The sequence below is a fragment of the Takifugu rubripes genome, chromosome 6 (genome assembly GCF_901000725.2).
Source record: "Takifugu rubripes chromosome 6, fTakRub1.2, whole genome shotgun sequence".
NCBI classification, from domain to species: domain Eukaryota; kingdom Metazoa; phylum Chordata; class Actinopteri; order Tetraodontiformes; family Tetraodontidae; genus Takifugu; species Takifugu rubripes.
In genome coordinates, this window is record NC_042290.1 from 7,314,758 (window position 1) to 7,442,042 (window position 127,285).

At 45.3% G+C, this 127,285-nt stretch overlaps 1 protein-coding gene across 2 annotated transcripts; it reads left to right on the top strand.

Annotated features, from left to right (window-relative positions):
• Nucleotides 1-48,876: 48,876 nt before the first annotated feature.
• fibcd1b (fibrinogen C domain containing 1b) lies at nt 48,877-112,502 on the top strand. Of its 2 annotated transcripts, XM_029837053.1 has the most exons (8): nt 48,877-49,612; nt 68,041-68,124; nt 70,931-71,410; nt 75,321-75,480; nt 79,486-79,622; nt 89,519-89,615; nt 109,284-109,463; nt 110,980-112,502. In XM_029837053.1, the coding sequence occupies exons 1-8, from the start codon at nt 49,541-49,543 to the stop codon at nt 111,243-111,245; spliced, it is 1,476 nt and encodes a 491-aa protein (XP_029692913.1). In that variant the 5' UTR covers nt 48,877-49,540; the 3' UTR covers nt 111,246-112,502. The 2 variants fall into 2 exon arrangements, with proteins under 2 accessions (XP_029692913.1, XP_029692914.1); XM_029837054.1 differs by lacking the exon at nt 68,041-68,124 and having other exon boundaries at nt 48,878-49,612.
• The last annotated feature ends 14,783 nt before the right edge of the window (nt 112,503-127,285 follow it).

Consider the following 127,285-nt stretch of genomic DNA (forward strand, 5'->3'; position numbering starts at 1 on the left):
TATATCGACCAGCTGTTTAACCTCAGTCTGAAACCTGCGAGAATGCGATCCCCCCCTTCCCCCACCCCGGGGTTTTGCAGTTGCCAGGACCCCCTGCTGTTTTGCAGTCACTCAGATTTCTCAAAAACACACATTTGCTTGTGATACTGGCAAACGGGTGTTGTCAAAAATCCCGCTGTTGTCTTCATAGAAACAAGCTCCGGTTGAGAGACACACGTCACTTGTAGTTTCACGTCACCAAGGACTCCCGTCACATTCTGTCAGCTGGAAAAAAAGATCTCAGGTTGTGTGGCGGCGCTGAAATCTCTCCAGCATTTCAAGTGCAGTTGCAGCTCTGTTTATGCTAACTTACCCCACTGTAACCCTTTTTTTCTTCACCCTTAAAGTCTTTCTATCTGATGCTTTAATGTGCAATCCTGCGCCTTCTTGTCCCCCAACCCCCTCGTGCATTCCACAATCATCTGCGCTCTCCCAGATCTTTTAGCCTCTCACCTGACCACCTTTGATGCCGCAGCGCTGCAGCTGAGTCTGGATCTGAAGCTTGTTGATCTCGCACTAGATGCCATGGCCTCCCTATTGTTTTCATGATGACACAATGTCTCAGTGATGAGTGGGGCTTTAAAACAGCGATCTGATGTCACAGCTGCCAGCGCTCCACTTAGCAATGCAGAGAAGGGCTGCCACATCTGCCGGCGACATGCTAGCTGACAAACTAATGAGCGCCGCGCGGCTGCCATGTAGTCATCAAAATTTACTGGCGTCTCACACTTTAACACAGTCAAGGTCCCCTCGAAGCAACGTAGCAGCTCCGTTGATGTTGTGATGCCGACAATTTGACAAAGCTGAAATGTTAAAAACAAGTGCTAATCATGCTAATCCAAAATGGCTTGAGAAAATGTAAATTTGGAATTTAAAAAAAGGCCATTCAAAGAATCCCCAAGTTGAGCCCAAACTGAAAATGTAGGTGAGCCCTTCTGTCCTATTCTAAGAAGAGGTTTCTGTTTGTTTGTTTGTTTGTTTGTTTGTCTTTAAAGCCCAAGATAGACTGGAGCAGTGCTGTCAAAGGCCCCCATTTCATCTGAGATTTGACATAATTACATTAAAATTATAATTCTTTAATGATAAAGTGGAAAAGACCCTCTTATCTGTCTGCCATGCACCCAGCTAAAAAACCAAGTTGTTTTATTTGCTCCACAGTTTAATTATTAGTTGCTTTTTCAAAAAAGGGGCTTCGCTAAAGAAGAACTGCTCTGACAATTACCTAAGACATTAATCCCGTCCACTGGGCTCATCTGAATGTTCCTCACATGCTGGATTTCATTTCCACAAATATATATATATTTTTTTTTTCACAGCACAATTTGCTCTTTTAATTTCGCCTCCCATAATTAGACTTACAGTAGTTTGTTTGCGCTTGTGTTTAGGGGAATAACGTTCCCCGTGACTGTGAGGCCTCGCAGCTTTGGGAGAGTGTCCCACACCTTATTTTTCATACATACCCCCACCACTATTATTGCTTTACACTCTCCAAACACCATTTTTCTCTCAGTACAAACGCTGCAGAAGACTCATCCTCACTTAAATGCGGCTCATTCCCAATTGTGATAGCGGGGGGGGTGGGGGGGTCAGAGCAAATCCCACTGGGTGAGTAGCACCAGTCCATCAATGATGAGGAAGTGTTTCACCAGATCCTTGTGTTAAAAATAAGAGTAAAGGGAATCGTAAATCAGCATTTGCCCTCTCGACCACCTACGCGTTGCTCTAAGTCAGCATTCACACCCCGCCGGCGCCGACCGCCTTGCGCTCTGCCACCTGCTCATTCAGGTGGACTCGCAGGCCCAGTACTCAGCATTTCAATTCTTCAGGCAGTTGGCGTGTTTTCATTTCTCAAAGAAAGTTGGATGGAGTTTCACAGAGCTGCAAAGGACGGTGACCCTTCCACCCCCGGAGCCGCCTGAAATTAAACCAACATCTCTTTCAACTTGGATGTGAATTGTTTCCGGTAGTTTGGTGAAAGCCGTTTTATTTCGACCTTTGACCTTAACCAGAAATAAAATTTAGGCCTTTTAATATCCAGTTGGACCCAAATGACCCATTTAAAAACCTTAATTTGAGCTTTTGTCTTGCAGCAGCTATTAAAGTCATCAGCAATAATATGACTTCATCACATTGTTTAACTCGACACCAAGCTCGGTCATGATGAGACTTTTGCGTGGTTGTGGTCATCGTTCATTCAATAACTGAATGTAAAAGTGGAGCAGCTCCACCTCTTCTTTGATTGCACGTCGAATTGTCGGCACCTGACGAAATTGCTCTTTCATCTTGTCGCCCGCATTCATCTTCAGCAGGAAGAATAACGTCATAAAATCAGATTTTTCCTCATTAGAGTCAACGCCAATCGCATCATTCCCCGTGTTAATTTCCGTATTAGACACCAAAGCCTGTTAAGTTTGACAAATCACACGAGCCAACTGTCACATCATCGAAGCTGAAATGATTCCATATGTCAACTCACAAAGCCTTTCTGAGATCAAAGCAGGTTCCCCTGGTAAAATCACAAGAAAGACGGTGACACCTACACAAATGTACGACGTTATTTTTGTCGTATTGCCACGGCTACCTATATTTTGATATTCTAAAGTCTTTGTTCATCTTTTTTCTTGACTCACTTCTCTTCTTGCACCCCTCGACAACTTTTTATTAGCAGCCACATGGTTATTTGACAGCTTTATAAGCGATGATATTGTTGTTACAATTATTATCGTGCTCTTATCCGCCACTCTGCTAGACACGTGTTGGCCACGCCTCACTTTTAATGGCTGCGACCTCAGATTTTTTAAATAAACGGGGAAATGTGGGCGCTTATATTGTGGTCCTGCAAATTTGACCTTGTCACTCGCCCACACATGCCAATAATTGTAATGCAACATTACGCTGCCCTTTTCCACTCTTTGCAATTATTTTCTGCCATTAGCAGCATGGGAGGTGCAAAGCAGCCGATAGCGCAAGGCTGACAGTGTCCTCTAAATGGGGTTAGCCGTACTGCACATCCACTGGTGCTTTGCTCATTTAATAGCAGAGAGAGGCAAAGACGTAGGCAGGGAGGGTAGACGACAGAGAAAAAGTCAACACAAGCGGACCGGACACACGGATGAAGCTGAAGTAGCGGTAGCTGGTGGCTAACTTCTGATGCAGATGGCCGCACTAGCCTAATAGCAGACATCTTACAGTGATGGTGAGAGTAACCAAGGGCACTGAGGTGCTGCCAATGCAAATATAGATCTCACTGATACTCTTGTAGCCCGGTTTTATCATGATTACTCTTCTGGGCCTTGACCCAAGTGGTGAAAACCTCGAGGAAGCAAATCTTTTCACCTCATACTGGCCATATGTAAATGGCCATGACTTCTAAAAGTGAGGCTGCCTGAGCTCTGAGCCCGATCAGCATGAAGGATTACAGTTCAAAGCATAGAGTGGTTAAGTACTGGGACGACCGAAACGTCCCATTTACATCCGAGCGATCCAACTTAACGATCATTTCAAAGCAGGAAGTATGAGATTATTGGGGGAAGCATTAGTCTTAATGTCCAGGATGTTGTTATTCCTTTTCATGTGTTGCTTCGCGCCCTCTGATTCCCACGACACAGCGTCTAATTACATTTTTGTGGCAGCCATTTGTGAACTAATGGTTTTTCTCATTGACCTCTACGAGGCGTATCGCAGTGTGGTGGCCGCCATTATCCCGGGGGAGCAAAAACGTGGCCGTCGCACATCTAATTCCCCTCTTTTCTTGATCTAAATGTGGCTGTTTCCGCTCTTATTCCTAAAGTGTTTCCCCGCGTCTCGCAGGCGGGGATGCATGCTTGAACTGCGTGTTTTAAAAGAGAACTGAATGTTTTAAAGCGGTTCACGCTTGTGCTGCAGTGATGTGCTCACGAGAACACGAAGGGGCAAACACACACGCAAAGTGTAATTGTGCATCTGGTTAAACGACTGGAGGGTTTTTCGGCTGCAGTGGGATCTGAACTGTGGTCTCAGAGGTCAAACGGGTTCAACTTGACACAGCAAAAAAAGCTGTTGCAGTGGGCCGTTAGCTTTAGCGCGCAGCAGCACTTCAGTGGATTCGGTCTGAAAATGCATCGGAAAAATAAATGCATAAATGCATAAATGCAAAATAAATCATTCCCCCCAAGATCTTATTTGTTAACATAACAATGCACCACAGCACAGCACAGAAACCATGTAGTGAATAGCAATAAATGTAACAATTTGAATACTTTAGAATCTCTACACGGAGCAGCTTTAATGCCATTTTCTCCTGCTGAGATGACTTGTTTCGTCACCTTTACCTGTGACAGGATGGCTATAAAGAGGTCATTTATTGATTGATGTGAAAATGTGTCTTACTGCACGTCTTAGATTCTACGCAATTTGATTAAGAGGAATGTTTGCAGCACAGCCCCTGGTAACAACCTCTACCTGCAATTAGTGATACTCTGGAGGAAATTAGGGTTTAATGGTAAACATACGCATCTCCGAGACGTCAAAGGTGACCTGAAAGTAATTGATTCCCCAGCCTCAGAAATACGGACAGAGGTTTACTGCAGGCTATAAAAACACCAGCGCATGCACGAGATAGATAAATAAATAGACAGACTTTATTTGTCATTTAGGTTTACATCAGAATGACATTTGGGCGCAATGGCTCAGAGCGCAGCAGGAAAAAGGACAGAGGCGTACAAAAATAGAACAAATATACATATAATTTGTTTGTGGAGGTTATAGCAGCTAAGGAAATTGAGAAAAAGGACAGATCTTAGTTGATTTAAAAAAAAAAAAATCAACCTTTTTGTCCGTATTGAACGGACTCACGGTGGGCGTCGTGGGCGATTTTAGCCGCCGCAAACTTCGGATAAGAGCGTTGTGCAAAAGGCACACTTGTGATGATCTAAGCACTTCTGCAGCCTGAATCATTAGGGGCGCTGCGCTGAGTCGAGCCTGAGCCGAGGACAGCCCGGGCATTTATCAGCATGCGTTCTCACACTCGCTGATATTCCACAAACAACATTAGCGCTGCTGTCTTAGCCGTTCCTTCACGTCAGCCTCTCCAACACTAATCACACTGTCCACAGCCTGTTTGCTGCCAGTCAGGCTAAATGGCTATTTCGATTGTTTAACAATTGTAATTTCTGTTTATATCCTTTACATGATTCCACACCTATACCTTTATGCGCAATGGGTGCAAAACAAGAAGTCAAGGTCGGGTCGTGTTTTTCCCGTCCTGCTGGATGTTTCCTTGAGTTGACAGCAGGAAGATGAAAGAAAACCAGCGCACAATAAGGCGGCGAACGGCTTCGGAGAGGAGCAGCGGCGATAATCCTCAGCTCTGTAGCGCATTGAATACTTGTCATCTGGATTTCTGACATATGAGGCAGTGTCACGACGGTGTCGCGCTTCTGTGTTATTGCTTCCATATACTGATATCACGGTTTTCCACGCGGCCTAAAAAAAGGTAGGAAAAGAAAACCGCTGCAACCTCAGCGAGAGAAACAGACGGGGGACTCGGATCCAGAACGGACTGACATGAAATAAATGTTCTCTCTTTTTTTTCCTCCCCTTTTTTGTAAACAAAAATAGCAGAAATACAATATGGAAAAACCGGTGTGACAAACGAGGGAACTGGCAGCTTTTCGATGCCCCAGTTTTTCCCAAAACATGATGAAAAATAGACAGATAAATAAATAAGACTGCAGCTTTGGTTTGAGGGGTCCAATGAAATAGATTTGCATCAAAGTTGCTCACTGTTTGTTTTAGCATCAGAGGCTCTGCAGGAAAGCTTGATCATTTATTGAAATACATCGGATTTTCCAAAAAGGAAGGAAAAAGTTGAAGGTGACTCAACAAGGGAAAACAATCTCACAATAGAATTTATTGAGTTTGGATGACCTTTGACCTCACCGTTTGCTGTACAGAAACTAGATCCTTGCAAGAAACCGACTATTTTTTTTTTTTTTTTTTAAAAGCTCTATATACTCTTTAATGTTTAATCAATATCCTTTAGCTGTGGTTGGCCTAATTTAGTCTTGAGGTCATTCACAACAGGTATCTCATTAAGCTGCTTACCGGCTAATACTTTCCGAATAATTTACAATGCACCACACACGTCTTAGCATTTTCGCTAGTTTATTGAAATGAGGTTCTTTTCTGTGGGGTTAAAAGGAGGATTATATTAATTTATTTTGTATTGTTACAGTAACCAGCATACTTCTCTGTGCCTGAAAACACGCTGAGTCAGCTGGTTATTGGAGGAGGTGGGGCTAGAGCTGGAGCACGAGAAGCTAGCTGAATCAGAAACAGATTTTTCGGTGGAGTTGCTTTTAGAGTTTACCCGCGAGTCAAATGGCTCTCGCTGTATACATCCCACAATCTTCTGTTGCTCTTATCAAAAGGAGATAGCCTATCAGCTTGTCTAATTCTGAGAACAGGTTTTGTCATTGATTTACTCAGATTTCAGAAATCCTCTGCTTTAAGCTTTTATTTGCTTTGAACTATTTCAGGTTCCAGCCTTGGCTTTTTATTTTCAGGTTTCCAAGCAGCAGCTTCTGACTGCTTTGTCCGCCCCGGCTTTATTTCCCCCAGAAAATTGCACAGAACAGGACCAATTTGTGCTTCTAGTTTTTCTGCCAAACACTTAAAGCAGTTTTGCACAGGATGGACTACACTACATTTACTAGAAGTACCCTCCTAGAAAACAAATGATTGTTCCCTGAAACTCTGTTTTGATGGGACGCCTTGGAACCTGCACCAGGGTAGAACCTGTACAGAGCAGCTGGATCTTTTTGGCTCAGTATGGTGATGTGGTAAAGGAAGAGTACATCTTGATTTGACTTGTTTCCATTTGGAGGTTTATAAGGGAAGGCATGCATAGAGTGACATCCCAGCTAGACAATCAGTGAAGAAGAACGCAATGTGATGAGGGTCTGATGCACACTGAAATTAGCCCCTTTCACACATGGAGAGAATCCCTCAGCTGCAGTCTGCAGAAAATGATGACACCAAGAGAAAGAGCAACAGCGAGAGAGAGAATCTAAAGGATAAATGAATACCATGTACAGCAAACTAGGCGGTTGTGTTCAGTGGAAACGCTGCACAGGACGACAGAATCAAAGTCCTACGAGGTCCATCTGTATCTGACCAGATTGTCCTGCCTGAAGCATGAATACGAGCGATGCAGGAGCTAAAGTTCCACCTGTATCAAAGTATTTTAGAGTGTTGGACTGAACATCAACTGCAGTTTGACCGGAGGCCAAATCACAAAAAGCATATTGTGTCCATCCCATCTTTGCGCATGATTGTGCACTATTGGCACGTGCTTAAACACTGAACAGAGATATTCAGCTGGCGTTTGGTCAAGGACATATTGCTGGATAAAAGGAATAAATTCTCCTTTTTCTCTCCCTGACTGAAGAAATGGAACCCTGGTCACCCAGGATGAAAGTAGCCAAGTGTGCCCTTACTAAAATACAACTTTTCCCTACTTAATAGCATATTTCCACTGCTCTGCTCTGCCTCTAATGATTCCGGTCCTATCAGGTTTCGCTCTGCCCCGACACCACATCCTTACCGTCTCACTTCAGCGGTCTTTGACTTCCTGCGTCATCGTTAATGTTTTTTTCTTTGGGCCCACATTTACCTGATCAGTCCTCTCACCTCCCTCTGTAGCCCCCTCAGTGCGGCTCCTCCACCAACAGGCCATCACATGAAGGTAAAGATCTCCTTGAACCTTTTTTTGGGATCTCATTATTCTTGTCAAGGCTCAGCTGCGAAACGGACGGGCGGCAGAATCTCATGGCAGCGACTTCAGGCCACTCAGGATGGTGGTGAAATCAACTTGAGGTTCCGCCCTTGTTCTTCTCACCTCTGTGGTTCCTCCTGACCTTCACTGGCTGTGTCACTGTCTTTCTTTGATTTTTCTCTTCTGCCCAGTTCCATTCATTACTGTCCACACAAATGGCTTTTGTCAGAAATTAGTTATTATGACACACTGTCATTACATTCCATGTCCATTTTTTTTTTTTTTTGGGATGGGTCTCATTAAATCAAGAGTATTGCACTCTGAAACCATCCATCCATCAATCGTTCCATCCAATTAACTACACTGAGCTTTTGTAGGAGGTCAGAGAGGTCACAGAACAACCCAGGTAAGAGACATGTTGTCCCGCTGGCAGTGCTATATCACAGTCGCTGCACACAAAAGTGTCCTTGGAAAAATTATTGAACTATAAATTGTGTGAATAATAGCCGTCCGAGCATTGGGGCTCATTTGCTTTTGTCGGTTTGTGGGAATAACTCCATGATTCTGCACTAACCCAAGAATTCATTTTTCAGTTGTCTGCTGCTTCTTCCTAATCAGGGTCACAGAGGAGCTGCCGGGAATGCACCCCGGAGGGGTCGCCGGTCCAACACACATCATCCATCACACAATTTAGAGTCCGTTAGAAATAAATCAAGGCGTATGTTTTTGGAGGGCAAAAAAATGGACAAAGAAAAGCACTGGTAATATGATTACATATTTCATAATGATGTTGTAAATGAGCAAACAAACCCGGTTACAATGACCGAAACACCCACAACCTGCACATTATCAGGATAATTGTTCTTGGCCTGCCAGTGCTTCTCATTATAATGCATTAATTAACAGCGACTGCTCATTCTGGAGACACTAATTTATATTTAATGTCGTGTTGACATGAAGTAGATAAACAGTAAATACTGAATCTGCTGCACACCAGTTGTTGGTTTTCCACATAGTCAGCGTATCGAACAACGTGCAGAAAAAAGTATCTTCTGAATAAAACATATAGCGTGGATGAGTCTTCGGGATGATAAACTGGTAGCCCAGCTGGGGTGTTTAGCGTGGAGCTGGTTTCCAGCAGTCGTGCTGGATAATGTCATCCATATGACAGTGTAAGATAAGGTCACCGTTAATGTGCAAAGCTGAATCATAATATCAACTCACAGGAACTAATAAGCAGGCTGGTAACTCAAAGGTCAACGGGGCGGAAGCGGAGATAAATAATGTTAGTTCCGTTCTTGAGGTAAATGTTGGCTTCTGAGTGTGAGCTGCTGCGCTGGCGGAGCCTAGATCTCCGTTATCTGGGTCTCTTCTACAATAGTCCAACACAGAAAAGCCTTTTTTCTTGATTTTTTTTGACGTAGGATAGCAATATTTGTGTTTCCTGCTGCAGATCATAAAGAAACTATTGCTAGTATCAATTGTGACTAGAACACTCAAATTAGTGGCCATATATCAGTCCAACAGGATGATTCACGACTCGGTAGGCTTAAATGGAGGGTATTTTTCAATAGCCTTTCAATTTCCCATCTAATTTGTTTTAGTTTGCAATGCAGATGCCAGAATAAGTGGAGGCGGCCGCATGCTGTATGGCACAAAACACGGCGAGGAATAAATAATTGATTTCATATTTTAAAAAAACACCATAAAACCATCATTTCCATAGTTGCAGTGATATAGTTCACAACGCAGGATGCCTCTTTGCTTATTCATCGTGCCATGAATATTAAACACATCTTCACCAGATGCTGACAAATGCAATTTGTTTTTCCAATTTGACCTTTAGGTCTGATCACAGGCGTTTTAATTTAAGAGGCAATCAAGCTGGATTGCGCAACAGGGAGCCATCTGGGTTGGGCCCAGTTGTTGGGACGCATGCATGTGGGACATGTGGACCACCATAGTTATTGCCCACTTGTGTAATGGACGTTCAACAATGTTTGCCTTTGACTGTAAAATGTCTCGTTGAGCTCATTTTGGACACTCAGTGTTAAACGAATGCACAACGATCTCTGAAAATAACCGCCGCATCTTCCACCAAATGCAAACATGGTATATAAGTGTGACAAAACACGTCGATTACTGTCAGACAACACGGCTCCGCAGCGCCGCATAATGGCTCCTGTCTCCGACGCTGACATTTTCGTTCCCGTATTTTGATGTCCTCTCCCCCAATTTGGCCCTCGAGCTCTGAGCCCCCGCCCCCACGCACCCCCCATCACCCCACCCCCCCTCGCCCCCCAATTGGAGGCGTGCAAGGATCGACCGAAACATTCAAGTAGAGTAACGAGGACGGCGGTGCTCTCTTGACATCGTGTTTCCAAGAAGCATGTTTTGATCGAGTGTGGAGAGCGCGCACGCATATCAAAAAGGAGCATTACTGCACGTCAGGCATAACAAATGCTTTGTTTGGACGGACAGGTCCCTTTGTCTTCCTGTAGACAGCAGTGGCATCCATATAAACTGATAGAGGAGACATGCAGGGTTTTTAAGATAGATATGACAGGCTAGGAAAAGCAATACAGAAAAATGAAGCCGGCAACATAAAAAGTGACTGGCAGAGCTCAGATTTATGCTTGTTTCTTATTTACACCGTTCTCATGTATCAAACAGATGAGTTATGTTAAAACAAACTCATTATAGGGTGTTAGCGCTGATTACATCTCATCGCTGGTATTCAGAAAGGCTGTTTAAGCTGCACCGTCTGCGCCTTACCCGTGTATGACTCTAATCCTGATAAATTGCCCCATTTGGACTTTTGCTCTGCACACCAGCTCGTATTTTATGCCACACAGCTCAGGGAAAGTGGGGACAAGAGATAGTCAGGAGGAAGCACCAAGAGAATCGTGATGGGGGAAAAATGAAGTTCACGATTGAGCCGGGGCTCTGGTCTCAACCCAAGCGTGGACCAGCAGTGTTCCTCACTGACAGCTCGAATTCAAAAGGTGGTGTAGTTTAGAACAAGAGCAAATAGTCCTGACACCTTCCATCATTATAGAAAAAACTAAAGTCAATTCAGCATTAAAAGAATAACAATGGTCATCTGGCTGTTTTTATGTTTCACCACACTATAAATTTCATATTGTAGACAAGTGTTTCAGGTTCAGGTGCCTTTTATACATAAGTTTATTGTTGGATGCTTGTGAGATTGAATTTAAACTTTCCTTCAACGTTCACCCTTGACTTCGCAATACGCTTTGTTACTATGCAGCAGAGACGTATGCTACTAAATTAAAATGAGGGAAATGTCTTTAAAACTGCTTCCTAATGTATTTCCTGTCACTCCCACTTCATTGACTTGGCAGATGAATCCATCTATCCTGTGATGCATAACTGAGGCGAACAGAGCGATCATTTAGGCAATGATGGTGGGGGGGGGCAAGCTTAGCTGCAGGCTCAACAATTTCACTGTCTTGGATGTGTGAATATGAAACCCAGTGCACTGGTAGGGAAAAGGAAGCATATCTCAAACCCCTAATGTTAAATAAAGGCAGGAGTTTTGGCGCAGCATATGTTAAAGATAGCAGGATGAGAGCAAAATGGGAAGCATTTGGAAAGATGAAGAAAATTAGCTCGCAATTCACATAGTTGGGGAGTTTTAAAAAGATAGAAGGGTGCAGAGAGATAGAGCAGGAGAAGTAATAACGGAGGGAAAGAAAATGTCCCCTGTTGACAAGTGCAAACCCAATCTGAGAAAACATATGCAGCTACATGGAGAAGGGGCTCCTTCAGTGCAGGCTTATCTGCAACATGACTCCTCTTCAGTCTGACTGAATGACTAATCTCCCGGTTTTGACGGCCAAACAAGGCTGAAAGTGCACGAATGCATGGAAAGAGAGGCGATGGAAAATGTTGGCCGGCCTGGGAATGCTGCAGGGCATTTAGCCTCTGGATACAGGCTGAAAGACAAAGCAGGGATGCAATGATAGAGAGGGCTGTAGAAATGAAGCTCTGCTACCAAGAAGTCTTGCAATCAGTGGAAGGAGAAATCAAAATTCAAAACGTACTGGAAGAACACAGCTGCCGAAACGAGTCCCCTCTTAGAGTATGGATACGTGAGCATGAATATACAGTCATTTGTCACACAAATTTCCCAAAGGAGAATCACCTGCAGCACGCCTGAACTCTTCCTTACCCGCCAAAGCTCACCACTGGTTTTCTCATTTAGACCTTTACAAGTAATTAGAGTTCATTATGAGCATTCCTGATGCAATTACTTTGCTAATGGAATCTAATTACAATCCCGCCGCCTGCTGCCCCCTTTGTTTTTGCCTAACAAAAAGTTGTGCCTACCTGTTATTATGAAGACCTTCAAGTCAGGGCTGGCTAAAGAAAGAGGGAAGAGATTGCAGCAGAATGCAAACCGGCCGACTTTCAGAACTCATCCTTCAAGTGTGAGCATGTGCTGACAGTTTTATAACTACAGGAGACTATAAATAAACCCTCCCTCGTGGCTCCCCGATGACAAATCCTTTGATTTTGAACACATCAAATCAAATTCTTTAAAGCATTCATCAGAAATAAATCATCCATGGTCGACTACAAAGGTATACTGCAAGTTTTGGAAAGCTGGGAACTTATATCCTTCTATTTATTAAAAAAAAGAACACCAGCAGCAACACATCCACTTCTGTTAACGACACTTTTACCTGTAAGCAAATGGTGTGTGAATGACATGTAAATGTGTCAGAAACACAGTGTCAAATAGTCTACAGCTGTTAATTAACCCAAACTTTAAAACACACCAGAACGAACCGTTCAGTGCAGCTGTTGTGCTTCCATGTGGCTGACAAACACACAAAATACCCCTTGAATAGAGCTGCTGGGTGGCAGCAACATGGTGCAAAAGGCAATTACAGAGGGGATACATTAATAATAGCTTCTTGATCTTCCAACCACTTATCCAGGTCGGCAGCTTCATCAGGATGACCAGACACTCCTCTCCTCCAAGGGAATCCCACCAGATCTCACCCGAAAGATAGAATCTTTCCTGAGTATGGTAGCTCTCCTCCCAGACGGATGTGTCTCCCCAGTGAGGCCCCCTGACCAGATACACCAACCACCTCAACTGACTCCCCTCGAGGCAGAGGAGCAGCAGTGGCACCTGCAGAAGAGACACATTCCAGCCGCTCGTGCCCTTGACCGTGTTCTTTTGGTCACCGGCCACGGATGAGGGTCCCTAGTACTGCAGACACTGCGAAAATCTGTCCATCTCTCCACTCTTCCATCCTCCCTCCCTTGTGAGCCAGATCCTGGGATATTTAAACTCTACTTTGAGCAGTTATTCTTCTGACCCACTCTGGGATGAGGCCTTAAGGATGAGGCCTACTTTGAAAGGTAGCCTGCAGCAATATGAACAATCAAGTAATATATACAGGTAACATTTGTGGAGTCACCATCGTGAGCCATCTGGCATCTGAGAGTGAGAGAAATGCAAGGTTTATGCTCCAGACCACCTCTAAATGTGCTTAAATCAGATCTGTGTTTTTACTGCGTATGTCCCCACCTGAAGGGATCTTTGAGCTTGTTAAGCCAAAGAGAAAACTGTTCTTTAACTACAGAGTTCCACACAGACTCGGGGTTTATATTTGATCACTTGAGACTTGAGTGTTATAGAAATAACAAAGTTCAATCAACATTTAAACTGAAAGCTCCACAAGAAACAAAGGTCTTGAACCAACCAAAGCAAGTTGTAAAAAAAAAAAAAAAAAAAAAAAGGGTTGAGTGATATACAATAAAATAAAGACTGACTGTGGTCTTACATCAGGTTTTTGCCACATCCTCATTCAGAATTGGAATGTTTCTTTGAGTGGGAGGCCACTCACGGCTGCCAGATAAAAAGCCACGGTGAGGTGAAGGTTTAGAACCTTTGATTTGAGCCTGGTCGCCCTCTGAAGCATTTGTTTGAAAAGGCAGCCATGCAGGACACATTATCTCTGAACCCAGACCGCTGGGAGGTGTGATGTGGATACTAATAATTAAAATGGAAGCTTAATATGAGCTTCTCATTAAAGCAAAAAGCATTAGCCTTGCCGCCTTTCTCGCTCTAACGCCGTAGACCCAGAGAAAATACAAACACTAGAACGGTTCAGCATTATTCCCATTTTCTCACAGAATCACTCTGGGGAGAATTTGATCAAATAAATATCTCTACGTTTTTATATATCAGGCGAGAGATTGATGCACGACAAATGCCGACATAAACCATTAGCCTGTTGAAAAACTGAGAAAACAAACTCAAGATCAGTCCTGACGGATGATATAACACACAAGTCTTTAGAAGATTAACCTAAAACAAAATCGCACCTTCGAATCACAGGCTCTACAAAATACTACTGAAAACTATCTCAAACCATTAATCACTCCCAGTGGAGGTAAACAAAACAGTGGGAAACTGAGGAAATCACAGAAACTACAAACAAAAATTCAAAAAGGAGTCTGACAACGGCAGCATGAGCAGATATAGATGTCATGAAACAAGGACTTGGAAGGACAGCTGGAGAGGACGACAGGACCAAACACTGGCGCAGGAGGGGGAGACGCACACCCTGAACTCGTGAGGGTGATGGGGAACAGGTGGAAACCATCAGGAACCAAGGAGGACAATTAGGCAGGTGACAGGCCAGGTGGCTCGATGTGAGGAGAGTTACCTTTCAAAATAAAACAGGAAGTCATGACACAAACCTCTCGGAAGTCCACAGAGATGGATGAATGGCTGGAACACAACCTAAACATGGCTCCAAAATCACTAACACACATGCATATGTGTGTTTTTGGGCTTTAGATGGAAAGCAGAACTAAGATTTGTGTATATTTGACACTAAAATGATTGAAACCGGATCTGTCAGGTTTTTTAGCAAAGCTTCTCAAGCATGATAACTTATTTGGCCTCAATTTAGGTGTTTTGAACACCCGTCCACAAACCACCCATGAGCTCAGAGCACTCTAAAGGTTAGCCCAGAGCACTGCTCATACGCCTACCGAAGCCACTGACTCAGTCCTCCGTGAATCAACGATCTATCACTCCCTGATAAAAATGGAATATTTTATTTGCCACTGGATGTTCTGCTGTGGAGACACAGGATAATTTCCTCTTTATTACATGATGGGGAAAGAAAATGACACAAATATAATGATGTTGAGGTTCTGCATCCATCAAGACGGGGTTGTGTTTAACAGGTGATCTAAAACGGCGCCGAGGTGATCTGACTGTTAAACAGAACATGACACCAGTGTTAGCTATTCCATTTTGGGCCTCACTCCATCTTATCTGAGCTTTGATCGCAGCAGTGGGACTAATTTCTCCGTAGTTCTCGGCGGTCTGCTTTTATACGCAGGCAAAGGTTAAGATGGAATTACTGGTACATATTTCCCTGAAGTCCCGAGGCCTGAGAATTGGGACAGTGAGGACTGCTAATTGAGCCAATTATAACGTGTGAAGGACGGTTAAACGCTCGTGTTTTACATTCAACTCTTCCAATGCTCTTTGTGAGTTTTAATGAAACTTCTGCATTTATGAAACTTCTGTACCCACAGTACTAAAAGGATTCCCAAAGAGATTTACAGCATTTATGAGGCTCCGACTCCTTTAACGATATAGGACCTTTTTCAGTGGAAGGAGATACGAGACATGGAAATAATTGCCTTAATTATCTCCTACATATGTGATGAGTAAAACATATGTTAGACCTCTATTTCATCCATATTTAATGAAAAATAACCTGGAAAGTGGAGATAAAGATTCCCCTAGCTTCTACACAGAAAGCCACAGCACAAACATGCAACAGTGGCAAATGAAAAGCTCCCTTTTAACAGGCCGAAACCTTGAGTGGGACCAGCCTCGCATGGAGCGATGAGAGGACCAGATATGTACATGATAAATGGAAATACATTAGTTATGCTGGGGTTCAGAGAAGGACAAAAGCGGACAATAAGGTTTTACTGGAGTTCCTCCATTACCTCGTGGTGCCTCTGCTGTCCTGGACATGCAAATCTGGATCTGTCAGAAACAGCAGCAGGATGTAAATACAAACAATCCAGCCAAACTGGGAACGACAGGGTGATTTAGCTGGTAGATCTTTACTGCACTATTATACAGTCTCTGAATTGACACCTGAAATACACCCAAGACAAATCGATGTTTGCCACCGAAGACTGATGTTTATCACGGGGGTCCTCTGGTTTATCGTCTCTATAAACAACGACGTATATAAAAGGAAATATACTACAAATTCCATGACCCCTGAAAACAAGCTCAGGGACTGCTTGTGTGACATGATGAAGGTCTTAAATTTCTGACCTCATGGATCCAGATTTTACTGACCGACCAGTTGACAAGAACTAATTTGTGTGTCACTCTGCTGTGTAGTGATGTGAAGGTGTGATCCCAGGGAGGTTTTTCCTGTGGTGTCAGTGGTATCTGGATCAGTGGAATGGAGGTGCGAGTAGCTCGTTGAGCTCTTAATCACCACTCATATCAGATCATCCCTGAGTAGATTTTGTGCTTTGGCGGAGGGCTTTGTGCTACCATTAGAAAACAGAACCAAGGATCACCTGCTCTGGCAAATCTATTTTGTTTGGGGAGTGAAAACCATCTAGTCTGAAAGCTGAGGCAAGAATTTGTGGTTTTCAAGCATTGGAAGTGTAAGAAAAATAGAAATCGACAAGGACAAAGCAGCATAATGGAAGTTTCTGCTGTCGCGGGCCTGGTGAATTTTCAGCCAACAGATGATACCACAATTAAAGGTGGGTTTTTAAAGATAGGTTAAAGATGGATTTTATCTTTTTTCCAGATGAATTTTTGTACCCGGTTTGCACAAGAAGGATCAAAGCACAATCAGAAAATAAACTATTAGATCAAATCACTATAAAAGCGATGAAACATGTTGTTTCTGTTTTCCATTTAAATCAAGACCTGAAATCATGATTTGAATGGAAATTAATTGTAGGTTTCCATCTGTTGATGGCGCCTTGATTTTACCGCAGCCCCTTCTGAAGAAGAATTTCCTAAATCTGCTGTTCAAAACACAGAAATATGCCACAACACAAACACAATATCCTCTGCCCTCGCCCCGATTAAAGCATCTCTTAACAAAGCAAAACTGACTTCCCAAGGGCAACTTTGGCCGGCTTTACTGATTAAATCTTGAAAACCTGAGTGATACACTTGGTGATCAAACATGACAGCTGGTTCATTAATGCAGACAGACAGGGAGGACCTGTTTCTAGTGTGCAGAAAAACTGACATTTGTACCCTCAGACATCGACTTCCCTGTCATCCAGCCTCTGAAATTGCTGCAAAATTATTTGTAAATGGACAAATTGACACGCACGGCGACTATGTTGATGGTCATAAATGATAAACTCAGGCACTCAAACTCCAGTAAAAGAAACGCTGGGATAATCGCAGTTGTGCCGACATCACCAAAGCCATCTGTTGGAGGATATTTCTTCGGATTTGAAACGGCAACTCAAGCACATCAGCATCTGGCAATGACTGTTTCCACTTTATATGCCCAGAAATAATTGATAATGTCTTTTTGGCCCCACTTAGTAGCGTCTAATTAAATGCCACAGCTCTAGCCAAAAGGCCAATTAATGAATTATCAGTGATGGAGAATTGCAACAAAAATTGCAACTATTACAATGCAAAGACATCTCATTAAATTCCTGTATTCTGTCATCTTCCATTAGCATTTCAAAGGGACCTTAATTCATATTTCCCTGGCCTGAAACAGAAATGTGACAGACTTGTGTGTTGCTACATGGACTCCTTTGCTTTGAACCACATCCCAGTAAATGCATAGGTTAGCATACAAACAGCCTTTTTCTACTGTGCATTTCTGGCTATTTTGCGTCCGTCTTTGTGACACCGACGTCACCATGAATAGCACAGCCCGTTTATTGTATTTCGTGTATCTTCAGTGAATAATCTGCTCTGGCGTTCTGAAAGCTTATTATTGTCCGTCTGGTTTTCACAGTCAGACTAGTAAACGTGAACGTGTCTGCAAGTGGGTGTGTTGATTACTGGCACTTAAAAGAAAGGCAATGAAAAAACAAATGAATAACTGCCACTGAAGAATAATTACATAATGACCCCAACAGTTTTCCGGTCGTTTGTCCTGGCAGTGTTGACTGATACAGAAGTAGTGTGATGAATTGGAAGGCGAGGCTTTTATCCGTGCACTGCTCTAGCTGCCTGTTGCTCCGGCAGCCTACATGCATTTTTGATGGCATATATTACTTATGTCTGTCATATTCCTGGACCGGACAGAAATCAACATTGTAGAACTACCTTGAAAATCAACTGCATGTGTCTTAATGCGCAAGTTGAGGCTTGTGGCTAACAACGAGCTAACGTCTGTCATATTGTGTTGTTAAAGTGTTATCTTTATTGAACATAGAGACACCTACAGAGGTTGTACAACAAGCCCAAACAAGGAAGTGGCAAGAAAACAGGAGGAAACCTATAGCAGGAGAGGTGAGAAAGGAGAAGAAAAAAAGATGAAGAGAGAAAAGCACAAAGCTACACAACCAAAACGATGACATGGCAACATGAGATGTTCACTTTTCTGATAGAAAAAGGCAGAATTGACGCCATCTCTGTGTCCTGCTTTGTCTCTGCACCTCTGCTGTGCTCTCTTTTGGATAACAATCACTTCTCTCCCAGAACAAACTTCACGAGCCTCACAGGTGCTTTAACCTGCCAGGAGACAGTTCCACTGAGAACCAGCAGAACACTGAAACGAGGATGATTGGTTCTATAGGGCAGCAATGTTCTTCTACAAATCATTCCTTATAGCTGTACTCCCACCGGCAACGTTCAGGTCACCTTGGACATTTAATGTACTTTTATAGCAGTTCTCATATTCTTTTTAATCCCACAGAACAGACTTTTGTCATTATTATTCCAACCCGAGCACCTTTGTTTGTGTTTTACAGAAAGGAAATCACTATTTATGTTCAACTAAATAAGAATCAAAGGCAAGATTTATTTATTTTTTCCTTTTCAGCGATGTAACATCATTTTTACCGACAGGAAATCGAACTCAGCAGAGAAGCCAGAAGAATTTTGTCTTTGTTAGGTGAAGTTAAAAGGATGAAAGGCTTTTATGGAGCAAGCACACGCTCGTCTTGTGCAGTTTCTGTATCTGTATTTTAAAGAAAAACTACGAATTCCTATTTCAAAGAGGAATCACGGCAGCTGGCTTCTCGTTTTAACTCCATCGTCCCCGCCTTGGTAAATCTCACATTCTGGAAGGTTGCGCGTAATCTTATTAAATGTCAGCAGGCAGGCAAACAAGCAGACGTAAATAGCCTCCTGGAGGCTATTTACTTTATTTATTTATTTATTTGTCCCACCTCTCTCTCTGTTGGAGGACGGGAGCGTTTTTAACGCGCAGAGGAGGATTGCAACTGTGAATTGTAGTTTCCTCGCCCATGCAGAATGGATTCTGAAAGAATTAATCACCGCCGTCATCCCTTAGTAACTGCAGACTCTCACAGTCATTCATCCCTGTCAGAGTCATTTTCCTTTGGATTGATCCGCAAAGAGGGAACAGTCAGTGTCGGTAATATACACTCCTGGATTCTATAAGGATTCTAATGCTAATGCTAACCCTTGAGCTAGTCTATGCAGGATTCAGCTTAGGTCCAGTGGCACCTTTTTTTCAGAAGCTGTGGAATGCTGCTTTAAGTGAATAAAATATCCCATGTTCTAGATTGTTCTTCCCCTGAAACGCTGTTGTTAGCGAGCCATTGACACATTCATGACAATGATTTCTTTTCGCATTTTAGATTTTCTTTGCGGCCAAAATAACATGGCACAGACCACAAAATGAGGCAGCAAACAGACCATCAGCATGTATTGATTAATCAATAATGGTTGTTGGTAACAAGCATAATTCACACCACTTAAAGGCAATTTAATCAAGAAGGATGAATTGAATGCAATTTTGTGATTGGCCTTTATGTTCCGCTACAATGTAATCTAGACATTTCCCCTGATTTTGATGCAGTTTAAAGGCTGTTATTTGTCGAAATATCAACCATTGAGTAAGGCTTGTCCACAGAGCCAAGATCATCATCATCAGAAGACAGAGAAGCTTCCGTTCTGGGGGTCAAGTGAGGATAAGGTTTGGATTGGTGCAATCGGATGTTTCAGCATGAACGGGAAGACCTGGAGCTACGATCTGGTACGTGTCCCCCTGCTGTATGAGCGTCCCCCTGCTGTCCCCCTGCTGTATGAGTGTCCCCCTGCTGTATGAGCGTCCCCCTGCTGTATGAGCGTCCCCCTGCTGTCCCCCTGCTGTATGAGTGTCCCCCTGCTGTATGAGCGTCCCCCTGCTGTATGAGCGTCCCTCTGCTGTATGAACGTCCCCCTGCTGTATGAGCGTCCCCCTGCTGTATGAGCGTCCCTCTGCTGTATGAGCGTCCCCCTGCTGTATGACTGTCCCTCTGCTGTATGACTGTCCCCCTGCTGTATGAGCGTCCCCCTGCTGTATGAGTGTCCCCCTGCTGCATGACTGTCCCCCTGCTGCATGAGCGTCCCCCTGCTGTATGAGCGTCCCCCTGCTGCATGAGCGTCCACCTGCTGCATGAGCGTCCCCCTGCTGTATGAGCGTCCGCCTGCTGTATGAGCGTCCGCCTGCTGCATGAGCGTCCGCCTGCTGCATGAGCGTCCCCCTGCTGTATGACTGTCCCCCTGCTGCATGAGCGTCCCCCTGCTGTATGAGCGTCCCCCTGCTGCATGAGCGTCCCCCTGCTGTATGAGCGTCCCGTTCTGTCTACGTGGGGTTTACATTTAGAAACCTCTCTGATTTGACACGTACATTTATTTAAAGGAAATACATGTTCTGGCAGTGTGTGTATTAGTGTGGTATTAATTGCAGCTTTCGCCTAATATAACATCACCTGGAAGTGTGAATATATTCAGAGTGATACGGGTTGCGCTTGTCCTTATTAGAGGGTTTGATTTTGTGCAAGAACCACCAGAAGAGGTGACATTCTGAGTGCATTCCGAGTGCTGTCCCAACATCATGGAGTCAGATTTTAACATACTCTCAGACAGGCTGTCAAAGTCTTGTTTTAAAAAATCGTGCAGAGATACGTGCACACACTCAGACGGAGTGAAGAAACAACCCCTCTGCACGCAGGGCTGGGAAAACTGTGAAAAGGCTCATTTATAAACACCTTCTGAAAGCCGTATTGACGTTGTTTGTGATGCGCCTTCATCATTTTCTAGGATTTGACATCAATTTAGGGCCCATAAAAAAGGCTCAAACTGTACAAACGATTAAAAAGAAGCTTTAAGATATGAATTGTTCTAAAAACGTTGCTCGCAGACCCTCAATCAGACCGGCTTAAATCAAGTCTTTGGGAAGTGTTTACTATTCTGGTCCTGTCTATATCGATGGAGGAAGATGTCTGAATTTCAAAGGCAGCAGAATGACTGCTGAGGGGTTTAATATTTATTCTCCACTGCCTGTTAGCAGTTATTAAAATTAGATTCTGCAAATGCATCCTATGCAGAGGCACTTTGCATATTTGGAGAAGGGTCAACAGACAGCTATTTACACCAGACTATATGACCTCTGTCTGTAACCCCTCAAAACAAGACATATGAATATTTATTTCACATTCACGAATATTTAGAAATGCAGGGTTCAAACGGTCACATTGTTGTCTGATTGCTGATTTAGTTCTGGGTGTTGTTTGGAGAGTTTGATAGAGTTATTAGAGAAATATACCGTAGCAATACGACTTTTAAAAGATAAAAAATTAGCTGTTGAGAAACTCCACCGTTGACGTTTGCCTAGAGAGGGCAATAAATGCTGCAAACTGGGCAAGAGGGGATCATTTACAGCAGATGGGGGGTCCTAAACTCTGCATCCAGGATCTTAATAGAAAACCTATATAAATACAGGTTGAAACAGGACCAAATATTTAAAAAGATCTCTGTGGAAACATGGAAGCAGAGGCACATTTGGGGCTCTAATGGTACAAAAAAGATAGAAAATGATTCGGGCCTCCCAACAGAAGAGGCGATCCCCCAGTCTGTTCGCCATCATCTGAAATAATGAGATGGTTGTCATCACTCAATGAAGCGGCACTGCAGGCACAGACGATATCACTTTATTTGCATACAGACTGGGTCTGGATCTAAAAATACTGGACTCAGATGGATACAGGAGCTCTATAATAATTCCTGCTGGGAATGGAAAATGTTTGTATGGTTAAACATGAGGATAAATTAAAGATATGGCAGTTTGGGCGTTTCATGCGTGCACACGATGCGGTGAGATGCTCTTAACAAATCCTATTAAGCACTTGTGGACAACTGCATGTTAGATTTCCACTATCATAACCTTCAGCTCCAATTACATACGAACATGTTGGCATTAATGCAAAGAAAACGCCACCGCGGCTGCAAATAGATCCTTTCAAATAGGCTTTCCTGCCAGGCAAGTGCGACAACAGGACGAGCTAATTGGCTGAGGGGATGTACTGATGTAAAGGGCAAATTCAAATACGAACAGACGTGTACATCACTGGTTACATCAGACCTGAGCAGGCTTGCTTTAATTGAGCCCATGTGGCGTACCGACGCGGAGCATCACGCCTCTTTCCTTCCCTCCGCCGAGTGAGGAAAATGAAATCAGCGGGCGAGGATATGGGCTGCCTGTAATCAGGTTTCACCGGCCCGCTGTATCGACTGGAGGCCACCGCGGCTGCCCACCGTCCGGTCTGTCTCTCGCCTGCTTGATTTCTCTGTTGCCTATACATTTGCTTTTAAAGCAGCAGGCGATGACCGTGATACAGTAAAAAAAAAAAAAAAAAAACGGATCAATTTGGGTTAGACATGCGTGATCTCAGGGAGCTGCAAATAAAGCTTTGGGTGTTAGCTTCAATGCTAAATTTAGCACCGACCTGAAATGAAATATGAAGCAGGGCAGGATTGCATGCAGTTATTTTCACGTGCCACCTGCAGCAGCTACACCCTGGCGTGGTGGATGTGACACGCCCACTGCACTCTGTGGGTAGGAAGAGGAAGTGCACGGTGCACTGGAGCTGGCCTCTGCTCTGCATGTAATGAGCCTTGATGAAACTTAATAGCGGCGCTGTGAGCTCGGGAGAAGCTCCATTTCACCGTGATGGAAGAGCACGTCTCGGAGAGATCCATTTAGGCCTCGCCAAGGTCAGCATTGTTTGTAATGAGCACGTGCTCACGGGTGCGCGCACACAGGAGCTGCCGCCGCCGCCACCACCGCCGTGGGAGCACAAATAAGTGCAAATAAATTACATTCGCACCAAACAGGCACAAATGTCAAATATATTACAGAGGGTTTGGATTGTAATATTTTTCCAATACACTACAGAGTATATTAGAACTTCCATCTATAAAATATTTCACCTGGATATAAATATCTTTTTGTCTCACTTAAAACACAGATCAGTGCCTTTCTTTTCATCCCCTCAGAAGCGCGACTGTTTCCAAACGGCGATGGAACAAAGCTTTCAGCTCATCACCGCCAGAACTGTCGCACAGTCTTCCTCGCCATCTCCTCTAATGGGTACTCAGAGCAAATTGACAGCACCTCTCTCAGGTAGAGGGTCTCTGTCTGCCATGTCGTCTTCCATCTCCTGGAGAAAAGATAAGGGATGGGAGCCATACCGGCTCACGTATAGAGTCACCTGAGCTAACCAAGACCGTCCTCGTGCTCTCCACTGTTAATGCGTCGTGATAAGCAGCTGTCTTTCATGAACCAGCAGATCTCTGGAATAATCCTCCCAGAGTTTCTAGCAAGGACTTGAGAGGATATCACTGAGCGTCCATTTACTTGTTCGATTGTTCAGATTTCCCTGTTTTGCACGTCCATAGTGAGGGAGTGATCTAATCTACAGTAGAGTGACTACAAAGTGAGCCTGCGGCCCAACAGCAGCGTCAGGGATGCTCGTCTGTTGACAGTTCATGTTAAAGTCCATGTTCTTGAGCCATATTTGACCATCTTTGCATAACTGATAAAGCTAAATCCACCCGTTCATATGGAAGAATATCACAACCACCCATGAGAGAAAAAAAATAAATAAATCACAGGATGTAGATCTTTTTTTTCACCCCGAACGTTGAGAAAAAAAAAAAGGTGAAATATCAAGAATCTGTTAGGAAACGATTGTCTCAGGACCTGAAAGCAGCCAAGAACACGGTGATAAAAAGTCCAACACGGGTTTATTAAACCAACTCAAAACGGCAGTCCTCCTGGAGTGCAGGGAAACACTTGTCTGGTCCTCCAGGGCCCACCGAGAGCTCCAGCATGGAGCCAACACAGGAGTCGGGTTCTGCACAGTCACTGGTCCATCGTGGAGACCTCAAACATGCAGGCAAGACACCAAGAACACAAAACACTCCGGCCCTGATGGGTAGGCACTCCCTCCTTAAATAGCTGGCCAGATGGGAATTGCCGACAGGTGCGCCTGCCTGCAGCACCAGCTGTTGCCAATGACTCCTCCACGCCCCCTGCAGGAAAAACCAAACAACCCTGGACCCTAGGCCCCAACAGAATCAAGTGGAAATACAATGTTGTATAGGAAGCTATTATGTATATGAATGATGACTCAGCTTTAGGAACAAAGCAGTACTTTATCTTGTAGCTCACAAACACACTGCAGTTATCAGAAATGGGATTTCGAAGAGACTTTGAACGCAACGCTGAAGTTAGCCTCAGAGGAAAAATAAATCCATCACACCGAGCGTCTGTTGCTCCACCGATTGGCCGTGCAGAGGCACGTTTCAACCTTATTCTCCACGTTATTTCAAATTTTAACTCCCTGTTTTGACAGTTTTCCCAAACTATGTGATGAAAATATCGACTCGTGCTAAATGCTCTTCCGTACGTTCACGCACTTCGGGGAGACTCGGATGAAGGATTAATAACCACAGTGGGCCAATATTGGTGTTACCGGGCAGCGAACACTGGTTTCAGAAGACATCTGAATTAACATCTGGATTGGGTGTCGGCCCTGACTCTTTCACACACTCACTCATACTACAGACAGAATAATTAATATTGTTCTAGTTTCTGTCTATTCACATTTGCATCAGCCAGACTGTGTTGTTTCTACGGCGACCTCTGTAGCTGACTGACACGGTTGATTTTCAGGTAATAAGAACAACGTGTTACTATTTCATGAAAATATTGACAACCTATAATCTATTTGTGGTTTATAAATTGACTTAGTTACTTGAACACTATAATAATAATGCTGAATCAGCAGGAAGGTAAATTAAATCTTCTTTTCTTCTTTAGTCTCCTGATCCAAAAGTGAGAAGATCGACCAGAATTAGGATTTGGAGCTGCTAAAATCAGCTTAGGGCATCACCATGGCAGCAAAAAAAAAGAAAAAACACTTGAAGAAATGCTGTGCTCACTCCCGTTGAACACTGTCTACCTGTCACCTGGAGCGCCTGTGACAGACTGACACGAGAGGCATCTGTTGGCTGTCTTATAGCCAGACAGCCATGACATCTTACCCCGCTCTGGCACCACGTTCGGGGAGGGAGCGGATTAAAGCCAGTGTTGCCTTCACGGGCGGAGAGACTTCTAAAGACTACTTTGCATGATGAGACAACCTCGTGACAACTGCCGTTTATGTGCTATTGAACTGCGTCTGTGACACGGTGGCATCAAAAATAGGATCCGAGAGAGAACGCGTGCTGTTACTCATCTCGCTGTGTCATTTTTTTTCTTCCGTTGTGTCCAGCACAGCAGCTGATGTCAAATCTGCTTGAGAGGGAAGAGGCAGAAGTTGGTGGACAGAGTCTTCTGATCCACCCAGTTCTGATCTTCTTTTAGACGTCTGTGGTCTTGCTGAACATTGTTTGTCTTGCAGAGGACAAGGCCCTGCACTGTCCAACCTCCTTTAGTTGTCTTTCCACCTATTTGGACTCTCACACCTCTTTATTAAATCCCAGCTAATTATCCTCTCAGCAGTCCTTGTCTCTAAAACACTCAAAGCAAATGACTCAAATTATAAATCTACCTGGATTTCACTGTGATTTTTCCTTTTAAGTCTTTGATACCTCGTTATGAAACAAAGGCTCAGTTTTATTCTAAGATTTATCCTGATTTTCTTCAGCTTGGCAGTAAAACGTAGAAGACAAGAGATTTATTCAGAGACTTCTTGTCCTAAGAAATCTGAAGGATCCCTGAGGTTTGGAAAAACCAAACAGTGGTCATAAGATGCAGAAAATGCTAAAAAACAAAAACAAAGAAGCTGTTCACACCTTTATGTGATTATTATCATTTATCCTGATGGAGTAACTCATAAAAGCCTTCAGATCTTGCAGCTCACAGCAACAGTTCATTTTCTGGCTACATTTGATACCAGTCATCTCATTTCAGTTTCAGGGTTCAGGGTCTTTAATATGGAGCCTTCTGCCCTCACGTGTTGTTCTCACGAGAGGAAACAACTTTGTTTTACTCATTTTTTACTGAATCTAAGAATCTGTATTTAAAGTGGCGCTGGTAACCGAGAGGGGTGTTGGGGAGCAAAGAGACGCGCCGGCTATTCAAACCGGCTGCTGCTGTTGTTGTTTTCCAGGCTCGCGTGCCAACAGTGCAGATGGAATAATTCATACAGCAACCTGGATGCATTTGGATGGAAGGCCACCTCAGGCGGTTCGCCATGCACAGGCTACGTACGCTTTCCAAAAGAATTTCCAGAGCATGCAGCTGGAGAGGGAGATACCCCGCCATTCTTTTTCTTCCTTTTTTTTTTTTTACCTCTGTGTGCCGCTGCGCTCTTTGTCTGCAGCTTTCCAAATCCTACCCGAACCACCTTGTTCCTCCCGCTTCTCTTTCATGGCTGTCTTACCACAAATGGTTGCATAAAGAGACAAGATTTCTGCCTTGAAACTCCTTTTGGTCGTCAGTGTGGTGTCAATTGTGCTTTGGATGGATGGGGGGGGTCCCGTGGTTTGTGGGATCTTTGCCTCATGGAGATGACAAACCCGGACGCACACAGGTGTGTGGAGAAGCACATGGAATTTCCAAGCTACAAGTATTTCTTATTTCACGCAAGGTTTGTTAATGCGCGTGGTATTTGCGTTGCTTCTGTTACAGATAACAGTGCTCTGCTGCAGCAGGCTGAGCCGCATCAAATTAGAGTGTTTATCTCACCCTGCCGCCGTCCTGTGAGAGTTCCGTGTCAATGCACTTCATTTATTAAATATTCCCCAGCCCTGCACATCTTTGACAGATCATTTATGTGAAAGGTCACAAGGAGACTGCAAAGAGGAAGATGTTTAAATCTGTTTTCATCAAGCCATTCGAGCAGAGGATCAGACCTTGTTTAGACAGCCTCTTCAAGGAGCCATCAAATCCCTGTCAGGGCTTTGCCAAATAAATGTGTTTTCTTCCCCCCTCCCCTTTCAAGTTAACTCAGTTTAGGTGACACTTTTAGGACATTTATTCAACGTCTGCATTCAGATTTGAGGTTTGGGGCTTGATATAATAATGGTGAAGACAAGACCAGTGTCAGGGCGCCCCACCTGACTCGTCGCTGTGAGCAGTGACGGTGGGTCTGGATTTACGAGTCCATCAAAGCAGAAGAACAGAGGAACACGGTTTTCTAAAATCAAATGCAGATTTTGGAGGAGGTAGCTGGGGAGAGGGAAGTCTGGGCTTCTCTCCTTAGGCTGCTGCCCCCGCGACCCGACCCCGGATAAGCGGTAGAGAATGGATGGATGGACAAATGCAGATTTTGCAAAAAGCCAGATGAAAACATCTGAGAGTTTGATTCACGTCTGAAGGGAGCGAAACAACAAAATGGCTTAAGGTCGCGGGGGGGTCATTAATGCTCCGACCCCTCCCTGCCTGCGTCACCCTGCCTGTGAAATTATTGTCTATACGCTCAGTTGAGGGATTGGCTGCCCCCCCCCCCCCCGCCCAGGCAATCCTGCACCAATATTGATAAAGTCGATAACGAAATGCTTCAGCATGCACCTGAAAGATTAGAGCTGAAATCCCTGAGGTGGGGAGCCGAGCTGCACACAGACTGCTCCTCAAATCCCCTGACAAGCAGCGACTCCTCGAGAAGTCGAGCTGAAGTGCAGGGTGGTTATTTTTTTAAAATCTGTTGGTTCGGGCTGTTTGAAAGTGAGTATTTGTGGCAAATTTGTGTGAGTATGATGGACAAAAGGAATTTGGATACTGAAAAAAACAAAAACAATGACTCGACCATCCTAACGACACTAACGTAGCTCCTCCCAGCCGGGCTGAAACAGAGTGTACATAGAGGTTTTTAAACGAATTCTAGGATCAAAGTTCCTGAGATGGCACTGAGAGTCGTGCTGCAGAACGAGGGGGGAAAGGGATGAGGCTTTTGTCGGGCGCAGCGTGTGACTGGCAACTCAAGAAACATCTGGCAGCTGCTGGCTGCCAATTCAGAGATCAGCAACCTGGAAACGGAGAAAACCTGAGCCGCAGGGGGTCTTAGCGTGTGAGGGGGACGGCCATGAACACAGCAGTGGTTAATAATTAGCATTTCCGCATCCTAGTTTATTTTGGTGTCAGATCTAACTCTGGCTCATGTACGAAATTAGCGAGTGGAACTGAAACAGGGTGCAACCTTCAATACCTAAAGGTTCTGGAGGTTCTGGAAGGCGTCCAGGTCTGCGGATAAGATGGCAGATGTTCTGAGGTCTGGCAGGTGGCAGGTTGTTTTGTGGGTGCTGACTGACGGATAGATAAAAGCGCCGCGTCTGCGGTGACTCCCCACTGGTTGATGGATGCGGCGCAGTGCTACACAGCGATGGAGGGTTATTAATGAAGTGAGAGCAGAAGAACACTAATTGTATCTGCCATGGAGGTTTGATCAAAGAAATCTGCCTCATTACATTATAGAACTAATAATTTACTACTAACTATTCATTTCCCCATAATCCAAGTCATGCTTAATAACTGATGAGACACGGGGGAATTTTAAGGGCTATATTCTCCTTGTGCTTCTGAATAACAAGAACAAGCTTAGGGATCTGAGCAAGTGTGTGAAGGTCCACAGATGACGGGAACGTCGCTCTCTTTAATAAATCCACAGATTCTTCCCAGCAGCTTGCCTGCTTCCTACATGTGACGAATGTGGCCCGATCGGCGAGCTCAGCAGATGGGGAATCCCCCGGTGCGTCTAAGATGGTCTGGCAAGTTCCAGTTCTTAGATTGGAAATAAGTGTGTGAGGTGTATCAGTCAGACTTCAGTCAGAGAGGATGGATTTCACTTCATTTCCCAGGAAAAGTACAGCCATGAAGATGGAGACTTCCTTCAGGAATTCTGTCTGAACAAGCGCTTGATTCTCGCCTGCCCGGGAACTCCTGACATTCTGACAGCGTTGGAGAACCTTCTGTGCGAACAAAGAGGATTTTTCCATGTTGGCCTCCACCAGTGGCAGGTCAGAGGTCCTGGATATGTGTGTTGGAGACTCAATACCGATGACAGCTGATATAAACAAATACTTAGCCCTTTTCACGCCACCAACATCGATATTAGTTTTCAATTTTTGAGGCGCCGCCCCTAACCAAAATAAAGATCATTCCTTGTGTTCTTATGCCGGAACTAAAACCAGGATTAAATGTTTTTTCATTTGTATGGAAATCTGCTTGAAGGGTGTGTAAGCGGGCATCAAGCACAGCCAAAATCGATCTGTACACTTTTTTGCTTACTTTGGATTGATTTTTGCACTACTGACTCATTTTCCACATCGACCATTGATTCTCATTTGCATTCCCCTTTGGAATCCCCCTCCTTTGTGTGTGTGTGTGTGTGTGTGTGTGTGTGTGAGTGAGTGTGTGTGTGTGTGTGTGTTTCTTCTGGCAAAGTAAAGGACAGACATCATTACCCATCGTGTCTCTTTATAATTTTAAAATTGTACCTACGACACCGATGCAGAGGCAGCTCTTCCGATCTGTTATTTTGATGCTTTAGGAACGGCCTCACGGTTGCAAATATGACGGGCGCATTTCGGCAAAAACAAGCTGTCTGTTAAAGCGACATCGGATTGTTTCCCCTACGAATAAAGATCTGAGTCCTCCTGCTGCCGGAGCCATTTTTCAGGGACCACCGTTGCTGCTGCTGGAACGCTGATGTAGAAAGGGAGACATCAGCCAAGTGGGGGGTGCAAATGAGATGGCCTTGGGGCGTTGAGTCCGTCTTTTTTCGGAGGAGGTGAGAGCTGATATTGATTCTGAAAATGAAAACCATGCCGCGCGCTGATATTCTGGGTCCATTTTGTGGAAAATGACAAGGGTTTGGCCACCGGCTCACACACCAGCACGCCATCGTTGGCTCCCTGATTGCTCTCCACCCCCCGAATGAGTTGCACTCTGTGGGGAATTAACCAGGAACATGCAGTTGTTTGTCCAAGCCTCATCAGCATCAGCATCATCTCTCACAGATCCGACAGATTGGGTCTGGCCTTAATCTGGCAGATCCACGTCACTCAGGCAGATGCTTTCTGATCGAGAGGTCGCCGCTGACACGTCTCGTAACAACTGAGACATCTGGCGTGACGCACGCGCCCGTTTGAAGATGGTGTTTCTTTCCTCCATGGTGGCGACCATTACGCCGGATTTGCTCACGCTCGCCGCACACGGCCGCCCGCAGCATTTAAAAGGCTCTCCTTCTATCCTCTCCCTGGGTGTAGATCCCTCTCTCGGACAGCGCCGGACCAGATGGTGGCAGGGTTCAAATTGGGATGGATTACTGAGCTGTTACCATGCAAGCACAAAGCAGACGCCCGTGTTTTGTGTTGTTTCGTTTCATAGATATTTTCCTGCAAGAAATCTTGTGGAAATCGGCCAGTCATAATTAGAAATATAAGAAAAGAGGGAAAACAAACAACCTTCAGCTTTTTCAACACGGCCTCCTGCTGTTTAGCTGATGGACAATACAATTACTAGCCCTCTTCAAATGCAGAGTCTCCTTCACCCTGCAGCTTGCAGACAGACCCAACAGACTGTGTGAGGCTGCCCTCACTTAATCTTTCCCTGAACAAAGACAACTACTGAGCACTTCTTCTGCAACCCAGAATTCTCTTGTTGGGCTCTTGTTAGTCTCTACTAAACACAAGGACACATGCAGACGGAAACATATCTCTGTTTAAGTCTTTTATTTTATTCTTGTTCTACATTTTCCAACTTTGAGAAGGGACAAAGTCACCTAAAGTGTAATTGTATGCTGTTTGCAAACATAAAGCTTTCTGATCTTAACTTTTTGTCTAAACATATTCTGTTTCCACCCAACACTCAGGTTTATGCAAGTTGCTTTAAAGTGATTTGGCTCACAGCATTGTTTGGGGATCATAATCTGCAAATTGTTGCCCATTATTGTTGTTTTCTGATAATAATGTAGAAGTAAATAGAGAAGAAGGAAAAACCACACCGACCCAAATGGTGGAGTGGAACAGCTGCCGTTGTTACGATATGGGTTTTAGAAAGAACCCGAGAGCAGACCAGAACACGGTGGTAAGAGGGTCTAAATGAGTTTTATTGCAGTGGGGACAGATGCAGTCCTCCTGGGCTGCAGGGAGTACGGGTGAGTCCTCAACAGAAGCAGTCCTCCAGGACTGCTGAGAACTCAAGAACAGTCCTCCACAACTGCAGGGGGCCCGGGTGAGTCCTCGAACTAGGAGCAGCCCTCCAGTCCTCCAGAGAACCCAGGAACTGGGCAAGGCACGCTCACGGTCCAGCAGAACGGCATGGAGACCTTGAACATGCCTGGAAACAAACAGGACAGCAACCGAGACAACAGGACACTCTGGCACCGATAGGCCGGCACTCCGTCCTTAAGTAGGCAGCCAGGTGGCAATCGCCCACAGGTGCGCTTGCCTACAGTGCCAGCTGATGATGCTCCCTAACGCCCCCTGGAGGAAAAAATCAGACACCACCTTGGACCCCAACAGCCATCTGGTTTCAAGTATTCCTGAAATAAACATTCCAAAGAGAGCGAAAAACTGGATGATATCACCTGAAGGTAGACAAATATGGGGTTAATAAAGAAGAGATGGATGGATGGATGGATGGATGGATGGATGGATGGATGGATGGATGGATGGATGGATGGATGGATGGATGGATGGATGGATGGATGGATGGAACCAGTAAAAAGCAGGGTGGATCTCTGTTGGAAACGAGCAACACCTGTTAAGCTAACTTGAACAGCTGTTTCATGGCAGCAGAACCCTGCAGGCTTTTGAGGCCGAGCATGTTTCTGCTGTAAACACGTCTAATATATGCACCCAGCTCTGAACACAATACCGGTGCTAAAAACATGCAGCTGGATCATCCAGGTTAGCACTCCCTGCCTGGTTCATTATTTGTCCTCTTCATATCTTTAATTGAGGAATTCAAACGGCAGCAAAGTGTAAATTGGATAAAACAGCTCTTCAGAAATAGCTCGGGGTGATTCTACATCAGTCTTGTTGGTTTGTCTGGTCTTGACAAGTCCATTGACAATGAAAGCATTCATTGTTTTGCCAGAAGTCCTTCTAATAATGTTTTTTCCTCACATAAATGAACCAGATGAGAGCAGCTGTGCTGGATGATTTCAGTTTTATCCTTTTTTCCCTTTTGAATACTGTCTCCCTTTGCAGAGATTCAGAGTTTCTCCAGTTTGTGACCCATAAAAATTGAAAAAAACAAAGAGTTCTTTTACTATCTCTGTTTTAGTCTCTTACTTTTAGCCGTCTCCCAGCCCAGCGTGATCACAACAGGCTGTCGGGGCCACGGGGAGCAAGTTTGAGAGGCAAATTAAACTGATGAAAACATGAATTTGAACATATAATTCTTCCTTCCCTGTATTTATAGTACCCCCTTCTATCATAAATGCTCTGCTTTGATGACACAGCAATTTTCCCAGTTGATACTGGGAGCGATATGCATGGTTAGACAAATATGTATTCTCACCTGAAACCCCGGGAGTGCACGTGCACACGCCCCTGAGTGTGCCACATTCGAGCCAAAAAGAAAAAAGAAAAGGAGCGGGTCTGCGGCAGCTGCCTGCTCATTTCCCCGTGGAGGCTGAATCAGGTGTGACTCACGCTGCATCAAGGCTGGGAGGACAAATGGGACTCATGGAGCGCCGTGCACGCCATCTTCTCCTCCGGTAGCCATCCTCCTGGATCTATCTGGAACGCTCAGTGGTGATATGGAGGAAATGATGCGGCCTGACAGAAATAAACAGTGACATCATCTCGGAGGCACCTCTAAAACTGTGACTGTGCTGTTTTAGCAATAATATTCCTGAATTAGGTGTTATTTATTAGGAGAAAGTCTTCCTCGTTAATAAAAGTGAAGGTCAAAGTCGAAACGCTCATTAACCAACATGGCCGACCCTCACAACAGGGGTCCTGATACAGCAATTAGGCAATTTTGCTGTATTACCTTTAATGATGTCGCTGCTTGTTTTTATTCTTCAACTCATGTTGGTTTTGTTTGGACCCCCTCCTTCAGGTTTCCACTTTAAATTCCTAAAAATTTTATGGCAGTTCAATAATGCTCCTCTAACCTCGTTGAACCCACGTCGGATGCTCAGAAATATAAAGAACTTTTTTGTCCAGCTGCCAACTGAAAGCTTTACCCGTTTAGTCTCCTTTCTTTTAAATCTTACACAAGCACATGCAGGCTTGTTCTGGGATCATAGGAGATGTTTTCCACCTGGCTCTCAGATGAACTGTGTGAGACTCCTCTGGAAGCGTATTTCATCCAAACTTTGGGGTCCATTAAACCAATTTGTATTCATTTTTACAGGTGTTCTCAACCAAAGCTCAGTAGATCTAAATGGTTCAACTGGTACCGGTGGACCTAACAGCTCCAATGAAGGGCACAAAGAACTACAGAAGTACTTCAGGTGATTATACAGTAACTCTCAGCCTTAAATTTAAACCAGTATTGACTGGAAAACCCTCTCTGGTTTCTCTGGCTACAGTAGCACAACAGACATTCAATCTCCTACAAAGGGAGGCAAAATCTATAGTAATTTATCAGGAACCAAGAAGCTGCCAACACGCAGAGATGCACGCAGCAGTTAGCCTCGAGTGACGGAGGCCGGTGGACACAGGTGTAGCACAATGGTCATACTTTAAAAAGGCACACAGGTGAGGGAGGGGGGGTACGAGCAGCCAGTGGAGCTAGAAATACAATTGCTGGAAATCCTGGCAATAAAACAGACTTTGTGGAGAGGAACAGAATGTTTTTACAGATGTGAAGGTAAAATGTAGCTCCAGCTGTGACACAGTTTCCTGTAAAAACACAATTTTTCACCAAATCTCACGAGCGTCAAAAGCAAGAAAAATCATCTGCATAAGATCGAACAGTGTGCTCCACGCCGCCATCTCCCTGGTGTGTTTTTGGAAGGACAATAAACAAAAATAACTTTACAATGAGACAATAACCCTTCGGGTTAATGGTTCTGTTACTGCATGACATGGCGCCTTGAAAAAGGAACCATCCATCTGAGGTTCCCATCACGATAGCTTATACCTCAAACTATTGATTAAAAAAGGAGGAGACGTGTATCCTCTTATTGCAAGCAGTTGCTGAGGGAGATAGAGGTGTTCTGAGCTGACATTTGGAGAGCTTATCCGTCGCATTTCACAGCCTTCAGCCTTCTTCGCCTTCACCTCATTCTTACAACACACGACCAACGTCGAATTGAGTGGAGAACACGCGTGTGAGTGCTCGCCGTCCGCTGCTCAAAATACAGAAATGCCAAAATGTCACACGTAATGGCCCTTCACAGGCACCATTAGAGTTATTTGTAGATCATCCAAAGGTGAACTGATTCAGGGGGCGTTTCATTTCAAAAAGGTCAATGAGTGATTAGATCCACCACTTTCATGTGGGTGGTGGACTCACCCTCACCCACCCTGTGATCTTCTGATGACATGAATGCTGAATATCTCCACCTGATGAGCGCCTGCATCCCCCTGAAGCAGCCCAACCTGGGAAACCAGCTAAAATCACACTGAAGCCTGATTTTTAGGGGCAAAAATTCAATTTTTTTTGTTTGTATATGTGGAAATAAATGGAAATGGTGAAGATGATATAATCATAGGGGCTAATGAGGCTTCCTACTCACAACCAAACATCCATTTGGGCAAAAACCTCCAATTTGTGACGAAAACGGGTGCATGGAAAGATCGTTCTATATAGCATTGGAAACATGGCTGTGGGCCCAGCCTGAACCCAGCACCTGCCATCCCATGAAAAGTAAATCCATCTCAAAGCAAACAGCACTGTGATTTCATTACATTTACCTCTGACATGAAACAATTCTTTTTATCTGTGTGGGTTTTTTTTAGTTTCCTAATTACTGCTGTTGTCTCTTTTCACCTGTAGAACTTTATTCTGTCGAGAACCTACAGTGTAAACTTCCACAGTTTGAGCCAGATTTTTGTGAGTGTTTTTTTAATATCTTGGAATCTGCTGCAATTTGTTAGCTTCTGTCATGGTTCATGGTTCATGACTCACATGACCCATCGTCCATGTGAAACATGCTGGAGTCACCCATCCAGAATCTCAACTCAGTTGGAAGCTTATCAAATGGACTTTGTTTCGGAGGAAGCACATCAACCAAACTAGCAAATTAGCCCAAGTAAAAAGAGTGAGTTCTTAAATGCAGTCTGTAGACTAGACTGTCAATACTACCAACACTAACAGTGCCTCTTGGCATTATTTATTTATTTATATCATTATTTTCTGGAGTCAATCACTCACTTCCTGTTTTGCAACATTTCTATCCAATAATGAGCCACAGAGGAGTAAAGTTAGCACTTTACAGATATAGTACTGCCCACCTAGCAGAACCAAAGGGGGTCAATCTGGGTTTATCAATATTTACCTTATTTATTGATCCGGACGCGTGTATGGGGAATGGGAGGTCAGAAGGTGACCAATTAAATCAAGGGCACGCGCTAACAGTGATGAAATATGAAGAGTGAGTCCCTCTACCCGCCTTTTCTATTCTTTTTTTCCTTTTTTTAAATTGACTTCAGCTTTGAGACCAATTAGGTTGAAGGCCGTGGGGCACCAGTGAGCGCACATCTGCTGCACCTCTCCAGAGCGGAGCGCTTCAGGTCAGAGAAAGCAACAGCAGCATTCAAAAAACAGATTCCCATGACAAGACGCCCGCATACACTCAAAGCAAATAAATGAATTTTTAAAAAATCCAATAGAATTGAACGATTTAAGACACGTGAGCCCGACCGTGGCGGCCTTTTCTCTGCAGACGCGGCAGATTTCAGAAGACGCTGCGGTCCCCGACAGACCGTGGTCGCCAAAGCAGAATATAGACCAACTGTTTAGGCTCATTACAGTCGCTTAAATTACTGATCATCTGGAGACTTGAGCAGTTGCAGCGCTGCATCACATTACAGGGTGTTGTGGGAATGAACAGAGGAAAATATAAACACGACCTGGAGACGGGAACTGGTTTCGCTTGGCTGTTCAGTTCTCACCCCAGTAATTAAATTTGCCATTTATCTGCAGGACTGTGGGGGCAGAAGAACTAACACATCTGACAGACACAACGGGTGACCTCTGATCAATGTTCCCTCTAAGCTGCGCGCTTGCGCAATCGCACAATGCTTGCACATACTCAGCGCACAAGAAATACTATGCAGCGCACAAAATAAAATCCAACAGAAACGTATCAATTAATATCTAATTTTATAACTGATATGATCTAGTTAATTAGACCAGTAATATTGTTTTCTGTACCATTTCGCAACGTAACTCAATGAGCGACAGGTGTCCAGCCAATAATCCGATACAGTTACGCTACGCAGCCAATCAGCATTGACAGTGTTTGCATATGTGCCCTGCCTTGACTCGCCGTGCACGTTAGCTAGCTAACAACAGTGCAGCGGATCTAAGAGACACAAATGCTAATCCCTCATCATGCCGAAACGAACGGACAGAGACACATCCACTCATCAAGCCAAAGTAAAAAAGAAATGCGGTTCTTTTGAGATGGAATGGCTGTCGGAGTATGTGCAAATAGAAGAACATGCGGTGAAACTGAGTGACTCTTCCTATGGTTAAAGCAGGACTCTCACATATAACATAGTACACATCTCATGAACAAGAAGATTTTTGTCTTTTTCATTTTATGTGCTGCTGTCATTCGATTCTTTTAATAAGCCAAGTAACTTGCTATGATCCAAGGTTTTGAACAAGCCTGATACTGGTGTGTGGCCACAGCGTGCCCATCTGATGTTGCTCACAGTGGTCCCCAGTGTGCTCAGGGAGCTTGTGTGGCTGCTCAGACACATGAAAAATTAGAGGGAACATTGCGTCTGATGTTCTCATGCTCCTGGAATTGTGGGACGATTCTTTAAAAAAGAAACCTTTGATTAAAGAAGCTTCAGAATGACAACAGGTCGTGATACCAGCCAACAATTGTGAAATTAATAACACCTTTACGGTACAATAATATAACTCTGAACTCATTAAAGTCACCAAGACCTTGAGAAAGATGATTAAGCTTAATTTTAAACTAAGAAAATCAAGTAATGGCTCACCACAGTGAGGAGAACAAAGGTGTGGAAGAGTATTGACTATGAGAGAGATTTAAATCAAAATTTGTTTCAAGGACCACAGTGTTCGCCGACTCCTGCTGCGTTAAAAACGGACCTTTCTGGGTGGAACCTCACTGTCTCAGGAGTCGTCACCCAGAACGTTTGCAGCTCGTTTCCGCTCTGAGATCGGGGATCAATCACTGCGTAACGGCAGTGGAACGGACTTCAAGTCCTAAGTTCCACTGGTTCATCTGGTTCATCGGTACCAGCAGACGCCTACAAACGTCACGCCATCGTCGGGGTCGGCTGCTTTTCCAGCGCGGCCATGCTAAAAATCAAAATCCACGGCATCAAAAACTCACCATCCGTCACTTAAATGTGAAATAAATGAGTTGTTATTAAAAGGCCTGGGGTCAGAACACACGAGATTGGCCCCTGGGCAAAATCAGCTCAACATGGTTTTTGTGTTGTGCATCCAAATTGATCCTTTCTCGGTTCAGAAAATCCTGGACTATTTTCATGACAATAGCCACTTCTCACACCTCTGAAGAGGCCAACACAGCTCTCAGCATCTCAAGACTTGACCATCAACAAACAAGATCGACTTACGTTACGTTTAGTTTTGCTATAAAACCAGGCAGAAACGATGCGTGTCTTATTGTTGACTTCCAAAGGCCAGTTATAATTGAACTAAACTCTGGTTAAGGTAAAATCCCAACCAACAGTTGCTGTCGAAGGCTAGCTGCTCTGCTGATGTGGAAAATTCACTCATCCGTCCTTTCAGAAGTCCTCACAGGCACAAAATCTCCAATCCTGCCACCCGGGAATACTAAACTAATAAATATTGTGTGACTGTGCTTCCCAGATAAGTTTGTGATTAATGCTGCTCATCGCTACTGTGTGTTGAGCTTTATTTACCTTTATCCGTATCAGGTTTTCCTTTTATGAGGAATGCACAGTTAAAAGTGATCCCCACCATTTAATGCTGGTCAAATAAAATAAAGGTTTTCTGAAATCTCGACAGAATTACTGCAGCCATAAAGAGCATTTACACATGAATGTGTCATGAAAGTGGACACAGTGTTTTGTGTTCCTGTCACTAAACAATAAAGCTCCCGCCCAGAGGCTTTTATAAGCGTTCCTTCTTCATAGGCGCTATCTGCTAATGCTATCATCCCGCTCCTCGTCTCCACATTACATACGTGGATGCACCTTTCCTTGTGTGCATGCATGTGCCCGTCGCCTCATGCAGTAGCTTCGGACACAGGCAGTAATGCGATTTCACGTAGATCTCGTCAATCTAAGGTGGAAAGACAGCTGCCTCGGAGCAGCAGATTACAGCCAGATGAGTCAATCTACCCCCCAAGAAAAAAAGAAAAAACAAAAACAGCGAAGTTACTTCCTACCGAGCCGGAATGAGTCATGTACTATTGATGCTTTGAGGACATGTACAGGACAAAGATCTTCACATGAGTCACATATTGAAGAGCTATATTTAAACGTGTATTTTTTTCCGAGGAAAAGCTCGTACCCCCGAGGAATCGGCCTCGGCCTGCCTCAGAGATCACGATTCCCCTGGAACATCAGTGTTGTGTGGGTAGAGAGCATTTTCTCCGTTTGCTTCCAAGACTCATGCATAAGGTTGATGGGATTAACTGTCTTCCTGGTGTAGGTGAACAGTGCGTGTGCTCTTTAACTGACCAGCAAAGCCTCCAGGGAGCAGTTCTGCCTCTCACTCAATAACCACAAAAACGGTCGAGTGCCCCTTGATGCTTGAATTGTGTGCGGTACCGCCTCTGATGGTGGTCTCGGTTCTTTTTTACTCTCAGTGCCGTCACAACTTCTATTCTGGTTCAAAACCTCCTCCCATCCTGCCTTTCTTCCTCTAGCTCTTTTGGCCATTTGGCTCTGACGTGGGCGACCTAGTCAATGGTCTCACATTAGCGTGTGTGAATTTCATCAATTGCTTCAATCCTTTGCACGTTCAAGACATCGGACTGGCTCATGAAAGGTGACATGTGATCATCACAATCAGTTTTACAGAACATATCATTGTAATCATGAATAGAATATCTGAAGGGGCTGGGCCTGCTTTAAAGACACACAGAGAGCATTTTCAAAAGTTTTTTGCTGAAATAGGACATCAGCTGCTGTTCATTATCAGATGCCTCAGGTTTATTTGTGTAACAAAGAACTTTATGGTTCATGGGAAGGTTCTAAATGCGCCCATATATTTACTTTTTCTAATTGATCTCATCACAGTTGTGCTGAGCCTTTATATGCAAATGATTGATTGATATAATTTTATAGCTAAATCCTTAAACCATATGAGTTCTGCGAAGACTACTTTAGTGATCTGTGTAAGGTGTGCTTCTAGACAGCTGGACCTTCTGTGGAGAGGGATTAAAGTGGAGGAGATGACAAGGACGAGAGATGGGAGTAAAAGAGGACAGGGAAGACAGAAGAGGAGCAATCAGTCGAGTCAGAGCCATGTGAAATATCACTGCTGCCACTATCTGGGCTGCTATGCTATCTGAGGAGCCCAATTATGGCATTTCAGTGTCATAACATCAGCTTTTTTCACCATCCATCCATCCACCTTCCCGTCCACCCGCCCGTCCGTCCATCCATCCACCCACCCACCCATCCATCCATCCATCCATCCATCCATCCACCCACCCACCCACCCATTTATCCATCCATCCACTCACCCACCCACCCATCCATCCATCCATCCATCCATCCATCCATCCACCCACCCACCCACCCACCCACCCATCCACTCACTCACCCACCCACCCATCCATCCATCCATCCATCCATCCATCCATCCATCCACCCACCCATCCATCCATCCACTCACCCACCCACCCATCCATCCATCCATCCATCCATCCATCCATCCATCCATCCATCCATCCATCCACCCACCCACCCACCATCCACTCACTCACCCACCCACCCATCCATCCATCCATCCATCCATCCATCCATCCATCCATCCACCCACCCATCCATCCATCCACTCACCCACCCACCCATCCATCCATCCATCCATCCACCCACCCACCCATCCATCCACTCACCCACCCATCCATCCATCCATCCATCCATCCATCCCTTTTGCACATTTAATGGCTCCTGTTCACAGCAGCCTGCTGCAATGACATTATGCCCCCCCCCCCATTCTCTCTCCCTGTCTCCTGCAGGAGTGCACACACACTCAGACCTCCATTTATTCCTCTTCATCAACAGCTGTTTGAAAAGAAACACACCCGTGCATTCACTGCCACCTGCAACACATAAAACAGACTAGGTCACTTGTGTTAATGGTGAAGGGAAAATAATAACACTGCAGTGATGGTTCGTTCCTATTTACAGCATGAAACACCCCACAGTTCCTAATGCACTGGTCCAGGGTCTCTAGAAAAATGCTTTCATAATCGCTTTCATTTATTCAGTCCCACCCTTCCATCTCAAGGTCCGCCATGTCTCTGTCTTTTCAGCGCCGTATTGTGACATTGCAGCATTGCTCCTTGCTCTCCTCAGGGAAAATCATCCTTACATTGTCCAACCTTGCAAGCCTTATCTGTGACAGGGGAGGGATGAATAAGGGATCAAAAGAACCCCCCCCCCCCCCCCACCTTTTCCCTCCACCGTCAGGTTGTATTTACTCTGGGTCCCTGTGGTTCGGCACAATGCCACACGCCAATTATAAGCGGCGGGTTTCTTTCGATTTGTGGGACCTGGGTTGCTGGATTTGGGCCATTACTGAAACCAAATCATTTGGTTTTCAAGGGTAGGCTAAGAACAGAAGGGTCCACCTGCTGAAATCCAAAAGGAAAAAAGTTGCTTTTAATAAAGAAATTGGAGTCTTTAGACGCAAGTCTTTGCGAGCCAATCACATTTTTATCACACACAAGTGCCACCATTGTTCGATATAATAAGTGATATAGTAGAGAGAATGCGGGAACAATGCTTCCGCCACCTCGTGTGAGACCAATTATCATCCTAAGTCATGAACAGCCACCTCGCTCGCTTGCCAGCGTGACTAATCCATGGATTCGCTGGTGGCTGGAAAAAAAACACACAGAAAAAAGTGGAAGTAATAAGACGCAGGTCAGCCTATGGACCGACCATTGACAGCGCCTTTAAAAGGTTGAGGACATGCGTCTTTTCTGTGGAACCATAATCTCCCAGCAGTGAATGTCTGAGAAAAGAAGCCTCTACCGTCAAGGGAGTCCCAAGGTCAAGAGGTTATTCTTGAGAAAGAAGCGTGTTTTTCATTTTTGCGTCATTAAATTGGGCCCAGTTGGACGTTCTTCCAGCCTTTGTTATGTTGAAATAAACGTTGGTGTTGGGGACTGGCAATAACCCACCCCTTATGATGAGTAAGGCCTACCGCCACTCCAGCCAGGCGGTAATCTTCAGCTGGCAAGACAAACTCGAAACACAAAATTGTTCTTATCGTGGAAGAACAGCAGGCGAGCCCACACCACACCCAAATATCCAACACACGCTTGGTTGAAGTGGTTCCGACCGTCCCAGACCATCCTTCTCCTTTGATTCGTTGCCTGATTAACTTCTCATTTCTGTCTCTTTTCCGTGGGTTTGTGATCTGGACCTGACAGATGTGTTGCACGCGCGCAGCAAATGTGTTTCAGCACAAATGAATTGTTTGGCAGCGGCAACCTTTCCACCTGAGGGGGTTATTGCTGCGGAATGAAATCATTGCTCAGGTGGGCGTTCTTCGCTTCGTCCCTCCAGTCTGATCCAGATTGAGATTCATTTTCTGACAAGTGGTTTTAAAGAGAGATATTTGAACACATTTCTCAACATGTGGTAAAAGATCCTTTGTGGTGTAATTGACTGTGTATAGAATAGTTTCAACTAATGGAGTTGCCCTGCTGTTAAGGGAAATTAGGTATCGGCAGGCTGAATCCTAGAACGTGAACAATAATTAAAATGCGCCATCATTATTTTAAGTAGAGCTTTGATCACTTCCTTGTTTATTAAACTAACAAAAGATGAAGAGCGGTTTCAAGATAAGCAGCACATTGTCTTCACGTGCCCCCTGGTTCCCGTTGGAAGACAGATCAAAGAAAAAGTATTTTGGTTTTCTTATTTTTGGGGCAGTAAAAGTTTTTCAGCCTTTGTCGGGTTAGCGGTCTTGGGTTTCTGTGCAGCCTTTGTCGAGGCCTTTGACTGAGGAGCAGCTGGCTTCTTGGATGCTTGTTTGGCCTTCTTGGCCTCTTTTGCATAAGCTAGCCGGATTTTTTTTCCCAGAGCATTTTCTCCTCTTTGGGTGGTGAAATCCTTAGCGTGTTAGCGTGAGTCTGCAAAGCTAAAACTGACCAATCAGCAGCCGCCTGTCCATAAAGAAGCGAGCAAAGGAGTCACAGCCTTTACATCTATTCTCACCACTGATCAATAAAAAGTCCTCGCGGTGGGTGTTTTGGTCTCATGAGCGCCGCCGTCATCTCGTCTTCACACGCTCTCGGTCGTGACTCCAGAGAATCGTTGTTACGGGGTCTCGTGAGGGGGGGGGGGGGGGATCACAACAAAAATGAAGGTTTGCAAAATTTAGATGACAACAAAGTGCGAGTGCTGATTCTGTCCCTGCAAGAAAGCCTTTAAGAAGAGGGTAGAGCCATTTGTAACTCCCGCCGTGATAAAATGAGACGCTCGGGCGACAGCTTTACGGTGAAAGTGCAGCGTTTATGCTCCCCTGGCAACAGTCTCACCATTTGTATGGAAAGCTAGAAAAAACTTCTGGATTAATACATCCTGATTCCCTAAAAACCTAAACACGTATATAGATTATTTTATTCTTTTTAAATTAGCACCGGCTGCTCCATTAAAAACGCATTGCAGGAAATGTTAATGACGCGGGCCTGATGTTTCTGCTGCTCTTCATTTTAAATTATTTGTAAGCCCACAGCGTCACTAACAGAATTATTACATCCGACAGCCCGACAGGTTTCTGCACTGTACCGCGCGGCTCTGCAGCTGCACGGGCACCAGTCCAGTCCTCTTTCATGTCCACGCTCCACGCCGACCACCTGAATACAAATTGGCATCTTCGTGCTTTCTTCAACACAGGCTGGAAGATGGAACCATAAAATTATCTTTTTAAAAAACAGAAGTGGGGCCCCTCGGTCGCCAAGGTTGCACAGTTCCAGCCAAGTTCTTCATTTTATTTGTCAACAGGTAATATTCCCACCTTTGGGACTGAGGTTCTGTGGCTCAAATCCAGTTTAAGTTAAGATTATGGTCTATGTGATTACAAATTGTGTTTTTTTTTGTCCTATTGGAAGTCAAATGACATCCTCTAAATGCATGAGGTCATATCAAAACCACTCCACTCTGTCTGCTGCATGTTATCGTCTAACACTAATGATCAGCACTGATACAGCACCTGAAAAGGTTTCCAAACATCTAGCTTCCCTTATTGCAGCCCCGTGTGTGTGCTCACTCCTCTGTCTGCCCTCGCTCTCTCGCTAAACGAGTGAGGCCTTGAAGACCTGCTCCCGCTGCTGTACAGGCGAGCGTGGCGCTCAGCCTTTTATTTAAAGAGCGTTGATTTGGAGTGCGCTGTGCATTGCAACACTTGCAATTTAAATGAACAGCTCTCGCAATTGAAACCAGAGCACCCTTGCTTTCTTATAAGACACCTTCAGCTGATGTTCCTGCCACTCTAACGGACCGTACAGCTAAAAACAAGCACATTTAAAGCCCATCTACTGCATTTACTTTTGTCCCTGGATGAACACGTTGATTAATTATATTGTTATATGTTATTATGACCATATAAAGGTACTGTTCTACAATGTGTCCACTTTTTCCTATTAGTTTTCAATAAGAAAGTGCAGCTGTGTTGTAAAAATGGGCTTAAAGTATCACGATTGATTTTATTTTCCTGAAAGGAAAGCACATCATCATCGGTATAAGAGAGCAGCATCTGAAGGCCAATTTGTTAAATCTGTGGCAAATCCAGTGCAAAGAAGAAAGAAGTTGAGTAAATCCTGTGAATGCTGACAGTCACTACAGGTTTGAGATCTAAACAGCATAAATACTATAAATTACAGTAGTTTTCCCTGATAGTGCGAGTGAGTTCAAATGTAGCTTCAGGCCACAATTGAACGAGGCGAGTTCTCACTTTGGGAAGTATCAGATGTCGTAAAAAAGCCAATTCGTTGTGAGAAGTCCCGAGAATAAAAGCTTAGACCGCCTGTACGTGGAAACCACAACTAATCCAACCACCATGAGTCCTGTTAAGCAAGAGTGCAGGTATTGAAATCTCCCAGTAGGGGGTCAGAAATCTTAATGGAATTGTAAAATGAGAGGTATTTTTGGCTCACCATCTGCCCACTTAAATCTCAATTTCCCAAAGAGGTACAGATTGGGTTTAAAGCACTATGGGGGCTCAGGCCTACATTTAATACTTTAAAGACTTTACTCCTTGAGAGGTCAAATGGATTGCAGTCTTGTACCTGATTGGTAAGTACACTGGTGCTATGGCATAATCTGTGCAGAAAACTGTTAATAAGGAGAAAATATCCCCAAAAGCTTGTTTTGTATTACAGAGGAAGATGATTAAAAGTAAGACTCCAATGAAGTGCCGGGTCAACGTGAGCACATGCTTTAATAAGCCTCCCTATTATATTTATGTGGAATTTTCATTCTCGGTGTGTTCTCGCTCCCCCCGCTGGTTCTCCAAGTGCTAAAGTTCATCCATGGATGGAGCAGCATATTTGCAGAGGTGCCTTCAAGCTTGGCCCCAGGGATGCCTGTGGATAATTACAAACCATTCAACAAACACGGCTTGGCGGCTCGAGCAGACATCCTGACGGTGAGCCAATAGGCAAACAGAGCTCCGTCAAGTCAGGGATGACCAAAAAAAAAGAAGTGAGCCATTCAGCAGCAACTACCAGCCTGGAAATATGGATCCAAGATTAAAAGGCAGCAAGGAAACTCGCCCGAGCGGTGACGGGAATAGAAAAGCTGAATTGTTTGCCGACTGCACTCACCGGTCCCGTAATTTATCTGAACTGTTTTAATTGTGACCTCTGACTGAGCTATCAGGGCACATGTGGTTTTCTCTCATTTCCTTTGACTTTCAAAGCTCTGAGCTCCTGCCGCTTCCTTCAGGGCACATTCAGAACCCCACCACTGCCATGCATGGCTTTATTGATTTTTTAATGCATAATTCCTCGATGAGACTATAGGGCCTGACTCATTGATTACATTTGCCTTTAGTTTACCTTGTGAGCCACACACACACACACACGCATGGTTCTTTTGTGCAGCACAAACACAACCGCTTTTCAACAAAGGTTGCTATCACTTGTACCAAAAGAGTGTAAATAAAATATATAAAATGTTAATAAGAAATGTATTGTATATGACAGGAAATCAACTTTGATGGTGTAAATCAATTGAAGGAGCAATTAGAAAACATGATGAGGTGAAGTTTACTATGACTAGTCAGGCTAGATTTTATAGAGTTCATGTTGGGGGCAGATCCTTCAGAATTCATCTCCAGTTGCACCAAAATGTAGCTCACGCAACGAAAAGTAGCGTCAAATAAAACGAGGTGAATGCTGCTGAGGACATGGAAGGGCTAAAGGGGGCAGGCTAAGGGTAGAAAACCACCTATATATTGGGAATATTCCACAAACCAACAGAAAGCTCTGAATCAGCCCATCAACACGTACAGTGGGGGACTTTTGCCTGCCACTCAACACAGACAGATGGAATAATATTTCACCCCCCTGAAAAAAAAAAACACAACGGTGAGGATTCAACCAAAGTTGAGCACCCCGGGACTCTAAGAGGAGTGAAGAGAGAAGGAGAGAGGATTAGTGAGCGATCAAGAACGTAGGATAAACTGAGAAAGCATTCCTTGAATACATCAGAGAGAAATCCGCCCCCAGGGGGGGCTGGAGTGCCTCGAGCAGCAGGAGACAGAGTAATGAGGAAGAGGACCTGTTATCCTGGAAGACTGACTGGTTTTATAAAAATGGCCTGAGATCAAACACAGTCATCAATCATGGAAAGCAAAGAGGACGGTGGAGACGCTCTGCAGCACGCCGAAGGGTCCCGAAGACCAGGAGAGGGGACGGGCGACCGCAGAAAGGTGCTGCAGGCCGGCTCGCGATTCAGTGGATTTGTACTGCTGGTACTCTGCAACATTCCATCCGCGTATGGATTAGAAGGCTCCGTGTCCAGCTGGGAGGCACCACCACTGGGTTTTAAAAGCACCAAACCCCTCACTGCTAACCCAACCAATCAGAGGGGGGAAATAGCAGAAGGAAGAGGAAACAGCACAAAAACACTTTATATGCTGGACGCATTTTAGAAACACAGTGACTCCTTTTGTTTGTCCAGAGGTTTGTCGGGGATTTTTTGAATTTGTTTTTTCCATGATAGGCTCGAACCCTGACGGTTGTTCACAGTTCCGTGCATTTGCTCGGCTGCCACTCCGTGCGTGAAAAGTCAAGCAAGCAAAGCCAAGAATGTCTGAGTGCAGCGCTCAACTGATGAAGGACCGCACAAACACAAGCGCTCATTTGGATATCAGGCTGAGAGGGGGAGACGAGGGGGTTGTATTGTTTGGGCTAATTATAGCGAGACGCTGCCCCCTTCAGAGACTTCCTCTTTTTCCTCGAATGTCTCTAACAGATCTGGTTTCATTGACATTCAAGGATGAATCCAGGACTGGACACACACAGGAAGACACACGTGCAAACACACATGGTCCAATGGAGACCAGGGACCTGTGTGACCACGGTTTTACCTCCAGGTTGGATCTACACGTTGAGGCCACCTCCCTCATTATAGAGTCGTGGCTCGTTCATCATGGAGAAAAATCACTTTATTATGACAAAATGCATAAAGGGCCTTTGAGGGCGGAGACCTTATTGACTGGCCCTGGGTTTGGCCACAGAACATGCATTCTTTGCACGTTTCACTTTCCTCATCAAACAAAAATCATAACCTGAGGCTGTGAAAAGACATTTGGTGTTAACTGCTTCCTGTTCCGGCAATCAGCTGTCAATGTACGTCGAATGTTCGAGGTGCATGGACATAAATGTAAATACGGGGGAAATAATTCACAGAATTGCAGATTTGGAAGAGCCATCAAGCATTCAGACAGATCGGAGGGCTGCTCTTTTTTGAGTCGCCGTCTATATTTGTAGAGATTTGACATTTTCAATGACAGATATGGGAAGCAGGGAAACAGCGTGCTGGGGGTGTCTTTAGTGTGCATTTGCACACACTCCAGTCGCACATTTAAAAATAAAAAGATAACATTATCATTGCGAATCCCAGTCACACCTACACCTCGATAATGTACGATTCACAGGCAGCAAATCCTCTCGCTTCAACCCCAGTTAAAACTACACCCTGGGAATATTCTAAATTGCTAATTATTCACCACTAAATGTACCATGTTCTGCTCATTTTGTGATACCGGTGAGTCACGATCACAGTGGTGGCGGTCGAGAGTCATTTGGGTTCTGCTGTTTGAAATGCTCTCACTCATCCTTTGTGCAGCGGCGTAATCATGTTTCAAGATCACAATCAAAGGAATCCTTCCATGAAAACCGCACATAAAGCCATCATCTTATCCATTACAAGCTGCTTCACCTTTGTGTCCACACCCAGACCTGCTGACCGTGCACGTCATGTGCCAGTGACCCTGTTTTGCATTATCTCCCCGCGTTCTCTCCACAGAGAAGAGTAATCTTTTCACTTTGGCTTCTGCATCACTGACTTTACCTTTAAGCATCTGACCATCAAACAGCTTCGGTGGAGAAAAAAACATGACACATTTTTGAGAGTAATCAGAGGACACTGAAACCCATCCAAGAGGGGATTTGTGGGGGAGCTGTAGTTTTCGATTTCATCTGGCACATAAAGCTAACCACACTCAGTTAACTTGTAATATGTGTTTTGTGCTTTGGCTGAGACAACCCCCTAAAGCCAAACAAGCGCTGAGCATATTTGCATTAGCATTAGCATTCCTCATTATCCTTGTTCTTAGATCAAGTTAAGTTGAGTCATCGCTGACTTTTTACATAATATCCCATTCTTGTCCAGTGACGTTGGTTCTAACCTCACATAAACTTGTGCACGTGTAGGGAAATATTGAGAGCCACTTGCTTTACTTCATTATCCTCTATTATTAGCTGTTGCTTTTTCTTTCAGTTAAACCAGTGAGAGCTTTGGCCCTTCCGCAAACTAAAGATGGATATTTAAGCCTTATCATAGATGTGATGGCGCGCGTGTTTAGTCACAACGATGTTTAAATGTTGTTGTAATGTTAGGATATTTTGTGCAGGGTAGGATTCAACCTAGAGGATGCAACTATCTGGGAGTAAACTGGAAGGCAGAGCAGCTTGGTGATGGAATGATGCCTTCGGCGCGCGTAGCACAGAGACGTGTTTTATCGACAGTCGGAGGCTCGGTGCGCCCCGTGCGGCGCGCAAGCGGAGCATACTAATCTGCTCGTACCCGTCTTGTCAGAGGCACCCGCTAGATCAACCTGACGCGAACAGAGGAGTCGCTGTCTGTCTCCCCCGGGCTCGATATCGGAGTTTGGTAACCGCGCAGACAAGTAACGGGGACGCGACAGACGTGTGGACGCGTCCCATCCCATCCCATCCTCACCTGATCTGTGGGACCGGGGCTGAAGTGGCGTCTGGAAGTGTCCTGAAAACGGGAGCAGATGGACAGAAATGTAATCTGAGCCAAAAACGATTTGGTGATTTCTTTTGTGGAGTAAAGGGACTGCGCCGGTTTATTCTGTCTGTGGCATGAGGTTAAATTTGCCCTTTTCTATTCTTCACTATCCCTGTCAGATTGTGCTTCAAGTTACACGCACCGGAGCCTGTAAGTATTTCATCCGATTTTTCGGAATAACGCGCGGCCACGCAGGAGCAACCGGAGGAATCTAAGCGCGTAATTTGCGCGGTTGCAGACGCAGTGAACGTTTTACACGAAATACCCAGCTTTCTTTCTGAATGGAATAAGAAGAATAGCAGGAGGAGACTCGGCTCTGTTTAGCACAGCCTGGAACGGGCGGACCGAATGCGCAGATTCTCCATAGGATGGTAAATGACCGATGGGGAACCATGAACACAGCATCTGAACTCGAAGATGGGGCTCGGCATAAAAACCAGGTACGTTCCCCTGCACCAGCCCGTAAACTCCAGATTAATGATGCATCTTCTTTGGCGCAGTGTGGCTCTAGAAAGACTCGGCAAAGTATCGAATGTCTCTGCATCTTGGTGCCCCGGCGCGTTCTAATGTTTAATCGCTCCTTAAAACCTCACATTAGAGAGCCGCAGACACCCGGGGTGGGCCATTTGATGAAGAGAAATACATAATAGTGGATTTGCGCTTGAGCAGAAGTTGTATTAGAAGACAATTCTTGGACATTTGCACTCTTTAGATCGTTTTTCCGCCTGGGTGAAATCAGTCAGAAACGGGCGCGCGTTACGACTTGACGACCTCGCTTTGGGGATTGGTCAAAGTGTTGTCCCAAGGTCAGCAGACGGGTTTTTGCTGCCCGAGAGTGGAGGAGGCTCCCTAGGAGAGAGGGAATCGGGTTTCTTGGCGCCCCTGGAAACTGATTTTTCTCCTTCCATCCGATTACTTATAAAGGGATGTAACACGTCACACAACTCATATCACATTTCCTCGGAGGCACGTCGTGAGGTGGACAAAGATATTTGAATCCACACCTCCTTTAAAATTGTTTATCCCGTGTTAAGGACACGTTTTTGCCACGCTTATTCCGACATCCAACACTTAAAAGGTCCCAAATGTATCCCCAGATCGACGTCTTTCCTGTGCCTGGTCACGTGACACCAGCTTTTTTAATAAGAGGCTCAAACCAATGTTTCACGGACGTCTGTGGCTTTTATGTAATGTTTTACCTGAGAGGTGGGGCAGATTGATGTCAGGGCAGCCTGCCCATCAGCTGCCTTGCCTCTGATGTATCCACTTAAAGGTCATGTGAATAGCAATTATCTGCACCCTGGGTTTTAATTTGACCAGGTTGACTTCTGTGGCGATTAAAAAAGAATCAGTTTTAATGTGTGCGGGAAAGAATAGACGGTCGTATCAGATGATTCATTGGGCTCCTCTGGTCCTGCGCCCCCCGAGGGCAAACGTTCGAAATGACTAAATGAAGCTCTGATACTCTGAGTGGCGTGCCAGGAGGATGAAAAAGGCTGAGCCGTAACCCAAACTCGTGCTCCGGAGCAGAAGGCACCAAGGGGACGGAGGAGATGAGAGGTTGTGGGAAAGGAGGATGGCTAATGTTATTATCAGACCTTCTCTCTCCTTTCTTTTCCCATCTTTCTCCATTCCTGCTGCACTTTTATTTTGCTCTACCTCACAGATTAACACTCTCTCTCTGTCGGTCAGCCTATCTGCAGTGGGAAGCCCGGACCTTTATCTCCAGTCTCGGGCTATTGACACAGTCGTTACAGACTCGGCGGGGAGGGTTCAGCTAATAGAGCTCTCAGTGTGTTCTGGCATTACAAAACATTGCCTGATAACTGCACATTTGATTTGTTGGAGTGCTGGATGCAGGAGCAACTTAAAAGTAACTGATGTAATACGTTGGATCATAGGTAACATGGGGGCTTAATGGCCACAGATCCTCTAAAGAGACATTGGGACACAAAATGGCTGCAGTCACAGCTCCACTATATAACAGAAGCACTTCTTTAAAAAGCATAATGATTCATTCTCTGCATTACAATAGGACAATTAAACATACTTTTGTTCTCTCAATTGATTATGTTTTATTCAAGACCCCACTGGAGACATCTCACACACATCTCCCCCAGTTTCTAACCCTTATAGCTAGCAAGGCTTCATGAATCACCCAATTAGGCTAGCATATATAGTAACATGCAGCAATATCTTTATCTTTAAGTGCTGAGACTGGAGATCACACCTCTGGTCACCCCCCTGCATTGATGGGCGTACTAGATTTATGATTTCTGCTTCAGCTGTGTGGAAGCAGCCTCCAGCATGAGAGAACATATATGGGACCAGAGATCATCAGGAGAATAATAGTTTCCTTTATTTACTCATAGTTCTGTTCCAGTTGTTCAAACATCATGAGTCGCTACTGTGCAGGCTGTGGTTACCATTGTGGTCCTGTTGCATTATCCACCTATATTTCTATGATGTATGGAAATAGCTTTCAAACATGTACTCATCTACACATGTGGCTGGTATCACCATAGCAACCTATTTATCAGCGACGACGGAGTTGTTGGCAGTTTCACCTGCGAGATATGGTGCCAATATACAGAAATCTATGCTGATAACAATGCCGCAACTCTCAGGTCACTCTGGAAAAAACAAGATCATCCTTCATATAAAATCAGTGATTAAACTTAAAGTAGGTTTCATACAGGATTTACCGAGTAGTATCCCCACCATCCAGTAGAGGGCCCCATCTGTGCTTAGCTTCACCAATATTGAAATATTATTCTTTATATTCAGAGACGGTGATGGGAACACACACACACACACACACACACACTGTACAGCAGAGAAGCCGTTGGAGCCCGAAGAGGCTCAGTGGCTTTTGAGCTTCTCATCACAGCCTCTTCAGCAATCAATAATCTCCGAGACCTCCCAACTTTCTCAAATACTGAGAAGACTGTTTGTGTATTAGCAGAACACCAGAGCGTGCAGCTCAGCCTCGTCGCTGCAACACACAAATAAGCTCACTGCAAGGTGCTGTGTGTTTTGTGGATGCTCTCATGATCTGAGCTCCTCTTCAGAGCACGAGCAGATCAAAAGGTGGACTTGTGTCTCAAAGACTGTTGACTAATTAAAAAAATGAAATGAATCATGACTAAAAAATGCCTTGTTTGTCAAAAATAATGATGGAATGAGCGGAGGGCAGTGGCAGAGTGATCATGGGTCACAAACATGGTAGTACCTTCTGAAAGTTAGCAATGAATTTGCAGAGTTAAGTGACACCTTAACTGTGAGATGGTCACACCTTTTATTTGTGTGACAACCTCACTCTTTTCTGTGTGGAGCCATTTCTCCATGTATCTGCATGGCTTCCCTTCATCCACAGACGTCTATTCAGGGAATAAATTGGCCTCGGTTGTTTGTTTATTATCCCTGGGAGGAGCTGGAGACTTGGCTACACCCTACTTCCTGATTCAAGGTAACTGGGATAGGTGAGCGTTTCTTATCAAAAATGAGGTAAAAGTGATGTTAGATTGCTACACTCCTCGCCAAATGAGTAAACCTTCAGAGGTGAGCTGGAGGTGCACAGCTGCATTGTGGACTGAAGCAGAGCAACAGCTGAGTGTTCTGCGCTTGACTCGGCCTGTGATTTCCCTGTGGGGGGGCAGCATACCGGCAGCGCTGCCCACTTTTAACAACCTCAGTTTGTGCCTCCCCCATCCTGACTGTGGTGGCGTCAAGGAAACACCTGCGAGCCAAAGTTCCCCAAAGAGCTCAGTGCAGTTGCTGGGGTGGTATTTTCTCATGGTTCCTTTTTGTGAGACTTTTCCTGCACGGTTGTAAAGACGAGCACTGTTCACCACTGATGACTGTAGAAACACAACAGGTTCCAGCAACACAACTATCTGGTGGAACTCGCTGCTGGACCAGTTTGAGGGTTTTCAAATGGAACGCGTGCACATAAGAACATCCTTCTTCATTAGGGCGTCTCGCTCCGGCAGAGAGGAAACACTGCTCCATCCAAGTGCACAACGTAAATACGGAGCCCAACACTATAAACTGTTCACTGCTCATTACAGCGTGCCCTCCCGTAGGCTGCTGGAGTCTGTACGCCGCTGGATCCAGATTTAGCTTCGGCTTTTTGAAAAGACAATCGGTGGAGTTCTGCGGGTATTTACAAGCTTTTCATGACCATCAATGTTTCACTTCAAACAAGTATGGCTGCGACTGTACTGGGAGTGGTAATAGCTTTATTGGGAAACATAATCATCCCACAGTTTTGTAAAATCCATTTTGCTGCCACTTCTTAATAACGCTGGTTTCTGCAGCCCCAACAGTTCAAGTTTTGAAATAGTTGTCTTCTTGGGGTTGTTTCGTGATCACCATGACGTCCTTTATGGTTGCTTTTATCCAGCGCTGGCTGCGTGCGCGCCCGCTACAGCGGCTTGAGCGGCACGTGGGCCTCTGAGTTGTGAGGTCCCTGCCTATTGTTAGAATAAAGGCGTGAGAAGTGGGTGTGTTGGTGGATCAAAGTGGTAACGAGCCATTACTGTCAAATCGTCGCGTTAGCAGAGAGTGCTTTTACGTAGAAAACGATTTGGCGCTTTAATGGAGCGGCGTGTTATTCTGTTTAGGTTGCAGCGGTGGGCAGATGGAGCCCTTTTTGCGTAATCTGCATATGTAGTAGCACAAAATTCACCAATCTGTTGACAGCAGCCGTTTTATGCACTTTTGCTTTCAACCGGTCTTTTATCGGCTTTTGTGCTCTGACCCTCGCACCGCTCGACGTCCCGCTCTCTCAGATTCAAAGAGGGCCGGGCTTTTTCAACATCAGATTTTCTAGCGTACAAGATGGCCACGAGGCCTTGAGGAGATAAAGAAGGACGGCAGCTGGAAACAGGGATTTGATGAAGGTTGACGAACAGAGGAACGCAGGACGGAGAAACGCAGAGCAACAGCGAGGGGAGCGCAAAGGACAGAGAAAGGTTGAAAATTGTGAATCACAGCAGGCACTAGACCAGCGTGGAGCAGGCGCGTTGGGTCCCACATCAGTGCAGGCCGGGGGCGCGTGCACCTCTTACAAGATGACGCAGATACATTGAAGCTGCTCAAAATCCCACACACATAAAGGTTGTTTTTTCCTTTCACAGTCGACTTGGAAACCTGAAACCGTATTCAAATATCTGCAGCAGGCCGCGTGGAAATCTGAAGCATTGCAACGGATTATATATATTTTCATTTTCAATGTTATTATTGTGACCATATCCAGATTTACCGAGTTACAATCCATTCACGGAGCCCAGCAACATCTCGGGCCTCAACGTTTGTGAAATCTGGCGCAGGTGACGTTAACTAGCGCCATGCATATGTGTGCTTAACAGTGTTGCTCCTGCAGCGTATGTGTGGGTGAGCCTAATGTACACATAACTGCTGCTCCTTCTGTCCCTCTGAGCATGTAGGCAGAGCGGAGCCGAGTAAGGGAGATTAGGGCTCGGAGCGGCAAGGTTATACGCTCCCCTCCAGAGCGGGTATTGATAGAAGTGTCAGCCGGATGCCCTGATGGGGGGAAGAGGAGCGAGGAAGATGAGGCGGAGCGTCACGTTTCCATCGGCCTCGGAAACAAACAGGACGTTGAGCTGAAGTGAAGCGAAAACATTCAAACCCTCAAAAAAAAAATAGAGGATCGTTTTATCTCGCCCAACTGTGATTAATCTTTTAGCGCCCGCTAACTCTCCATTGAAAAATCAACAGTGGATCTCGTTAAGAGGCCGATGAGAGGCGCGGATGGAGGGAGGAGAGTGGGCAGGAAATGAGGTGGCGGTGTGGAGGATGTGTCACGGAGTTCAGTTGGGATGATGGACAGCCGGCTCGGCCCGTTCCGCTGAGAGATTAGGTTCCATCTCCATACTGCAGAGAAAAGCGTCCAATTTCCTCGCGGCGATTTCAATCTAGCGGTTAAAGAGCTGCATCCGTGTTCATATTGAGCCTCCATCGGCCGCAGATGTGAGATAAAAGGGAAGAGCTCGCCGCCACATAATGGATTACCTTTTTGTTTTCCGCCATTAATCAACACTCAGGGGTGCGTTGGAGCGCACGGGCACCGCAGTCACATGGGAGCGCCGTCAAGGCCGACGTGCTGGACTGTAAATAATACTGGAATTAATGAGGCAATCAAAATATGGGTTATTAGTATTATTATTAAAGTTTCATCGAGCCATCGGGGGATGGCGGCCACTTGACCTGGAGCGGAGAAATGTGGCAGTATGGAGGGAGGGGGGGAGGAGGAGGCGGGGGGGGGGGGGGGGGGGTGGGGGGCAAGTTCGAGTTTAAAATAGTTTGGAACACAATTTCAGAGACAACTGCTGGAACACGGCGAACAGCTCGCCGCTGGCCTCATTGTTAGAGCTGTGAAAGGAGATTGTGGCATCTGTTGTGCTGTTTGGGCACAGAAGGCCCTTTTATCCTGGTGCTTAACCGCGCCTGTGATGGAGCGCTTCCTCTTTCATGCGCCGCTGTCACTCCAAAATCGCATTATTGCTCCTCCTTGCAGCCAAACGGAGCCATTTCCTCCCGCAGACTGACTTCATATATTTACATGTTAATGACCTGAGATAACGTTGACAACATAATAGCGCTGTTACGGGACTGGCATCATCAGGCGTCTCTGGGCTCATGGTCCCGTTAATTGCCAAGAACAGTGAAAATGTTGAGGGATTCTTGGTGCTCAGATCAAGTTGTTGCATCTTCTTAATTTCCTGATGTATGTTAATATGTCAGTAAAAGTCTTTTTCCATTTAAGCTCTGCAATCATTTGTTTTAAGACCAGCATGTAAACTGACTGCACCAACTCAAGCTAACAGAGGCGTCGTGTTCGAAGGCTTTGGGAGAAGGTTTGGTCCCGCTTTGATGAAATGTGAAATACGGGCTTTGAACCACCTTTTGAGGACGCCGACTTGACGGCGTTGATGATGTCCTGCACCCACAATCCTCTTTGATGACCCTCTGAAGACTCCTCCTGCCTGCCTGCCTCAGGACAACTCCCATCCCTCCGCAGCAGGATGGTGCTCAGGTTCTTCATCCTGAGGACCCCCCGGGAAGTCGATCACCCAGAAATGTGTCAGAGATGGGTTAATGTTGAAAGAAAGGCATCCCACCATCGCATTTTTACTTTTCATTAGCAAAACAAGAAAAAAGCTCAGCATTTTACTCTCTGCACGCTTCAGCTGGCAACTCATTTCACAGCAGTGTCTGCCAATGGCTTCTGTGGAGGGAAAACTATTTCCTCTGTCCTCATGTGAAATTTTGCAGCTCTCGGCAAGACCCTAGTCTAGATGAGATTGGCTAAGGAAATGTCAAACGCTGCAGACCAGTAATTTCTGCTGATGCTTGGGAACCCAGCAGCGTGGAGAACGCCACATATTCCTCGGAGGTAAAAAAACACTCACAACCACAGAACTCCAGACTCCACAGCTTACAGAGCGCGTGGGGAGAAAATGCAGGTGTGCGCTGAGGAGAAATGAGTTCTGGAGTCCTGCTGCTGGTGCATGTTGGGTAATGACGTTCGTGTATACAGTAGGTTTCTTCGCCACGGTGTCTCCGGTCCATTGTTGCTGTAGCGAACAGTGGAAATGTCAGGTTTAAAGCTCTGGGCAGCAGGTTTGCACAGTGGCCAAACAGCCCCGACTCCACTGACCCCCCCCACAGTTCCCTTCTGCAGCCCAAAATCATAAACATTAGGCTGGCTGGAGACATGGCTTTAGGGTTAAAGTTAGAATTAGATTTAGGTTAGGAGCTGGGTGATGTATTACATCTATAACGGTCCTCACAAAGATAGCAGCACAAGGGTGTGTGTGTGCGTGTGTTCTGTAATGTACTGGCTACCGCGAGGTAGCAGCCAGTTGATGACTGCTGGGACAAACTCCTGGGAATAAATGGTAGTTTACAGAGAGTAATTTTAGAAAATTGTACAAGATGAATGGATGGATTCATTGTTTTGCTTTATTTTTTTGCTTCTGCTTTGTGCAGCATCCACATCGTGAATGAAGGAGACAATGAAAGAAAGAAATAACCCAACAAACAATCAGATGGCCACATGCTTGTTTTGAGACCAGGCACAAAACTGAGTGATTTTAAGCTCTCATTTAGCGTTTTTTGGAGGTGTTGGACGCGAAGGTCAGATGTTTCTGTACACCCTGTAGACTTCCTGTATTTGTTTCCTTCCTCTGTAGAAGTCTGCTGGGAGATTTGCTGCTCTAAAGCAGCATTTAAGGTACAGTCTTAGACCAGGAGGACGTGAAATCACTCTCCTTTTATCATTCACGTTCGCACTGACAGCCATTACGGCGCACTCTAATCCGGGAACTCATTAGTCATCATCCAAGAGTGCGTCCTCTTTGTTTTTGTTTTCTGTAAAACGCGCTGCCTCGCTTTCATCCCCCGTCTCTAGGTGGAACCCAACAATCCCGGCTACACCTTCAGATGCTGGCTTCCATTATGAATCAATGCGATATCGTCAGCAGATCGCTGTCAGCCATTTGTCTACCGTCTCTGGTCGAGTGTCACTTCCGGATGAAATGACTTATAGATGAAGTTTGAAGGATGGACCGCAGAGAATGAGAGAATGAGAGAGCGAGCGTACCAGTAAAAACTCTTGTATACAGATTTTTAAATGAGGCGAGTTTCCTCGGCTGCATTTTAGCCTCATTTATCTTTAAATTTGAAGTTGCTTTTGAACCTTATCTTTTTGTGCTGAATAGTCAGGTGTGGATGTAGAGACGTGATAACTCATGTGGGGCAGTCTGCCGACCTCTGACCCTGGGTCAGTGCAGCTGTCCATCATCGATCAGTCTGGGGGGGAAATTAATGAGAAGGGGGTTTTGCCTGTGCCCCGGTCGTGCCAATATGCCCAGTATGGGGCCCCACAGCTGCTGGCAGGCTGCAGAAGGGCGGGTCAGGGGTCGCGGTGGCACCACTCTCGCCCGAAGCAATCAGAGATGGTTCACCAACCCTTGAAACACACGAGCTGCTCTTTTTACATAATATAACACTTTTCAGTCCTAAAAGTATTTTTGTTTCAGAGTAATTAGGTGGGTTTGTTGCCACTTATGTGTAATTTCAGATTTTATGCAGGCACTACATTGCAGGTGTGGGTCGCCGGTGCGGTACTTACGATCTTTTTGGTACATTTCAGCCATTGAAAGCTTCATGGTCGGTTTTAAAGGGGACACATGTCAGGAAATATCGCGTACAGCCGAGCTACCACAGGAAGCCGCTGCCGAGGGGGATTGAAGTGGATTACCGAGATCGGAAATCATCCCAGAGAGACGGAACCACCTTCGTATGTTTTTAAATGACGCACGGATGGCGAAATATGTCTCCTCTGAGTCGGGGAAATGCGGCTGCGTCCCTCTGAAGAGGCTAAAGAGGAGATTAAAGTGATAATGCACATGTGCTAATCCCCAGCCCTTTTCAGAGGGCAAAGAGGCAAATCTGCCCCGGGCTGGACACGAAGATGGGGCTTCGGGGGTTGTGGGGGTCGGCCGTCACCATGGAAACAGATTATTCTGAATAATTATGCGCCATATGTTCCTTGTCACAATTAGAAGTTGGATGTGAGCCAGGTCAGAGGTCAAACTGTGATCAGAGCATTGGTGGCGGTGATATTAACCCTCCCCACACACATACACACACACACAGCCTGTCAGACAAGCTGCCACCACACAACCTGCGTACTTTGATCAGATATTCTTTGAGGTCTGATACCGCCGGCCACGTCTCTTTGTGGCGCTGACTCGCCCTAAATGCCGCCGCTCCTTGCAGCTCCCGAGCTCCGAGAATCCCGGTCCTCAATAACAGCTCTCGCAAAATAAAATGAAAACCAGGAAAATAAATGAAAAATGCGCTTAAGGTTTCTGTCAGAATGCTAAGCGTTCCGAATCGACATTTCGGCCGAGCGGAACAGAAAACATTTGAGGCAGCCCGGATCCTGCGGGGGAGGTGGTCAGAGGGGAAAAAATCCTGTTTGTGTGGTTTGTCCTCCCAACCAATTCTTCCATTAGGACTCACTTTTAACTCCTCATAGAGGAAGCTTTAGCTGCTGCATTCACACCCTCACCACTGGGAAAAGCGGCATCGAGGTGCAAAGTGGTTTATCCGTTTCAGTGGATCGTTCTCGTGTCACTGGCCAATGTGGAAAAGGTCCCTTCCTCTATGTGCTGTTCTCCAACCAGGAAAAGTCTTTATTCCGGGTCATGGTTAAGGCACCAAAGCCAGCCGGGCTGTTGTTATGTCACGGGGGGCCGTGATTTAGCATGCTTATTACTGTAAACCGTCATACTGGGACTGATGGGAATGAGACAGGTTTTCTCTACGATTTGTGACTTGATGGCCGACGGGATCACAGGTGGCAGAGGAGGGACACTGAATGAGTCGGGGTGTGTTTAGACAAGCCACTTACATTTATAGACCAATTAAGCCTCATCCATTTCTTATATCTGCCGCACATTAGATTGTCACCCGTCACCATTAGCAGACGATGTCAGCCCCATGGCACACTGGGAAATTAATTACGTCCTTTCTTCATCATAATTACTGCCTTGAAAGTGTCTCTTTTGAGCAGCAACAAAGTGAGCTCCTGCTCCTTCCCAGGCTCCGAGTTTCTGCCCCTCTTAGCGACGCCATTCCCGTTTGTTGTCTCTAAAGACACTAATGAAGTGGTTTAATCTCTCAACTCTAGAGAAATTGTCAGCTGGGGAACACATTAATTATGGGCCTTTGAATGCATCCCATTTAAAGTTTGCAGAGTTCCACAAAGGAAGTAGGAATGTTTACCAACATGAATCATGTTAAATAGGCAGGGATTACCATCAGCTAAGTGATTAGCCTGTATGTTGATTGTAACCACAGACACATGTTTACAGAGAGATTAGTAGCTTTTCTCGTGCGTGTGGAATGACTGTTCTACCAACTATTGTTCCGCAGGGTTTGCAAGTTGTCTGTGTAACTGCCAGACTTTCTTTTAGCACTTTACCCAATCATCCTGTTCCATTTCTGACCTTGAAGTCTTTGAAATGTTAGTGTGGTTCAAATGCTCTCAAATTCTGTCACGACCTTCCCACATTAACGTGAAATGGCACTGGTGGCGTTTAAGCTCGAACAGGCGGGGGTGCACTGACTTCTTTCACTGTTCTAATGTAGCGCTCCATCATCTCAAGTATTCTGTTTGTCCCTCCGCTGCTTTTTACCAGTTAAAGACGACTACAATTGTTACAATGATTTTTGTCCCATGCTAGTCCCAATTTACAAAGATGAATGAAGGAGATCAAAAAGCAGCAATTATTTCCATATATACTCTCAAATGTAGATGTCCTGTCTTCACAAAGCCTGTGTTGCCATGTATTAATTAGCGTCCCTGGAAGACACAAACCCTGTTTAAGTGGATTGCCTTTTTAACTCATCAGCTGTGTCACAGACACTGACAGATTGTCTCCAACCGCCCGATTGTCCCTGATTGCTCAGTAGTTGGAACAGCTGAAGGTCTGGGCTGATATGTTGAATGGAGCAGCAGCCCTGAATAGTTAGCAATCAGGTGGAATTTCACTTTGTTTATGAAGATATTAAGCCTGATGACACAGGTGTGGGGGGATCCAATTGCAACACAGAAGTTTAAATAAAGAGGCTTTATTAAATACGTGCAGGAAACAGCACAGAAAACATGGAATGCAGTTAACACCACACAGCCACAGGTGGGCAACGGTCCAAATAAACACGGCAAAACTCTTGTCCAAGACAGGTGGGGTCAAAACCAATAACTCTAATCAAACTATGGCTGTTTCCGAAACCACCCCCTATACCCTACATAGTGCACTCAATAGTGTGGATGTCATTTTGAAATAGTGTCCGAATTGTTAGTGAGCATCGCTGTACCCTATGTAGTGCACTCAATGTGTCCCACAATGCACTGCGAAAAGTAGTGTACAAGGGAGCACCCTAACTCGGAAAAATGCATCCCATCAGCCATTACGGTGCCGTAAAGGCTGATGGGATGCATTTTTTAACGTAATTTCTACTGTGAGGTTTGATATATGACATTTTTGGAAATAAGATTTTTTTTTCAGTAGGGGTCCAATATTACAACATAAATGTGTAAAAAAAAAAATCAATCAATCTTTACTGATCCCCCCGCCCCTCACTTAAAATTGTTCTTCGGAATCGTCTGTTCCTCACCAGGCGAATCTCAGTAAAATAATATTTACAAAGATGAAAAGTAGCTGTGGATCCATTTTTTGATGAAACATTGCTTTATTAAATGTTTTCACTACAGCGGAGTATGACTGGGGATGTACCATCACGTCTTGGCTTGGAAATGTCAAGGGACACTCATTATTTTAGGTAATAAGTAATTATTATTGACATTAATATTTCATTTTATTATATAAAGTTAATTATAGTGTATAATATTGCATTTTCATAAAATGACTGCTGAATGTAATTCTGATGGGTTAAAATAATTAAATGGACCTGGCCACTTTTCCCGGCGACCGGTTCGTATTTATTATGCGACACCATGACGTCACTTTACATGCGCCATAAATGACGCCGTTGCCCGAACTTTAAATTGAGTGTGCTACGTAGTTCACTCAATCCATGCCCCCCATGTAGTGAGTAGTGAACAGGGAACGAGTGTGGGGTTTCAGAAACAGCCGATGTGTTAGAAAGTCAGGCAGGGAGCAATAACAACCTGGCTAGGCATCAATGTCCAGCAGTGGCTTAAATAGGCCTAGGAGGGAGCAACAGGTAAAAATGATGAAAGCTGATCAGATGGGTGTGGCAGGGGGCGTGGTAGAGGGCGTGGCAGAGGGCGTGGCAAAGGGAGTGGAATTGTCTACCTCAGCCAGGAGCAGAAGAGCAGGCAGTGACACATGATGGTGCATTTAGGGTCCCTTTATTTATTATGGAACAATGTGATTTTATAAAATTAACTTTTATGCTGAAAGTTTGAAGAAGACTGGGCCACCACCCTTTTTTATATCATCGCAAGCGTCACGCAGGGCTGCATACACACGTTTCTGTATCCACTAGCACAGAAAATCCAACAAAACCACCGAATTTGTCCTAAATCATCAGCATCAACATCTGATCTCTTCGCCAAGGTCGAACTCCCCGGACACGAATGATCGCTCGCACGCAACAGAAAGAGTCATACTGTACGTGCAGAGATAGATGGACAAGCAGGGATAAACGCACACTCACATTAACGCCACCTTGATGTGCTGCTGGAGCCACAGCCATGTGTCATTCTGCCAGCGAGCTGCTCCGTGAAGTGAATGCACCAGTATCCATAACACGTATGTATAATTTATGAGGGCCTATATGCTTACACATAGCAAAGTATGCTAATGAAGAAGAGGCCTTTGCTATCCTGGTAGGAAAAGGGTCTGGCATCTTATCGTGCTGCTATTAACAGAGCAAGGCTGTGGGGCGGAGATCCATCTTGTGTTGTAATGGCATGTCTGTCGACGTCGGTGCAGAGCCGCACGTTAATGTGGTCGTCTGTGCGCACTTTACACCGGCACAATTAAGGCTCCCTTAAACTGGGAGACGGCTTCAGCCTTAACAAAAGAAAATTGTGGGGGGGGGAAACGGAATAATGTGAGCCCTCGTTGTTAAAAGGTGAGCCATGAATACTTCTGATTATTCCTGACAAGGTAATCTGATGATTACCACGTTCCCTTCATCTGTGTGTTTGTGCAAGTTGAAAGAGCGTCAGCAAGGCAGCCATTCGGAAACCGCTGCCACTGATTACGCTTGTATGAATGCACTTTGCATAGCAGAGGTTGATTTGAAGTCAAGACAAGTTAAGTTTGAACCGGGAAATATTACGCTCAACGTCTCCACGGGCACGGCCACCGCTGGCGGCCTCGCTGGGAGAATGGGGAAGTAGAGATGCTGAGCAGCCGTAGGGGATGGTTATGGTCAAATTAACGGGTTTGTGAGGCTGTTTGGGATGACGAGGAGTCCCCGGTGGGGTCAGTCTCCGGTCCACGCAGAGCAGGCGTAACCATGGACGCCGAAGCGCTGGTGTAAAAATTAAAACTCTCTTCAACTGCGGCGTCTCGTTCAGGAAGTAGCGCTCCTGACCTCGTGGGGACTGTGTTCATGGTCTAACAGCCGCTCGGCACGCGTGCACGTGCGCCTCAGGGACGCCGGGTGACAGACTCTTTCCTCGTCTGCGGCCCGTCACAGCGTGAGCTCCAAGGACAGGCAGCGGAGGGAAGAGCGGGTAATTTGTCTTTTAGGATTGAACTCATCCCCCCCCCCACCTTCAGCCAGCCTCTCCTCCATCTCTGTGCGCTGCCCGTCTGAAGGTGACGACCGTTGTTCTCTGTCTGCATCAGGTTTAGGCAAAAGCGGAGGTCGCGTTTCAGCCAGATGCAGATTAGGTTGAGGTTAAGGACACGTGCACATGGTGAAATTATGGTTCTCCATAAAAGGCACGTGAGTTTATTTGTTTACCCCCCCCCCCCCCATCACCCCCCATGGAGGCTCAGAATCATCCCCACATGCCAGTATTTGTCTGTCCTATTTTAAATTCCATCATACCCACAACATGGTTGTTTATATAAGCTGCATTTCCCAGCTTATTACTAATGTATAAAAGCAGTCAGGGCTCTTTTCTTTTCTGTGGGAAAAAAAAACAAATTATTATCTGTTTGCCAATAACAGTGTTCCCTTTTCTTCAGTTTAGGCCTTTTTACTGAAAAATCTCAGCTCTGCAATCACAGCAAACACACACACACACACACACACACACACACACACAGCAAATGCTGTCGAGTGCTCAAACAATTGAATTCACATGTTCTCTTGGAGTCAATTTGTATTTAGACAGCAGTGAGCAATAAGGATTCTATAAGATGCTTCTTTTTTGCTGATGTTGCTGGTTAATAAAGTCACTTCTGATGTCTGTAACCATCATCTTTTAACTTTTCAGCGATCGAAAAAGTGCCTTTTGTCATTTGTCATCCACTGGAGAGAGACTCGGCCGTTTAAGACGGCTAAATCGGACAGACTGTCCATCATGTCAGCAATAAATGTGTCCTCAAAAATATCTTTGTCCTTTAAAAATACAAAAAGGAACCAAGATAAACACTTTCAGCTCACAGCTGTCTCTCAGAAAGAAAGCTGATATGATTAACCTTTATGATATTTATAATGAATTTGAGAAATGTGGTGCTGAACCCATCAAAGTGAAACATCTGGATCTGAATCAGCGATGCTATTTTGTCGCTTTCACCCGTCTCAGATTTGGGGTGGTGGTGGTGATGGGGGGGGGGGCAAAAACAGCTCAAATGGAAGAGCTCAGCGAAAGCTCACACTTCTGATTAAAGGCTTTGTTGACACAAAGCGCTCAAATCTCTTCAAGAAATAAGCCTCGAACACACCTGTGTTGGCTGATGCCAGTACAATGTTGACTTCAGAAAGTTGGGATGTTGCACGTTTGTCATTTCTCGAGTGATTCGATTTCTGCGGGCTGAGAAATCCTCAACATTTGTCCTCTCAGAATGTGCAGATGCATTTATTTATCCATTGCTATTGTCTGTGTCTGAAATACACAACTGAGGAGGAGCACGCTAATCTGTCATGTGTCACAATGGGCACAACAGCAACAAGGACTTCTACAAGGTCCATTTGCTTTATATTCTGCTCCCGCCCCACCTTTTTTTTACTGATTTCCATCATTCTGTCCATCTTAGTCCCCTCATTTAGCAGTCGGCGAGTCCTGTTAAATGATCAGTAAGCCTGCAAGTGAATATATGCAAAGCCGCTTTCACTCCACGGGCTTAGCGAATAGTCGATTTAAACCCACCTAGCTAAAGTCCCTGTCTCTCTCACACACAGATGTACACGGAAAATTATTCAGATGATCCAGACAGTCTTAGTGCTGGTTTTCCTGCTTTAAAGATCCGGGTTCCCCCTGCGAATCAAAAGGTGTACGCTCAAAAAACCAAACACGATTCAGATCCTGTCACACCCGGGATAATTCCCTGCACTTCCTGTCCTCTAAGACATGGATTATCAGATAGGATTCTCCTTGCAAAGTTCAACCACTAAAAAAGTCCAGATATTCTATTAAGTGCAAATCCTCTGGACTGTGGAGTCAGATTAGAACGAGAGAAAAAAAATCAGATCTCACATACGTGTGTGTGTGTGTGTGTGTGTGTGTGTGTGTGTGTGTGTGTGTGTGTGTAGGCAACATGTACTTAAATGTTAAAAAAATAAGAATTCTTGCAGCTATTTTAAGTTTAAACATTTATTAATGAGTAACAATAATATGTTGCTAAAAGGTCATTCTGAAAAAGTCTTTAGCTCAGTTTCCATTCGATTTTAACCTTTTAACCATGTCAATAAAACGGAGATGGTAAAAATACAGTAAGTTTAATCTGCCGAAAAAATGATGTGCTTGCTTGGTGTGTTTTGTGTTCTACTTAAGTGAAGAGGATCATCTGGAAAAACACTCCTGATGTGGAGGCTTTATGTCCATCTTTTCCCTTGACATTTCCTTTTATTTTCACAATTCTTTGCAAAGATTCTTCAGGTCCCCTTCCCATTCTGATGAGATGCAGGTCACTGAGGAGCCCTGTGCATAAAAGCTCGCTCAGTCTACCTGCAGCATCCCCACACAGACTAACAGGGAACCGGAGATTCAGCTCTAAAGCAAAGAGAATGTAAATGAGGGCTTAGTTTAGAGAATTAGCCCCAGTTCATGCTGCTGCGTGGTGGACGCTGCTTGTTGTGTGTCAGTGGAGTCTGTGTTTGTCGGCTGTGGACTCGCACAGACGGCTGCAGTGTTTTAGGCAGAACAGGCAGATTTCTATCGGCGGCACCGGGGCGGCTGATTAGGATGCAGCGCAGCTCTCTCTCCTTCTCGCTCTCACCCACACTCCCTTTATTATTTCCCAAACTGCGCCATCTTACACATTGGAAGCGAACGCTCAGAGCAGAGGGGTGAAGTGTTGGTCAGCCATCATAACGGCCGCGTGAGCTGCATACACAACATCCCGACGCTCGGGGATGACTCACCTTCGCACAATGTGCACGTGCACACAGTCAGGAACGCGGCACTTTGTTATCCATTAAAGGAGAATTCAGGACTCAGTTTTACTTTTGGAGTTTTAAGGGTTTATTTTGTATTTAGCAATAAAACAATACACTACAACTCCATTGTTATACTCTCTCAGCTATGTGGTGTTATTATGCTGAGCACAATGCAGTCAACACGTGCGTCACAAGCTTTGTATCCTAGCCAGAATAATGGCGTCCTCCTCAGGGCTATGCCGTTTCCAGTGCATTGTGTTCAATTTTGCACATTCACTCAGCACAATGATGTACAGAGGTAAATTCAGACACACTCCGGTAACATTTACCTACCTACCACTCTTAAATAAAACCCTATTAGCTTTCAAATAACATATTAAAAACACATGTGTGTACTAGTGCAGCTAGGATGCACAACGCTGTGTGAGGAGCGCCAACATGCCATGCAGCTAGCGGCGAGTGGTGGGTTTGCTGACGGGGAACATTTAGCTTTATGTCTGCGATTGACATTACTTTCCTTGGCCGAATGCTCATCAGTAATTCTGAAAGTCCAGGAAATAGCGCTCGTCTTCTCTTTATTTTCCACCTCAACAACCATTTCCCGGATCAGAGTCAGAAACAAGCTGTTTGATGTGTTTTAATCAATATTTTAGGGAGAGCATGTTTTGTTCATAATTAGTTAAAAACATCACCGGTTTCACAACCCAAACTACTTGTTTTAAGGGTCCAACTTAAGTTAGTATAACATGGCGCACATAACTAGTTATTTAATTATCCAAACTTTATATTCAAGATCATCGACCTACTTGAATGAATGCATCAACACATCTGACGACGTAGCGATTCCTTCTGCATTCCAATAGCACGCCATCATTTCCGTCGGTCACCATTGTTGTTTGCTGAGACACCGTGATGAGGAACTTGAGCAACATCAACACCGATAACGCCTTGAACCTGCAGAAAAGGTGAAAATTGGTGACAAAACACCTCCCCAACCTGCAGATCTAGGAACGACCATAAAACAGCTGAGTGTTAATGAAGCGGCAGAAGCTCCTGTAAGCTCGTGATTGGAGCCTCAGGTCACTTTTGATTCTGTTCCTGACAGGTCACGACATGAGTTCACGATACTCTTGTCCAGAGATGATGTTGGCAGCAGTAGAGGTGCCTTGAGAAAGGTACCAGACGTCCAAAGAGCATCAATTCCCAGTAATTTAAAGTGCAGCTCCCCACTCCAACACGACATTCTCTTCCCTTCCAGAAAGTAGAGTAGACGACCTCTAGCGCCCCCTTACCTTCCAACAGTGTGTGGATGTGACACTTAACAGAGCAGAGGTCAACCGCCCAAAAGACTGACCATCATGAAACAGATGTTCAGAACCACCCAGCCTTGAACAACAGATGTTATGCTAACTGGACACGTCTGATTTTTCTAATTATTATTAGGTAATTTATAGCTTAGGGATCCAATGTTGTTCAAGTCCAGACGGGTGGTGATGTACTTAACCTTGTCTGTGTTTTCACAGGCCTTGTTGGCTTGTTTACCCATGATGCACTATTACAGTTGGATCATCCTGTTGCCTCGTATTAGCATTATAAGATAACATCGGCATAAGTTAATACCTACGATATATTTCAGTATAATATCATACTCAAATTTGCTGCTTATCTGTGTAAACCTGCATGCAAGCCTGTTTGTGCACATATGCCCGCATGCCTGAGCGCACACGTGACCCGAGCAAACGCCAACACTGGTGGCCCTGTGTCTGTTTGTCCCATGCAGACGTTCTGCGAGTGTGTGCCCGGCTCCTCCCAGCTAAAGCACCGGTGGTCAGATTCAGAGTCGGCCAGGGAGGCCCCGGCCAAGGTAAGGCCCCGTCGACACAACCAGACGACCCACAGCTCTATGAGCCTTTTTTTCCCCCTCCTACCTCTCTTGTCGCCTTTTTCCCCCTCAATATCCAGACGGTAGCGCAGAGGCTTATTGCATATTGAATGTCACGTTTTGCAGCAGAGCAGCGGTGGAGGCGCGACCTCAGCTCAGCTGCGTAAGAGGGAATTAGACGGGATTAGGCCGTGCAGATTCTTTGAACTACCTACAAGTGATCACGTAGAAGGAGTCCAAATGTGTCTGAAGATATCGGCGATGTGAAAGTGGTCATCCACCTGGGGGCTCTGCAAGGATTAGCACGCTAGCCTGCACGTTTCAAAAGGAGGGGAGCAAGCGCATGCTGGTTTTCTGCTTATCTAACAAGCGGCGCTGGTCTTTTCCACCAGTAACTGGCTGCCAATGACTCTCTGCTGGAGGACAGATGTGGTGGGAATTCCTGATTATTTTCCGCCCCTCCCCATTTCTGTCTGTACATCAGGATCCTTTCGTTAGGCTTTCAGGTCCTACGGCGCTGCATGAAGTGTCAGCCAGGCCGCCCTCCCCGCTCACAATTCAAGAGGCAACAGGCCATTTTATTACACCATTCCAAATGCTAACCTGAGACATGTTTTTTTTTCTTTTTTCTTTACTTTAACCACAAAATGTTCCCCGGGTGGGCATCATAGCAGCACTTCTCTTTAGCAAAGGGTGGATACGTGTTCCATCCATCCATCCATCCATCCATGTGAGATTTGGTAAAAATGATGATAGATGGAGGTGGTTTTGGTGTGAGACAAGTGAGCACATAAGGATAGATGAGATGTGGCGTAAGTTATGAATTTTACTACATTTGTCTGTGTACTGGCAGCAGTGGCAGGACAACTATCTTTTACTGCAACAGGAAGAAACCTTGACCAGGACCAGAATCACCATAGCCAAAGCTTTTCTCCGGCTTTAAAAGAACCATGGTGTTCAGGTTTAAATATTGATTAATAACAGTTTTATGCAGACATTTCTGTGCTGGGAATGAAAATGTTAGACCTCTGCAGACCTTATGCTGCATTTATTATAGATGCAATGAACTTAAGTGACGACTCACTAAAAGGAAAAAAAGTAATTTGGGTTGAGATATTGTGTATACGGCATGTTTACCTACACACGCAAAGGCCTCCTTTTACAAAAAGGTTGCTCTCTGAATGGGAAGAGAGAGGACGAGCTTGTCAGAAAGGATTGAATTCAATGATACCTTTGAGATGTGCTCATTCAGATGTGTTCGTGGGCAGGTGGTTGTGTTTCTGCTGGGGAGCCTGAGCCATTTATCCATGAACAGTCATTGTACATCAGATTTGAAAGGCTTGGACCGGAGTGTCCTCATCCAAGTATTGTTTTTGTTGATATAGCATATTAAAGTTAGATCTCCTAAATAGGCCACTGTCAGGCAGCAGGCAAGAACCCAAACGCAACAACAGAGTTCGACTGAACACAGCTTTATTGTCAGGAACAGACAGGATTCACCAGAATAGAATAGTCGGGGACAGGCAGGGTCGAGACCAGGCAGAGGGCAGACAGAGTTTACCGGGGAGCAGACAGGATAGAATGGTCAGGAACAGGCGAGGTCGGAACCGGGCAGGGAGGCAAACAGGAAAACGCTGATCCGGCGGGGAGGCAGCGTAACTCCGGGAACTAAGAAGGGAGCTCGTTATGGTCCTGATTTGTCACAGGTGCACGGGGCGAACTAGGACTCACGGGCGGGATTGCCCGCAGCTGTGACAGGCCACGCCCCATTTTTCCTAACCAAAACCACTGTGTTGAGGTTAAAATTGTTAAATCATAGAAGAGGATGCAGATTTACAGGGAGTTTGCAACACAGAAGCAGCCACATAAGTTAGTGCGAGGAGAGAGGAAAAACATCTGAAGTTGCATCAGCAATAGCTCTTTGCTTTATGGTGGTGTCGCGCTTTACAAACGAAGAATAAAGGGGAAAAAACACAAAGAAGATGGAAGACTCTGTCAAAGCAATGTTCCATTTTTCTTTTATTGACTGGATGTGCGTGTTCTTGCCTGGCTGTTGCGAACGCTTGTCAGAATTCTGCCTGCGTGTTCTCCGTGCGCGTCGTGCAGTATTGAAGCCACGTTGTCTGGCTGCAGCTTCTTGTTCACAATGGAAGGTGATACATCCACTCAATTAATAAAGATCCGACCTTGAGGTGCAGCAACAACCTAGGAATATAAAATGGCGCTGGTATATGATGCCTGACAATGTAGGCAGAGTCTAATGTGTGCATTTGTTGGCCACGGTCATATTTCAGCCCCCACATGGACCAACCATCTGCAGAATTAGGGCCTTTTTTTACTGCTCCCTCCTGAAGGCCTCATAAACTTGTGGATTTCCTAAACAGCACAATAGATTTCTCTTATTTTAAAGAAGCCATAAACATCTCCAGTAAAGCAGACCATTAGCTAGCAATTAGTGTGTTTCACTCGGGTCTGGAGCTATTTTGCATAGTAATGAGCTTTGCACTGGCTCTCACGAATAAATACAAACAAACAGGGGGTTGATTCACATCGATGCAACTGTCTACGGTTGCCTGCAGACACAATATCTTCCTGTCGAGGACTGAAGGACTGGATGAGTTCCTGCTCACTGGGGACAGATACAGCAATCGGTAACAACTGTGTGTGCTGACCTGAAAGAATAAGTCGTGAGAAGTGAACTTTGCGTGTGTTTACATTTGTCACGGCCATCTGAGCCATGAGTCAGTTGTGTTTAAGTTGGTCACTTTGTAATTTTCTTCTTCCACAGAGGATGAGCTGCAGCTACCTGCTCTGCACAATCCTGCTCTTCGTGGCCGTCCTGCTAGCTGTCACTGTGACCGGAACCATCCTTTTTATGAACCACTACCAGGCCCCGCCCATGTCCGATGGCCTGCCCCACATCTCCACCAATCAGGATGAAGCAAATGCTCTGGTCACTGTGGAAAGAGGAGACGGCTCCCGCATCAACATCTTTATCGACCCCAACTGTCCTGACTACAACAGTAACTTTTTGCGCCTGGAGGGGGTGCAGACATCACTGCTCCACTCGCTGACTGACCACGACTCTGACTTGAAGTCGGTCAAAGGCCAGGATCGGGCTCTTCTCGTCAGCCTGGCCGAGGAGGTGGCGAAGCTGTCGGCGCACGCGGAGCAGCTGAAGATGGACTACGAGGCGTTACGCAGGGGTCAGGGCAGCCTGGGACAGGACCTCAACACCCTGCAGACGGAGCAGGGGCGCCTCATACAGGTGAGACATCTACATCCAACATTGTGGGGACTTGAGAACTGCTTGAAACTGTATTTTTCAAAACCAAACACATTCAGACAGAAATATTTTGAAAACAAGAGCTGACACAGGAACGTAAGAATTGTTACACTGCACTTTCAATGCCAGGCCACTAGTTGGCGTGTATTTTGTGTGATGTAACAGCACCCACCTGCATGCACACAGGTGTCACTGCAGCTGTTCCTGCTGGCTGAGGTGAAATGCATTGTGGGATACCTAGCTGCCCCGAGTCCACACACGTGACGTCATGGGCGGCACAAGTACCTGTACAGAAAGAATGGAGCATAGTTGGTAGCTTGCACACTTGGAATTGGAACACTCCTTGTGCAGGGAAGTATGTATATCAGGAAACCGTTGAAAACGTTTTACTTAAGACACATTAGAATATTGCGTAAACATCATTTTTGTGGACCTATAACGATGTTATGTTTACCATTCGTACATTCACTGATCGCGGCTTGACTGCATCCGTAGGGTGCATCTGCAGGTACCTCCTGCTGTTATTCCTGTTTCTGTAGAAAGATCTGAAAATTTTGAAAATGCATGTTTTCAAAAAAACTCCTTTTCGGGGACTCGAAAGGCCCAACCTGACAGAACCTCCTGGTGTAAACAGGGCCTTTACTTCGAAGTCTCCTGCAGCTTTACCCGATCAAATGTCCCAGTTTTGTACCACACGGTCGACATCGCATCAGGGATCAGTAACTAATAAAAAAAATAGAAAAAAGTGCCCAAACCCCCCAACAAAACATCCTCTCTGCCCTCCTCTCCCCCAGCTCCAGAAGAAGTTGTCAGTCTGTTCCCAGCGTCTTACTACAACAGCAGCTTTCCTCTGAAGCAGCTGTTCAGATTCATGATGGCAGCGATCAAACGGCTGTGGTTATTGTCCATAATAGTCAACAGCGTGTGAAGAGAGCTCTCCTCTTCCTCGACCGCCACAGTCATCCTTCATGCCGATGATGAGCCGGCCCACCTGATTAATTTTTCCGGTCTCTAAGTGCCTCTTCTCTTGATGTTACCTTTCCGGCGTGCGGCGTAGAGGAGGGCGCTGGCAATCACGGCGGGCTATCGATATGCCTCTTATTTAGTGAGATGGATGGATGTAAACGTGGAGACGTGATGCTTCTTCTGTGCCAAATGCAGAGTGGCCTGTTCAGCACCTGTCAGACCTTTTCACAAGTAGGTGTAGAAACGGGGGATCTTTTCTATTTTCAAGCTTCTCTTGAGGAATTTCTGCCACTGATAAAAATATAACATTGTTTTGGATGATGTGTTCTCTGTGGTCTTCCTGTGTGTTCTTCCTCTGGCTTTCCGAGTGTAGAATCCCAGTTTAAGAGTGCTTCCTTTGGCAACTTCACCCTTTAGTAATCTCCAGTCACTCTCTGCCTTTATTAGCTTTTAGCAGGAGGTTGATGTCACAACACATTTTACCCACTTTAATCACAAGGTGAATTGTCTTTCAGGATTAAGACAGTTCAAACATGTGAGGCCTAAGCTTTGCATTATATGTTGTACCTCAGGTTTGGTTCAATTAAGCATGAACCAGTCACTCCCTGATTGAGAGGCTCAGTTGCCATTGTAGCAGCTCAAAATTTGTCAAGAAATGTCAAAAGCTATTCTTAATTTTAATGAAGTGAAGACGAGTGTTTAAATTGGTCCTTAATAACACTTTAAAGTGGATTTTTTTTATGAAAAAAGGAGGTGGGTGGGCTTTTCTTTTTGACTCCTATTTTTCCTCTTTTATAACTCCAGAATATATAAATATGCGAATTCCTCTCGGTTCACCGCTTTCACTGCGCTCTGGGTGTCTTCTCTTTGCTGTGAACCCATTGTCAGGGGAAGGAAGAGGTCAGGCTTTTGCACTTATCACCACATCCTCAGTGCTGGACAAGTGCAGAATGTTTAACCAGATCAGCCTGCCATGCTGTTCCATGCTGTCAGAGGCCATGCTGCTAGTTACACATGTTCACTCTTTACCTCTTAACACCTGCCAGATGTTTTTGTCGGCCCAGCCAGTTCTGCTCAGCATTTTTTAGGGCACGTTCAGAAAGTAGCCAGATCGGTTAACTCCGTCTCTGGGGACCGAAGAACCCTGGATGATGAATGGAAGCTCAGTAGAAGAAGAAAGGAGGCCTGTCCCATTACGGTGGCGTAGGTGGCGTAGGTGGCACGGCACTGTGGGTGCTCCTAAGTGGAAGTGGCCCTGGCTAGCAGCCCCGAGATGCCGGCTGATTGATTTCCCCTTCGGAGGCCGGGCATGTGGCGCGAACATCCGCTGGTTCTCCCTGACACGGCAGCATGGCTGTGATCTATGGGCCACCTGTTGCTCCCACGTCTGATTTATAAGATGACACAGGGCTCAGTGTGGCTGTCTTGGTAACGGCCCAGTGTGCGTGACAACCCTCTGAAGACCAGGTTCGCCCTGGCGTAGAGAAAGAGACCTTTCAGACGCCCCTGAGTAAGGAAATGTTGTTGCTGTGGGTTTTGATCATTCGCTCACTGACGTTTTCATTTTTCACACAGCTGTAGAGGCCTAGTTCTCACTGATGTGGTTCACTCACTGGCTCCAACCACACCGCTGTCAGCGTGACTCGTTTCATCACCGTCATGTCTGGGTTGACCCCAGATATTGTACCATTTTCAGAAGGGTTTACCAAGGCACACCCTTTCTCACCCTTGATGATTAACATGTAAACAGTCTACGTCCTGGTGTGAGCAGGAACGGGTTGTGGATTCAAGCACCTAAGCTCACGAATGGCTCAGCATCTTCTTACTTGTTCTTGCTGAAAACCGCTGTAATGAGTTAAAGACTCATCCATCCCTCTGACCTGATGTTCACAGATGCATCTCTTATATATGAGGCCAGACATATCAGGTTATAACAGCTTTTAGCTCCGGCTGCCTCGTTGCTCCTCAGCGAAAAACACGTGGCCGCTTTCCCACTTTCCCACTTTCCACATGGGTGCGGCAGTAAAGACGACATTTACGCTTTCCCCTTTTCCTTCTAATGCGATTGAGGGGCAGCTTGCTTGGTCATGGAGGACTTGAAAAGGTCTAATGCAGTTCAGGACCTGTACTTGGCTGCCCAGGCGTTCATTTGATGGACGACTCTGACTCTTCACATGAGTTTGAGTGCTGCCAGACTGATGCGGCTTTGTGAAAGTGTTTGTGGAGCATAAAATACATTATTGTTCTCCAACCTGTAAAAGTGCTATGCCTAACGTATAGACTTCAGATGGCTGTGCAAGGTGATGAGGGAAGATCACCTTTCTGCTGCCTGGAAAGGACCATGAGAGATGGGGGAGGTTACCATGCTCCCCTCCAATCCCAGCGCAAACATTCATCACCAGCCTTCCCACAGGGTTCTTTTACATTCACGAGAGTGCATTCTGGGAAAAGTGTCTTTCCTGCACAAGGAGAGTCACTGTTCCTGCATATTTTGGTCGCAACACAGTGAATGTTTTATTTCCACCAGTCCATGGATGTACCACCCCCTTTTTAAAGTCCTGTAGTGGAATCTTCCTCGGTGGTGTGTTCAAGGATGCTTTGTCATCCGAGCTGCTGTGTAGGTATTGTGCCCAAAAGCTATTAACATGGAAAATAGATTACAGAAACAAGGACATTATGAAATAAATCAATTGGCTCCACATCTCTTTGCTGAACTGGGCTATTCACTTTTAAATCCTCCCTTTTTTTGGATGCACAGCACTTTCTGAACGTACTGAAACAGCCATTTTAAAAATGTTCATTCCAAAAACTATTTCATCAATTGTGTTTGCTTGGTAAGTCGCTCTCTGCATGTCTCGCGTGACTTTGCTCCGTAGAAGTTGAACATCAGCGTTTCTTCTTCCCCTCCCATCCCCTGTGATTGCAGCTGCTGTCAGACAGCCAGATCAACATGGTGAAGGTCGTAAACTCGGTGAGCGACGCCCTCAACGCCATGCAGAAGGAGAACGTGGGCCTGAAGGCACGAGTCAAGGCCGACTTACAGAGGGCACCAGTCAGAGGGGCCCGTCTCAAGGGCTGTTCCAACGGTAAGAGGAACCAGGCAGGCCTTGGAGCGCTGCCCCTACTTGCTCTCCATTTTTTTTCTTTGTTTGTGCAGATTTTGTTTCCCTGTATTTTTAATTCATGTTCATCCATTTTTCATCTCCAGTAACTGGATCCCGTGCAGGCCCATCTCCGAGTTAGCCACGCTCCATTACTCTCTAAAATTATATTCCGCTGTGGTCTGTCTGTCATCCGTCTTACCACATATTCATCCAAACCACCCTCGCCCTGTTTCCCAGGGCTACATCTTATCCACATTATTCTCACCCTTGCTAGATATGTGATTCCTCCCTCCCCTGCGGATGAGGAATGACTTGCATGTCCACTAGGTTGTGTTTTGGCAAGGTAAGGGAAGGCCTGAGGCATCATCCTATTGGAGGTCTTTAAACCAGGCGTACCGTACCCTATGGCATTCTCCTGGTGGACATGCCTTGCATAGGTAACCGAGGTGCACAGAGCACGCATGTGTGCAGCATACAGAAGGAGGACACAGAGGACTTGTCTCTAGTTTTGAGAGTGTCTTGGCTTGAGAATGAGGTAAATGTTTGATACTGAAAGCATGTCCCCTACATAGACTCGCTTCCTAACTCCCTACCTGCTCGTACTGGTTTGAATGACTGGTTTCAGTCCAGTGACGGAACACACGTGCAGGTATTACCGACCGCTAGTCGAGGGAAGCTGTCCTTTCAGCCTGTTTTTAGGGAAATAATTTGAAAAGCGAAACCAGCAGCGTGACAAGAACGACCTGAAATCGCTGGAATGGTCTTATGGGGGAAAAAAATACTCCACTCAGGAGCACTTCAGTCAGCCATTATTGCTCTGTTATGGGGGTTCTCCACATTCCACAAGCCTCTGTGGAAAGCTTTGAGCGGAAAGAGCAAACTCTCACCTCGTGCGCGCCAGCCTGAAATCATACGAGGAGGAACCCCAATGATAAAGAAGCTGGCTTCATTAGCAACAAGAATACAGCACTGATGTTTATAGATCTGGAGGGGGAGTGGGCCCATCTTGGCTCAGGTGTCACCTTTAATAACGGGGGAGGTTCTCAGTCTTTCGGGTCAAAGGCAGCCGGACGTCCTTCAGGTTCTTGAGGCCACCCCTCTGAGAGGCTTTAGCGGCGCTAAAAGCTGACAAGGATTTTAACTCTGAGGGAAATGGACACTGTTGGAGGTGCACAAAGAGTAGACGACCTTGTCATCATGTGAACCATCAGGGATGTGGCCTGTTTACGCTTCATTACCCCACCTGCCATGTTATACCAAGTGTGAATAGTGGCGGAATTACATGGGAAGGGATTTCCAAACCACCACCAACCCCCCCCCCCCCCCCCCCCCCCACACACACACACACACACACCCCTCCCCCGACATGGGCCGAGGCCTGCGGGTTTTTCCCTGCCACTGTTAGTTGTTCAGGTCAGTCTCTGGGTTTCTGTAAAGCACCTAAAGACAATGTTGACCGTACCAGAAGCTATATAAATAAAGTTATCTTGATTTGAATGGAGCAGTGGCAACAGAAACAAGCCTCCTCCAGTATCTCCTCGCCGCCTGTTTCCTAACTGCCTGGCGCTTTGATCCAGTCCCTCCGGGGTGGCCCTGGTGCCGTTAGTGCTTCCATCTCCTCCACATTGTAGTCATGTTTAAATAGGAATTCCACTCATCTTCTGTGTCACAGCGTATCAAGCAGCCGCGATGGGTGACACGGTGTCATTATGCAGCGCAACTCAGGCCATTTACTCCGGCTGGGTTAAACCAGTATGCACACTGGATACCATAGTAACAGCAGACTGAGTTCATCAATGTTCATTTTTGTCAGGTTTCTTTTGGTTTGCAGCGCAAATGGAGGAATATAAAATGATGGCTTGAATAATTGGCTTTACCTTACTCTTCCTACCACTGTGTTAGATATTGGAATACCAGTTCTACTTGCACCAGTTGCTGGGACACCAGTAACGTCTGTATTTAAGGAGTGACGCTCTCAAACTCTACCTTTAAAAGCTGATCTCTGCGTTAAAAAAAACAACTCAAAATGGATTCAAAGGTTGTGCTGCAGTTCTAATGTTTATTGTCAATTTCAGTTAGTATGTTTCCATAACTGGGAACGCACCGGAATTCTAGATGCCGCTAAATTATACACACGTGTAATTGAATACGCAAATGACAAACAAACTCTCCTCAATTTTCCCCCCCCAGTAAGTATTGAAACCCCAGCTGGGGAATGAGTTCCTGGAGCATTATTTTAATTTCTTGCCTCATGACTTTAGATTAATGCTAGCAGCAAGACAGAGAATAAAGGTTCAGCAGTGAGGAGGAAACAATTACCAAAACACAACATGGTGCAGCGAGATGTGAAGCAACGACACACTTCTAAACCATACAGGAAGTCGATAAATAAGGTAATATTTGATGCACCGCTGTTCGCAGATATCATGAGCAGCGTCTATAACACTTCATGCATGAGCTTTATGGATTTTTAACATCCATCTTGGAGCGATGGACACCAGCTCCACTGTTGGTGGGATGGAAGGAGGCTTTGGTCAGGAATGTTGTGGCTGCTCAGTGTGGCTCATCTCTCCGTTGCTCCCTTTCTCATTATTTCAGGCAAACAGGTGTCTGGTCCCCCCACGGGGAATGCCTTTCATTATTTAGATTTTGTGAGCAGTTCTTCCATTTTAATGGATCTGCTTCTTATTCGGAATTCATTTCTCCAGGAATTTTGATATTCACAATCCAGAGTCGCCAACAAAGATAAGATAAGATAAATATACTGATGACAGTGTAATATAAATATATTTTTGGAATTGTTTTTACATGAAAGCCAGCCAGTCAGGAAATATGTTCAGGCTTTTCCAAAGCTTCAGTGACCTGGGTTGTGCTTCAGCACCATGGACAGAGCCTGGCGATGCGTTCAGTGCACTCAGACCAACGGAGTTAGTGGTTCTGGTCCTGCTCCTGGTGCCTGGCTTTCTCCTCCCACAGACCCAAACCGTGCACACTGGTCTGAAGGGCCGCTGAATCGCTCCCTGCTGTGCACGTGAGAAGGGACCTAGGCGTCCTCCTCTGCATCATCAGCGGTGTTCTTCGTGGTTCATGGGGCTGAAACCACCATAGAAACTCGGTGGAGGGTCCCGCTGCTGCTTGACGTTAAATGCTCAAACTGATTATTTTGAGCCGCAAACCAAGCAGCTCGATTTAGATTCGAGCGAGCAGAAGAACAGAAGTTGGAACATGTTGCAAATAAATCACTCCAATTCCTTCTGGGCAGTCTGTAAATCACATGCTAATGCAAGCAGTACTGATTTTGTCACCAAACATTATGTATGAGATTCAGAATCTATCCCCTCCCCGTTGACCTTGGGCCCCATAATGGATTCGTTGATGGGAAGAAACCAATTTTATTTATCAGCACTGTATTCGCACAATCTTTTTGTACAACCTGCTTTTGTAGCACAAATGAGGACACACAAGCCACATTGGTGACATCAGGCAGGCAGGAGGAAAGAAAAGAAGCAACAGAAAGGTAGAATAATGAAGCACAAGTACAATATACAGCTTGGCAGGTGAAGAAGTGACCTATATACTGGTTATGCTGGAGAAATGATTGGGGGATTTGGAGCAGGTGCAGGGGAGTGTGGAAACCAGGTGACAAAGAGGAAGCAGGGCAAGGACTTGGTGCGAGGAGGGAGTAGCGAGGATGCTAACCCCAAAGATGCCGGTGATATCATGGGGTAGATCCGCTCTTTTGTGCTAGACTAAAAGAATCAAACAGCTTCCACTGCCATTCTTATATTCCTCATGTTCCATCTCCCTGTGGGTGTTTCCCATGTTGTCTGTGCTTTGATCAGGACATTTTTAACCGAGGAAATTAAAGTCCTACGCCCTAAAAATATCTGAATATCTCCCTTTTATTTCCCTGAACAACTCTTCCTTTTCTAAGCCATCTTGGAATGTGTGTGTTTAAGTGCTTCCTACTCTCACGTCCCCCTGCAGGTTCACGGCCCCGGGACTGCGGCGACCTGTACGCCAGCGGTCACCGCGAGGACGGTATATACTCGGTGTTTCCAGTGCATCACCCCGCAGGCTTCCAGGTGTACTGCGACATGACCACGGACGGAGGCGGCTGGACGGTGAGTCACAGGAAGACGTACTGAACCTGACGTGAGCTGCACGCACGTCAGGTTCAGTACGTCCAGCCAAACCACGTGTTGCGAGCAGTCGCATCATGGGCTACGGCAACGCGGACCCCTCGCTGGACGGGAATATTTGGGATTCCCAGCGATCAGGTCGAATCGCTGGAAGGACAGACAGTAACTGAGGGAAAAGAGCTCGGCGTTCCATCCTTATGGAGTTATTAGCGGGGGGAGCATTAGCATCCGACATGTCAGTAGGTTCTTAGGGATTATTTTTACAGTGCGCTGGTGCTCGTTGGGAGTGCTGCTGCTGTGAGGGATTTATCGGGTATGAAACATTGTGTGTGGGAGTCTTACAGGTCAGATAACATCCACCTGAATGCCAGGACCAGAGCTGCACCGAGGCGATGATCAGATGCTGTCGGTTCAACCCTGTCTGCTCCATATTTCCACTTTGAATTCCGTTCACCGATTCCTTTCATCCGTATCACACAAGTGTTATTAAATCCAAAACCGTTTTGTCACAGCAGCTCAGAACATCTCAGTGGATGATCTCGGAGTGCGTTTAACGTTTGAGAATTCATTGACGTCACGTCAAAATGTCAACGGAGGGACTTAAAACCAGAACAAATTACGCCACACAAACATGACATTTGCCAATTTTCCGCATTTCGCGAAGCAGCGGAATTCCCTTCCAAACACAGCAGCCTGAATGAAATCACACTTGCCTTTCTTTCCTTGATCAAACATTTGTCTGTCGCCTGGCCTCGCTAAAGCAAACACGCTGCTTTAAGTGAGACTCTGGAAGCACTCAGTCTTTTGGGAAGCAGAGACTGTAAGGTGAGCAAACACTGGCATGGAGCCGTCTGAAGTTATTTGTGGCTTTTTCTGTTGCTTGCGCGCACACACACAGACACACACACACACATGCTGTGCTGGTTCGAGCCATTTATTCCTCTTCAGTCTGCAGCCTGCAGGGTTACAAATGAGCGAAATCACAAACAGGTGGCTCTTTTATTCAGCACTCCTTCCAAACTTCGCCTTCTCGTCTTTAGTTGCTTAAGAAATTTTTTTTTTTTTTTTTTTTAAATCTGCTTTTCTCCCCCCAATCTTGTCTGTGGGCAGTAAATCGCAGGTCTTTGTTTCTGCGTTACCTCAAATATGAGATTCGACTTCACAGAAATCTAGACAATTTAAGTTGTTTTTAGAACTGGGCCTTTATTGATTAAATCAAGATGAATTATAATCAAGGAAATGATGGCAATGAATATTGGTAACAGTTCACTTTTGACCTATTATTCTACCTGCCGCAGGACACACGCAGCCTGTTGCTGCAAGCACAATGTCCAGTGCTAGCTTCAAAGCTAATGCCAGCCCATAATATCTTGCTTCGCTTCCCTTCGATATGCGTTTAAAATGCAATTAATTGGCCAGCACTTCTAATGCTAACTTCTACTCTTAAGCTAATTGAATCAATGGGACACATGAACAAAGAGCAGGACGGTCGGACGGCAATGAGACAAATTAGCACAGAACAAAGGGAGAAACAGGCTATTTAAAGATTAGCTGATGGGAAGCAGGTGGAAACTTCCAGCATGGGGTCAGCAATCACAATGGACCAGAGATAAAGGTGTCTGAAGCAAGGGGAGGGATTCACATTAGAGCTAAACAGGAAGTGAAGAAATCCGATTGTTGCACTTTTTTATTTTAAAAAGTATACCTCAAAATCTCCCTGAGCTAAGCTACTACAATTATGTTGGTGTTGCTGTTATATCGGGATGAAAGCAGCACACAAAGGTCTGAAGGACAGATGTACTTGAATTGACTCCAAGCTGCAGTCTGTGACGAAGGCTGGCAGGCCGATGTGTACCTGTAAACTTGCAAGGTTGGGGCGTTTTAAAGCTTCTCAATAATTCTCCCGTGTTAAACTTTGATAGAAGCCAACGTTACACCAGTGCGGCGGTGACATAGGGCTGTATCTGCGCCAGAGTGATTGATAGCAAGCGTGCGTGGCAAGGCTGTGCTCTCTTATGATCCCATAAAACCAACACACTCAGCGCAGCGTGATGGAGCAGAGCTCCGTCTCCCAGCCCGTCAGGGTGTGTTTGTTGTCCCGTAACAGGATTTACGTAGCTGCTCCGATCCAAGTGATAACGCTGCAGCCGCTGATCCTGCCAGGTGTGTTGAGCTGATTGTGATAATGCTGGAGCCCTATTAAGAGATCGGTGTGAGCAGGTCCGGGGGGGGGCAGGTAGGGAGACGGGACGCTTGTTGAGTGGCTTAGCGTCAATGTGATGGCTAAACTTAAGGATGGAATCGGCCTTGTGCACGGAAAGGCCTCAGTCTGATAATTAGCTTGGAAAACTACATAGAGTGTGTTGTTCTGCAGGTTGGATGCTTTAAACCCAATCAGTCAGACTGTAAATTATTCATTCGGTACTTTCAACCTAAATAATAGCTCGAGAGGAGAGGAGGGGAGGGGAGGGGAGGGGAGGGGAGAGGAGAGGAGAGGAGAGGAGAGGAGAGGAGAGGAGAGGAGAGGAGAGGAGAGGAGAGGAGAGGAGAGGAGAGACTGATGTGGACAGAAATTGGTTATTTTTAGTTTCCTCAGAGTTGTAATTTACGCCCAGGAGAGTCTGATGGCAGAGTTGGGATGGATTTTGACTGAGAGGACATAAAAGAACAGAGCTGTCATTACTGCTCCTGAACCAACATCACAAAACACATCCAAAGGCCTCTCTCTCTCTCTTCCTCTGTCTCTCTTCCTTGTCTTTCTTCCTCTGTCTCTCTCTAGGTCACTCTCTCCCTCTGTCTCTCTATTTTGTCTCTCTCTCTTTCCTCTCTCACACATGTAAAATAAAGACCATATTGGCCCAAATAAGCTTCAAAAGCCCAGAGGTACATGTAATCACGGAGCCATACATTAAATATGTGTCCCTCTGTGCTTGCAGAGCCACACAGTCATAACTAAACATACTGATCTATATCTATACACTCAAGCCCTTTTTACTCCATCAGAGTAATCCTCTGGGTGCACAGCCAGCTGTACCTGTTCCAGCAGAAAAAGCCCCCTTAAATACGGCCTTGCAGCTCAGGGTAATCTCTTCTATTATTACTATTTTATTTGTTAAAAGGGAGGGACTAAAAATGACCTCTGCATCAATATTGGATGACGTATCAGAGTGGAATGTGGGCCTGCATTATCAAATGGTGCTTTTATCAGAGGCACTGCAATCACTTCCAAATATTCCATTCAGCTAAGAACCGAAATGTAAAAGTTTCAGATTGCATGTAGGATTGTGCGCACGTCGGAGTGCATTTGAAGCCTCTCGGGGTGAATGGTATGGCCTCCTTCTGCGTGTCATTGGCTCACCGGCTCTTCAATATTTCAGTTCTGTTGGTTTGTTACTTTGTGAAACAGAAAATAGAAGAAAGATGTGCTCAAAGTCTTGTTCTAAGGTGGGTAAGCTCCTAGAATTGGTCGCATACATCTGATTTATTTATTATCATTGCTTTATTAGGCCACTGGTGGCTTTGCCATGGGAGCGGTTTGAACTGCCTGTTATGAATGTCTTTAATTAGTTTATCTGTAGTTGCAGATCTAATTTTTTTCAGGCCTGGAGAGACCATTTAAGTTATAGACAAATAAGTGTAAAATATCCTGCTTTTCATTTTTTAATCAATAAATGAATGGTTTGCACCATATCTGAGGTGTGCAGCTCTATCGTCTGCTAACTTTATCATCTCCTGACCTTTTGTCAGCAACGTGGAGCTTAAAGTAGATTAGTGTTTTAGATCAATAAACCTCAACATCCACTGGCTCCACCGCTGGGTGCACTTGGGTGGACAATGTTTGCTCGGAGAGGATATTTATAGATGTTTTTTTTCTTAAAAATATTGTGTGAGTGAAGCAATTACAACTGTAAGAAGAGGAGTTGCATTTGAGCCGGGCTTAAGCGTCGATATCCCCCAATATTATATTATTAAGAACTCTTCTGACAGACCAGAGCAACGACCAGACGTGGTCTAAGCTTCAACTGCAGATCAGACACAGACGGAGAGGTAAACTCCATATTCCGCAACCTATTTGTGTTGGTGGGGCTTTAACGTCGGTGCCGCTTCCTTATCAAACGCGTGAGATTGAAAGTGATGAAAAGGCTGCAGCAGAAATCTACTTATGTTAACCTGAGCTCTTCAGCATCCATTTATTGTGCAAGGAATATGGTAACAAATTGAAATAAAGATATTACTTGGCGTAAACACTGTACAGTTCTGTGTGTGTGTGTGTGTGCGCCTGTGTGTGTGAGTCTCTGTCATCCTGCTGCTGGTTGCTGCTGCGAACAGCACATCTGTCTTTCTGATAGGATTATAAAACATTCCCAAACAGATGTTTGCAGTCGCCTTTGAAGATAGAAGCTGCGCAGATTTATGAGCGCTTGCGCCAGGCGCTGCTGAACTGGTTACCGCGTCATCAATATTCCCAACAATATCATCAAAAGGACGACGGTTACGCCGCCAGCCTGTTGTGATCTGCGGTGTTTAAGACAGGAGGTGAGAGGGAGCGGATTCTCCCAGCCAAAGACAGGATTTAATAGGTTTCTCCTGCTTTTCTCTGCCTCCGCAGACGTCCCTTTTCCTGTCTGCTTCTCTGTTAATTTATTCATTTTCCTGCAAAGATGTAAACAATTATCTTCAATCAGACATTATAGAACAACAGTGGCAGCTGACATCTGTTGCTAATGCACCGTACATACATGAGCGTGCACATGCCAGGAACTAATCAGCCATTGGCACATTCCTGACGCGCCAGATTGGACGGCTAAATCTCCCCCAATCAGCTTTGAAGTGCCAGGGTTGATTCCTCGCCGTGCGCTGGTTTGTCAGACAGGGTGTCCGTCCACACATGCCAGGGGCCGCCGACAGCAGAGAGAAATCCTGCTGAGGAGCTTAAGGCAGCTTGTTCAGTCGCCTTCATCCACTGCAGAGATTACAGGCATCTTAATGTGATGATTAAAATGCATCAGCCCCTTCAGGTGCTGGGTGAGATGGCCATCCAGGATCAGGGATCTTCTTGTTAACGCCGGCCTGTTTGTGCAGCTTCGACTTTTATTTTACGGTTGTTTTATTACTGTCGGGTTTGTTCGTTTTTGCTTTTGAAGATTTCAAACTGTCAGAATTCAGTTGGCGTTGCCTGGACAACAGCATGTTCCTTGGATCGTTTCCCATCGATTGTTGCCCGTTTCAGGTGGAGCGTGTTGGATCTGGCCCAAATGGGCCAAAATGGGAATTGCAAGAATGTACTGACTGCTTATAATCTGCTATCTAGACAATCTAAAGTACTTCCAGTCCCAAATTATATGTTTGGTATTTACATTGGGACAAAAGACACTCCTGTATGGATTCAGGAGATGTTTAAAGAACAGAGTTGCACCTCTACCTTGTCTGCTCCAAGCTTCTGTAGAAGCAAGACTGGTCAAAATAGTTTAGCCCTAATGTTGGAGCACCAGTGAATATTAACATATTAATCATCTCATTTATTTTCTTTTACATGTTGGAAATAAACTAGACATCTTACAAATCCACGATTTACACCCATGTGTCAGGCAGCAGACGAGAACCCAAGAGCGACACCAGAGTTCAGTTGAACACAGCTTTATTATCAAAGGCAGACAGGGTATTCCGGGGAACAGGCAAAACACAGTCGTCAGAAACAGGCAGGGTCGGATCCAGGAGAACAGGCAGGCAGGAAAACACTGGAGAGTCATGTGGAACACAATCTGGCAGGGAGGCAGCGTAGCGCAGGGAACTATAAGGGCTCGTGATTACTGAGTGGCCCCAGGAGTGCGCGGAGTGAGCGGGAACACACGGGCGGGATCGCCCGCAGCTGTGACACCCATGCTGTCAACTGCAACCACGCAAATAAGAAACTAATTTTAAAATAAATACATTCAGACATTTGTTTCATACATTTAGTGTAGTAGTGGCTGTTTTAATATCGCCTCAGCTTTATTAGCTTTACGAAAGAAATTTTCCTGGGAATTTAAGAGGTTCCCTTTCCATCAATTTCAATGCCAGAACAACAAATAGATACTTTTTTCAGGTGAAGTTCGCTGGGTTTTATTTTCTCACTCAGGTTTTTCAAGCCCCTGGACAGACATTTGTTCAACACGTAGCTATATAATGTAACATTCAAAAGCAAACTGCATGGAAAATGAACAATCATCCTTAATTTATTCATCTCTTAATGCACCTGGCACTAGAACGCCCCCCACTTGGTGGGAAACGCTGGCATCTGTCAGATTTGAGGCAACAGCGCCGTTTTTTTCTACGCCTCGAATCGCTTCTCTTACAATTTGATGGGGCAGAGATTAGAACCGCTTCAGGCGGTGGTGACAAACTGTCGCAGGACTTTATTTCAATTTTTTTTTTTATCCAACGCTTGGCGTGTTCAGGTTCGTCTGGGTCTGGCCCAGTTTTTTACAACCCACTGGAGACGTGTGTTCATCTGAAATGCATCAATAACCGCATCAACAGCACATCAAAGTATTAAAAATTTAAAAACGTCATGTTGTACTCGTACAGCAGGACCGTGAATGGGTTTCTCAGTCCTTATTGTGCTGCTGTTACACGCCGTACTACAGCCGTTATGGATTTTTGGGTTTGTTCCTCAATCTTCACTGGGCAAAGGGTAAAGCTGCCGTTACTCACGGAGGAGCCTTCCTGAAAGCACGCGCTCGTTACTTTGAGTGTTGGATGAAACATCTCGGTGCTGTCGGCAGTTCAGGTGACTGCTGTCTGCCAACATTTACCTCCCCGTGACCACTCCTTCACATCACCATGACAACCCCAGTCTTCCATGCCCATGGATGACTGATTTCACCACGGTTGGCTCATTTCTCATGTGCTCACTGCTTCCAGGAAGCACTGGGACGGTGTCCCGGAAGCCCTCCTGTCAGTTTTGGAACATTTTCACTCGCTCCTTGTGCTGTAAGAGCCCGAAAGTGGAGATCTCACCGCACAGTTGTGACCTGCCGATCACTCGCCCACAGTGAGAGGCACCAGATTAACACCAGGGAGCACTGCTGGTGCACATATTGCACAGCACCCCCGCTCCCAGTAGGCCCAGCTGGAACATCCAGGCACCCCCTCATGTGTTAAATGTGCAGTGCTGATGTGTGACAGGCTACGAGGTCTTGAGGGTCATTGAGATTTCCTTTCCTCCATGTTTCCGTGTAGACTGCAGTGGCCTCTCCTGTCCAGATTTAGTGTGTCAGCAGGATCTGACATGCACAGTAGAGCTCAGCCATGCTGTGAACATGAGCATGTAGCCCTGTAGGTGCCCCCCCCCCCCCCCGGTACCCAGCGGCTTCTGGACACTGGACACGTCTAACGGCTGCTGCTTTCATGAAAAATCCGAGTGTGGGAGGACATTACCCGTCCAGAAAAAGAGTAAGAAGGTCACAACTGCCTGAAAACCGTAGCCACTCAGGCTACTCTCATCACGTCTCCCGTGAACATCGAGAACAAGTCCCTAAGCTTCTAACCAGCAGAGAGATCAGCGACTGCCTCCAGCCAGTCAACGTGCGGGAGAATGTTGAAGTGTAGAGGAGGATGGAGCCCGTGTGTGGGCGGGAAGGTGAGATGGCAGCGCAGTCTGGAAAAAACTTACGCGCATGGGGCCTATTTGGAATTCCATAGCTGTGATGCACAGTCTCGGGTGCCGTCAGCGCCACGTTAAACTGTCTGCGCGTTCGAATGAATCCAATTATTGATTCTAAAACACGTGGAGATGCTTTGTTTCAGCGGCGCCGGATCTTTGAAATGCAAATAAAGCATTTCTAAACTATTTCTTAATGATTCCCCGCTCGTTTTGAGGTGAGAGGCTGAGCATTTTCTTATTTATTCCTACTTATGGGCGTGTTTTTGCTCAGTGAACTGTCGATAAATAAATGATAGCAGGGAGAGAGCAGAAAAACAAGCGAGTCGGGAATAAATAACACTGAGGCGTCGCGAATAAGGCTGCTTTTTTGAGGAAAAAACAACCTGCAATAAACAAACGCTGCAGAACTCCTCGTCCAGTCATGGCTGTTACTGAGCACCATCGTTTCATTTGTGGAAAATGACATTAAAATGATAGTAATCGTGCAGGAAGGTTTATGGCCGTTCCATTTCTGGCTGTACACGTCATTATAGATGTATACAACCAGACAACTGTCTACAAAGCACGTCGTTATTGTGCTTTTAGGGGGTCACGACTGTGTGGGCGTCTGTTTATTTAACCGTCCGTTCTTTATTGATCAGTCCAGCCGAGCCTGTTGACAATATGAATAATAAACCTTGACTACCAACTGTTCCCTGTTAATCTATAGCCTGGTTGGCAGTGCTTTTGTATCCGGAGGTGTTCTGCACTGTTCCATTTGTGAACACAAGAGAGGCTCCAGGGCAATTTGGATGATTAATAAAGGGCTGTGCAATAATAGACGTCTGCCAGGTCACCCAGCTCCAGAGAGCACGACGTTTCTGCACCACGTTGTCAGAATGTGGTGACGTCACGCCGCCGTCTGGACTTCAAACCTGCCACTGGTTCACCTGTAAATCGTGTGATCTGACCTAATCCTGTCAGGTTTGTGCAGCAGCTGACACAGATCCCAATTCTTCAATCGAGTACCGGCTCCGTAGGGAAGGAAAGAGCAATGGCGCAGGTTTGCTGTATCACAAAAACAGACAAAACAATCAGCAAATTTGCTCTCCAGAGACACTAAGGAGATTGTAATGGGATCAACTAGATTAAAGGATAAGAAGGGTGTTATTCAATATTCTTCTTATTGTTAACAAATCCCACAAAAGGCCCAAACCACAAGGGACCGATCCTTCCAACCAGTTTTACCGGCGCAGCCGGAGATTCCTCGGCGTTCCAGCACCAATGCTCAAAGTGATCCACGCAGGCACGAAGCTCCACCTAAAGATGGAGCGCCACCTAAATATGAAGAGTTGAATGACAAACCTGGCGAGTTGCAAACCCGATACGCGGGAAACTGTGGGATCGGTTCATGTGTGGGATCGGTTCATATGTGGGATCGGTTCATGTGTGGGATCGGTTCATATGTGGGATCGGTTCATGTGTGGGATCGGTTCATGCGTCAGGGCTTTGAAGAGCAGCGTGTTTACCGATGTCCTGTCTAACTTTCATTTAATGGTAAATGATGGCGCTCATAAGGGAGCCTGAGCACCAGGACGACTGCGTAATGAATTGAAGATGAAGATTATTGCCCCGACGGACTGATGCTGTGGAAAGAATATCCCCGCCATCCATACGTTGATAAGTGATGATGACACCCTAATGAAGATTAAGGACGGCGACGGCGGAGACAATTATGAGGAGCAAAATGACGAGGTTGAAGATTTTGCCATTTGCGCTGCAGGATTTCCGCCATTGTGTGGATTTTGAGAGCAAACACGGATGCCGGTGCCATCTGGAGCCTTATGGTACATTATGGGATTAGTCGCGATGAACATGAAGTATCCCATGAAGTGTCCTTTGTCATTTCCCTCAGTGGTCCTGCCCCCAGCATTATGGTGTTGCCCATCTGTAGCCATTTTCTCTCCTCCGATTTCCCTTCATACAGTTAATTTATCGTGTCTACACATCTGTTTTTGTGCATTGTAGCATTAACCAGATCTTTCTCTTAATAGATTCCTTTTGTTAGTGTCTTTAAATTGTCTTTATATTAGAAGGTATGCTGGCGGAAGCAGTTGGCAGCTCATTTAGTTTGCTTCCCAAAGGGCTCAGCGATGGTGCTTAGTGGGATTTTCGATGAGTCAGCAGAGAGGGGGTTGAACCACGCTGCCAGATGAATCTGACCTCTGACCCCTTGTCTTGCGGTGCTGTGTAGGTGATCCAGCGCAGGGAGGACGGCTCTGTCAACTTCTTCAGAGGATGGGAGTCCTACCGGGAGGGATTTGGCAAGATTACCGGAGAGCACTGGTTGGGTAAGTAGCTCTGGTTGTGTGTGTTTTTTGCTGTGTGTGTTAGTTGGGGTTGCGTGACTCATGCACACGAGTGCTGTGTGTGTGTGTGTGTGTGTGTGTGCGTGCTGCGTTGTCCTACAAAAAGCTGACTAAGGGCAGCTAATCTTTTTGGCTCTCCCTACATGCTCTGCTCCGTGCACGGTGGACAGAAACACTCCGACAACCAACGTGCAACCTGCGGGTTTCAGAGTTGACATCCTAATTCAGCTCCTTTAATGGAACGCATCCTTCTCCGGCTGCATGATTCACAACTGTGGGATTTAATCAGTGGATTAGCCATGGTTGTCTGGGGTGTAACACACAGTAAACCCATCAGATCTAGATCAGCCAGTTCACGGGGTCTAGCATGTAGTCGCGGTCTTTTGCCAAGAAAACCACTTTAGACGATCTGAAATGCTCATCTTCGCCACACGCTGAAATATTAACACCGTGCTTCCTGTGAGCGGAGCATTCTCATCAGCCGTGGGACTTTTGTTGCTGCTCTGGCTCAGGTTGCCTGCCGGCTCTGGTAATAAATGGGTCTGTGCTGACGTCTTGCATCATTAGAACTGAGAGGGTTCGAAATGTTCAGCTTGTCCAGTCGATTAGAAAGTCGACGTTTTAGCTTCGTTATAATTGGTCTGACATTCTTGCAGGTCACTGAAAAGCATAAGGTGGAATTTTAAATGGGGCCTTTAAATGACCTGTTAGGTATAAAACTGACACCCATACAGTTGACTGGCATTTAATTTCCAAGAGAACTGTGTGTTTTTTGATGAAACTTTGGGTCCAACCAGCCTTTTAATCCCAAAAAAGATCTGTAAATATAGAAAAGTGTGCTGTCAGAGCATTCCTAAAGAGCTTAAACCAGCATCTCCGCTTCTGAAATCCCATCTCAATGTTGAATTCTTCACTGAATCACCATCATCCATCGTTCAGGCACTCCCTCTTTTAGTTTAATCCCAGATCCTCCGGGGCTGCTTCGCTCTGTGCTCGTTGTAAAGTTCATGTTGGACCACACCGATTCATCGCATCACAAAGACCCGATGCCCAAAACTCCGAGCTGATGAATGAAAACTAGTCCCCAAACTGCTGAAATCTTGTTTCCTGGGCGTTAGACTACAGAAAAGAGCAGCGAGCACGTGAACCGTGTGCTGCTCAATACTGTGGACCGACACTGAAGAAGTGGCGCATGAAGTCTATTTCTGCGAAGCCACACTGGGAGATTAGCAAGGTGGCCACATCGGTGGCTTCTCCCTTTTGTCACCTCTCTTTAGCAGCTGCCCAGACACACACTCCTAATTTCCATCAGATGGGTCCTCCATTGAGCAGACCTTAGATGTGCTTCGTCATGCAAGGTTTTAGATCTATGCTAATGTAGCAGAGCTATGCTAATGTGGTGTGTGCGGCTTTTCCTGGATTTATCTACTTTCATGAGGGGTATTGTGTATAATTACAGTTTCTTGTTTTGATAAGCTGATTTTATTTAAAATGCTGTTGTAAAAAAAACAAAAAACTAATTAAACAAACCATGGCTGTATTTTGAGAGTTAACGTAACTGTTTGTTCAGGAAGCTGTCATTTATAATCTGCTCAGTATGGTTTGACGGGACGTCAACGGGCTTTTCATGATTCTGAAAAGAGCAGAATTAAGAATATGATGGTTACCAAGGAGATGGTTTTATAAAATTAAAAGCAGGCAGTCATAAAAGGAAAGTGCCAAAATGCAAAAAAAAAAAAAAAAAAGGGTTGAACTAATAATAGTTGTAATGGCCAATTACTAATTATTAAACAAGTAAATACTTAACAAAAACAGAAGCTTCAAGTCTAATCATGAAGAATTAAAAATTAAGAATGCAAAAGGGAGGAGGTTAAAATATAATATATACTTTGGGGGAAACTTCGGATTTCTCCTCTCAATCCCGAGATCCATTTTGGGACTCGATCACGGCGCACTCTGACTCTACGTTACTAGAGGTCGACGGGAGCTCTGCTTTAGTCTGGCCAGTGTTTGCGTCCTGAGGGAGGTACCGTGGCGCTCAGCTAGCTAGCTGGCCAGTAGAACAAGAACACGCAGACTCTTTCATTATCAGGCTAACACTACAAGACAACGTGTCAGAAATACCACAATGAACCCACCATCACACGGTGTTAAAGGGTAATTACTGCTCCCATATGCGAGTCCTGTGATCATGCCTGCTAAACGCTGTAGATTAATGACGGAACGTTATATTATTTATATTAAATTACTTAGTTGAATGGTTTTGAGTTCCACGTCTCCTTTGGGTGCCCTTGCTATAGGACATAACTCTGCCTGTGCGTATCCCAGCGTTTGTAAAATGTGAATTAATGAAGATCCAGGCCTCTGCTGACCCGAGGCCATCGTGGGCTGGAGCCCCTAATAAAATATGAGGTTTGAACGTCGGCTAGATCTGCCTGCGGTGGAGGGTGGAAGCAGAGCGGGAGTAGGGCAGGAGCGGGGGAACGCTCGGGACTCAGCAGGGCTGAATTACAATCAGTGGGGGGGGCTGTTTTGAACCGTCCAGGGTAGCCTTGCTCATTTAGTCCGCTGTTGTCTCGTCACCCCCATCATTGATTACCCTCAGGGTGAAAAGATGAAAAATGGATCCCTGCTCTCCAGCAGCTTAGAGACTGCAGCTACTGCAGCAGCCTCCACCGGATCAGTATTACTCATTAATGTCACATGACACTAACTGGCCGATACGTCGTCCCATCCTCCTGACGTGAGGGGTCCTTCATTCAGCACTGGTGCGAGCAGACTTCAACCATCACTTCTATGAAACAGCCAAAGAGAACAGTGCAACACTGAACATAGAATCCAATTTTAGAGTAAATCCTACGCTTGTTTTCCATTTGAAGTGGAGCAGAAATGAAGCATGAAGCCTGTTAAGTCTTTTATTTATGACCTCTTCCATTCCCTCTTCAAATTGAAAGACATCGTGCAGGACTGATTACAATTACCAGGATATTGTTTGTGTGGCACAGTAGAATGGAACCAAAAAAATATATATTTCTGGGAAGTGATGTTGCTGAATAACATGTCCCAGAGTGGCAGATATACTGGAATCAACATAAAACTGGGCCAAGGTAATTTTACAGTGACCATAACCTCTGTTAGGAATCTCTATTTGACTGTTCTATAGACTTTTCTTCCTGTAATATAGAAGCTGAAATTGTTTTATAGGTTGCTAACCTAGTTTTCCAAGGACTGCAGCTTATTAAAAACAAAACAGACTTTGGTGTGTTTTTGAAAACTCCAACAAGAAGAGGAGACAAAACGTGTCTGTTGTCATTGCTGCGTCCTGTCTCTTGATTTTTGCATCGGAAAACCTGATTACTGAGTGACGTTCGCACGGAAAGAATAACAGATGCTCGGAGGTGACACCCGTGCTAGCGCGCACTGAATATCAATCAAACGTTGAGACAGCCAATTTGCCGTGACATTTTCAAGTTTTCTGGGAATTTCTCGGGGAGTTTATAAGATGGAGAGGTAGAAGTGCTCAATGACATCATTTCATTAAAGAGTCCATCTTCTGGAACTGCTACGACGGGCCAACGATTTTTGCAATCATCCATTGAGGGTCAGCAACATAATCAGTAGCTGTAAATGGAATTCCAGGGAATGTCAACTCATATTACATTTTCGGCCTCTCTCGCGTTATCATCTCTGCTGTTATTCATATTTCAAATTCATGTTTTATTTAATACAAATGAGCTCAGGCTTAAAGGCGACCACCATTTTGGTAGAATTTCTTTACGGAAGATTTAAGAACAACGGAGTAGCTGAGTTAAACAACGTTAAAGCAAAAGTCGTTGGCGTGTTCTTCATTTCCTGCAACCACTGTCGCGTCTGTGTGAGAAACTGCCAAAGTGCTCGCTTGACCTGATAAATATCACGGCGCCAGCACAGCCAGATTCCTTCACTCATGCACTCATCATTCACTGTTCTGGGGGATTAACAGAGTGCGCCTCCGTCACAGCCTGCAGAAACACTCATATACAGAATTAGAGACGCTGCCCGTCTTGGAACCCTCTTAGAAATCATCTTCCGAGTTCCAGACGAGTATTGGTGCAGGTGTGAGAACCCGCAGCCCTCCTGCCGATCAACATTCCCGCGAACGTCACCGAGGGCTGGCTCATGCTGCTCGTCGAGGTTGGAGACGGAGCCTCATGTGTCTCCGTCAGGCTCCTGATTGGAGGAGTTTGAAAGTCCTGGCAAAGTGCCAGGTGTGGGTGCGACCTCTGGCAGGCTCTGCTCTGAGCGAATACAAGAGGTTTGCTGATGTGTGCTGTTTCTCTTAGATCTCAGACGAGGAACGTTCTAAGAGGAGTGAGGAGGACGGATGCCAGTGAGGAGGACGGATGTCTTCTCTCTAAGGCTTTAAAGTCCAACCACTGATTATACATCAAGTGGCCAGATGCCACCACACACTCAAGAGACATCAGATGCTTGTTTTTCTTGGCCCTTTATGAAAATTCCTCTGGATTAAGATGCGGTATCAGGGTCTGTGTGATATATAAAACCAAATGGATCCATCAAAAGGACTAAAGCTTATCTCTAATCCACTGATGAGCATCGAGTTCTGGTTTATTTGCCTGCATCTGCACATCCCTCCCCTCAAATGGTGTTTCACCCTTCCTCAACAGGGGTGTGTGAGGATGTTTCTCCTCATGCATGTGCACCAGGTAATGACAGGAGCTACCCATGGAGCGCCCCCCTGGGGCTTCTCCTGCATTTCATTGATTTCTAGTAACGATACCTTAACTGTAGCTACGATAGTTCTGTGCTGTTATGTCCCCTTCAGAGTCTCCCTGTTTCACCAAATGGTTTCGTGGCACAAAGAAAGTTTTTCATTTACATCCAAGCCGCTATAATTATTTTTAAAACACAGAAATGCCCCCCGGAATCAGATCACAGTGCTCCTCCAGAACCCCTTGCTGTTTTCCTAATGGGCCCAGGCTTTGGTTAATGAAGCAATATAGGACAAAACCATTCAGAAAGTACGACACTTGCATCTGCCTGATTCATGATAAACTGGGTTCCGTCCAGTCAAACACAATTTGATCTTAGCCTGAAATAATGCTGCCCCTGCCCTCTGCTGGGTGCCTGTTTTTTGTTTTCAAAGATTGTGCCTTTTATATCAGTAACTGCAAAACATGGACTCCGGTCAGGCCAGCGGGAGATTGTGGCTTGTGACTTCTCTTCTACAGTGTTTTGATAGAAATGTGTCATACATCCTGCAGAGAAACAAATGGAAAATAATTACAGTCACGTCCAACTCTGCCAGATTTCTGCATATATTAAATGCTGATGAGACCATTACTTTTACCAAGGATGTTGTGTGAAACCTGCCGTCTGTCTGTTGGCAAAATAACTTCAAAATGATCTTATTTTCCGTTATAGTTTTGCAAGATTAGCACCAGTTTGCACTGGTCTGATGACAGGAAACCACTTGTCCTGGGAGTTATAATATAGACTTTTAAAGCTCACAGGAAAATATGTACTTAAATCACGCTAAAATACATGTATTTCAGCCGGTGCACCAAAATGTGTAAATATGCAAACAAATATGTGTGGTAGCATCTTTAGCTTCCAAAAAATAGATACAAACTATGAAAGGAGATCATTTTTTGCTACTGTAGAGAATCAAAAGAACTTCACTGGGTTCACTCATTAATCAAATCCCTAATCGGGTATGTTTACCCCTTCACAACCAAGGAGGGCAAACGCCAACTATCCTTTGTTTTCTAAGTGTAACGGACAAGTTGATTAGGACCCAAACGCAGGCCAGGACACAGTGGTAAAATGGTCAAATAGCTTTATTTACAGGGGGGAGGGGGCACACAAAGAACACGGAGCACATGAGGGCAGCCCTCCAGGACTGCAGAGCACCCAGGGAACAGGGGCAGCCCTCCAGGAGACACAGAACACCAGCCCACGACGAGGACCACTAACAGACATCCTGGCACTGACAGGCAGGCGCAACCTGCTTAAATAGGCAGCCCGATGTAAATTGCCTACAGGTGCGCCTGCCAGCAGTGGCAGCTGCCACCAATTGTGCCCCACACCACCCCCTGCAGGACAACAACCGACACAACCCAGAAACCCTGACACTAAGATTACCCTAAAAGATCATGTGGTGGTCTGAAGAGTGTCCCGCTGATCGGCTCTGAAAAAGGTCAGGGTCGTCAATTGTAAATAGTAACCCTGTTCAATATTTACTACCAAAAATCTTTGTGTGTGGGGAAAGCTGCGACTCCCGAGTCATGGTTGCATGAACAGCGACCTGGAACGAAAAGTATCCAATCAAGAAGCGAGTTGACTGAAGCAGAAGGAAGCAGGCATAAATAAAAAGCATGTTTGCGCTGCTCCAGGACTTTCTCAACAGTCTTTGAGGATTTTTCCATTAAAAATAGTCCCAAGACTACCATCCTTCCCTCTCCTTGTTTGCCCTCTTCTAGTTTGCGTGTTGTGTTTTCCAGTTGTCGCTATGTTTCTTCTTTTTTCCTTTTTGCCATATTGTTTGTGATCACATGAAAGTTCTGGCTTGGAGAGGAGATTTTAGATTGGTGGTCTGACGGAATCTCGATGTGTCAGGGAACCGTGTTTCGATCATCGGAGCACACCACACACAGTACCATCGAAACTCATGCTTAGGGGCTCTAACATGATAAATCTCATTAGAAAATCTTTATGTGTGTATCCCCTTTAAGGTTTGATTGGAGTGTTGTTTCTGAACCCTTTATATATTTGATCTTTCAGATAGAAAAATATGTTGCCCTATATCATGAGATAGCAAATTCAAATCTATTTTCACGTGTCGTGCCAACTTTTTGGCTGTGATGCTAAAACCTTGAAGCTTCAAAACATTTCATACTTGAATCAAAACAGACACGTACGTGTGCCAGACATTATGAAAGACTCGTCCTGGAAGTCCTCCTATGTGGATTTGGCCAAAATCAGTTCATCTTTGAGTTCAAGCAGAAGGCTGTGCAAAGAAATATCCCCGAGCTACTGCAGAGATATCATGTTTATGAGAGCAGACGGACAGACGGAAACATAATGCCTCTGGGTGAGCCTGTCGCTGAAGAGGAGATATTGCAGAAATGCTAATACAGTTACTCAGCTGTTTAATAAGCCAGCTGGAGAAGACAAAGCTGAAAACAAGCCTTATTAAAATCCTTTAAACAAACATCTTCCAGCCCCAGGCTTAGAGAGCTAAAAGCTGATGAAAACGTTATGAATCATCTTCTTTCTCCTCTGATGGAATCTGTCATTTCCCACCCTGCATAACCAGATGGTCCAGTGTCACATGTTAACATAATTTTATTGTTTTCAATCAGATATCAAAGATTGACTGAGATCGTAACCACTGTTGCATTTTTACATGACCTTCTCACCCCAGAAGACCATCATCATTGCTCATGTTGCACATGCATTGCCTTAACTTTCTCGCCCCCAGCTAGGTCAGGTTCTACTGTGGGCTGCACACCGAGATAAAAATTAAGGCCAACACACGGATAAAGTTTACACAAGTAGTTTATAAAGTGGCTAGCTGAAGTTGCACCCCGCTACATGCAAGTTTAGTGTGAAATTCTCTCCATATCTAGGTGGAATATTTGTAAAACCCACCAGCTACCATGAGCTGTCTTTTATTTTCAATGAAGGAAAGTGGAACTGGGGGCAGTGTTTGACGTGTAAGATCTTGCCAAGCTTCCTCATTTGATAAACTGGAAGTAAAAACAGACTTGATAGATACAAAAACCTTCATTCTTGGCCATAATTTTGAGATACCCTCAAAAATACACCAGATTTTCCTGGTGCTAAATTTAGCAAACTGCTGCTGAAAATTCCAGTGCCAACCAATTCCATATAGGGCTTATGGTATAATTGAGCTCTCATCCCCCCTCCAGCATTGTGAGCTCATGTGATTACAGGGGGGTCATCTGCAAAAAACAACACATTGATGTGGGTATGCAAATTTCCCAAGGAGGAGAGGATGATAACTATAATCAAGGAAATGTGAGTTTGACAAGTTTGGTTGTTTGCATCATTTAAGTGAGCGAGTAGAAATTTCTCACCAAGAAAAGGCTTTCAAAATGAGGCGGGAATGGGCACACGAAAACACACAGACAACCATTTTCATTTGTATGTACTCATTTGTTCAGGGGTATAAAAGTGTCTACATTTGTCTCCCTTGTGAGAAATTTGTAAATAAGCAAATAGATAAGGATACAATAAAATACATAATCAAGGAGCTCGGGTAAAAAGGGCACTCCAGCAGCAAGTCTAAGGAAAACAACTTCCTCGCTAAGAGGCAGAGAAGCTGCACTCAGCAAGAGGGTTTTCATTCTTGGTCTGGAGAGAACACACTGTCTAGCACAACAGTGTGACAGAAAAATACCAAAGATAAAGACACTTGCAACCGAGCAGCTGCTTTAAAACTTCTGTTGGCTTTATTGAAATTGAGGTCACTAAATTTAAGAGGAACCAGCTGAGGCGGAATGATTCCATGAGCATCCCTAAATAAGGATAATAATGTTAGGGCCTTGGTTTCCCCCGACATGTTAACGATGATGTAAGGTAAAGTTAAAATCACACACATGCACTTAATGACTGACACCCTCAGAAAGGACCAATTCCCTTGTCATTCCCTTAGATCCTTCCAATTTGAAGACATTTTGTCATCTTCTAAATATAAACACTGCACTCCTCTACCCTCTGGTATTTCTGTTCTCCCAGTTACTCACCAGTCATCAGCATGCTGGTGCTCAGCCAAAGAACATCACACTTCCTGTCATTTTGTATGTTTATTTATTCCTAATGTTTCATCTGTTAGTAGTTGAAGCTAGAGGGAATGTATAAAAGGAAACATTTCCCAGAGGTCAACAACAGACCAGTACCTCTTCCTCAAGATGCACATGAGCCGCTGATTACCTTGAAACAAAGCCAGAGGTGTGAACAGCTCAGCAATTACCGCGGATGTGAGTTGAAACCACCCTTGGTCTCTGCCCTCATCCGTGCCACAGTCGCTGATTCCTTTCCCTGACAGCAGTGGGGGTCAAAGGCCATTGCCTTCCACCACTCACAGGTTAGGCCAGAAGGGTGGAGATGGAGTATCGATCACGCTGGGAGATTTATTATTCTGCTCTTCAATAAGTCGGAGAAGAAACGGCCTTGTGTGAATGCAGACCTACATGACTTGTTCATATCTGCAGTTCCTGGAAATCTAGAACTTTGATAGTGCATCAGCAGGAGAGTGAATCAGTGTGATTGTGAGTGCAGAAAAATGTAGTGAAAAATAATATGAAGAAGGAAGCAAAGCATAAAATAATATTGAACATGTGCATCATACAAAGGACTTGGGTCTGAGCAACATTCCATAACTTGTTTCATGATTATACTGCACATATAAATGGTAAATGCATGCACGCGCCTGTGCACATGCAAAGCCAGACTGGACAAAATTGAAAGCCCCCTTTGAGACGCAATGACAGTAAAGGTTGCTACTTTGCAGGAAGGTCACGACCAGACAACCAGGCTGTATACGAGCTCCTCTGCAGTCCGTCAATTAAAGAAAGTCAACAATGAGCTACAGAGCTCAGCCACGAACTGGGATGGGAGTAAGTCAGGTTAAATAAGGTCTGGCTGATACAGACACAGAGACCACTAGGACGGCCCCTTTGAGACGAGGCCATGAGGAAACAACACTCAGGCAAAGAACAGAGGCTCCAGATCCTGGTAGTTGAAGCCGTGGGAGGAGAAGCGACAGGACCTGGAGGAGAGGCTGGAGCAGGAATAGCCCAGAAAGGAAGACGAGCCGTCCAAAGAGTGTGAGACCCGACATCTTCAAGACCTGGTGTCTTCAAGAAGATTTCAGTGATCTTCTGGATTCGCTTGAGAAAAAGGGAAAGAATAAGAGACTATTCTGCAGATGGCTGTGCTCTGTGCTTAAAAAGCAAAAACCCCAAACTAACCCTAACCCTAACCCTAACCCTAACCCTAACCCAACCCTAACACTTCCTCAAATCCCTGAACCAACCAGTTTGAAAAACAACACCATAAAACACATTTAAATGTCCGTGTAGGTTGCTATCTTTGACATTAGAGTTCTTTTTTAAGGTGAATCCATGCGTTAACTAATCCTGTGCTCAACAAAAGGTTGTGCTTTCTGGAATTTCAGTCGTGCCTCAGTTCATTTTCATCAGCTTTGTGTTCAGTCTTCAGTTTAGTTTGATACCATCTAACGCAAAAGTTGTGTGTATTAATGTGTGTTGGCCGGTGTTAACATGCACTGATAGTTACACACGGTGGCCTTTCATGTGGAGGGACCAGCACAGCAGTCTGTGACAAAGTCGCACAATGACTCGGCGTAATTTCAGATGTTTCAGTGTGAGCTTTTCACATAATTGCTGCCATTGGGACAGAGCCACTGCGAAGGTTGCTTCGTGCAAGACCCCCCCAACAACCCACAGCCGTGTGGGTTTGTCAGTACTTTCACCAAACGAACATTTCTCCTCCTAGTCTGTAGCTGCATAAGCTAACCCGTGTGACTTACGTTGATATCGTGCTGATATGAGTAATAACATCTCATAATGATGTTCCTTTAACACCCCAAATTAATTGATATCAGGACTTTAGATAACTGTTGGCTGTGAGATCTAGTGGCCTCTTTCTCACGCTGGTGTCTTTTTCTTTCTATCCTTCTTTCTTCTTTCTTGCCAGAATTTTTCTGGCAGATTAAAGAGAATTTTTAAAAACTGGTTGTGACAAAACATTAATCAGCAAATGGTGAGGTTTGCGTGCTATAACATTGCTTCAATTTTCTTCAAGCATCACCTCTTAATAGTGGTGCTTCTTCATCTCGTATCGATCAAATCACGGTTCTTTATTTGTAGAGTTGAAGACAAGAAAGAACTGGTTCTGTGTATCATCTGAAACTTACCCCACCTTGTGTCAAGCAACAGTAGCCGTATTTGCTATTTGTGTGCTGTGTTGATATACTCTTTCCATCCTACCCACCTTCTCCTCTGCCATCAGCATGATGATCACCTGATGTGAGCCTGGTCCTGCTCAAGGTTTCTTCCTGCTACAACTGCTGCTTGTTTGAGGGTCAAGCTCTGGGTCTCTCTAAATGCCTAGAGACAATTTTGATTGTGGCAGATGCTGTGTAAATAAAGTTTAATTGAATTGACTGCGAGCCTAAAGTCACGTGACTATGGATTTCTCCGTCTAAAGTCTTTATATACAACTCTGTTTATGACTTCAGTGTGAGGGCATATGGTTTGTCTGTATTTGTTTCATTTGGATTAAAATGCCAGCTAGGAGAAATGATGAATGTGACGGTGGGAACCAGCTGTCAGGCAATATAAAAGAAATATATATCACTGCAAAAGACTAATATAAACTACAAATATCTCTGAGGACCTAAATCCAGTGCAATCCATTATTTACAGCACATGTAAGTGTTTTCAGTTAAAGCCTCTCCAACGCTGCATTCATATCCACTCAATTATTCAGGGCCGTGATTCCTCTTCGGTTGGTCTGACACGCTGATGCCGGCTGTCCAGAGACGCAGCCTGTCAGCCAGCAGAGGTCTTAGCGATGCCACGACCTCCAGCCCCCGCCTAAGCCTTTGACTGCGGCAGCAGTGGCAGACACTCCATCTGCACTAGATTGCCCTGCAGGAGCAGAGATCGCTGCAATTTCCAGCAATTCTGCCAGTAATTACGATATGTATGAGAACTGGAGCAATTCTCGGCCCTCTCCACCGGGCCTGGTCACTTTTTATGGTGCCTCCCATCAGCAGCCTGCTGATGTATCCTTCATTCTCTCTCTCTTCCCGCCAGTACGAAATTGTGGTGTAGCTCTTTTTGGGTTTAGGAGAATAAACAACTTATGGACCGAATGATTGTATAAGGGGGGGTTTAAAGTTTGACTGAGGAGTAAAGGAAGTGGCAAGACAGCATTCCCTCATGGCACTTTACTCTAGATGCATCCTTTTGGAGTTATTTTTCCTCCAAAAAAAGCTTTGACAAAAGAATGTGCACTCAAATTGTTCATGCCTGGCAGGATATTAGACCCAACAACCTGTGGACCAGGAATTAATTTCTAACGCAGGTTGGATGGTCCTGTCGGATGAAAGATGGCATCTCTGCTGCGTGCTGCACCCTTGTTTGATTCTAAAAAAAGGACCGCGGTGAATGTGAAAAACATGTTTCCTTCCCTGAATTAAACATATTTCCGGCACCCCCGTGCATGCTTTTAATGCAGGTCTCATTTTTTTGCATCGTAGGGACGTGTCGAGAACCGAGTAATTCCAATGCCACCTCTCGCTCAATGAGTGCTGAACTCTTTGCGACCTTATTAAAGGCAAACAGTGCTGGAGGGCCGTGAGATGTGGAGACCTTTTGGTCTGACCATCTCTATTTCATTCCTCTCATTACCCTGGAATGGAGGGTTTGAGGGGTCAGTGAGACCATCTCAATGCCCTTGCTTAGATGTAATGGTGTCACATGCCTGTGATCAAACATGTGTCATTGTGTTGTGCTCCCTGTCAAGGCTTTTTTCCTCCCTTCTCTCTCTATCAGTAATCTCTTGTTAATTTGTCTTTGATGTGTCAGCAGATATACGGTTATTCAAGACCCTGGGACAGATACGACAACCCTCATCAAAATTGTTGTGGTAGACCTCCATTTGAGCTCCGCGTGGATATTTCTGGTTCGATTTGGAGAGAGTGAGAAAAAAACACATTTTCGAAGACCAGCTCACTTAAGGTGGTCTTTAAGTGATGTGTTGAGTTGTGAGAAGGTCAAAATAACATTGAGCTAATGTCTAGCCTAGCTGGTAGGGTAGGCACTGGCTGCACAGATAAAAATAACCCTATCAGGCCTCATTCCAACTTGTTCTTTGGACGCCGTTGGATTACTATTAAGTAGTATTGTTCTCAGTTGTTTGAGTCAGCATGTTTGTGTCATTTCCGACCTGTCTTTGCTGTAGTTTGTCTGTTTCTGGGTAGATTTGCTGTAGTGGTGAAGTTCCCCCTGTCTGACACTGTGTCTGTGTCATGGCCGCTGCTCGTTAAACTGACTCTCGGTGTCTTCTGCCCTTCTACTGTGGCTCTGTCTGTGTGACAGCCGCATACCCAGTGGAGCTTTAGACCCTGTCTGTTTCCAGTCCCCTTCTGTCAAGCTCGAGCTGCTCGACTCATTTTGTTTTACCTGAGAGCACCTCTAAATATTAATGCACTCTTCTCTTCGAATTACAGCCTTACAGGCCTGCCAAGTCTCCTAGCGTTTGTCTGAGTGGGGTGCTCTCTCCCCCTTTCCCTCCTTTTCCCTCTATATCTCCTGTCATTTCTTGGCTCAGGCTTTCCACCCTGAGGGTTAATTTCTGATGATATTGAATGTGATGCTTTGCTAGCTGTCATTCTTCTCCTGCATGATTTTATGAGTCTAATCCTCCCACTTGAGCAAAATCTTTTTCTTTTATTGGCCCGGAGGGCGTAGTTTAAAACAGTAAATTCCCCAAACTTGAAAGCATCGGCCTGTAGGATTGCGGATTAAACTCTATGTGTTCCTATGGCGAAAGCTGAACTTAGCTCCAGAGTGTTACATTTCACATGTCTGACCTTTGCTTTTTAAAAAAACTAAAGCAAGTCTGTGAATGAGATGACCATGAGGAATAACCTGAACTTGTGGGGTTTTTTTACTGTAAAGAAGCACCAGGGTGCACCTCTTCTAGGGTGGAATTTGGAAGAATGTGGAGAATGACATGAGCAGTTTAAACGTACTCCAGCAATGGTTATTATTGCATTTTTTTCTCTTTAAAGAACCCTTGACTGACTTGCAAGAATTCTGGAATCCTTGTGGTGAATTCTTTTTTACCCTTATCTCTATCTGACTTTCTCTAATGTTCTTGTGTTGAGAGGACCCAGTCTTGCCTCCATGTCCTTAATCTGTTTCTGAAAAATGCACCCATCCGTCCGTCCGTCCCTCCGTCCGTCCGCCCATCCATCCATCCATCCATCCATCCATCCATCCATCCATCCATCCAACTTCCAGAAGCTACAGCCCATAGTAATCACTGTCACTGGAGCACTTGTAGCAGACATTAGGCTTCCTTTTCTGTGCTAAATTATGTTTCCATGAATAATTCTAAAAGCAAAGTCAATATTTCATTCATATCAGACAGAACACATGTCTTGGATCACTTGATGTTTATTGTAACCCTGACAAGGAGATAAATAAGACTGGAGTCTATGATGAGGTGATTCATATGTTAAAGTTGGTGTGTCAGAGATGTTTAAGATTGGTAATTACTTACTTAGATACATACATGCTTATGGAAAGTGATTGAAAAAACACAAAAGGTAACAGGGAACCAAGCGCATTTGAAAAGGTACATCCACAGTTTTTAAATGACATCATTCAAGCTGCATTTTAATTAGCGTGAGCTAACCACTTAGCGAGCCTCTGCGGTGGCTTTAGGTTCATACTGGCAGGGGCATCAGCAGAAAAAGAGCAGGACTACATTCAGTCCAAATGACCACTGGGACGTGCGGTGGAAGCATGTTGGATGTGTGTGACAGCTTGTGGAGAGGAAATCAAGCGATTGGCAGAGCCACTGTAACACTAGCGATGCCTCATGGAAAGTAGCGTTAATACTTCAGATACTTCAACGGGGTAGACCTACTTTGACAGGCGGGGAAAAGGGCAAATCCAAGTGAGTGCTAATGTTTGCTACGTTAGCCGCAGCTGACAGCTCGGATTGAAGCATAACGACACATAATTTATATGCCTAACATCATCGCACATTAGCTACATGTAGGGAGTACAGCACCATTTGCAGATCCTTTTAGATGTTTTAAACTCTGAGCCTACTCTATATGTATATGGAGCATGTGTACATACTGGCATGTGCAATATAAAATGGTTTGGTTGTGTGACAGCAAGATCATTTTAAAAATCCACAAAACGATTAATTGATGAACTATGCAATGCAATACGCATGTATTAGGAGCCAGATGTACATAAAGAGGAGTTGCGAGTCAGCAAAAAAGTGCCTCTTATCTGTAATGCACAGCTCCGTCAGATTTTTTTCCACTTATTCAGAACCCCACACACATTTAAAGGGAACAATGTGTATTAATGATATGCTGCATAATCTGTCGGTCTTCAAAGATAAAGCATGGGGGGCCTTAGAGCCATAATGAGGCAGAAGTGAGCAAACATTCCCAGGATCATTATTAGCAACTTAGCCCGCATCTGGGGAACAGAGGAGTCTTCTTCTGAGCAAACAGCACTGAGGAGCCCAGCCGGGAGCTCTTTAAACGAATACAGTTCAGTCAAGCCTCTGATGGATTTGCTCCAACTCAGTCAACTGCAGGGTTCTTCTGGGTGCCTGCCTGAAAATCTGCCAATGAAAAAAAAAAGCAAGGCCCGCACGCTCTTTCCCTCCTGATCCGTGAAACTGCTGCCATCTTAGCGTGCCGCCACGGATAGCGCAGATGTGAATAGGAAGTGGGCAAAGGCTAAAGGATCTCCACTCGCTCGCTCTCTCTGTTTGTCTGAGGAGGCTCTCATGAAGGGCTTATACATCAAAGCATGTGGAAGGAAAAAATGCCTTTAAAGTATCTTTAATCAAAGCATTAACTCCCTGCAGCAGGCTGAAAGTAAAAAAAATATAAAAGGATTCCAGGAAAAAATGAGGGTCTTAAACGGGTATTTTTAAGAGAGAATTCGTCAAAGGTTTCGTTTTTTGTCCCGCTAAATGTCACAAGCGGCTCTGGGTGGGGGCAGGAAGCCAGACCTTTCAGCACACACCTGAGCGCTTCTATCTTCGAACAACAAAGGCGTCAAACGATAGCGAGCTGTATCTCCGGATCATTCAAAAGCAGCCGGACCCCCCAGGAGGGGGCAAAGGCCGCTGCCTCCGTTCTCATGGCGATGAAAACGGCCCATCACAAGATCAAGGGAGTGAGCAGGGAAGGGCTGGAGTGCTCCTCCTTTCTTCTTTTTCCAAGAAAACAGTCAGTCCCCCCCCCCCCCCTTTAGTGGGAGGAAAGATGAATAATTAACATGGAGAAATGTCACAAGAGGCAGAGGGAAGTGTAACCATCTCTGTTGGGTTCAGAGAGCTGTTTTTTTATTATTTTCCTCTGAGCCCCGCAGAGCTGAGATTGGGAGCACAAACTGTCCCTTAAAAGCATCCGATACGTACTTTTCGAATAAAAAACGAATGAATCATTAATATTCGGGCCTTTTAGCGGTAATGTAGAGACGTCTCAAAATACGTCTTGTACATTGTTAATCTTGTCATGATGCCAGGCTCATTAGACGTTTTTTAAGTGTCAAAGGATTTTAAGCTCAGCCAAATGTGACACCCACATTTCCCCGGGGATTATTAGCTAGGCCCTGTTTTCTGGGAGTTTTCCTCATTTGGACAGAGGATGTTTACCAGACAGGATATGCAACACTATGTTCGAGTCTGCAGCCGAGCACATTGGAGACTTCACAAGATATAACATGCATCGACCAACAAGGGACCCAACAAGGGACTACAACCAAGGTCAGGGACAGATCCTGATAATCCAGGGACGTTGAGACAACCAGGAATTTGTGGCAGATTTGCGGAGTGTACAACAACCGGAATGCACAGTCTTCAGGTCGGCTTCAGAATGTGGGCCCCCAAAGCTGAATCCCTTCGAGCTGCCCAGATGCAAACTCTGCTGCATCTGATACAAACGCGATCAAGCAAAGTCTTAATTCTGTGGTTTGTCATGCATGTTGATGTGGGAACAAAGATGGGATGGGAAGCAGTGAGAGAGATGAAGGATCCAGCGCTGGAGACAGCAGAAGGGAAGAATCGAGGTCCCCAACAGGTCTTTGTGCAGCGGCTCCATGTCTAGGTTTCCTTATACTCCCAGTTTTCAAATCCACTTGGAACTAAAATATGCAGTTAATACACATAACATAACACATACATACAGGACTTCAGAAGAGTCACAACCACCTCAATGAGCTTGGCTTTAATAGGCCATGTTTGGAGCCTTTATTGCGTAATCCTCATCCTAACACAAACAGTTATTTTCCAAACTCATCACGTCGCTCTATGGGGGGTTTGGATGCCTCTTAAAGCCCCTGAGAGCTCTATAGAGCCCGAGCTTGATACTATAAATGCACATTTCTCCTTTCTGGCTACTGCAGCCGCTACTGTAGTGAAGGCTGTAATGATATGATGATGATGATGATGATGATGATGATGATGATGATGATGATGATGATGATGAGGATCATTCGCGGTGATTCAGTCGATGTTTTCATCCCAACACATCGCTCACCAAAAGCACCGACGATCCCGCCAGTCCTCTTTATTTATCTTCTTTTAGGAACAGAACTTCCTTTTGTGGTTTGGAGGGAGAAGATTTAAACCGTTTGTTTATTCGAGGCGTTAGAAATGCACATCGGCTGTGTCGGAAGAAAATTACAGCCAGAAGGCACCATCTCAGGGGGGGTCTTACGGGTTTGTTGCAGTTGATTCTGAGTAGTAGCCTCCAGTGAGGTGGCGTTTAATACGCCAGACACTTTCGTCAGGGATGACGCTGCCTCTGGACGTGATATAAAGCAGGAACACCTTATTTCAGTCTAAAGTTCACAGTAGAACGGCCATTTTTTTCCCTCTGAAAAGCTTCCTTTTAATTGAAAGCAATCCAGAAACGAGGCGTTTTTCCTCAGTGGAGCAATCAGCAAGTAAATGATGAAGCAAAACACCTCGGAACCCTCCCCCGTATTAGAAGACATTAGGAACACACACAATAGCGTTCTGTGAACAGAAAGTTACACCTGTGCTGTTAGACTTTCGGCAAAGAAGTCTCGTTTGTTGTTCCGCTCATCTTTCCCCCTTAATTATTCTGAATTCTAGTCTTCCTGAGATTCTCTGGGGCTTTAATTAGGGACTAAATTAAAGTTATGTAAATGCTGAACTGCAGCAGTCTTTAAATAGAGACGAGTTGCATCTGGTATTTTATTTTCTTTATCCTTGTAATTCCTGAAAGAGAGGAGAAAATACATCGTTTGAAGTGTTGGGATCACTGCGGGGGGACTTTTCTCCGAGGGGGTTTGTTTTTGATTGATGCTCCGAAGGCTGTGACACAAAACTCCTGCAACTCTTCTCTTTTTTTCCCAGTCTCCGACTATCAAAAATTTGCCCCGTCGTCACAGTTTCCTGTGTGAACATCAACGCGTGGAGCGGATTAGCATGCATGAAGCTACCCTCGCCTTTGCATAATGGCGGACTCTTGACCTCCATTTTTTCCAATGCAGTGTGAAAATGGTGGTGATGAGAACAATCTCCCAGTGGGCAGGATTAAATCTGAACTGAGCGCCTGGGCTGCAGCTTGGATTATTAATACTGAGATGCTCTGTTAGCCATCAAATTACTTCAGACCTCATATATTAATCTAATAAAATCACAACAGATTCAGTAAAGTAACCTTGTAGAGAGACGTCAGCGTCTCAAAATCCTCCCTCGACGTGGCCTGTGGCACATTTACAGCTGCTGTATTCCAGCCAGTCCTGGAAAAGTCTCCTTTGCAGCGTTGAGCCAGTTTTTGTTAGCGGATTCTGGAGCATTTGAATTCTACCATGTGGCGCTCCCAGATGTGGTCGGTGCGGGACACACGGGTCGAACGTAGGGTGGATTTGCATGGATCGGTGGAGCCGCAACGTCAGGAATTCCCACAGGGACAAGCTTTCAGACAGTTGTCAGGACACGGACAAGCAGATTGTCGGAACGCTCGGCTGTGACAGTGAAGTGTCAGCAAACAGTGAATGGAGTCTTGAGGCAAAGTTCGATGGAGTCTGTCTTCCTGCGGTGGGTTTGCTGTGGGGATGGGGGGGGCAACAGTCCCTCCTGCTTCTCGCTCTCTGCAAGCAGCTTTGATCAAGCTTATAGTGGGAAAGTTGCTCTGGGAGGAACCGTCACTCCTACACAGCAGGGGGGCGCGGAAGGATGCATCTGAAAGCAGTTTTTTTCCCTCCCGGTGCTTTCTGTCACGCAGATGGTGCTGAGGGTGTTGAAGAATAATTAAATGATTGGTTTGGGGAGGTGAGCTCAAACATGCGTATAATATGAATGCGTTTATCGACATTAGCATCATCATAATGATCTGGTGAAAACAACGACTGGAGCAGTCTGTCTACGCTGTTATCTAAAGTCAGTGGTTGCGATCATTTAGGGGAAAATGTAAAGGGGCTGCAACTTTTTTTTTTATCCAAGCTAAACTAGCTGGCAGGGGCCAACGCAGTTATCAAGATGGAAAGGCACAAATGGAGAAATAAGGGGGTAGGAATAGCAGATGGAAGGAGGAGAAGGACGGGAGCAGGGAATGGAAACACCAATACACTGGGATCACAGAAGGAGCCGTCCAATTATTGAACATTTCAAGCAGTTTTCCTGGTTTGTAGGTAATAAAGGACATCAAATGTCAGCTGAGATCTAACAGCAGTCACCTCTGGTCACCTTTAGCTTGAAGGCTACATTATTGGTGTTGGCATGTGGCTGTTTGAATGTAAATGTTGATTTTTTTTTAATAGTATTTTTCCCTCTCGTATTTTTTGTCCTCTGCAGGACTCAAGCAGATCCACGCCCTCTCTGTCCAAGGCAACTACGAACTTCGCATTGACCTGGAAGACTTTGAAAACAGCACTGCGTATGCCCAGTACGGAACCTTCGGGGTGGGGCTCTTCTCAGTGGACCCTGATGATGATGGATACCCTTTGACTGTGGGAGACTATTCTGGCAATGCAGGTATGCATAAAAACTGCAAAAAAGTCCCTCATTTTGCCATTTTTAAGAGATTTCCACACTAGTCTGCTTATTAATGCCAGATGCCGCCTTCAGCTAAATGATAGGATAATATTTCCATTATGCAGTCGGTGTCTGAGGGTATGTGAGCGCCTCTATTCCCCAACTAGCCCGAACCAGCGAGCGTGACACGTTGATTAAATTAGCACCATTTTAATTGTTCTTTCTGACCTGCAGCAACAAAGAATAAAAGGGAACAAAAATGAATCCCTGCTGTTGAAATCAAAAGGAACCTCTGGGTAGTAAGGAATCGGGAAAAACAGACAAGACAGGGGTGCACCAGAGGCCGCCAAGAGGTCCTCTTTTCGCCTTCCCTCCAGCCATTACCTGTCCCTATAATCATCAGCATTTATGTGGACTGGCTGTTTGCTGATTGGATGACAGGTGCTACTTAGGTTGTGGAATCATAATGGGCATCAGCTTAGGGTGTTAGCCACCAAGGTGACATCCAGCCTTTTAAAAAATGCTTCTTTTTTTTTTGTTAATTCCACAGCATGGCACCATCATTACAGTGTTGCCCTCTTCGCTCTCTCAGACATCTCGTTGTCGAGGAACACACCACGTTTATCAGGCATGCCTGTCAAATTATCACTTCCACAGCCTGGTTACCACGGTAATCTCAAACGGAGAAAAGAGTGGAGCGGAATGAGAGTCATTGAGGCTGGACGACCACATCCTGGGCAATTAAGTTGTTTTCTTCCCGCTCGATGCCTTGATGAAGCGTCGGCCGTCACCTGATGGCTGTGGAGTGCTTCTTAATTCTGCTCTCAGCTTCAAATAAGACAAAGACGCCCAAATAAAATAACAATGGAAGGGAAGTGATGTTGAAATTACTGGAATTTGTCATAGATTTGCAGTTCCCAAATACATCCAGAGCGCTTCAGCAAAGGTCACAGTTGTTGAACCCAAGACCCGAAGTGGTTTTTTTGCCATCACTGCAGAACAGGAAGAGTGCTGAAGAGGCTCATGGGAAATAAAACAGCAAAGCAGACACATAAAACACCCCCGGCTGGTCACAACTCTGCTTTTATGTGTCGCGTCTCTGCAGGGGGTCTCATTGACTATTACACTTCAACACTCTGGTACCAGTTTTGTAAAAAGTACCGAAAAGATGAAAGTTCCACAAAGCATGTGAAAGAGAAGGAGAAGAAAAGGTCACCGCATGAGTAAAACTCCATCACACCTCCAGAAATCCAGATAATTATAAGAAGGTCTTTTGAATGACGCATTCGTCCCTCCCGAGCCCTGTTCCATTTTGAAGTTTATCACATGCAGATTTGTCTAATTATTGGTTTCACAGTGTCTGATCCAAGAATATATTTGTGGGAGGCACAGAGGAGTTGTTACCTTTTTTTCCCCTTGTCTCGCCGTTTGTTGCATGAAAGGGAGGCTTGTTTATTTATCCTTTGAACCTTTAAACCAGGACGGTGCGTTTTTGTCTTTTTGTCCCGCCCTTCAGGTGACTCTCTGTTGAAGCATAACGGGATGAAGTTTACCACCAAAGACCAGGACAACGACCACTCGGAGAACAACTGCGCCTCCTTCTACCACGGCGCCTGGTGGTACCGCAACTGCCACACGTCCAACCTGAACGGCCAGTACCTGCGTGGGCAGCACACCTCCTACGCGGACGGCATCGAGTGGTCCTCCTGGACCGGCTGGCAGTACTCGCTCAAGTTTTCCGAGATGAAGATTCGGCCCACTCGTGATCTGGAAAACAAATGAGTCTGCTTTTGTTTTGTTCTTGCTAGCTGACATTCTGGTCTCGTCTTGTTCCTTCACCCAAACATTCCACTCTGACCTTCGTGGCTTTTCCCCAGATGATCTTATTTTGGCTCCTCTTCTTATATTACTACATGCAAGCCTACATTATCCATCTCCCTGACCCCTTTTTTTCCACTGAAAATATATTTTTTTGAGTATTTAGTTCATAAAAACAGCACAGCAGCGTTCCGATCCGGCGGTCAACGTACCAGCTTTACTAAGCCCAACAAGAGAGGCCCAAAAAGTCTGCCACAGGACAAGGCAATGTTGATGTTCTCCGACCTCTGACATGCTATTTAAATGGTGGTTCAGTCCCTTTGCCCATTTCTGGGACTGCGCCCGGAGGGGCTTGTTCCAAATATAAGAGATTTCATGAAATTTAAACAGAAGAATTTCAAGACGAGAGGAAAACCGTAGTGGGGGTAGACTGTCGCTCAATCTCCAATCAGGCCGCGGACACGGTTGAAGGATGGCAGCAGGAGGGTTGCGGGGAAAAATAGCAGCGACTTAATGTGAATTAAAGATGAGACACAGAAAAGAAGAAGAAGTAGTTGACAAGTGGAAAAAAAACCAAGATCGAAATGAGGAAGCGAAGAGACACAGTGGATCTCATTCATTTGGTTCGGGCCATTAGGGGGCATATTGGGCGTTTTGTCTGAACTGCTTGCCAGCTGAGCACCGGCCAACTGATTCAGCACTCACAGATGGTAACCCAGCACTTTTGTGTTGTGTGTGTGTTGTGTGTGTATGTGTGTGTGTGTGTGTGTGCACATCTGTGTCTACACCAGAGAGGCACAGACATGAGTTCTGTTACACTATCCATTTCCTGTCACAAGTTCGGTGGGGCGTCCGTCACAGTGCTGAGCACCTCCGGAACGGACTGGACGTGCGGCGTGCGCAGATTCCCTCTGTCATGTGTGTTCATGTCATTTGGAGGGAGGAGGAAAAAGTTTAGTGGAGGCCAACGAAAATGCGAAATGAGGAATGAATCAACTGCGTTGCCGCCATCAAGTCTGCTGTCGGACACTTTGGCCAAGCCCTCCCAGTCCTGAGACCCCAATCCTCGTTCCAGTTGTTTCTAATGATTCCTGTCACATCTGAGGGTGAGATGGTGTAAAATATGCTTTGATGTTTTCAATCCCAGTCTTTTCCTCGGGAGCAGATGCTCCCAAATGTGGTTTGGCTGGAAGAAAAATTGCCTAAAGCAAAGGAAAAAAATAAATAAATAAATGTGATGAATAAACACAGCCGACATGCTAGAATGGTCCGAAAATAGTGTTGCGATTTTTAATTTCTGTCCCCCTCCTTAAGTTAATGAACCGATCCTTTGCTCTTTGATCTTCGTTTGACGCCCTGAAAGCTTTAAAAGACTGAAGATTTTATTGTACAGTGTGTCTGACTTTTAGAGCATGTGACGCTGTTTTCCTGCTACGACCACACACGAAGCACATGGACGGCATCCGCTTAAAAAAGGACATTTACGGATACTTTTCCCTCTCCTGAAAGACAGTTGGAAGTGGCCCCGGGGCTCCTTTCTCCACAGGTCAGGGAAGAGCTGAAGTAAGCACACGCAGATCTGCAGCACAAACGGATGCACAGTGACGCCCACATGACTCCTTTTCACTTGTGCTGCTTTTATTTTTTTTCTGGGGGGGGGGGGGGGGGGGGGGGGGTGGCCCAGGCTGGCAGCAGGTCTCTGTGTGGCACCAGCGAACGCTCTCGACGGCGTTTTTCTGTCCCCGCCGGTGCTCGGTAGGATCTCCTGCAGCTCGGATGGACTCTGCGGCGCCTCAGTGCCGCCACCTCCCCTCAGCATCAAAGCTCGGAGGGGTGCGGAGAGCGAGGGCGGAAGCTGAAAATGCACAAAAACAACCAGGACTGCGGCGGTGCATGTGTGCATGCTCAGCGTTTGCGTGTAAAAAGGCTGTACATGCACATGCTGTAGGAACGAGGGCGCCTCTACGGGACCCGAAAGGTCATGTGACACTCCTCGCTATCCCCCAGATGTTTGTGTTGAAAACAGAGAGATTTACATCGTAGTGAACTCTTACTTCGTGTAATTGTGAGCCCATGGAGTGAACGCCACCTATTGGTACCGTGTTGAAATGCGCTCGTACTTTGGAAACCTTCACTCCCACATGAACATTGTGGTCACTGTACATGGTATTGCCCCTCGTTGATTGAGTAAATGTAAAGACCAGTATTGTTTGCCATCAGTTCTGTGCTAGGTTTTTTTGCGTTTTTCCTTTTTTCTGAACGCTTTTTCCCTTTCGGGGTCACAGGGGAGCTAATCCCAGCTGCATATGGGCGAAGGCCGGAAACATCCCTGGGTGAATCGCCAGCTCATCACAGGGCCCTCTGAGCATTTCGGGGTGGGGTACCTTGCTCATGGGTACCTTGGTGGTGCTCTGAGGGTGTCCTGACACCTCCCCCTACTACCACAACACCATCCACGTTTTGTCTGTTATGGGCCTTGAAGCAAGCCAGACTGAGCTCCCACCTGTATGTTTTTGTTTGCTTAAGAGTTCTGAAAGGAGAAAAGAGTGAAATCAGAGGCTCTAACCGTTCCCGGTTTTCCCACTCGTTACAACATATCGCCCTCTTGGTGTCCCTGTCGGCGCCCGATCCCTTTCTCTTTTTTTCCTGTGTTCCTCTTTAATTGCCTTAGCCTCTGCTGCCAATTCCCAGCTCACTCCACAGGTCTTAAATCCACCTTTATCTTGCAGCTCCTGACTCAGACAGGTTATTGCTCTGCATCCCTTTATTCCTCCGTCCCACATCGGTCCCTCCGTCTCTCCCCTCTGTGCTCTTACATCCCTCCATTCTTTCAGCTCCAGCGCCAAACTAACCCCCTTTTTCTTTTCTTTTTATGTGAAGTACTATAGATCGTTTCTCTGAATCTTGATACTGTGTTTTAATGTTCATGTCAACATTTAATAAACATTCACATTTTATAAATGGCCATTCTTCTCCCCGCGCTTGTTTACCACGTAGCACTGTAAACATCATTTGTAGCAGTCTCACCTGGACAGACAACAGCGGAGTGCACATTACTGTTAGCTTAGCATGAATAACGACTGTGCGTTACCTCCAGCAAGGAAACAGCTTTGTCATCCCTCAGTTGCTCGCGGAGCACAACGAAGGAAATAAACAAACGAGACCCCAGTCAGCAGAGACTTCAGCATTTCAGGAGTTATATCAACCGCTCAGATCTTGAATTTTAATCTAATTAAAGGGGGACCTTCAGGCCTTGGTGGATGCTAGCGCTGCTTGGCTACCTCCGGTGGTTAAAGACAAGCAGAAAACCAAAATAAGGTGGAATCTACAGTTCTGCAGGGACTTTGTCACTTGGAGCAAATGATAAAAAATTACAATATGAGTTGGCTGATATCGAGGCTACAAGGGGAAGAGGAAATTAATTCTTAATGAGTTTTCTTAAAATTTGTGCGTATCTCCACATCCACAAATAAGATTTCTCAGTAATTGGCAGCTGTTAAATGTTCAAAGCCTTCAAAACTAATTTGATGGGCATATTTAAATCTAATATTTACCATTACTTATAACCCTTTTAATTGGAGTGCAGTGCCGCAGCAGCAAATAATAAAGTTTTATTTCTTTTCATGCGTGGTCATGTGACCAAAAAGACAGACTTTGAGTATCAGTTTTTTTTATTCGTGGGTAGTTTCAGTGAAGTGAAAACTAATTTCACCAAAATATGACGCATCATATGCATTTTGCATTTCTCTCTGTTCTGGCCTCAGGTTGGCTTTTAATTTCCCATCACTGCCTGCTCCACGCACATCCCACACACACACACGCACACACACCACACACACACACACCCTGGATCCTCACAGCTAAAAAACTCATTCCAAAACTTTTCTTCCTGCAGTCATGACTGACAGATTTATTCAGACATTTGATTCTTATCTTTCACTAATGTTTCCCAGCACTCAAGGACACTGATGAGAGGCCCCATAAATGGCTTCAGTGCAACTATTCCACCGAAGTCTCCCGAGTCCCCACAATAAACTTCAACTGGTGCTGGTGACATTTTAAGTGTCGCGTAGGGAAAACGGCCAATCTGTGACTACTAATTGCTTTGAAGCAACAACTTGTGATGTGAAAAGTGCAACGCTGCAGAGTGATGCCGAGAAGGCAGCGAATGACCAGCTGCCTTTCTTGCTAGTTCTAGCTCCAGAGTCCAGAACCGGCACCATATCTGAAGTTACACTGAGGTGAAATCAAACCTGCCTGGGGGGGGGGGCTAAAGAGCTGGCTCCTGCTCATTTCTGTTCTGCAGCGCACAACAAAATGAAGGAAGCAGAGCAACAGTGTTAGGATGAGAGGTTGAAACATCAGCTCCTGAGTCTGGACACGTCGACTCATAGTTGTACACTGGTTTAATACCAGTGAAAAGGAATGAGATGAATTTATCAGCATCTACTGGACGTGGTACCGGTTCACTGAAGCTCTGATCCTGTTTCTCCTTATCTGATGTGGCTCGTAAATTGGCTCTAATACAAATAAGATGTATTGTTGTTGCCTCGGGTTCCCCTGTGGACCCTGGGGGTGGGGGCCACTGACATTGTTTTAATCTTGGCATCAACATAAAATATATATTTAATTAGAAATTTAGTGAAGTCAGACGGTAAAATCACACGCAGCTTTTGGATTTTGAAGGCTGCAAAACTCTTTTGAACGATCAGGTCTGTTGCTCCCAATCGACCGTCCCTCCAATCAGCTGCAGCCCCGCTGGGGAAATCTTCCTCGCAGCCTCTTCCTCATCCCTATCCACTTAATTCTTGTGTGCATAAGCCATGATGCATTGGCAGCTGCACGCCGCTAATCAGGGCCTAATTACACTGCAGACATGGGTTTGTGAGGAAGGGGAAATTACTGGAGGTTCAGGCGTGGAAAAAACTGTAGAAAGCTGCATTGTGGTTTAAAATGGTTGTCTAACCTAAAGAGCGAAGGTATTAAAAATGGAGAAATGGAGCCGATTCACCCGCAAAAGTCGGGAATTTGAACTCAAGCTTGACGAGAGCTTTAATTACAGCGTCACCTGTTGCGTTCAGGACATGTTGGAACACAACTGTTCCCAATTATATTGATGGGGGGAGGGGGGGGGGGGGGGTCCAGCGCTACTGTCTTTTAAAGGACAACAGTTTATGTTGACGTCACAGAGACGGACACTCGTCACCCTCATTAGCAGATGAGCTCTTTGATTAGACATTGGTTATTGTGGGGGGGGGGGGGGCTGAGGTGTAGAAGATTCTCAAAGGTTTGGCTGCCTCTTAAGGTACCTAACAGAAGCATGAATGAACCACCCCAGAGTTTACCGCTCATCTAAGCAGCAGTCACCATTTTTAACGTGGGATTGGGAATTTCAGAGAGTCTTTTAGGATAGTTTATTAGAAAGTACAGGAGGGGCCCCGAGTGCTCAGAGACAGAGGGATGAGTAGACTCAGCATGGTTCCTCACTGAATTTTAGACATAAGTAGGATTCTGTTGTCAACTCTCTGTCCCGCTCTGTCAGCCATCTGTTCAGACACCTTTATTTAGTCGTTAATTGTCAACTTTACTTTTATTGACAGGGGAAATGCAGATCTTCTCACAGGCATCTGCGTCTCTCTTGTCGGCTTCACACCAACCGTCATGGAATGTGGTTGATGTCATATAAAATCCTAAACTGGGATTTCATGAGCAATAAAGATTGCAAATATAAAGATATCAGCCACCCCTGACAGCAGCGTGCTGTGCTGTACATTAACTCTGAACTCTTTTACCGTTGGAGACACTCAGTGATTGAAGAAACCGGCTCGGTTCATGTTTGAAGTGTTGGTATATTTAAAATCCCGGAGAAGGTAATCAACCGCATTTCCTGTTGTTTCCTGTCAGAAGTGCCGATGGAGCTGGTGGAAATATCGTTTAGATTTACGGTCATACAGGCCAGTAGTCCCTCACATGTTGCTGCGTCTTTCCATGTTTAATAAAAAAAATCCAAACCAAAACTGAAGGATTTCATCAAAGGGCCGGCACCCCTTTCAAAGCAAAGTTTCCTAATCTCTTTATTTGTTGCTGCGTTTCTCCATCTCGACTGTTTCATAAGTAAACACAGACTGTGTCCATAATTGAGGTTTATGAAAACACTTTTACGCAAACAACACTTTCCGACACGCTCTCTCCACACTTGCCTCTTCAACAGGGACAAACCCCTACATCCAAATCAAACACCCATTAAGGAAGCAAATTAAGGAAGACAACCACAAACTCATAAGAAGAAACCCCATTTAATCCATCCCATATATCATATATATGCAGAATTGTCTCACTTTGTGCACATTTCTTTGATATTTTGTTTCAATAAGTCCAACTCCTGTAGCTCAATGTTATATATCTGCCTCTCTGTGCTAGCATTCTGCTTCCTGGTGGGAAACAACCACAAAATGCAGATACAGATTGTTTTTCTGTTTCTAATGTGATGATATAAGTGGACATTGGTGTTCATTTCTCCGGGCTCCTTTATCGGAGGGCTTTTATTTCTTTTCGACGCATAACGTTGCATTTAGATGCATCTAACACAAAAGCCGAGCATCACCAGTGACCCCTCACACACGATCCAGGGGCCGGTAGCTAAGCAGATCCCCATGAGAGCCTCTAATGGAAGGGTGGCTTTGGCAAACATGCTTTTATTGGAATGACAAAAGAGTCTTGTTTAGGCCTCCAAATGAAAAGGGTGAGTCAGTACTTTCTGATATTTATTTGCTAACTAGCATAAGATGTGTTAATTGTTTCTGTGTCACATGTACAACATGCACAAAGATAGCCTTTTACAGTCAAAGCTTTTATCCTTTTATATCCCTGGTTTCCATTTATTCATGTGCTCTTTTTGGTCTTCCTGTCCATCCCCATCAGTTTGTATGTGTGTTTCATCATTGACATCATTATTTGTTGAATGTTGGCCAGGAAAGACAGATTTTTAATGGAGCAACCAAATGTTAACCCCAACCCCCCCCCCCCCCCCCCCCCCCCCCCCCCATATAAAAGAAAAACAAAAAACAGGTGCAAATAACACAGCTGCATGCTGGAGACATACATTATGTGTCCACGTTAAACCTCACAAATACTGTCAGAAGACAAGACACAAACAACAGGGTTTAAACAAATGGGTTTAAATTGGGGGGGGGGGTGATGAGACACAGGTGAAACACATGAGGGTAATTAGGGTGAGAAACAAGAGCTCACAAATACTGACAAAAACAGTGAAAACCACTGAAATCAGAGCACATTTGACACATCTGGAAGCAGCTGACGGCTGATATTTGTCCAGCAATGTTAAAAAGCAGAGAACCAAATGTGGTCCAGTTCTGCTCACCCCAGAAATCACTGCAGACGAGGTGCTCGGCCCAGCCAGCAGCCCCGTCAGCAGCTTCCTGTTCTCCACAAAAGCCAAATTGGCCGGTCCTGAAATGAAATTCACCGGTGGGTGTACACATTGATTTCTGCTGAGTGGTGTGGACCGCAGATGCAGAGGAGAAGTTTACTTTCATCTTTTTTAAAGGGGGGGTGGGATGAAAGGAAGGAAAGGTGCTTCAGTGTGCATGCTAATTCTGTGATTGAAGCGACGCAGGTCTGGTGATCACGGGTCACATCAGAGTCCCCAGGAGACCACCAGCACTGCAGCGGGAGAAGATCCCAGCGGGGTCCTCTGGGAGCTCCAGATCCAATATTGAGGCTGACAGACGCTACGAGAGGTAACCGAGAACCTGCTTATTACTGGTGACACCATGGAAACGAGAGCAGGAGCTGCAGGAGGGCCCAGGGGAGTGGGATTCCTGTGACGAGCTTTTCTTCAAATTATGCAAAGCGCTTAAAGGAAGACACGAGGAGGTCTGCTCCTCGTTAAGGGGTGGCCAAATAATGCTGGAGGGCAAAGACGAGTCAGGATTCCGTTGAGAAGCTCAGTGATATATATGTTCTGAATGCTCTATAGGAAACCATGCCGGAGCAAGCAGGAGGTCAGGAGATCAGGACACACATATTTCCTGTTTCCCTCCAGCTGAATCTGCCATCAACAAAAGAAACATTAACCACCATAAATGTTCCTTCGAGGGAAACGAGGACGTAGGCCACGGACCCAGGGCCGGGTTCTTCAGATGGTCCAGGCTGACAGAACAAAACAAGAAATAGATAGAAAGACTAGTACATTACTGCTGCTTGATTTGATATTATAATGACTTTTTCTTTTGCAGGAAAGACTTGTTTGCTTTTATTTATTCGTTCATTTTTACATAAGGGCATTCTGCCAGTTAGCATGCCGGGAAGTCTCTGGCACGGTGATTCTTTTTACTTCTTTATCATCCATCGCATTCTCCAATGGGTAAAAAAGAATCCATTGTGTTCTGTTTACAACGTTCTCAGAAACATTCATAAGCATTCAGGACGTTAGGTTTCAAGGAAGACAGATGTGGTAAACATCAGACCGGATGCAACCTTTGGTGACAGCAACACGATCCAGCCTTGACCCGCGTTTTTCAACCATCTGGTCCTGCAGTTTAGCTGCAGTTTAGCTGCTCCGGCTAGTTGGGAAAATTGAATAGAGTTGATTTCTCCAGCAGGGAAAGCAATGGGGGACGTGCTGTTGGTGTCCCCGTGTTCTTCTGCTGCGGCTGAGGAATGGCGAGGGCTGACGCCCTGCAGCTGCCGCCACAAACTTCAGCTTTGCAACTGATTCAATTTGTCCCAAAACGAAGACATAGTTTGAAATGTCACACAGGGAGCAGCAGTCTGCAAAGACACTTCCAGACATGTGAACTCCAAATGACAGTTCTCACAGCTGGATTTCACCAAACACTTTACGGCTATGGGCTCCACATTATTTATTTTTTTTCACACTTTTGCATCATTTACAATTAGAAATATGATAAATTAAACAAAATTTAAATCAGTTACAATTAGAAAGAGTGAAACTTTCAAATTACTTGCACAAGCTTCCTCTTGGGACAATATAGTAATATGTATGTTATTATTCCCACTTAATAAAAGAGGTAAAGAAAGGCCGCCACCCTGTCACAGTCCCACAATGCAATTCTTTCTCCCTTTCCCTCGGTCTTTCTTTGCAGTGGCTTTAGGTGATGACCAAAGGGGCCAAACAGCAGATAAACAGCAGAAAATGTGTTTTCCTCCCAGCGATAAGGTGGAGAACACAGATTTCCTGATATTCAGATCTCAGATGCAAGCCTATGCTACACCCAATATATAATCTAGCCTGCTGAGGTGTGTGTGTGTGTGTGTGTGTTGTGGGGGGGGGGGGGGGGGGGGGGGGGGACTATCTGATAAAGCTGTCACAGAACTGTGAATTCAGGGGCAGGCCTGGCCCAGAGGGAGCCCGCGAGACTCCAGAGGGGTTATAGATGAAGCCTGAGCCGCTCATATCAGTTCGCCACCAAAAACAACGAAAAAAAGAAGCAGGACGTCAATGTGGCGTTCAGGTGTGAGGGTTTCTGCAGGATTTGGAGAACATCGACATACAAGCCTCGTTCCAACATGTCCAGTGTCGCATTGGAGACAAAGATTTCCTGGTACATTTCTTAAAAACTCTTCCCGATGCTGAAGAAATAGAAGTGAAACAAGCTGCTTCCTGCTGGGATTCAGGGGTTTTTACTCATTCTGCTACGTGAGCTAATGGAGCTGGTGGCATCGGGAGAAAACGTGCTCGGGTGTAGAGACCTTGCTGTAATTTAATTCGTATTGCCACAAAGTGCATCATTCTCTCGGTGAGCGAGCGCTTGAAAAGGTGCGGGATGTCTGATCGCAGCCGCCTCGATTACATGGGATGTTTTTCTCTGTTGACTGCGAGGCTCCCTGGAGGCGTCTCTCAGTCTTGTAGGAACTCTGTCTTCTAATGTCGGCGTACCGAGGTGCTGCTGAGGTTCCCCCCTCTCAGGAGAGGGCAGGTGACGGACATCCCTGTCCTGCCTCGGCTCTTCCTCGCTCTGTGTATTCAGAGGCTTTTACAGGATCTGTTGGGCCTCTGCTTTGTCATGTCTCATCAGAACCAGCATGTGGTGGATCCTCTCCTGTGAATACACCTCTCTGCTGGTGTTTTAGCTTGGCTACACTCGTAGCCGTGCACGTGACTCAAGCAAAAATGGCCTCTATGATCTTCTACCGCATGTGTCCTCCTTCAGTATTGTTTTTGTCCTCCCATCCATGTAGAGGAAGGGATGCAACAATTAAACAACCTCCAGGACCATAAAAGCTGAGACATTTTAACGTGCACCAGGAGTGTGAGACAAATGCAGTTTGGACTGGTGTCACTGAGCTTACGCAACCTTCTGTCCTGCACCGACACACAGGCCACAGGCTTAAAAATGCGGTGAAAAGAGAGATTGAATGTGAGCGGACTTGTTGAAGCTTCAGTTCTTCAGAGAGCGTTTGACGGGGGAGCGCCGCTGTGCTTCCGGGGCCTGAGCTTTATTATTTTTTTCGTCACACCTGAACTAAAAGTGACTCCAGCCCTTTCTTGTAGCGGCCTCCTCGTCTGTTTTGAAGGAGCTGCTGTTTAATGTTCCACATCAGTGTCTTCTTTTCCCGTGCACATGCCTCCACACACCTCCTCTCGCCTCGAGGCACCTCCGCATGGGCTCCAGCAGGCGCAGCGCTGCGCGGCAAAGCTCAACGACGTTGCGTTCAAAAGGAAAAGCAAATGACAGATAAGCGTTGTGATTTTATTTATGCCCTTCCTGTCCCCAACACTGCTAATGATAGCTGTGAGGGCTCACGTTAGCTGTGAGGGCTGGAATGGCAACACTGGCCAAGAGCCTCGAATCTAACAAGTTGTGCTCCAGCAGTGTGGCTGAGGCTGCTGGGTGCAGGTCAGGAAAGGTTCACGTAGTCCGCACAGCAGCACAGCAAAGACTAAAGATTCCAGGTCATGCTCCAGTCATGCTTCATGCAGCACGCTGGAGGAGTCATGTGGAGTTTAGCAGCCCGCCCGTGTGCACTTCTGCAGGTTAGCACTTCTTTAACACTCTTATTTCTCTCTTTGAGGGAATGAACACGGGATACTGAAGCTGCAAACACTGATAGTTGAGAGGTCAAACGCAACGACGACTCCAAAAGCTGCCGCAAAGCGGCTTGTTCCAGCGAGGGATTTTTGCTAGATTGATTTTTTCAGACACGGACGTTTCTATCTTTGATGCTCTGGTGTCAGTGCTAAAGTCTGTCATTTGTGTAGTGTGTGTGTGGGGGGGGGGGGGGGGGGGGGGGGGGGGGGGTGTTGGGTCTCAGTTTCATTCCATATCCAATCACATTTGATTATTCATTTAAGTGTAGGAGGCTGGATGGCACGACTGCATCAAGGGGCAATTTTATTTTTCAGATTTCTCCTGAAATTTGAAAAACTCGCCACGTCGCTGAACTTATTTTCAATATTGACATGTTTGCTCTTAAAGTTGATTGAACCGAATGAACCTGGAGTGGATTGCGGGAGCTTGCGTAGCCCGGTTTGAAGCCTTGGCCTCAGATGTGAGGCTGGAGTTTAATGCATACGGTTTCATACAGAAGTCTGACCTGAGGCCAGAGAGCCGCAATAAGGCAGAAAATCTAATATGGTGGCACGGGCTGTCCCACCGGGATCAGCTCGGTCAGACAGAGGAGTTAGGTGTGTGTTTCGCTCTTGTCAGTTTCTCCTCTTTTTCACACTGTACATGAGGATTACACAAGCAAGCTAACGCGCACACGCGCTGTGAGTCCCACCTGGCCTTAAACTCATTGTGGAGATGATTGTGAGGCCGCTGTCGAAACTCCTCCTGAAGGAATGAAGACCCAGTGTTTGGACACTTCCCACTGGCAGACACCCCGTTATTTTCCCCCGTTGTACAGAATTGCCTCTTCCTAACTGAGCAAAGTGCTATGCGGAGACAGATGTGATCCAGTAGCTTCAGGCAAAAAAAAGAAGAAAAACATTGTGAGTCTTGTAGCCTCCATATGTGGCGTTTAATATTTAACATAGTGTGTTTGCTTGGAGGTCACTGTTCTGATTAAAGGCGGCTTTGAATTTCAACCTTATTAGGTGCGTTTTCCACTGCGGGACTTTTTGGTAAATACTGGGGGCAGGAACTTTACAGGTCAGTGTTTATGGAGGTTCGACCTGATGCTTTTTATTCTGTTCTGATCTGTCGCTGCATGCTGCATCCATGCACACTTGCTCATCCTTATAAAATACAAAACAAGACCGGACGCGTTTGTGGTTTGCCTGCTGTGTTTGTGTGTCTATTGTGGCTGTGTCTGCTAGGCTAATGCTCCTCTTCTGCTGGGTCCCCCCTCACATCCTGCTCTAGGTCTAGCCAATCAGTGCTGTCTGGACCTCAAGCCCCACCCATGAGTTTTTGGTCTGATTTAAGTATCTACCCTGGAGCAGAAATGCAGAAACAACTCAGAAATGTTCCTGAAAATTCCTGCATTGGCGAACACACCAACTTCCCAGTTCTGTAATTAGCCCAAAGTTCCTGCAGCGGAGACGTGCCTCTTATTTCTTGGATCAGAACTTTTCAATGGTGAATTCCAAAAAGGTTTGAGTCTGTGTCAACCTTAAAAAGGAGACTTTGAAATGCAATAAATATCAAACTGCTATAAAATCTGGCACAATTCTCCGAGTCAAACTGCAGGAACCATCTTCCAACCTTTCGTCCATTAATCAACAGCAGGTGCTGAACATTTTTCATCTCCGTCTGAAATAATAAGGATATTTATTACAGCGCCTTTCAAAACAACGTGATAAAGTGCCTGTGACCCACAAATTATGAAAAATTTAATTGGTGAAAAGGGCAGGCAGAGATTTGTTATTTGTTTGGTTAAGTTGAATAAATGCATTTGGCCAAAAGTAACCCGAGAAAGTCAACTTCAGTTTCACTTTACATTCAGATGTGCTTTTAATAAACACATCATGAGATTTACAAAAGAAAAATACCAATAATTTATTATTCAACAAGGAATGGAAGCCCCTTGGCACTGTCTGGAACCAAGGGCATCTGTGACAGACGACTGTCATAAGCAGACAGCAAATCACGAGCTTATTTTCATACTTGTCCACATTGCTGATTCCCTCATCCTGCACAGCTGACTGCACATTGAACTCCCGGGGCCTCCAGGGCCGCCACCTCAGCCTGCCCGCTCTGGCACTCAGGTGCCCGGCTGACTTAAATTAGTGGAGCCCCATCGGGGCTCGTTTGGGGACGCAAAATTAATGTTGAAAAGTGAATTACCAGCTTAAAACCACCAGTTAATTGCAGATTACGCAACAGTTAAGTGGTTACAGAGGCTTTTTTTAGATACTGTCTTCCTCCTGTGACTCTCCATGTGCCCGGGGGGGCAGCCTCTGCCCTTCAGAGCAGCCCCTTTTCCTCGGAAATGGTTCAAACTCGTAAATTGTTAAGCACGCTGAATATTTGAGCAGCGATACGTTGGAGAGGTGAAGGCAAACACTAATTTACAGCGACTCAGGTGCACATGTTGGGGGCATTAACCCAAATGAACCCTGTTAATGGCTCAATTAACGAACAAAAAAAAAAGAAAGAAATGTAACCGACGAGCAGTATTGCCATAGCAACTGTGAGGTCTGGAGGATGCATTAGCAAGCATTAGTCATCACAGATAACTTCAACTGGTCGTATTGCAATTGGATTTTTATTGGTGGTGAAGGAGTCGTGTGACTTTATAGCATCTACTGAAGCCCACAATCATCCCTCTACCCTGCTTTCCTCTCACCTCCAGTTAAATGAGTGAGATGGACCCGGCCCGTCATTAGGGACACTGACAGATCAGAGTCATTGCAAATCAGCTTTATGTGGCGCGGCACCAACAGCTTTTCACAGCTTTTGTGACAATGGGGGGGGCTGTAGTTTGCACTTTAGATGTACGCCAACCATACGTCGCTACAAATCGTTTAAACTCTCTTTACTTGCCGTCAGCGGCACAATTGCTGTCCGACAGGGTAGCAAAGTTACTACTGGCAATACTACCGTTAGCATTAGTACGAATTACCTCCCATACGGGCATCACAAATGTGTCGTGACAAAAATAAAGGAAAGAAATGAGTGTGTTTCCGAGACCTTTCAACCAGCAATGAAAAGTGGTAATTAGAGTTCAGATCTGCAGCCGTATGGGAAAGCAAACATCAGAGACGTCTCCAGATCAGGTGTCATTTGCCCACATGTTCTGTGCCCCAGTTTGGAACAGCTGCAGGCGTTTTAATCATCCAAATGTAGACGTCTCAGAGGGAACTTTAGCCAACAAAGAGGTGAAAGAAGCAGCGACGACTGTCCTTTCTGGTCCTGAATCACACATAACAGTAATAATGACTGTAATAACGATAAAATCCTGAACTGTTTTTTAATAAATTAGACAAAAACGTGTCATGTTCACCACCCAACCAAAAAAAAACTGGAGTAAGAATATCAAATATAGGAGGTTTGGTATGGAGGTATGGCTAGTTTTTACAGATTAAAGGCTGTTCAGAGGTTCACTTAAAACTGAGAGTTTCCAGGAAAAAAAAAAAAGTGAGTGTGCAACAAGCAGTGATCGAACTGAGGTATAATTTATCTCAGTTAGAAAAAGCTATTATTGTGAGGTTATTTTAATCTGTGTCTTGTTTTCATGCAGCCCTAATAATATAACAACTTGTGGCCCATTTGCTTCGTTAACTTCTCACATATTCTCTGTATTGACGCTTTCTCAAAATAAACCCCGGTGAGAACAAATACGTGCAGTGTTTGTCATTCACAGCAGCAGAATCTTTGTGCGAGTCTCTCACGGATCCGCCCGCCACGGTTGTTGGTTTTCCCACCCAAACCTGTAAATACAGCTGCTTCGGCCGAAAGAGACGGAGAAAGAGACAGAAAATAAAAACAAAAGCAGAGCAACAGGAGTCGCAGCGGGGCGGCGGGCTTTTGCTTCCAGAGAGGAGTTACCCTCCACAGCCAGGGATCAGACGGCACACAGAGCCTAATGCCTGTGGCAACCAACTTCCAACGCTGTCAAGTGCTCTAACATCTGTGTTTATTTCTGTGCGTGTCGTTGTTTGCCTTCCTTTGATATGCGGCGAGTCGTGAAGCGCCGTCGCTCCGTGACAGCGCGCTCGCAGAATTTTCCCAGTGTGAAAATCCATCCAGGCGAACATTTTATTCATTACTGTCGCCGACGCTTTGCAGCAGGAATCCTAACTAGCCTGAAGAAGTGATGACAGCCTGCTCGGTTTTGCTTAAGCCTGCGTCTGATTTTGCATTCGCTTTCTCGGCGCTTTTTACAGGATTATATTCTTCATTCCTTTGTGCACCCAGTGAAGTCAGAAAGAAATCTTATTTTATATGGAAACTCAAATGTGAGTGCGACAATAAGGACACAAGTTTGTAAAGCTTTTATAGGCACCGTCGCGGTGGAGTTAACATGATTTAGCAACCAAAAATTGTCTTCTAGGATTGATCCCTTGCAGCTGTAGCAGCTTTTTGAACAAAAGGAACCTTTTCACAATTTCCAAGAACTATTTTCCTCTCCTGTGGCACCTTAATGGGATGTGAAAATGGGTTTAGGGTGCTACAAATTTAACTAAAATTAGCCTAAATGGTTTGGCCAATGGGAAGCAGGCAAAATAGGAATTAAATATCAGTATTTAAGGCTGTGAAGTTTATAGTCACTCATCAAAACATTGAGACTAGGACTGACATGTAAACCACAGGGGAGGCCTCCAGGCAAAACACAAATGTTCACTTCTTATTCCAGACAGCAAGCTGCAAATTTAAAACTTAAAAAAATGATGAAATAGAAGCGCATATCTGGAAGGAAGTCAGAATAGGACCAGCTCTAAATATATGTGGAACTCAAAACGCTTGGCAGCTCATTTTCTCCTCTTTACGGTCCTCCCTGTCTGGGTAATGCAGCAAAGGCAGCAGCGCTGCCACACAAAAGGTCACCGAGGAGAGATTTAGCGCGTTCAGCAA

What these genes read in the sequence shown, in the direction of transcription:
- fibcd1b (XM_029837053.1), top strand. Translation starts at nt 49,541, where the DNA reads ATGGTAAATGACCGATGGGGAACCATGAACACAGCATCTGAACTCGAA. An exon ending in GGGCTCGGCATAAAAACCAG is followed by an intron (nt 49,613 to 68,040) that starts GTACGTTCCCCT and finishes TGTCCCATGCAG; the next exon opens with ACGTTCTGCGAGTGTGTGCC. An exon ending in TCTCAAGGGCTGTTCCAACG is followed by an intron (nt 75,481 to 79,485) that starts GTAAGAGGAACC and finishes GTCCCCCTGCAG; the next exon opens with GTTCACGGCCCCGGGACTGC.